Below are 144,179 nucleotides of genomic sequence, written 5' to 3' on the forward strand. Positions count from 1 at the left end.
ACGGAATAACGACAAAGAAGATGGTGGCTGCATCGTAGTTGCTGAATAATTTGATAGGCATCTATTATTGGATATTATATATTATGTTTGTAATGGAAAAGACAGACAGAATTTAAGTTAGAAAAGTGTCTGGACTATGCTAATAGTCTAAAGGAAGCAAAAGAGTTGATAAAAGGATGATGGAAGAGGAGAAAAAGAGGTTAAGAGGCTTGATTCATCCCCCCTATGTGAGAGTGGGATCACTCAAGGAGGCCATATATCATCTCACAAGAGTCAGGGGCTTCCTGGAAAACATTTTGGCATGACGTCAGTGGTCATTCATAAAATGGGGAGTAAGTCAGGTGAAGAAAGCTAAGAACAGATGACGAAAGTGATGAGAGAAGAAGTTAAGAAGATCAAAGACAACTGGACAGAAGAGAGAAAAGAACGAGAAAACAATAAGAAAAAGGAAGAGTTTGAGAGGCTCAATCAGAATTAGATCAAAGTCCAGTAGAAGTTCCGAGCATTGGGTCATCCTGACTGAATGCCAGAGAAGGAGAAGAAGAAGAAAGAAATGATGGAAAAAGTGAGAACTTGGTGGAAGAAGTGGAGGAAATAGAAGAAGAAGCAGAAGAAGAAGAAACCAAAGGCCCTTTTCAGGGCCAATCATATGCCTCGAAAAGAAATTAACTTTCATGCCTAATTTCATTTTTCTTATTTTTTAAATGTCTGTTGTCTATTGCCTGTGTTCTATCCAACTCCCATATTCAATTTCCCCATGTTCAATTCCCCTTGTCGCTATATTGCAGGTCCTGTATTCCCCATGTTAAATTCCCCTTGTCCCTAAAGTGCCGGACCTGTATTCCCCATGTTAAATTCCCCTTGTCCCTAAAGTGCCGGGCCTGTATTCCCCATTTTTAATTCCCCTTGTCCCTATAGTGCCGGTCCTGTATTTCCATGTTAAATTTCCATTGTCCCTATAGTGCTGGGACCATGTTTTCAATGGTAAGTCCCATTGTCCCTCTATCGCCCCCATTAACTACTCATACTCCAACCCCGATTTCCCAGCAGATTTTACTTACCTTTCCAAAGAGTTTGCAATGTAGTACTGTGAAATGGATTATGACGCTGTGTGAGTGCATTATATCTTTTATTTTCACTCGACGTACAATACAACGATAGTTTTCTTTCATTATGCTTTATTAAACATCGTTTAAGCTAATGCGAAACACACATTGATACTGATTTTGAACTGAACTATAACACTGACAATCATACATAGAACCATTTCATATTAGAAATATGCACCTAGATTCTGCTAAAGACAATATTATAAAGTTTGAGCCTGAGATTAAATTTATATATATTAATATTGTCGTTCATAATTCGATTGGTTAACATTTTGTAGAAAACGTTTATCATCAGCGTGTATACTTCGGCCGAATTCCTTCAAGAAATCTTCATGCATCTGAAAAAGATATATGACATACGTAAAAAATCCAACCTTAATATATATGGACATATAAAGGAACTCGGAAACATACCCACATGAACCTTATGAATAAATTTAGAACACAAAAACGGCAGCCCACGATGAACGGAACAATAACACGAACCAAAAAATGTACTCGAGTGGAGATCAAATGTTATTTTTTCTTTTTTTTCTACACACGTTTCCATGGCAACAAAGAAACGTAATAATGGAAATTACCAGCATTCAAATAAATCAGTAAATACTTGGTGAATGGTCTTGCTTTTTCTAAAAAAGACCAAAATGTAAATAGTGACATATGATTTGGTACATAACATAAATAAAACCTTTTATAAGTCTACATTTTATTTTCAAGAAATATATACCTGTTTACAAACGGCATATTTTAATAATACAACCTTATCGTATTTTCAGCACTACTTTTAAAGCAACCAATTTACCGAAAATTGTGAAGAAAGTTCAGATAATGAAGATCATACCATTAATATTATGTATTTCTTTGGGGTTATTTATATTGTACACACTCAATTTCTTTAGTCGATTTATGGGTATGGTCGTCGTTTGTGTACCTGTTGATAATCGTTTGATGATTTTGTGAGTTTCTGATAATCGTACTTTTTGTGTCTGAAATCAATGTCAGCATATTTTCTTCAAATTAATTTTGAGCTATTTTTACCATCTAATGGACCAGATTTATTTAGGCGTTTAAGGGCAGATCCGGAAAAGTATCATAACACTTTTTATTAAGGGTCTTATAATCGCGAATAATCCCACAAACAGGAAGCCCCTATTCAGTACTTACCGAATCTGAAGCCAATGGAAGCACCAGACATCATCGGGAATGAGTCTCTGCTGACATAACCCCCACAACCTCCCATGCCCATCTCAAACTCAAGGAAGTACGTTTGGGGTAGGTAGCGAAACGATGGCGTATATGTTGCCTTTGTGATCCAAGCGTCCACCACCGTTGTGATGCAGCATCGCTTGTAGTAATTATTCGGAATAAGATTGTATGGGTTGGCAAAAAAGGCTAGATAGGAGTTTGGATTGGCGTCACAGTTGGTGAAAGTAATGTCCTCTCCTGCGGCCTGGTAGCCTTGTGTTGATTTGCTTCTTGCGTAGGATTCTGGTAAAAATCCAAGGTAGATGTACGGTTTTAATGCTGCATTCAATGGAATCTGGAACCCATCGGCTTTGCTAAGTTGAAAACTTAATGGGTACCTGTACCTGAATGCTGAATGAGGAGCTATCTCGACATCTTTTTGTATTCCATCTTTTTGACGGTGGCGCACAATAACGTGACTTCTGTCTGTATATAAATCTAAGAGGCTGTTAAGAACTTTCAAACCTTCTCTGGATACAAAGGTATAGCCATGCCCATCGTAAAAGTCACAAAAGACGGAAACGTTTTCGCCGGTTGATGTCCATAACTGATATTCTCCTGATGCCGGATTATTAGACGCCCGGTAAATGTTTTTGCATGACCCTGCAAAGGTTGAAATGTGAAAGTGAATTATTCGCTTTTGAATAGAGATTGCACACGTTTGCTTAGCATTTACTTGTTGTGTGTTTGTTTCTTACATCTTGGGTATTTTGGTGTTCATGTGGTTTTTATTTATTCTCCAAGCCAAATTGTTAATCTTGGATAGTTTCTAATTTTGTGTACGTTGTTGTAGAGTTCATAGACTCTGTAAAAGGGCAGCCACATTATTTCGACAAATCACAACATATGCATAACAAGTTAGAACTCATTTCAGATTTATTTTTCAAAGATTTTGCCCGCAATTAATGATAAATAATATAATTCGTATCTAAATCGTTAGAATCTAAGGTGTTGTTCACAAGGTAAGAAGTTTGTAAATATTTGTAACGGAATTGCACCTAATGATGGAAACACCAACGTTTGGAGTAGCAGAAATAGGATTGACTAAATTAATAACAAGTTGACCTTCAACCGTCATTAATGTGATGACATGGATAGAAACACTTCTAAAGAAAACATTTTGGTAGCGCAATGCCAAAAAACTACTAACGAAAGAGTGAAAATGACGTAATTGGCGTTAAGTTTGTAAGCAAATATATCTATCTATCTATCCATCTATCTATCTATCTATCTATCTATCTATCTATCTATCTATCAAAATGCTACACACATATAAACCTTTATCTTTCTTTTGGTAGGTAAAATTTATATATACTACATCAATTAAAACAGTAATGTGTTGTCTTCATGAAACATCTTCATGCACCATGAGCACATTTAAACTAATTCACTAGTTCCCAAACTTGTTCTGGCCACTGTCCCCTTGGTTATCCTAAGCGCCCACCTACCTTACCCAATGCAAAGCATAATTCAACATTAGTGACCCATAAGTTATCTCGCTTTGGAAATCAGTGATCTAAGTGTTAATATGATTACACTTTAAATCATACGATTAAGCAAATGTTTGATATGAAGCAGTCGTTTGCACTTTCATTATATGCATATTTTGTAGAAAATGTTTACCCAGTCCACATTTTCCCCAAGTGTGATGCTGCACAGGTTCCATTCCCTTCCTCTGACATTTCTATCCATCTCAGATCAAGATATCAAAACTTCAGAATATAGAGTACACGTTCATTGTTTAGACGAGTCTACTGGAAACGTTTTTATTTAAATTTGATATTGGTCTTTCACCTGTGACTCTTTAACCTAAGGCTTGTAACAGAAATCATCACAGTGTATGCCCTTGCATGTTTGGAATTATATATTTACCAGGTAGTGTTCACGCTTACTGCGTCCTAAATGTGACGTAAACCTAACATAACCACATTGTGATTACTTAGCGACAACAACCGGTTTACACAGTGCACCCGCACATAATGTCAGTTTAATGGTATCAACCAGTTTACGCAGTGCTTCCCCACACAATGTTAGTTTATCATCAGCATCCGATTTACACAGTGCGTTCACACATAATGGTAGCTTGGTTGTGATACTCTCCATCTCTCCTCTAATTCCATAACAAATTCCTTTAATCCTAATTGCCGCGACACTAAATGACCTCGTTCCGTTGCTGAATGACATCAAACTAAAGCAATGCATAGTCTGATCCACCTTTTAAAATAATCTCCCAACCATAATAGCACTAACATTATATTTTTAATACAATTGATGTATGATGTTGCGTTTTCATTACATTGACGATATATTGGATGTATGATGATGAACCTTGATTACATTCTCCACTACTAGCCAAGCTACACATTGTCAATAACAGTTTCTGATTGGCCCATCCTAGCAATGTTAAAACAAGTTTAAGGTCAACAATCATAGCAAAGAATTAGGTTTAAGAGTTATTTTTTTAAAACTGGTTTCGATTCTCAAATGTTGCACATGTTGCACATGTTGCACGCGCAGTTACGTTGATATAAATGTGGACCTACTGTATCATCAGTGGCTTGTTGTGATGAAATTTCCTGGCTTTTCATGAGTACGCATACATGCAAATACATCATCAACAACAAAAGTTAACAATCTCCAACAATTGAAATGCACATGTCCGGTTTAACGGTTGATAAGTGTTAGGGACCCACACTTTATCTGGCTCATTGACAAAAAGTGGATCGTCCTGATGGATCACATTGGCGAGACAAATGGCCACGGATAATAAAGAGGGTGGCCTGTGACTTTTGACAGCAGTTCAAAAAGGCATAACAATAATTTCCATGTAGTCCTTGTTATTGGGAAACTAGTGCGCAGGAACATTTTGGTTGAGGTCGCTTTTTTGCGCTACATCGCAAAGAAGTGTTTGATGTGTAATGTATGTACACTTGAACGGATGTGAGCATGATTAGATGTTGGGAAGTTCCCGTATTATAATGCAGCAATCTTATTTCAGAAACAAACTCAACTTGCCAGATTGCATGTAGATCATTATGCAATTCGACCTACTACAACAGAGCAAAGATGAATGCGCTGTACAAATTTAGCATCTCTAGAGGAGATTAAATATAAATATCTCAGCAGTGCTTCTTGTTAAAGATCGTTCATTACCGCCATTATTAATATTAAATATGGCTAAACATATTGAAAGACTGCTTTTTTAATTGACTCGTTCGTTTCCATTATACCAATATGAATATTTATACAGGATGTATGATCCAATCCTTAAAACCAGTTGCAAAAGATAACGAGAGAGAGAGAGAGAGAGAGATGTTGATACTGTTAGTGTGATTATTAGGTTTTACTTATTTGTTTACTTATTCATTTATTTATTTATTATTATTATTATTATTATCAGTATTTTCAACAATAGATAATGGAGAATAAAAGTAATATACAAACAAGTTAATGCTAATGAAGATATTATTTAATAGAATTAGCCATTACAAATAATACAGTCACAACAGTAATGATCATATGAGTGAGCTTCCTAGTGTTTATAAACATAATAATGTAAGCAGAGATGAGTTTATTTATGTGTTTAGGTTACCATGTAAACCACACGTGTATATAGGGTGGGTTATATGCTACAAATAGACCGCCCTCCCACCCCTACACACTCGCAATCAAATGAGCAATAGTCTTAATTTTGCGGCTTGTTTTTCTTCTTCTCTTTGGGTTATATGCCTTTTTTCATATAATGATATTGTTATTCATGACACAACGAACCACTGTGGGGTTAAAGTGGTCAAATTCAGACAGACAAGACATTTTTCCCCATTTTCCTTCTCTGAGTGAAATCGAAAAATGGCCGCCAAAATGTTCAATGAAAACGAAAAATTCCAGAAGGCGGGGTTATAATAGTTTTCCCTTGATAGCAGCCAATCAGTAAAGAGAATACTGAACATTAATTTCACGGGCTTATTTAGACCAACCACATTCACATAAAGTGATATGTAACACGTTGTCATATCGAACATGTGAGACTGCACTTACTATAGAAAAACTAAATCAACTGTGCGATAAGGTTGAATAACAAGGGACTAAAGTGATAGGTTACGAATGAATGTATTTAAATGATAGGCTAAGTAAGAATGCGCCGATACAGAAGAGTAGGAAATGGTTTAGATATTGCTGTCATTATTCATTTGAAAGTTGTAATTGTCCTTCTGTTTGATGTGGTTTATAGTTACTCAGGTCATGCAATAATTATAGATTACTGCATTAATATGTTGAAAATACAAAACTCGTTTCTCCGCAAGGTCGTGCAGTATTTTTGTAGAAGACAATGAGTTCATTCACAACTGTATATTCATCAATACACAATAAAAATATGCATTCTCACATAGCTCCACCCAGGTACCGTTTAACTTAGTCTTGTGCTCTCTACATCGTTTGAAAAACAATTGTCGCTTTGGTCTACTTAAAATTGAATTTTGAGTGATATTGTGAAAGAATACGAATGGATTTTGTTTATTTGATCCAACTTATATCTGCCTTTCCGATTATGACAGGCTGGATTATTGCGTCACTTCAATGAAGTTAGATGAATGGAGTCAACTGTAAATGGAGGCTACTCGAACTTCCAGTACAGCTTATGTGTGTGTCATAGTTCGCAGGACATGTCGTCGGATTTGAAGAATTAAGAAAGTACAATTTGGCGAAATTCAAGATGCAGTAATGTAGGTATTGTTATTACCATTCTTATTACCTCCAAACGAAAACATGATAATGCCCTGTTACTTGCATCTCGCCGTTGGAGGGACCCCAGCTATGACATGTACCATAAAGTGTGCCTGCTATCGGTAGCCTAACATTGTGTCAACATAGTTACACGGGGAATATGGAAAAGCAGCTGTTATGTTGCACTCTATTTACCTAGCGGGAATAAAATTACTGACTCCGAGGCTCTAAGTTTCCTACCAAAACATTCAGCTGCATGTTGTTCTTGAATCTAATATGTTGACATACTTGAAAATGGTACGTCTTTGATATGCATTAGTTTCCATGTTATAATTTGATAGACCATAGAGAGCTCTTGTCATATATTTAAACGTTCTAGTTGCGAAACTATATGAATAGTCTTCTAAATAATTGTTAAATGAACAGAACGGTATTTTCAATTACTGCGTATCAAGTCTTTTATTGACATTGCTAATATCATGTTCATTAATTTGCATGCTTGAAAGTTTCCTTTCTGACTCAGTGAACCCATCTACATCATTAAATATATCATCTATACTTTCAAATGGATGAAACACTTGCTCCAGTACATTTACAAATAAATGTAATCAATCAAAACTTAAAGCGTATACTACACAAGTATACATTGGTTGTTTACAAAGTAGTTCCTAATATACTATTTTAACTTTACACACACATACGTACAGTATAAAGGTGTTAACTGTCACAAAATGTTGCAAGATTCTGACAACGTAATGATAATGGAGACAAACATGAGCATATAATAATAACATATCGGAAAGGAAACTTTAAAAAAATATGAAGTGAGATGCGGCAGTTGAACAAAGTTTTCAAAATTGTGCATTTTTTTGCATAGTGGTATCTTGTGTATAACATGCGGTAAAATGAGATAGGAACCCTTGCATTGCATACTTAAGGTTTTTAAAGAAGGTATATTTTGCGTATATCCGGACGTTCAACCCTGTTTCAAAATAGAGTGCTTATCGTTAGTATGCCTTGTTTAAACGGAAACAAGACGAGCTGCCTCAAGTTGAACTTTCCAAGTCCTTAAATCTATATCATGACAATACTTTAGATCCATTTTCTACTGCTTGACGAATTTAAGTTATGTTGCTCTTATTATTATTTTTGATAGCATGCGCTTGAATATTTTGAGGCACTTTACACATTTTGAGCAGAATTCAACAAGGTTCACGATATGGTTTAACTACAACCGTTGGTCACCAAGCAACGTAACGAGCCAGAATACACCTGCAGATAGATAGATAGATAGACAGACAGATAGATAGATAGATAGATAGATAGATAGATAGCCCATACGTCAAACCTAATGGTTCAATGTCACGCTGACTACGACAGTATGTACTGCGAAATTATCTCTACAAAATGTTGCACCATTGCATTGACTTAGCACCAGAACCGGATTCTAATAGATATTAGCATTATGTATTCCTTCTTTTCGATATGAGCCTAGCACAGGAGGGAGATTCAAAATATGCACACGCTTCATGCCTGTAGTTTGCTTTAAAGCTCCAGTCAACGAATCTTTCCGTTGTAGCCAAGATTGCAGTGCAAAGGTTATAATTTGCATACTGTCACGTTCCGTCCATGTATCAACTGTGTACACTTCAATTGCATCTAAAGCTGTCGCCATATACTCCCTCTATGCAACGTATATTTTCCATAGGTGTCCATGAAACCCAGCTGAATTGACCATTAATTCTCAAATTAAAAAGAATTTAGAATCTCAACATACAGTAGCCTTTCTAATATAATCTCTCACCTAATAGAGACATTCCCCATTGTTTCCACCAAAATGAAATTCCTACCTTATCGATAAGATCATTTAAACGATACATGTGTAATCTTGCGACTGTTAGAACAACTTACTTTTGGAACATTTTCTGTCAAACAGTGATGTACAGTATTAAAATCCTCAAAGCAGACAAAACGAAATCAAATAATTCCCCTATTTTGAAATTGCACCTCCCAGGGCGCCTATTAGAATAACCACGGTATTAACGTACTCGCACTAAATGTGAAATCTCTAATACAGCATTGGCTGCTTGGCCTATCTTTGCCCATACAAGCCCCTGATTTACAACCTTGATTAGGACACGTTTAATCAGGTATTCGTGACGAGATGAAGGTACTCGCGCAGCAGGCAATGCTAGCCCAATCAGACCCATCTGGTTGCCACTGTTCCCCTTGAGACTGATTTACAAGCCGCAAAATCGAATTCATTGTGATCACATTCACTCTTTGAATACGTATAATATTGCAAGCAGCCATTATTGTTTTCATTGATTTTGTTAATTACGATTTATGTTATAATAATATGCGCAATATTTTAATGTAATACCTTTTAATTACTCATCTAAGATTCCGTTGGCTCAATTTGCATATGTCAGTTTGTTTGTTCCTGTCTCTGTCTCTCATTCAACCTCGGCCATTTCACCTGATCGTATATAATGATTCTGGCTGCATATATCTTACAATTTTTTCTCAATAAATACATGCACCTTAAGGCATTTCTTGCGCACTATTTTAACTTTACACACACATACGTACAGTATAAAGGTGTTAACTGTCACAAAATGTTGCAAGATTCTGACAACGTAATGATAATGGAGACAAACATGAGCATATAATATAACATATCGGAAAGGAAACTTTAAAAAAATATGAAGTGAGATGCGGCAGTTGAACAAAGTTTTCAAAATTGTGCATTTTTTTGCATAGTGGTATCTTGTGTATAACATGCGGTAAAATGAGATAGGAACCCTTGCATTGCATACTTAAGGTTTTTAAAGAAGGTACATTTTGCGTATATCCGGACGTTCAACCCTGTTTCAAAATAGAGTGCTTATCGTTAGTATGCCTTGTTTAAACGGAAACTAGACGAGCTGCCTCAAGTTGAACTTTCCGAGTCCTTAAATATATGTCATGACCATACTTTAGATCCATTTTCTACTACTTGACGAATTTAAGTTATGTTGCTCTTATTATCATTTTTGATAGCATGCGCTTGAAGATTTTGAGGCACTTTACACATTTTGAGCAGAATTCAACAAAGTTCACGATATGGTTTAACTACGACCGTTGGTCACCAAGCAACGTAACGAGCCAGAATACACCTGCAGATAGATAGACAGATAGATAGATAGATAGATAGATAGCCCATACGTCAAACCTAGTGGTTCAATGTCACGCTGACTACGAGAGTATGTACTGCGAAATTATCTCTACAAAATGTTGCACCATTGCAGTGACTTAGCACCAGAACCGGATTCTAATAGATATTAGCATTATGTATTCATTCTTTTCGATATGAGCCTAGCACAGGAGGGAGATTCAAAATATGCACACGCTTCATGTCTGTAGTTTGCCTTAAAGCTCCAGTCAACGAATCTTTCCGTTGTAGCCAACATTGCAGCCCAAAGGTTATAATTTGCATACTGTCACGTTCTCTCCATGTATCAACTGTGTACACTTCAATTGCATCTAAAGCTGTCGCCATATACTCCCTCTATGCAACGTATATTTTCCATAGGTGTCCATGAAACCCAGCTGAACTGGCCATTAATTCTCAAATTAAAAAGAATTTAGAATCTCAACATGCAGTAGCCTTTCTAATATAATCTCTCACCTAATAGAGATATTCCCCAGTGTTTCCACCAAAATGAAAATTCCTACCTAATCGGTAAGATCATTTAAACGATACATGTGTAATCTTGCGACTGTTAGAACAACTTACTTTTGGAACATTTTCTGTCAAACAGTGATGTACAGTATTAAAATCCTCAAAGCAGACAAAACGAAATCAAATAATTCCCTTATTTTGAAATTGCACCTCCCAGGGCGTCTATTAGAATAACCACGGTATTAACGTACTCGCACTTAATGCGAAATCTCTAATACAGCATTGGCTGCTTGGCCTATATTTGCCCATACAAGCCCCTGATTTACAACCTTGATTAGGACACGTTTAATCAGGTATTCGTGACGAGATGAAGGTACTCGCGCAGCAGGCAATGCTAGCCCAATCAGACCCATCTGGTTGCCACTGTTCCCCCTGAGACTGATTTACAAGCCGCAAAATCGAATTTATTGTGATCACATTCACTCTTTGAATACGTATAATATTGCAAGCAGCCATTATTGGTTTCATTGATTTTGTTAATTATGATTTATGTTATAATAATATGCGCAATATTTTAACGTAATACCTATTAATTACTCATCTAAGATTCCTTTGGCTCAATTTGCATATGTCAGTTTGTGTGTTCCTGTCTCTGTCTCTCATTCAACCTCGGCCCTTTCACCTGGTCGTATATAATGATGCTGGCTGCATATATCTTATAATCTTTTCTCATACTATACATGTACCTTAAGGCATTTCTTGCCCACGGGGTGGAATGGGCGGGTATATCTGTATTCAACACAGTATCTGTATCCATACAACAACACAAAGTGTATTTGACAAATTAATAGGGAATGGCTCTAAAGTAAAATTCCAAAGCCTTTTACATATGCCTTATGTCTAGCTTAAAATAGCGTACCTCGTCTGAAATGTATATTTCCCGTCAATGACAAATTCTTGAGTAATTCGCTCTGTAAAAAGACACAGTCACTATCATAGGAGTATTCGGCAAGTGTTAAATGCACCGACTTATTTATCTTTGCATGACGGATAAATTCTGTATGATTATTAAATTGAAAGTCCACTTGTTTTCAGTATTATGATATAGGAGTGAGCCCTCCCTCCAACACACTCACGCACACTAGGCCTAGTCATGGTTTATATACGTGATTCAGAGTTCCCTTCTGTGTTCCAATACATACAGAGCGAAAACAGTAGTAACTATATAAGACATTTCAATGCAAGCGCGTGTAACTTCGTTTATAATATATAAGAAATCATGTAATAATTTAGAACACGCTCTTCTACATCCTATTGTATGGCCCTTAGGCGAATACCATATGTGTGTGTGATTGAAAAATGGGGATTTTGATGGTATACAGGTTATGAGCTAGGGCCAATGTACATCAGGCTCTTAAAGGACTCACGGTACTAATTCAACTCCAGTGGTAAACATATGGAAACACTATCATATTCAAATTTCAATAACTTAAAATTTCTTGTTGCTGATAATGACACCTATAATTCTTCATGCACATCTAACCTTGGTGCAAGCTTATGCGTGGAGAACACCATATGACCCGTGGCACTTTGTTTACATACATGTGCATGAAACACGTGTTATTGATTCTGCACCAAATGAATCAGGTGCAACTTTCACTATTGAGTACGCCTGAGTCAAGCCTGTAAAAATGCTCAAATTGCATTAGTAGAAATTTGTCAATATTTTTTTTACATTACATATAGGATAAGCTCTCAAAAGATATTTTTCCTAAAATTTTAATTTTCATTATTAACCAATTATGGACCACCAAACCTGTAAATACTCTATTATTTCTTCACCCATTTCTAGACTGGTTCACAGTTCTTCCGTATAATTAGTACCGTGTGTCCTAAAGCAAAGCCAATATATAACTCTGGAGCAAGTAGTAAGTATCAAGGTTTATTGACAGAGCGCGCACGTTCTGTGGAATTTCCTCAGATTTCAATTTTCTCCAACGGTGCCGAGAGCAAAGATTTATATATTACGCATGCATGCACAAGAGTTTAGAACACTGAAACAAGAAAAACCGTACTTCCGTAGCGCAATTGATTATACTAAAACCAGAGGCCAATTTTGTCGGGTTATTGAAGGAGTCTTTTTTGGCCTAGATTTAATGGCAGGGAATTTATTCTTTACAAACAGTTTTAGTCAATACATTTTCTCTTTTTTATTATTTTTGGTAACTTGTATTTGTCGAAATTTAAAACTGAGAATATTTGCTTCTTTTATAACGCTATATAGTTGATAATATATATTAATTTTGGTGGCTTGTATGTGTACTATGCATATGTAAAGGGACGATGACCTGCCCAGCATATATCCAGGTTCTCATTACCGAGTGTAAGGTCCGTTTACACATTTTGTCTGAAAAGTGACGCCTCCCATCCATGGACGAGTCGCCAAACAGTTCATTTTTGATACAATTACCTATCGTATACCTGATTAGATTGGACCTCATACTAAATTACGGACTTGCAAATGTCTATATATGTGAAATGGGTTTTTCGGACAGCTATGTGGTTCATATTCTAACGTTTTATTTTCATTTTTACCACGTTGTCATCAGCGGTTGACAGTCGATCTGATCCCAAAATCAATATACATTATTATTCTTTGATATCAGACATATACATCCAGACAGATGTTCTGAATACATGAGAACAATATATTGCATAAACCAATAGTCTAAACTAATCCAAAGCTGACTTTAATCTAATGTGTTTTTGAGTCTTTATAAATGACCGCTTAGCCAAAACGATTCAGTATTTTGACATGATAACACGGTACATGCATAGCATTTCTCTTGACTTCTTTTTAGAAAATTATTCGGAGATATAATTTGTAGCTGTGATAATTGATACATAATATACTTACTGTTCCGTGCATTTTGTTTTTCTTTAAATGTTGTAAAGTTTTCCACTTTCGACATCAGCTCTGCATATTTATTTTCAGTAGCAACAAGTTTCTTTTCCATAGTCTTTCGGTTTGCTTTCTCAGCTTGGAAAAATCTTTGCAATATCTGAAAATTATGTAAAGCACTTAAACCTGAAATAGATGATTTTTCGGTCACATTTTCTTTAATAAATCCAGCAGCTTTTTCTTGAAGACCCGTACCCTTACAATTATCCGTGCACTGATAAATGGTATGATTCAATGTTTCAATAAGACTATGTCTGTTCGTACGTTCCTGAAGCAAGTCTTTGCGTAGGCTCACAAACTCTGCATCCAAGTTTAGCAGATCTTTTTCCAACCTCAGAAGCTGTTTCTGGACTCCATTCCCAGATGAAATATAAGATACTGACGATAGAAGAAACAAAATTGCACTTGCTAGCCTACGATTTTCCATGATTGGCCTTTAGCAAATGTTATAATGTTCTCTCTGCTGTTTCAGTCATAAACGCTTGACATTAAATACGCTATACCATTATGTGACCAGTTTATAAGTGTGGCCCCTGCATGTGTTAGTGTGTGTACTGTATCCTGACAAGAACAGGAAGTGAATGATCTCGTAAGTCCCCTGTTGAATATATGAGAAAATATTTCATGAACTAAGAATTTTTAAAGAAGCTTGTTATAAAAAAACAATGTACATAAGTGGTAACCATATTTGTTGTACTTTTTCATTTTCCCCAAAAACCCGTATGTTTATAATGTTCACATCCTTCCCCCCCCACCCTCCCCGCGACCCCCCCCCCCCCCGCCAAAAAAAGACGTCTTACTGATGACACTGGACGATTTGGTCTTAAGTTCAGAGTTTTATAAGTAGGATCGCTGTTAGTCAGATTCCGGACATTATTGGCATCATCTACAAACCGTGTGCTTGTCACTAAGGTTTTAAAATATAGTCACAATTAGATTTTATCAGAAACTGCTCATCAGAATTTGGTCAAATTTGACAGAAAATGATAAGGCATTTCTATTTGCTTTCGTGTTTTTTTTTTTCATCCACCTAAAGTAAGAATGTTTCTACAAATACCCAGTATGTGTTTGACCTAAGATAATTTGGCAAGCTTTAAATACCAATGTGTGTGTGTGTGTGTGTGTGTGTGTGTGTGTGTGTGTACATATGCAAATGAGCTTGTCTGTTTCTCTTATATCAAATAAAGCATCTGCAAATTTTGTGAGACTAAATTTAAACAAATTATGCTATGAAAATTCATGACATCGAGCTTGTTTACTGGTTATCGATATGATGTAATTGAAATGATAATGTAGAGGCTAAAGTAACTTGAAACTTCAATCCACTAATCAATTCCAATTTGTGCGCATTGAGCTACCTTTTGTCCGTTATAAAGATGACAAACATTTCTTTTGCAGAAGGTTGTTAAAATTCAACGTATTTCTATAACCGTCCAATGAACATGTATGGGGGGGATGTGTGACTCAGTCCGGCTCTATAGAGTTTAATAATTATTCTTATACGGCCCCATGTCGGTTAGAAAATATACCTAGCAAAGATACTATTCTTTATTTCATTCCTAAGGCACTATCATTACTTCACGATTTAAGTTGTGTTGATGCCTAATGTTACTGTGACTACATAAATGGTACATAAGTAAATATACGTAAGCCTATGTGAACATACGCGATACAATAAGAAAAATCTGAATATATTAATATGCGTATTTCTGAAATTCACCAGTCCAAGAAAAATCTGAATATATGCATCTTTCTTAAAATAATCGAACTACAGGTAGGCAAGGGTGATCTTGAAGGAAAGAAAGAAAGAAAGGTGTTATCACTTGGGACTTGTGCTATGGGTTGTATTCCTTATATAACTCAAGCATGTTTAAGATAGGTTACGAGGACTTTATTCTTGTTGTTGACTTGTTCTTTATTTTATTTTACTTTTCCCTTTATTTTTATATATATGACCACTTTATCGTAACACGTTTCCTCCAGTTTATTTCGCATAGTCTCCATCTTTGTAAATATCTTGTAACGTATTACCCTAATTAGTCTTGTCTATCATCATATTTTTAGACTGAGTGAAAAACAATCTTTGCATTTTATTTCAAACACCTTTGCCCTCACAGTCGACCCATAAAAATCAGTCTTTTGTCCGGTGGTGGTGACTGGGGTGGAAAAAGAGAGTGATGTTGGTTGAAGCTATATATATATATATATATATATATATATATATATATATATATATATATATATATATATATATATATATACACACTGCTTGTTGATATTGGGGAAGTAGGCCCGCTTTTTCGGTGCAACGGCATACATATGTAGAGGCAAGTCATTGGATGTTTTTAGAGACGTAGGTTCTCCGGAAGTACTTAAAAGTCTTGATAAACTACATTATTTCCTGCTTTAGGAACACAATTTGTAAGCGCTAAACTGTAAGAAGTGACAAAGTTATCCAAATCTGTAAGACTGTGTTGAAACTGTGCAAGAGTGTTAATATTAATCACTATATAGTACAAATTTTCCTTACGGTCATCTATTTTAGTATTTTTGTTCTCTCTGGGTGGGGGTGGAAGTTTCGCCATACTCACTTTAAAAATGTATATTGGTTTGATTTATGGATTAAATTCTGCTAGTCCAAGTCTTATTAATCCTAATTTGATCTGCGACCTTGAGTGACCCCAATATCGTGTTCATCTCTCCTCTGTTGAATAGCAAAAATGACATGAGAAGAAAGGTTGCAGTTAGTGACTGTGACGCTTGTTTCGGTAGCGGTGTGCCAAATCAGCATGTTCCTACTGCATCGACGGTGCACTCACACGCTATCTTATATGTCCCAAACTAGCTACACTATACAAGCTCTACTGAGAAGCGCTGTCAATTGTAGCAATGGCCTGTGTGTTTTCGTTTTCTTTCGCTCATTCCGATTATGGTCTCAGTAGAATATTGAGTTTGTTCCCATATCATGGTAGCGTAACAGTGACAGCTTAGATGCTTATCTCCATATTCTTCAAATCTTTGCAATCAGCCTGTTGGCTTTACGAATCCTGCTCACCCTGAAACATATTATGTGTGATATATACACGGATAACGTTTCAGAGATGTGATAATGTCACCCGTAACAAAAGAAACTGTTTTCTTCACTTTGTACGATAGTTCTAATTGATAGATGCATATAGTTTGTTAATTGCCTTTCAACCAAACAAACAGGCTGAATAACCTAGAACGTAGATATGTTTATTCGGTAGCAGTTGCTGGTCCAGAATGGCGTTTGAGTTGATTAAGTATAACGTCTAAACCATTCAGGTATCATTTGGTAATAAATTATGATTTTATTGGCGTTCGTACTTTGCAGAATTAGAAAATGTCTTACGCAACAAAATCTAAACATGCAACTGATGCTTTATACAAGAGACTGCGATGAAGCTTTCTTTTAAACAGTAGATTAATAAAATTCTTGATAATCGTTTCAAACACGATAAATAACTTTGATACATTCAACAAAGTAAAGACAGCAATCAAACGAACAACACAACGCTAAGAAGTCAAGACACTCATAGTTCTTTCCCAACTTTATGTATATATATATATATATATATATATATATATATATATATATATATATATATATATATATATATATATATAAGAATAATATAATGTGAAATGTTAGCTGTTAATCTCCTTTATATTCTCCAGTGGAATGTTAAGCATAGGGAATTATTTCCAATTACAGATGATTGTTAAGGCAATTAGTATTATAATTTTTGAAATTGAATAAATATTGTGATATTCGCGTTATTGTTAGGACAGCGTGCCATTTTCGGCCATTCCCTTTAGTGAGTCGAGTGGAAAACTTTTCGATAAATGTTCATAGTGAAAAAAGAAGACAGGGTTACAAACGCTTCCATGTGTAAAATCCATACGACTGTTCCAGATATGTGTGTAAAATATTGGTAAAATGATAATCATATTTCTCACCATTTTGCATGCAGGTATAGCAATTATGAATTATCATTTCAGTCAGAGAAATAAAGTACATATCTGATGGATAGGAGACGAACCCTATGACGTAGCATAACATTTGGAAATTAATTTTACCAGAAAAATTCGCCGTCTATTTATGAAATTACTGTAATTATATTTCCATACTAGGCCAGCAAACACTAACATGTAATAAGATTTATAAAGCCACATATAATCATAGATAACAGGTTGAGTATATTTTTATGATTATAAGGCAGAAATCAATGTATGTTTGTATTTACTATGAGTTTCCTTTAGCAATGGCAGAATAGTCTTAATTACAATTGTTGCCATCGTTTTCTCTCTCTCCTTTCAAAAATTCAATTATTAAATTGGTTTTCGATCAATGTTTCTATTTTTCTCCTCCTCTCACCTAATAGATATATATAACTTATCAGTTTTATTGTATATCCTACCTATATACATTTCCGCATTTATCTTCGAGTGTCCAGGATTATCTGCAGATAGTATTTCAGACAAATTCTGATTATGATATAATCATGTCATTAAAGCTATCTTTCTTATAATCAGTTTCCAAAAGAACGCATAAATGAGAAAAACAATTATATTCTCTCATTATGTGAAGAGGACTAAGCTGGTGTGTTATGTCAGCATACTATATCCGTGATAATCAAACGCAAAGACCTGTGCATGAATTTCCTTTAAATCTTCAATCGGTTTTAAGCTAAATGTCCTCTTATCTCCATTCATTCACATTCTTTGAAATTTGGTTGGGCTCGTCCAGTAATCAACTTAATAGGGAAAAGTTTAACACAATCAAGATTACCTATGACAACTGATTATTTTATTGATACTTTAAATAACAACGCGATCGAATGAACAATAGGACACGGTTTAAGTACAGGTATATTTACTACGACTAACATTCTGCAGTCGCTGTTACACACTATACAACATACGTCCTTTGCTATAGAGCTCCATTCAGTATGCCAGATCTAGTGGCACGAAATCGTTATCCTGGAGTTTAGCATACTTTTGAAACAATATATATACTTCAGATAATATATGCAGCTATGTGCTATTATTTAAATAATACTCAATCTGATATCCTCTAAACACTTTAAATTCATCTTGCCAAATGGTCAGATTTACTTCTATTTACACTTCTATGTAATATCATATTAGAATTTAAATGGAATATGCATCGAAATATTGCTTTCATGCATGTATTGACCTTTGACCAGCTTCGTCCACCTCACCAATGTGCAAGATTTTGTTTTGACCAAAATTATAGTTTCGTGTATTTATGTTCATCAGTATAAACACATAGGTTAAATATAGATAAGCGGGGTACACAATACTGATATTTGGCTCTCTAAAGCTTACATGATAGGAACCATTACATATTAATTTCATAATTTATCAAAGTTATTAGTATTTGCATTGTTATAGCATAGTATTATTAGTATTGTTGCAATATAACTATTACTGATACAGAACAAGTCTATGATACCTGTGTATTGTTATCGGGACAATGATTAAATCTTTTTTTATTTTCGTTCTGTCTCTAATACCTTTATTCCGTTGGATACAACGAAGCTGGGATAATCTGATTTTAATATACAAATTGATGCGTGGTTCTAATTCGGGATTAAACAATACTGAAAAACGAGGAAGAAAATATGTCCCTTAAAATTTCATGAATGACTATCTATTAGCGACAGGTATGCGTCTTGACCATCTGATTTTACTAAAAAGAAAGTCTTGGAACGACCTAGACAAATGGTTCTGCCCGCACGAACATCTAAGTGTCACGTAGGGTTTAAGAAATTAACGTACCTAGCTGTCACCCCCAGAGAAGAACCATTAACACCAAGTAGCTGTAATGTTGATCAGGATAGGACCGCTTTATAACCGACCACAAAGTTGTTGTTATTGTTGCAGGGTCTAACGCCATTTTACAGCACAAGTTTGCATACACATGGCAACCAGTATAAATGGTGGATGAAGAACCTGGGAAAACACCGGCGAGAACTACGGACCCACGATAAGCTACTGGCAAGCCTTTTGACATACCCATACTGTTAGAACTCGAGACTCGAATCCACGCAGACAGGTGAGATGGCAGCGATCCGTAACGGAGAGCGCTTTAGACCACTCGGCCACTCGGTTCTCCCGAATATTGAGAATTGAAGTTTGACGTTTCTTAGGACTGGCAGGATAATGTCGTCACTATGCTGCTAACGTCAGTGCTGTTGCTAGTTATTTGACCGAACCGACTAGGGAAAAATGCTCCGACGAATGTCATTTGGGAAAACGCACGTGAACTTCCATTTCATACGTTAAAAGAACAAGATAACGACAGACTCAGTAATGTAATTACCATACGTGACAAAGGATTTTGTCTTATGTACTAGCGCCTCTGACAGATATTTAGGGGCAGTGCTATTAAAAAAGTATGCGAAAACTTAGTTTCGATTGCATAATGTAGTAAGAAGATGACGACTGCAGAAAGCAATTACTAGGAGTAGTGAATAGGGACGATTCAGGGACTAGGGCAAGTACTATTAAAAAAGTGAATATTGCATATAGGGACTATGTAAATTAACATTAGCCAAATAACATTAGTTTTCCATAGTTCCTGAGAATTTTTCCTATACAGCATAGGCCTTATAGGGACAAGGGGAATTTAACATGGGAAAAGAACATTAGTTTTTCCCATTGTCCCTATAACTGGACAAACATGACAAACATCATAGGCATTATAGGGACAAGGGGAAAATGGAACAGGGTCGGGACCCTATTTTAATACGGTCTCGACCTTATGGGTCTATGGAAATTGAACATTGGAAATTTAAACAGGGAAGGGTTTCTATTTGTTTTAAAAAGGGGTAAGCAATGAAAGTCAAGGTCTTTTCTAGGCATATGAAGGGGCCCTGAAAAGGGCCTTTGGGTTTCTTCTTCTAATTCCTCCACTTCTTCATCCATCCCCTTCTCTTTCCCAAAATTCCTTTGTTCTTCCTCGTTTCATTTTCCGGTATCCAGTCCGGGTGACCCATGGCTCGGAACATGTTCTGGATTTTCATCCAGTTAAGGTTCAGTCTCTCTAGTTCTTCCTTTTACTTTCCATTTTCTTCTTCTTTCCTCTCTTTTCTCCACCTCTCCTTAATCTTCTTCACTTCCTCATATAAGACACATCTCATCTCTTCTTCCACTTTCTTCACATTTTCACTACCCTTTTTGACAAAGAACCAGTCTGACCTTTCTTCTATCTCTTCCAATAACCTTCTTACTTCTGTTTCCTTGTCCATGGCCTCTTTTATTGAAAAGTCTCCGTTTACCTCAAGTGCAACGATGGTTACAAGAATAAGCTGCCTACTTTACACAAACCCATTCGACGCAAGTTTTCCAGAAGTTGCACCCAAGTGGAAGGCATCGATCATCAATGGCAAGCCGATTTAGCCAATGTCTCTCATTTGGCCAGCTACAATCGCGGCTACAAGTATTTGTTTTGTGTCATCGACGTCTTTTCCAAATTTAATTGGGTCGTGCCATTGACTTCCAAATCGTGCAACGAGTTAGTTCGAGCCTTGCAACGGGTGTTGAAACAAAGTGGTTGTCACCCTCTTCGATGGCAAACGGACAAATGTACCGAATTTCTGAAATAAGTTTTCCAAAAAGAAATAAAGAAACGTGACATTCATTTCTTTACCACCGAGAATCCTGAAACCAAAGCCAGCATCTTGGAACGTTTTCAACGCACTTTGAAAGAACGCATGTGGACATATTTTACGCATCACCATACTCTGAAGTACATCGACATCTTACTGCACCTGGTGCAAGCGTACAACCAATCTTACCATCGAAGCATTGGACTTGCTCCGCAAGAGGTGACTCCCGACAACGAAGTACTGGCTTCTGTTCGAATGTTCGGTACGTCCCCGACGAGGGCTGTCCCCAAGAAAAGCGAAGTGTTGGTCGTAGGAGATTGGGTGCGTATTGGCAAAACCAAGCGCACTTTCGACAAAGGTTACTTACCTAACTGGACCACCAAATTGTTTCGTGTCACTGGACGAGTGCATCGTCGTCATCCTGCCGTCTATAAATTGGAAGAAATGAACGGAGAAGTGTTAAAAGGAATGTTTTTTTGACCGAGTTACAACGTGTCACCACAAAAGAAGACGAGGTGTACGATATCGAAAGCATTCTCGAACGCAGAACCCGTAAAGTGGGCAAAATACGTGTCAAGGAAGTCAAAGTACGTCAGAAAGGATATCCACCCAGTTTTGATTCTTGGATCGACCCTTCGCAAGTCATCGATTATACAAAGAAGTGACCATCATGCCCTTTCACACAAACTCAGCTACTGCTACCACTCCTTCACCCAGTTCTTCTCTGCAAGATTGACAGAAACAACCCTTGTAGGTGTTTTGTGGAAAACGTGTGCCTAAAACGCAAATCGTCTTTTTCTGCCAAACCTTTGTGGTGTATTGTGTCATCGGTGCAGCCATTGCCAATTTGAGTTTGCAACAAGGAGACAAACAATTGTGGACCATTTTATTGAGCAGTTGCATCAGTTACCTGCTTCCCAATCCCTCCCTGAAATTACTCTCGAACGGGAACAACGGGAACCTTGTGTTCAGTGCCAGTGTCAGTCACCACTCCAACAACAATAACAACAACAACTCTATTTTGGCCGGAGACACTCCTGAGACTTCCAGTAACCCCTCGGACAGCCACTGAACTCTAGAATTATGAGTCACCCTAACCAATTTTACTTAACTTTACCCAGTGACAGTTTCATGGAGATGAAGCCCATTGGGAAGTGGCTTTTGTAGAATGATTTACCAAACACAAATAAAAAAAACATCACTGAAACTCAAAACACTTTTCACATCGAAATTCTAGACCAAACAGTGCAACAAACCATGATTATCACTAATCAACATAAATCACTTCCGACGGACACAGTACTCCGCAGCAGCAGTGACACTTCTCCTCCTTTATATATTTATCACTTTAAAATTAACCCAGGTAATTATTTTAGTAGTCAACATCTCGTCGAGGCAATCGCTGACAAATTCCATGCAGCATTTGACAAAGTTCTTGCGACACTGAAAAAACGTGTCACCATTGAGTACCATAAAGTGTCTCATCGTCTACTGATCAAATTTGAAAGTGAGGAAAAAAGTATACATATTAAATTTTGCCTTGAATTGTATGACATTTTGGGTTGAGATCTCATTATGGTCACGGATAGGCAGACCATTGACAACAACGGGCATTTTGCGAGGTATTTTCGTTTCCCTGTAGAACTGAACAAAGGACTGAATTTGATTTTTGTGTACTCCGATGTGGTTGAGTATAACGTGGTGGTTCACACCTCCGTACCGTTAATGCGTGTCATTCCTTTCAAAGTGGATTCTGCCACGACCATTGACCAGGATGGTGGAAACACTTATCACGTTCACCGCGAATTTGTACATCCTCATTATTTGCCCGTCAGCAAGTCTTATTTGGACACTGTCAACATTGCTATAAATGGAGATCTGGGACAGAATATTCCATTCACCAAAAAGAAAGTTACGGTGAAGCTCCATTATCGAAAACGGTTCTCTAACGACTGGTATCCAGTGTACCGAGGCGTTGCTCGACAGCGAGGACACGGTTTACGAGATATTTTGAAATCGGCCTTTTGTTCGGTGGGCCCTGTGTTGAAACCGATGGTGACACGCGGATTGCACGTCTTGAAAGATGCAGCGTTGACACACGGCAAAGAATTTCTCCAAAATGTCATCTTTGACAAACAAAACCCCAAAGAAGCCTTCTTGAGAGCAGGTAAAAATGTCTTGCTGCAAACGGGCAAAGACCTTTTCGATCGACGAGAAAGACCTATAAATGCCCTGTACGCTACCGAGTCAGCCATTCCCGCTTCCCTGAAGCCACAGCAAGGACAAGGCAGAAAAAGACGACGAAGAAAACACCCTTTCACCAGACTTCACACTTCTAAAGCTAGATAGACTAAGAAAATATGAACCATCCGAAACTTAGACGTTTTTGATTATTAAATTATTGAGAAATAGAAAAATTATTCAACGATAGTCTTGCGCCTCTTCCAAGTCTGAACTGGATCTGTTTGCCATGCCACCTACCATGATGACGATGCAAGTATCCCAATTGGTGAAATTTTATCTCGTCTCCTCATTGACATATTCAGCTCCCATCGAGTTTGAAATCTAAGGACAGCCCGAAGATTACATCGATCTGAATAGCAGTTACTTGTACCTGAATTCAAAATTGTAGATAAAACTGGAGGTGGTATAGATGACGACAAAGTAGCTCCCGTCAACAATTTCATGCATTCCTTGTTCAGCTCAGTGGACTTGTACTTGAATAACAAACTAGTCAGTAGCAGCATGGATAATTACCCTTACCGTGCCTGCCTAGAAACTCTCTTGACGTACGGAATAGACGCCAAGAACACCCATCTCAATGCATGCATGCGATGTCAACCTGATGATGTGGACGATTTTAACGAAACCGAAACGGGTTCATCCACAAAAAACAATGAGGGATTTGTAGAACGATGAGACAAAAATCAAAGACGGAAAGAATCTAGAACTAATGGATCGTTTGCATTTGGACATATGGTTGCAAGAGAAATATTTGCTGAACGGTGTAAATATTCGCTTGAGACTGCATCTCAGCAGTACCGCTTTCAATTTCTTGGCTGATAGTGCTTCCGTCAATCCCAAAATCAAAATCGAGGAGGCCAAACTCTACGAACGACGCGTGGAAGTGTTATCTAAAGTGGGAAACGATATCAGTCACACTTTGAGGAGAACGACCGTCAAGTATCCAATACGACGCGTGGAAGTGAAAACGTTCACCATTCCCGCTAGCCATCATTCCATGATCGAAGATCATCTGTTCCATTGACAGTTACCCAAGCGTTTAATCCTTGGTATAGTCGAGAATTCAGCCTTCAACGGAGCCTTCACTAAAAATTCAACTTTCAACACTTCGACGTGAAGGAAATCGAAGTCAGTCGCGATTGCAAGACCTTGTGTACCCGACCTTTCGAGCCTGACTTTGAGAAGAAGAATTACTTGAGATCGTACTTGTCCCTGTACGAAGCCACCGGACAGTTAGGAACCAACACCAGTCACGGTATTACATACGAAGATTATGCAGGAGGCTATGCTTTTGGGCTTTTGATTTCACCCCTGACTAGGGCAGTGACGAGGGACACTTCCACCCTATAAAATCTGGCCAGATTCGAGTGGAACTTCAGTTTGCAAAAGAGCTGTCTGCGACAGTAAACGTCATCCTGTACGCGGTATTCGATAATCCATAGAAATCAACAGTTTGAGAGAAGTCATTCTAGACTATTAGAAGTCAAGCAAGTATGTTATCCCTCTTTACCTAGTGGAGAAACTTTGGACATGGAATGTGAGGAGACTGCGGAAGAAGAATCCCAAGACAAAGACGAAGAAGTCATCACGATGAGGTCACGATGGCCAGAACAAGAAGCCCATTTAGTCTCCTGTTTTGCTACAGTCCTGGTAGATGAAATTAAGGAATTGATCAAGAATGATTGCTGTAGATGACAAAACGATCATCCCAGTCAAATTCAACACGATAAATGCCTGATGTTGCGTCAAGAAGCAAAATTGGACGAGTATCTGAAAAAAGCTTGGAGTCTCATCGAGATAGAAGACGTGTTTCATCAGTGGTATAAAGGCTTGCGTGAACATTCTTGTCCTCCATTAACGCCTCTGGACATCCGTCGCATAGACACCCTCGTTAACCAGGGTCCGAAATCGGAGCTCGTACCCTTTTCTTGTCAGACTTTTTCCAAGAGAAAATCCGGATCGAATTGATCCTTTATCATTACCTGTGAAGAAAAAAACCACACAAACATGGATACCTGGGAATCTTACAATCTTTTGAACCACAGTTCGTATACTGCTTCTTGGAATCCTGTCGTATGTGCTAAAGATGAACTCCCTCATCGCAAACCTCAAGACCATCAAGCTTATGTGATCAAAACGGACAACAGCCATCTCCCAGGAACCCACTTGGTAGCCGTCTACTTTCCTCATGAAGGATGTGTAGAGTATTTTGATTCGTATGGATTACCCACTTTGGAAGACGATATCATTGACTTTATGAGAAGAAATGCTCAGACCACACGATTCAATAATGTGAAATTACAAGGCACAGATTACTTGGTGTGTAGAAAATATTGTGTGTATTTTCTGCATCACCGCAGTCTGGGATATTATTTAGAACATTTAGTGACTTATTTTGGTCGTCGTTCTTCTAGAAACGATGAGAACGTAGATCGATGGTTTTGTGACACTTACGCTTATCTTTCTTCTTTAGCTAGGAAACGTATTGTCCATCAATGGCCCAGTGAGTTCCAACAGAAGAAATCACAATATCATTCACAACGTTGTCAGCCCTGTCCAAAAAATTCTTAGTTATTTGAGAAAAAATGTTTGTTATTTGAGAAAATGTTTAATGTTATATTGAATGATTAATGTTACAATTTCATTGTTACTTGTTAGTGTTAAGTGATTTAAGTAAAAATGTGTTTTGAAGAAAAAAATGGCTTTGTCGTTTGTTTTGCTATAGGTATCATGATTCATGCTCTTTGACTTCTCTCTATCCCTCACATCACACTATTTGAACGTTCCGACTCGAAAACCGTGCAGGGATGTTTTCACTCAAGTCCGTGCTTTGACCATAAAAACGGCACAGTCTCCAGTCTGACTATCCATTGTCGGCTCATCCTCCTACGAACATGTACTCAAGACTAGCTAAGCTGAACGAAGCCTACGTGAATTTGCATTTGTCAGACAAGGTGTGATACCGAAGCCTGAAGAGATAGAGAATGTTAGAATGTTAAAAGTCACTGAAGACCGGATGGAAGAGCTCTTCAGAAAAAAAATTAACATGGAGAAAGAAGAATGGACGGAGAAGTACAGGCTTCAGAAACAGCAGAGAGAACAGAAAGAGAGCAGCAGCAACAACAGAAGCAGCAGCAACCTGAACCTGACAGAGGTTTTGTCGACTGTCGTGTCCATACCAAAGAGTTCTCCTCTTTCCGAAGAAGCAGACCTTATCCTGTGAGAAAGCCTGTCGTCAGAGAAGGCCGCAATCTTAGACCCTAAAAGATGACCATAGCTTCAATTTCAGACAAACAACAGCCCTTTTCAGGGCTACCCCATACTCTAGAAAAGAAATAACATTCCATTTCCTATGATAAGTTAGAAAAAATTGAAGTGCGTGTATAAGCACATGAACTCTTTATCTTGTTTAGAAAGTGAGTGTATAAGCATTTTCTTCAAAGGGTTAATGAAATTGTTTTAAAATAGTGATGCGTAGTAAAAATGTGAGTGTTTCTTTTAGGTCCGCGCGTTTTTAGGTAATGATCTAGGTAATATAATTTGGGTCTCAGGGGATGGTTTCCTTCAAGTCCGTGCTTTTCATATAAATACAAAAACAGTTGGTAGTCTAGCTACCCCTGTTGATTGATAAAGAAGAAAAATTGAGCAGTAGACTTAAGAAGGTGATCGAACTCCAGATGCACCTGGAATATGCCAGGCAGCTCCTGAACGAGCTGACCCAAGAAGCCTTAGAAGAAAGAGAAAGAACAGAAAAAGAAAAAGAGGAAAAGAAAAAGAAAGTGGAACGGGAGCAGAAAAGTCCAATCTTGTCCCACCGGATCATGAGGCACACCAAAGAAGTCAAGCCTATGGCGAGGGCACCGCCCCAGCAGCAAACAGCACAGTTACTACCAGCACCAAGACCCATGGAATTGGAGAGGCAAAGACAAGCGTGGGAGCCTCAACGCTTACAACATCCAAGGATGAATAATAGACAAAGGAGACAACAAATTTTCACTATCCCTCAAACGGAGAACTGGGATAATGAAGCTACTCAAGCTCCATCTGCACTTCCAACCACAAGAATACATTGGGAAAATGACTCGAGCGTCGATGTGTCTGTGGTGCTCGGCCTGGGAGATGTCATAATTAGCCAGGTGCATCTTAAATTAGAAACAACAGACCTTTTCAGGGCTAGCCAAAACTCTAGAAAATAAATAGTAATCAATTTGCCAATGTGTGGATGTGGAGTAGTGTGAAAATAAACACTCATTCCTTTCCTGGTGTGATTGTATGTGTTTATGTGTGTGATTATAAGCGCTCTCGTACGTCTGTGTGTATAGTTCATTATGGGCTTGATTTTGCTGCTTTGCGTGTGTTGATAGGATATTATGGTTAGTGTTTTGTTGCTTTGAGTGTGTGGATAGTATATTTTGGTTTTGTTTTTTGCTGCTTAGCGTGTGTGGATAGTAGATTATGGTCTGTCTTTTGCTGCTTTCCGTGTATGGATAGTAGATAGTGGTTAGTTTTTTGTTGCTTCCCGTGTCTTAATAGTATATTTGGGTTTGATTTTGCTGCTTCCCGTTTGTGAATAGTATATTATGGTTATGTTTTTGCTGTCTCATTACGTTAGTGTGGATAGTAGATAATATGAGAAGAGAAAAGTAGGGATGTTTTCCTTCACGTCTGTGCTTTTCATTTAAGAACGCATAGCGTACGTCGTTCGCGCCTTTCAATGGAATAACGACAAAGAAGATGGTGGCTGCATCGGAGATGCTGAATAAGTTGATAGGCGTCTATTATTGGATATTATATATTATGTTTGTAATGGAAAAGACAGAAAGAATTTAAGTTAGAAAAGTGTCTGGACTATGCTAATAGTCTAAAGGAAGCAAAAGAGTTGATAAAAGGATGATGGAAGAGGAGAAAAAGAGGTTAAGAGGCTTGATTCATCCTATCTATGAGAGAGTGGGATCACTCAAGGAGGCCATATATCATCTCACAAGAGTCAGGGGCTTCCTGGAAAACATTTTGGCATGACGTCAGTGGTCATTCATAAAATGGGAGTAAGTCAGGTGAAGAAAGCTAAGAACAGATGACGAAAGTGATGAGAGAAGAAGTTAAGAAGATCAAAGACAACTGGACAGAAGAGAGAAAAGAACGAGAAAACAACACGATAAAGGAAGAGTTTGAGAGTCTCAATCTGAATTGGATCAAAGTCCAGTAGAAGTTCTGAGCATTGGGTCATCCTGACTGAATGCCAGAGAAGGAGAAGAAGAAGAAAGGAATGATGGAAAAAGTGAGAACTTGGTGGAAGAAGTGGAGGAAATAGAAGAAGAAGCAGAAGAAGAAGAAACCAAAGGCCCTTTCCAGGGCCAATCATATGCCTCGAAAAGAAATTAACCTTCATGCCTAATTTCATTTTTCTTTTTTTAAATGTCTGTTGTATATTGCCTGTGTTCTATCCAACTCCCATATTCAAATTCCCCATGTTCAATTCCCCTTGTCGCTATATTGCCGGTCCTGTATTCCCCATGTTAAATTCCCCTTGTCCCTATAGTGCCGGACCTGTATTCCCCATTTTTAATTCCCCTTGTCCCTATAGTGCCGGGCCTGTATTTCCATGTTAAATTTTCATTGTCCCTATAGTGCTGGGAAAATGTTTTTAATGATAAGTCCCATTGTCCCTCTATCGCCCCATTCACTACTCATACTCTAACCCCGATTTCCCAGCATATTTTACTTACCTTTCCAAAGAGTTTGCAATGTAGTACTGTGAAATGGATTATGACGCTGTGTGAGTGCATTATATCTTTTGTTTTCACTCGACGTACAATACAACAATAGTTTTCTTTCATTATGCTTTATTAAACATCGTTTAAGCTAATGCGAAACACACATTGATACTGATTTTGAACTGAACTATAACACTGACAGTCATACATGAGAACCATTTCATATTAGAAATATGCACCTAGATTCTGCTAAAGACAATATTATAAAGTTTGAGTCTGAGATTAAATTTATATATATTAATATTGTCGTTCATAATTCGATTGGTTAACATTTTGTAGAAAACGTTCATCATCAGCGTGTATACTTCGGCCGAATTCCTTCAAGAAATCTTCATGCATCTGAAAAAGATATATGACATACGTAAAAGATCCAACCTTAATATATATGGACATATAAAGGAACTCGGAAACATACTGACATGGACCTTATGAATAAATTTAGAACACAAAAACGGCAGCCCACGATGAATGGAACAATAACACGAACCAAAAAATGTACTCGAGTGGAGATCAAATGTTATTTTTTCTTTTTTTTCTACACACGTTTCCATGGCAACAAAGAAACGTAATAATGGAAATTACCAGCATTCAAATAAATCAGTAAATACTTGGTGAATGGTCTTGCTTTTTCTAAAAAAGACCAAAATGTAAATAGTGACATATGATTTGGTACATAACATAAATAAAACCTTTTATAAGTCTACATTTTATTTTCAAGAAATATATACCTGTTTACAAACGGCATATTTTAATAATACAACCTTATCGTATTTTCAGCACTACTTTTAAAGCAACCAATTCACCGAAAATTGTGAAGAAAGTTCAGATAATGAAGATCATACCATTAATATTATGTATTTCTTTGGGGTTATTTATATTGTACACACTCAATTTCTTTAGTCGATTTATGGGTATGGTCGTCGTTTGTGTACCTGCTGATAATCGTTTGATGATTTTGTGAGTTTCTGATAATCGTACTTTTTGTGTCTGAAATCAATGTCAGCATATTTTCTTCAAATTAATTTTGAGCTATTTTTACCATCTAATGGACCAAATTTATTTACGCGTTTAAGGGCAGATCCGGAAAAGTATCATAAAACTTTTTTTTAAGGGTCTTAAAATCGCGGATAATCCCACAAACAGGAAGCCCCTATTCAGTACTTACCGAATCTGAAGCCAATGGAAGCACCAGACATCATCGGGAATGAGTCTCTGCTGACATAACCCCCACAACCTCCCATGTGCATCTCAAACTCAAGGAAGTACGTTTGGGGTAGGTAGCGAAACGATGGCGTATATGTTGCCTTTGTGATCCAAGCGTCCACCACCGTTGTGATGCAGCATCGCTTGTAGTAATTATTCGGAATAAGATTGTATGGGTTGGCAAAAAAGGCCAGATAGGAGTTTGGATTGGCGTCACAGTTGGTGAAAGTAATGTCCTCTCCTGCGGCCTGGTAGCCTTGTGTTGATTTGCTTCTTGCGTAGGATTCTGGTAAAAATCCAAGGTAGATGTACGGTTTTAATGCTGCATTCAATGGAATCTGGAACCCATCAGCTTTGCTAAGTTGAAAACTTAATGGGTACCTGTACCTGAATGCTGAATGAGGAGCTATCTCGACATCTTTTTGTATTCCATCTTTTTGACGGTGGCGCACAATAACGTGACTTCTGTCTGTATATAAATCTAAGAGGCTGTTGAGAACGTTCAAACCTTCTCTGGATACAAAGGTATAGCCATGCCCATCGTAAAAGTCACAAAAGACGGAAACGTTTTCGCCGGTTGATGTCCATAACTGATATTCTCCTGATGCCGGATTATTAGACGCCCGGTAAATGTTTTTGCATGACCCTGCAAAAGTTGAAATGGGAAAGTGAATTATTCGCTTTTGAATAGAGATTGCACACGTTTGCTTAGCATTTACTTGTTGTGTGTTTTTCTGTTTCTTACATCTTGGGTATTTTGGTGTTCATGTGGTTTTTATTTATTCTCGAAACCAAATTGTTAATCTTGGATAGTTTCTAATTTTGTGTACGTTGTTGTAGAGTTCATAGACTCTGTAAAAGGGCAGCCACATTATTTCGACAAATCACAACATACACATAACAAGTTAGAACTCATTTCAGATTTATTTTTCAAAGATTTTGTCCGCAATTAATGATAAATAATATAATTCGTATCTAAATCGTTAGAATCTAAGGTGTTGTTCACAAGGTAAGAAGTTTGTAGATATTTGTAACGGAATTGCACCTAATGATGGAAACACCAACGTTTGGAGTAGCAGAAATAGGATTGACTAAATTAATAACAAGTTGACCTTCAACCGTCATTAATGTGATGACATGGATAGAAACACTTCTAAAGAAAACATTTTGGTAGCGCAATGCCAAAAAACTACTAACGAAAGAGTGAAAATGACATAATTGGCGTTAAGTTTGTAAGCAAATATATCTATCTATCTATCTATCTATCAAAATGCTACACACATATAAACCTTTATCTTTCTTTTGGTAGGTAAAATTGATATATACTACATCAATTAAAACAGTAATGTGTTGTCTTCATGCAACACCTTCATGCAACATCTTCATGCACCATGAACACATTTAAACTAATTCACTAGTTCCCAAACTTGTTCTGGCTACTGTCCCCTTGGTTATCCTAAGCGCCCACCTACCTTACCCAATGCAAAGCATTATTCAACATTAGTGACCCATAGGTTATCTCGTTTTGGAAATCACTGATCTAAGTGTTAATATGATTATACTTTAAATCATACGATTAAGCAAATGTTTGATATGAAGCAGTCGTTTGCACTTTCATTATATGCATACTTTGTAGAAAATGTGTATATTGTATGAGTCTCTAAAATATCATAAATACTTTGCATGGTACAAACAACCTTTAGTCTAAGCCAGCAATTACCGGCGGTTTGAAACAAAACTCTTCACAAATCATTCTCAGGTGTAAGGTTATGACCCAGTCCACATTTTCCCTAAGTGTGATGCCGCACAGGTTTCATTCCCTTCCTGTGACATTTATATCCATCTCAGATCAAGATATCAAAACTTCAGAATATAGAGTACACGTTCATTGTTTAGACGAGTCTACTGGAAATGTTTTTATTAAAATTTGATATTGGTCTTTCACCTGTGACTCTTTACCTAAGGCTTGTAACAAAAATCATCACAGTGTATGCCCTTGCATGTTTGGAATTATATATTTTGCAGGTAGTGTTCACGCTTACTGCTTCCTAAATGTGACGTAAACCTAACATAACCACATTGTGATTACTTAGCGACAACAACCGGTTTACACAGTGCACCCGCACATAATGTCAGTTTAATGGTATCAACCAGTTTACACAGTGCCTACCCACACAATGTCAGTTTATCATCAACAACCGATTTACACAGTGCGTTCACACATAATGGTAGCTTGGTTGTGATACTCTCTCTTTCCTCTAATTCCATATCAAATTCCTTTAATCCTAATTGCCGCGACACTAAATGACCTCGTTCCGTTGCTGAATGACATCAAACTAAAGCAATGCATAGTCTGATCCACCCTTTAAAGTAATCTCCCAACCATAACAGCACTAACATTATATTTTTAATACAATTGTTGTATGATGTTGCGTTTTCATTACATTGACGATATATTGGATGTATGATGATGAACCTTGATTACATTGTCCACTACTAGCCAAGCTACACATTGTCAATAACAGTTTCTGATTGGCCCATCCTAGCAATGTTAAAACAAGTTTAAGGTCAACAATCATAGCAAAGAATTAGGTTTAAGAGTTATTTTTTTAAAACTGGTTTCGATTCTCAAATGTTGCACATGTTGCACATGTTGCACGCGCAGTTACGTTGATATAAATGTGGACCTACTGTATCATCAGTGGCTTGTTGTGATGAAATTTCCTGGCTTTTCATGAGTACACATACATGCAAATAATTCATCAACAACAAAAATTAACAATCTCCAACAATTGAAATGCACATGTCCGGTTTAACGGTTGATAAGTGTTAGGGACCCACACTTTATCTGGCTCATTGACAAAAAGTGGATCGTCATGATGGATCACATTGGCGAGACAAATGGCCACGGATAATAAAGAGGGTGGCCTGTGACTTTTGACAGCAGTTCAAAAAGGCATAACAATAATTTCCATGTAGTCCTTGTTATTGGGAAACTAGTGCGCAGGAACATTTTGGTTGAGGTCGCTTTTTTGCGCTACATCGCAAAGAAGTGTTTAATGTGTATTGTATGTACAATAGAACGGATGTGAGCATGATTCGATGTTGGGAAGTTCCCGTATTATAATGCAGCAATCTTATTTCAGAAACAAACTCAACTTGCCAGATTGCATGTAGATCATTATGCAATTCGACCTACTACGACAAAGCAAAGATGAATGCGCTGTACAAATTTAGCATCTCTAGAGGAGACTAAATATAAATATCTTTGCAGTGCTTCTTGTTAAAGATCGTTCATTGCCACCATTATTAATATTAAATATGGCAAAACATATTGAAAGACTGTTTTTTAATTGACTCGTTCGTTTCCATTATACCAATATGAATATTTATACAGGATGTATGATCCAATCCTTAAAACCAGTTGCAAAAGATAACGAGAGAGAGAGAGAGAGAGAGAGAGAGAGAGATGTTGATACTGTTAGTGTGATTATTAGGTTTTACTTATTTGTTTACTTATTCATTTATTTATTATTATTATTATTATTATTATTATTATTATTATTATTATCAGTATTTTCAACAATAGATAATGGAGAATAAAAGTATTGTACAAACAAGGTAATGCTAATGAAGATATTATTTAATACAATTAGCCATTACAAATAATACAATCACAACAGTAATGATCATATGAGTGAGCTTCCTAGTGTTTATAAACATAATAATGTAAGCAGAGATGAGTTTATTTATGCGTTTAGGTTATCATGTAAACCACACGTGTATACAGGGTGGGTTATATGCTACAAATAGACCGCCCTCCCACCCCTACACACTCGCAATCAAATGAGCAATAGTCTTAATTTTGCGGCTTGTTGTTCTTCTTCTCTTTGGGTTATATGCCTTATTTCATATGATGATATTGTTATTCATGACACAACGAACCACTGTGGGGTTAAAGTGGTCAAATTCAGACAGAAAAGACATTTTTCCCTATTTTCCCTCCCTGAGTGAAATCGAAAAATGGCCGCCAAAATGTTCAATGAAAACGAAAAATTCCAGAAGGCGGTGTTATTATAGCTTTCCCTTGATAGCAGCCAATCAGTAAAGAGAATACTGAACATTAATTTCACGGGCTTATTTAGACCAACCACATTCACATAAAGTGATATGTAACACGTTGTCATATCGAACATGTGAGACTGCACTTACTATAGAAAAACTAAATCAACTGTGCGATAAGGTTGAATAACAAGGGACTAAAGTGGTAGGTTACGAATGATTGTACTTAAATGATAGGCTAAGTAAGAATGCGCCGATACAGAAGAGTAGGAAATGGTTTAGATATTGCTGTCATTATTCATTTGAAAGTTGTAATTGTCCTTCTGTTTGATGTGGTTTATAGTTACTCAGGTCTTGCAATAATTATAGGTTACTGCATTAATATGTTGAAAATACAAACTCGTTTCTCCGCAAGGTCGTGCAGTATTTTTGCAGAAAACAATGAGTTCATTCACAACTGTATATTCATCAATACACAATAGAAATATGCATTCTCACATAGCTCCACCCAGGTACCGTTTAACTTAGTCTTGTGATCTCTACCTCTTTTGAAAAACAATTGTCGCTTTGGTCTACTTAAAATTGAATTTTGAGTGATATTGTGAAAGAATACGAATGGATTTTGTTTATTTGATCCAACTTATATCTGCCTTTCCGATTATGACAGGCTGGATTATTGCGTCACTTCAATGAAGTTAGATGAATGGAGTCAACTGTAAATGGAGGCTACTCGAACTTCCAGTACAGCTTATGTGTGTGTCATAGTTCGCAGGACATGTCGGTCGGATTTGAAGAATTAAGAAAGCACAATTTGGCGAAATTCAAGATGCAGTAATGTAGGTATTGTTATTACCATTCTTATTACCTCCAAACGAAAACACGATAATGCCCTGTTACTTGCATCTCGCCGTTGGAGGGACCCCAGCTATGACATGTATCATAAAGTGTGTCTACTATCGGTAGCCTAACATTGTGTCAACATAGTTACACGGGGAATATGGAAAAGCAGTTGTTATGTTGCACTCTATTTACCTAGCAGGAATAAAATTACTGACTCCGAGGCTCTAAGTTTCCTACCAAAACATTCAGCTGCATGTTGTTCTTGAATCTAATATGTTGACATACTTGAAAATGGTACGTCTTTGATATGCATTAGTTTCCATGTTATAATTTGATAGACCATAGAGAGCTCTTGTCATATATTTAAACGTTCTAGTTGCGAAACTATATGAATAGTCTTCTAAATAATTGTCAAATGAACAGAACGGTATTTTCAATTACTGCGTATCAAGTCTTTTATTGACATTGCTAATATCATGTTCATTAATTTGCATGCTTGAAAGTTTCCTTTCTGACTCAGTAAAACCATCTACATCATTAAATATATCACCTATACTTTCAAATGGATGAAACACTTGCTCCAGTACATTTACAAATAAATGTAATCAATCAAAACTTAAAGCGTATACTACACAAGTATACATTGGTTGTTTACAAAGTAGTTCCTAATATACTATTTTAGCTTTACACACACATACGTACAGTATAAAGGTGTTAACTGTCACAAAATGTTGCAAGATTCTGACAACGTAATGATAATGGAGACAAACATGAGCATATAATAATAACATATCGGAAAGGAAACTTTAAAAAAAATATGAAGTGAGATGCGGCAGTTCAACAAGGTTTTTAAAATTGTGCATTTTTTTTTGCATAGTGGTATCTTGTGTATGACATGCGGGAAAATGCGATAGGAACCCTTGCATTGCATACTTAAGGTTTTTAAAGAAGTCACATTTTGCGTATATCCGGACATTCAAACCTGTTTCAAAATAGAGTGCTTATCGTTAGTATGCCTTGTTTAAACGGAAACAAGACGAGCTGCCTTAAGTTGAACTTTCCAAGTCATTAAATCTATATCATGACAATACTTTAGATCCATTTTCTACTACTTGACGAATTTAAGTTATGTTGCTCTTATTATTATTTTTGATAGCATGAGCTTGAAGATTTTGAGGCACCTTACACATTTTGAGCAGCATTCAACAAGGTTCACGATATGGTTTAACTACAACCGTTGGTCACCAAGCAACGTAACGAGCCAGAATACACCTGCAGATAGATAGATAGATAGATAGACAGACAGATGGTTCAATGTCACGCTGACTGCGACAGTATGTACTGCGAAATTATCTCTACAAAACGTTGCACCATTGCAGTGACTTAGCACCAGAACCGGATTATAATAGATATTAGCATTATGTATTCATTCTTTTCGATATGAGCCTAGCACAGGAAGGAGATTCAAAATATGCACACGCTTCATGTATGTAGTTTGCTTTAAAGCTCCAGTCAACGAATCTTTCCGTTGTAGCCAACACCGCAGCCCAAAGGTTATAATTTGCATACTGTCACGTTCTCTCCATGTATCAACTGTGTACACTTCAATTGCATCTAAAGCTGACGCCATATACTCCCTCTATACAACGTATATTTTCCATAGGTGTCCATGAAACCCAGCTGAACTGGCCATTAATTCTCAAATTAAAAAGAATTTAGAATCTCAACATACAGTAGCCTTTCTAATATAATCTCTCACCTAATAGAGACATTCCCCATTGTTTCCACCAAAATGAAATTCCTACCTTATCGATAGGATCATTTAAACGATACATGTGTAATCTTGCGACTGTTAGAACAACTTACTTTTGGAACATTTTCTGTCAAACAGTGATGAACAGTATTAAAATCCTCAAAGCAGACAAAACGAAAACAAATAATTCCCCTAATTTGAAATTACACCTCCCAGGGCGTCTGTTAGAATAACCACGGTATTAACGTACTCGCACTTAATGCGAAATCTCTAATACAGCATTGGCTGCTTGGCCTATCTTTGCCCATACAAGCCCCTGATTTACAACCTTGATTAGGACACGTTTAATCAGGTATTCGTGACGAGATGAAGGTACTCGCGCAGCAGGCAATGGTAGCCCAGTCAGACCCATCTGGTTACCACTGTTCCCCCTGAGACTGATTCACAAGCCGCAAAATCGAATTCATTGTGATCACATTCACTCTTTGAATACGTATAATATTGCAAGGAGCCATTATTGTTTCCATTGATTTTGTTAATTATGATTTATGTTATAGTAATATGCGCAATATTTTAACGTAATACCTATTAATTTTACTCATCTAAGATTCCTTTGGCTCAATTTGCATATGTCAGTTTGTTTGTTTGTTCCTGTCTCTGTCTCTCATTCAACCTCGGCCCTTTCACCTGGTCGAATATAATGATGCTGGCTGCATATATCTTATAATCTTTTATCATACAATACATGTACCTTAAGGCATTTCTTGCCCACGGGGTGGAATGGCGGGTATATCTGTATTCAACATAGTATCTGTATCCATACAACAACACAAAGGGTATTTGGCAAATTAATAGGGAATGGCTCTAAAGTAAAATTCCAAAGTCTTTTAGATATGCCTTATGTCTAGCTTAAAATAGCGTACCTCGTCTGAAATGTATATTTCCCGTCAATGACAAATTCTTGAGTAATTCGCTCTGTAAAAAGACACATTCGTTATCCTATGAGTATTCGGCAAGTGTTAAATGCACCGACTTATTTATCTTTGCATGACGGATAAATTCTGTATGATTATTAAATTGAAAGTCCACTTGTTTTCAGTATTATGATATAGGAGTGAGCCCTCCCTCCAACACACTCACGCACATTAGGCCTAGTCATGGTTTAAATACGTAATTCAAAGTTCCCTTCTGTGTTCCAATATATACAGAGCGAAAACAGTAGTAACTATATAAGACATTTCAATGCAAGCGCCTGTAACTTCGTTTATAATATATAAGAAATCATGTAATAATTTAGAACACTCTCTTCTACATCCTATTGTATGGCCCTTAGGCGAATGCCATATGTGTGTGTGATTGAAAAATGGGGATTTTGATGGTATACGGGTTATGAGCTAGGGCCAGTGTACATCAGGCTCTTAAAGCAAATCCAATATATAACTCTGGAGCAAGTAGTAAGTATCAAGGTTTATTGATGGAGCGCGCACGTTCTGTGGAATTAGATGTACAACAGGAATAACGTCATTTACCATTTACCAAACAAGAAAAGAAAGGAAAAAATGCATTCCTCTATTATATCAAGCTGATGGACACAGTTATAAATTCGTTGTCAACACCTGCACATAATTCAGAACCATTTCCTCAGATTTCAATTTTCTCCAACTGTGCCGAGAGCAAAGATTTATATATTACGCATGCATGCACAAGAGTTTAGAACACCGAAATAAGAAAAATCGGACTTCCATAGCGTAATGGATTATACTAAAACCAAGGGCCAATTTTGTCGGGTTAATGAACGAATCTTTTTTGGCCTAGATTTAATAGCAGGGAATTTATTCTTTACAAACAGTTTTAGTCAATACATTTTCTCTTTTTATTATTATTTTTAGTAACTTGAATTCGTCGAAATTTAAAACTGAGAATATTTGCTTCTTTCATAACGCTTTATAGTTGATAATATATATTTCGTTTTGGTGGATTGTATGTGTAATATGCATATGTAAAGGGACGATGACCTGCCCAGCATATGTCCAGGTTCTCATTACCGAGTGTAAGGTCCGTTTACACATTTTGTCTGAAAAGTGACGCCTCCCATCCATGGACAAGTCGCCAAACAGTGCATTTTCGATACAATTACCTATCGTATACCTGATTAGATTGGACCTCATATTAAATTACGGACTTGCAAATGTCTATATATGTAAAATAGGTTTTTCGGGCAGCTATGTGGTTCATATTCTAACGTTTCATTTTCATTTTGACCACGTTGTCATCAGCGGTTGACAGTCGATCTGATCCCAAAATCAATATACATTATTATTCTTCGATATCAGACATATACATCCAGACAGATGTTCTGAATACATGAGAACAATATACTGAATAAACCAATAGTATACACTAATCCAAAGCTGACTTTAATCTAATGTGTTTTTGAGTCTTTATAAATGACTGCTTAGCCAAAACGATTCAGTATTTTGACATGATAACACGGTACATGCATAGCATTTCTCTTAACTTCTTTTTAGAAAATTATTCGCAGAAATAATTTGTAGCTGTGAGAAATGATACATAATATACTTACTGTTCCGTGCATTTTGTTTTTCTTTAAATGTTGTAAAGTTTTCCACTTTCAACATCAGCTCTGCATATTTATTTTCAGTAGCAACAAGTTTCTTTTCAATAGTCTTTCGGTTTGCTTTCTCAGCTTGGAAAAATCTTTGCAATATCTGAAAATTATGTAAAGCACTTAAACCTGAAATAGATGATTTTTCTGTCACATTTTCTTCAATAAATCCAGCAGCTTTTTCTTCAAGACCCGTATCCTTACAATTACCCGTGCACTGATAAATGGCATGTTCCAATGTTTCAGTAAGACTATGTCTGTTCATACGTTCCTGAAGCAAGTCTTTGCGTAGGCTCACAAACTCTGCATCTAAGTTTAGCAGATCTTTCTCCAACCTCAGACGCTGTTTCTGGAGTCCATTCCCAGATGAAATATAAGATACTGACGATAGAAGAAACAAAATTGCACATGCTAGCCTACGATTTTCCATGATTGGACTTTAACAAATTTTATAATGTTCTCTCTGCTGTTTCAGTCATAAACGCTTGACATTAAATACGCTATACCATTATGTGACCAGTTTATAAGTGTGGCCCCTGCATGTGTTAGTGTGTGTACTGTATCCTGACAAGAACAGGAAGTGAATGATCTCGCAAGTCCCTTGTTGAATATATGAGAAAATATTTCATGAACTAAGAATTGTTAAGGAAGCTTGGTATAAAAAAAAACAATGTACATAAGTGGCAACCATATTTGTTGTACTTTTCTATTTTCCCCCCAAAACCCGTATGTTTATAATGTTCACATCCTTCCCCCACCGCCACCCCCCATCCCCCCCCACCCCAAAAAAAGACGTCTTACTGATGACACTGGACGATTTGGTCTTAAGTTCAGAGTTTTAAAGTAGGATTGCTGTTAGTCAGATTCCGGACATTATTGGTATCATCTACAAACCGTGTGCTTGACATTAAGGTTTTAAAATATAGTCACAATTAGATTTTATCAGAAACTGCTCATCAGAGTTTGGTCAAATTTGACAGAAAATGATAAAGCATTTATATTTGCGTTCGTGTTTTGTTTTTTTTTATCCACCTAATGTAAGAATGTTTCTGCAAATAACCAGTATGTGTTTGACCTAAGATAACTTGGCAAGCTTTGAATACCAATGTGTGTGTGTGTGTGTGTGTGTACATATGCAAATGAGCTTGTCTGCTTCTCTTATATCAAATAAAGCATCTGCAAATTTTGTGAGACTAAATTTAAACAAATTATGCTATGAAAATTCATGACATCGAGCTTGTTTACTGGTTATCGATATGATGTAATTGAAATGATAATGTAGAGGCTAAAGTAACTTGAAACTTCAATCCACTAATCAATTCCAATTTGTGCGCATTGAGCTACCTTTTGTCCGTTATAAAGATGACAAACATTTCTTTTGCAGAAGGTTGTTAAAATTCAACGTATTTCTATAACCGTCCAATGAACATGTATGGGGGGGGGATGTGTGACTCAGTCCGGCTCTATAGAGTTTAATAGTTATTCTTATATGGCCCCATGTCGGTTAGAAAATATACCTAGCAAAGATACTATTCTTTATTTCATCCCTAAGGCACTATCAATATTTCACGATTTAAGTTGTGTTGATGGCTAACGTTACTGTAACTACATAAATGGTACATAAGTAAATTTACGTAAGCCCATGTGAACATCCGCGATACAATAAGAAAAATCTGAATATATTAATAGGCGTATTTCTGAAATTCACCAGTCCAAGAAAAATCTGAATATATTAATAGGCGTATTTCTGAAATTCACCAGTCCAAGAAAAATCTGAATATATGCATCTTTCTTAAAATAATCGAACTACAGGTAGGCAAGGGTGAGCTTGAAGGAAAGAAAGAAAAAAGGTGTTATCACTTGGGACTTGTGCTATGGGTTGTATTCCTTATATGACTCAAGCATGTTTAAGAGAGGTTACGAATACTTTATTCTTGTTGTTGACTTGTTCTTTATTTTATATTTTTTTGCTTTATTTTTATATATCACCACTTTATCGTAACAAGTTTCCTCCAGTTTATTTCGCATAGTCTCCATCTTTGTAAATATCTTGCAACGTATTACCCTAACTGGTCTTGTATATCTTCATATTTGTAGACTGAGTGAACAACTACATTTGCATTTTGTTTCGAACACCTTTGCCCTCACAGTCGACCCATAAAAATCAGTCTTTTGTCCGGTGGTGGTGACTGGGGTGGAAGAAGAGAGTGATGTTGGCTGAAGCTATATATATATATATATATATATATATATATATATATATATATACTGCTTGTTGATATTGGGGAAGTAGGCCCGCTTTTTGGGTGCAACGGCATACATATGTAGAGGCAAGTCATTGGATGTTTTTAGAGACGTAGGTTCTCCGGAAGTACTTAAAAGTCTTGATCAACTACATTATTTCCTGCTTTAGGAACACAATTTGTAAGCGCTAAACTGTAAGAAGTGACAAAGTTATCCAAATCTGTAAGACTGTGTTGAAACTGTGCAAGAGTGTTAATATTAATCACTATATAGTACAAATTTTCCTTACGGTCATCTATTTTAGTATTTTTGTTCTCTCTGGGTGGGGGTGGAAGTTTCGCCATACTCACTTTAAAAATGTATATTGGCTTGATTTATGGATTAAATTCTGCCAGTCCAAGTCTTCTAAATCCTAATTTGATCTGCGACCTTGAGTGACCCCAATATCGTGTTGATCTCTCATCTGTTGAATAGCAAAAATGACATGAGAAGAAAGGTTGCAGTTAGTGACTGTGATGCTTGTTTCGGTAGCGGTGTGCCAAATCAGCATGTTCCTACTGCATCGACGGTGCACTCACACGCTATCTTATATGTCCCAAACTAGCTACACTATACAAGCTCTACTGAGAAGCGCTGTCAATTGTAGCAATGGCCTGTGTGTTTTCTTTTTCTTTCGCTCATTCCGATTATGGTCTCAGTAGAATATTGAGTTTGTTCCCATATCATGGTAGCGTAACAGTGAACGCTAAGATGCTTATCTCCATATTCTTCAAATCTTTGCAATCAGCCTGTTGGCTTTACGAATCCTGCTCACCCTCAAACATATCATGTGTGATATATACACGGATAACGTTTCAGAGATGTGATAATGTCACCCATAACAAAGGAAGCCGTTTTCTTCACTTTGTACGATAGTTCTAATTGATAGATGCATATAGTTTGTAAACTGCCTTTCAACCAAACAAACAGGCTGAATAACCTAGAACGTGGGTATGTTTATTCGGTAGCAGTTGCTGGTCCAGAATGGCGTTTGAGTTGATTAAGTATAACGTCTAAACCATTCAGGTATCATTTAGTAATAAATTATGATTTTATTGGCGTTCGTACTTTGCAGAATTAGAAAATGTCTTACGCAACAAAATCTAAATATGCAACTGATGCTTTATACAAGAGACTACGATGAAGCTTTCTTTTAAACAGTAGATTAATAAAATCCATGATAATCGTTTCAAACACGATAAATAACTTTGATACATTCAACAAAGTAAAGACAGCAATCAAACGAATAACACAACGCTAAGAAGTCAAGACACTCATAGTTCTTTCCCAACTTTATATATATATATATATATATATATATATATATATATATATATATATATATATATATATATATATATATATATAGATATATATATATATATATATATATAAGAATAATAGAATGTGAAATGTTAGCTGTTAATCTCCTTTATATTCTCCAGTGGAATGTTAAGCATAGGGAATTATTTCCAATTACAGATGATTGTTAAGGCAATTAGTATTATAATTTTGAAATTGAATAAATATTGTGATATTCGCGTTATTGTTAGGACAGCGTGCCATTTTCGGCCATTCCCTTTAGTGAGTCGAGTGGAAAAGTTTTCGATAAATGTTCATAGTGAAAAAAGAAGACAGGGTTACAAACGCTTCCATGTGTAAAATCCATACGACTGTTCCAGATATGTGTATAAAATATTGGTAAAACGATAATCATATTTCTCACCATTTTGCATGCAGGTATAGCAATTATGAATTACCATTTCAGTCAGAGAAATAAAGTACATATCTGATGGATAGGAGACGAACCCTATGACGTAGCATAACATTTGAAAATTAATTTTACCAGAAAAATTCGCCGTCTATTTATGAAATTACTGTAATTATATTTCCATACTAGGCCAGCAAACACTAACATGTAATAAGATTTATAAAGCCACATATAATCATAGATAACAGGTTGAGTATATTTTTATGATTATAAGGCAGAAATCAATGTATGTTTGTATTTACTATGAGTTTCGTTTAGCAATAGCAGAATAGTCTTAATTACAATTGCTGCCATCGTTTTCTCTCTCTCCTTTCAAAAATTGAATTATTAAATTGGTTTTCGATCAATGTTTCTATTTTTCTCCTCCTCTCACCTAATAGATATATATAACTTATCAGTTTTATTGTATATCCTACCTATATACATTTCCGCATTTATCTTCGAGTGTCCAGGATTATCTGCAGATAGTATTTCAGACAAATTCTGATTATGATATAATCCTGTCATTAAAGCTATCTTTCTTATAATCAGTTTCCAAAAGAACGCATAAATGAGAAAAACAATTATATTCTCTCATTTTGTGAAGAGGACTAAGCTGGTGTGTTATGTCAGCATACTATATCCGTGATAATCAAACGCAAAGACCTGTGCATGAATTTCCTTTAAATCTTCAATCGGTTTTAAGCTAAATGTCCTCTTATCTCCATTCATTCACATTCTTTGAAATTCGGTTGGGCTCGTCCAGTAATCAACTTAATAGGGAAAAGTTTAACACAATCAAGATTACCTATGACAACTGATTATTTTATTGATACTTTAAATAACAGCGCGATCGAATGAACAATAGGACACGGTTTAAGTACAGGTATATTTACTACGACTAACATTCTGCAGTCGCTGTTACACACTATACAACATACGTCCTTTGCTATAGAGCTCCATTCAGTATTCCAGATCTAGTGGCACGAAATCGTTATACTGGGAGTTTAGCATACTTTTGAAACAATATATATATACTTCAGATAATATATACAGCTATGTGCTATTATTTAAATAATACTCAATCTGATATCCTCCAAACACTGTAAATTCATCTTGCCAAATTGTCAGATTTACTTCTATTTGCACTTCTATGTAATATCATATTAGAATTTAAATGGAATATGCATCGAAATATTGCTTTCATGCATGTATTGACCTTTGACCAGCTTCGTCCACCTCACCAATGTGCAAGATTTTATTTTGACCAAAATTATAGTTTCGTGTATTTATGTTCATCAGTATAAACACATAGGTTAAATATAGATAAGCGGGGTACACAATACTGATATTTGGCTCTCTAAAGCTTACATGATAGGAACCATTACATATTAATTTCATAATTTATCAAAGTTATTAGTATTTGCATTGTTATAGCATAGTATTATTACTATTGTTGCAATATAACTATTACTGATACAGAACAAGTCTATGATACCTGTGTAGTGTTATCGGGACAATGATTAAATCTTTTTTTATTTTCGTTCTGTCTCTAATACCTTTATTCCGTTGGATACAACGAAGTTGGGATAATCTGATTTTAATATACAAATTGATGCGTGGTTCTAATTCGGGATTAAACAATACTGAAAAACGAGGAAGAAAATATGTCCCTTAAAATTTCATGAATGACTATCTATTAGCGACAGGTATGCGTCTTGACCATCTGATTTTACTAAAAAGACAGTCTTGGAACGACCTAGACAAATGGTTCTGCCCGCACGAACATCTAATAGTGTCAAGTAGGGTTTAAGAAATTAACGTACCTAGCTGTCACCCCCAGAGAAGAACCATTAACACCAAGTAGCTGTAAGGTTGATCAGGATAGGACCGCTTTATAACCGATCACAAAGTTGTTGTTATTGTTGCAGGGTCTAACGCCATTTTACAGTACAAGTTTGCATACACATGGCAACCAGTATAAATGGTGGATGAAGAACCTGGGAAAACACCGGCGAGAACTACGGACCCACGATAAGCTACTGGCAAGCCTTCTGACATACCCATACTGTTAGAACTCGAGACTCGAATCCACGCAGACAGGTGAGATGGCAGCGATCCGTAACGGAGAGCGCTTTAGACCACTCGGCCACTCGGTTCTCCCGAATATTGAGAATTGAAGTTTGACGTTTCTTAGGACTGGCAGGATAATGTCGTCACTATGCTGCTAACGTCAGTGCTATTGCTAGTCATTTGACCGAACCAACTAGGGAAAAATGCTCCGACGAATGTTATTTGGGAAAACGCACGTGAACTTCCATTTCATACGTTAAAAGAACAAGATAACGACAGACTCAGTAATGTAATTACCATACGTGACAAAGGATTTTGTCTTATGTACTAGCGCCTCTGACAGATATTTAGGGGCAGTGCTATTAAAAAAGTATGCGAAAACTTAGTTTCGATTGCATAATGTAGTAAGAAGATGACGACTGCAGAAAGCAATTACTAGGAGTAGTGAATAGGGACGATTCAGGGACTAGGGCAAGTACTATTAAAAAAGTGAATATTGCATATAGGGACTATGTAAATTAACATTAGCCAAATAACATTAGTTTTCCATAGTCCCTGAGAATTTTTCCTATACAGCATAGGCCTTATAGGGACAAGGGGAATTTAACATGGGAAAAGAACATTAGTTTTTCCCATTGTCCCTATAACTGGACAAACATGACAAACATCATAGGCATTATAGGGACAAGGGGAAAATGGAACAGGGTCGGGACCCTATTTTAATACGGTCTCGACCTTATGGGTCTATGGAAATTGAACATGGGAAATGTAAACAGGGAAGGGTCTCTATTTGTTTTAGAAAGGGGTAAGCAATGAAAGTCAAGGTCTTTTCTAGGCATATGAAGGGGCCCTGAAAAGGGCCTTTGGGTTTCTTCTTCTAATTCCTCCACTTCTTCATCTATCCCCTTCTCTTTCCCAAAATTCCTTTGTTCTTCCTCTTTTCATTTTCCGGTATCCAGTCCGGGTGACCCATGGCTCGGAACATGTTCTGGATTTTCATCCAGTTAAGGTTCAGTCTCTCTAGTTCTGCCTTTTACTTTCATTTTCTTCTTCTTTCCTCTCTTTTCTCCACCTCTCCTTAATCTTCTTCACTTCCTCATCTAAGACACATCTCATCTCTTCTTCCACTTTCTTCACATTTTCACTACCCTTTTTGACAAAGAACCAGTCTGACCTTTCTTCTATCTCTTCCAATAACCTTCTTACTTCTGTTTCCTTGTCCATGGCCTCTTTTATTGAAAAGTCTCCGTTTACCTCAAGTGCAACGATGGTTACAAGAATAAGCTGCCTACTTTACACAAACCCATTCGACGCAAGTTTTCCAGAAGTTGCACCCAAGTGGAAGGCATCGATCATCAATGGCAAGCCGATTTAGCCAATGTCTCTCATTTGGCCAGCTACAATCGCGGCTACAAGTATTTGTTTTGTGTCATCGACGTCTTTTCCAAATTTAATTGGGTCGTGCCATTGACTTCCAAATCGTGCAACGAGTTAGTTCGAGCCCTGCAACGGGTGTTGAAACAAAGTGGTTGTCACCCTCTTCGATGGCAAACGGACAAATGTACCGAATTTCTGAAATAAGTTTTCCAAAAAGAAATAAAGAAACGTGACATTCATTTCTTTACCACCGAGAATCCTGAAACCAAAGCTGGCATCTTGGAACGTTTTCAACGCACTTTGAAAGAACGCATGTGGACATATTTTACGCATCACCATACTCTGAAGTACATCGACATCTTACTGCACCTGGTGCAAGCGTACAACCAATCTTACCATCGAAGCATTGGACTTGCTCTGCAAGAGGTGACTCCCGACAACGAATTACTGGCTTCTGTTCGAATGTTCGGTACGTCCCCGACGAGGGCTGTCCCCAAGAAAAGCGAAGTGTTGGTCGTAGGAGATTGGGTGCGTATTGGCAAAACCAAGCGCACTTTCGACAAAGGTTACGTACCTAACTGGACCACCAAATTGTTTCGCGTCACTGGACGAGTGCATGGTCGTCATCCTGCCGTCTATAAATTGGAAGAAATGAACGGAGAAGTGTTAAAAGGAATGTTTTTTTGACCGAGTTACAATGTGTCACCACAAAAGAAGACGAGGTGTACGATATCGAAAGCATTCTCGAACGCAGAACCCGTAAAGTGGGCAAAATACGTGTCAAGGAAGTCAAAGTACGTCAGAAAGGATATCCACCCAGTTTTGATTCTTGGATCGACCCTTCGCAAGTCATCGATTATACAAAGAAGTGACCATCATGCCCTTTCACACAAACTCAGCTACTGCTACCACTCCTTCACCCAGTTCTTCTCTGCAAGATTGACAGAAACGACCCTTGTAGGTGTTTTGTGGAAATCGTGTGCCTAAAACGCAAATCGTCTTTTTCTGCCAAACCTTTGTGGTGTATTGTGTCATCGGTGCAGCCATTGCCAATTTGAGTTTGCAACAAGGAGACAAACAATTGTGGACCATTTTATTGAGCAGTTGCATCAGTTACCTGCTTCCCAATCCCTACCTGAAATTACTCTCGAACGGGAACAACGGCAACCTTGTGTCCAGTGCCAGTGTCAGTCACCACTCCAACAACAATAACAACAACAACTCTATTTTGGCCGGAGACACTCCTGAGACTTCCAGTAACCCCTCGGACAGCCACTGAACTCTGGAATTATGAGTCACCCTAACCAATTTTACTTAACTTTTCCCAGTGACAGTTTCATGGAGATGAAGCCCATTGGGAAGTGGCTTTTGTAGAATGATTTACCCAACACAAATAAAAAAAACATCACTGAAACTCAAAACACTTTTCACATCGAAATTCTAGACCAAACAGTGCCACAAACCATGATTATCACTAATCAACATAAATCACTTCCGACGGACACAGTATTCCGCAGCAGCAGTGACACTTCTCCTCCTTTATATATTTATCACTTTAAAATTAACCCAGGTAATTATTTTAGTATTCAACATCTCGTCGAGGCAATCGCTGACAAATTCCATGCAGCATTTGACAAAGTTCTTGCGACACTGAAAAAACGTGTCACCATTGAGTACCATAAAGTGTCTCATCGTCTACTGATCAAATTTGAAAGTGAGGAAAAAAGTATACGTATTAAATTTTGCCTTGAATTGTATGACATTTTGGGTTGAGATCTCATTATGGTCACGGATAGGCAGACCATTGACAACAACGGGCATTTTGCGAGGTATTTTCGTTTCCCTGTAGAACTGAACAAAGGACTGAATTTGATTTTTGTGTACTCCGATGTGGTTGAGTATAACGTGGTGGTTCACACCTCCGTACCGTTAATGCGTGTCATTCCTTTCAAAGTGGATTCTGCCACGACCAATGACCAGGATGGTGGAAACACTTATCACGTTCACCGCGAATTTGTACATCCTCATTATTTGCCCGTCAGCAAGTCTTATTTGGACACTGTCAACATTGCTATAAATGGAGATCTGGGACAGAATATTCCATTCACCAAAAAGAAAGTTACGGTGAAGCTCCATTATCGAAAACGGTTCTCTAACGACTGGTATCCAGTGTACCGAGGCGTTGCTCGACAGCGAGGACACGGTTTACGAGATATTTTGAAATCGGCCTTTTGTTCGGTGGGCCCTGTGTTGAAACCGATGGTGACACGCGGATTGCACGTCTTGAAAGATGCAGCGTTGACACACGGCAAAGAATTTCTCCAAAATGTCATCTTTGACAAACAAAACCCCAAAGAAGCCTTCTTGAGAGCAGGTAAAAATGTCTTGCTGCAAACGGGCAAAGACCTTTTCGATCGACGAGAAAGACCTATAAATGCCCTGTACGCTACCGAGTCAGCCATTCCCGCTTCCCTGAAGCCACAGCAAGGACAAGGCAGAAAAAGACGACGAAGAAAACACCCTTTCACCAGACTTCACACTTCTAAAGCTAGATAGACTAAGAAAATATGAACCATCCGAAACTTAGACGTTTTTGATTATTAAATTATTGAGAAACAGAAAAATTATGCAACGAGAGTCTTGCGCCTGTTCCAAGTCTGAACTGGATCTGTTTGCCATGCCACCTACCATGATGACGATGCAAGTATCCCAATGGGTGAAATTTTATCTCGTCTCCTCATTGACATATTCAGCTCCCATCGAGTTTGAAATCTAAGGACAGCCCGAAGATTACATCGATCTGAATAGCAGTCACTTGTACCTGAATTCAAAATTGTAGATAAAACTGGAGGTGCTATAGATGACGACAAAGTTGCTCCCGTCAACAATTTCATGCATTCCTTGTTCAGCTCAGTGGACTTGTACTTGAATAACAAACTAGTCAGTAGCAGCATGGATAATTACCCTTACCGTGCCTGCCTAGAAACTCTCTTGACGTACGGAATAGACGCCAAGAACACCCATCTCAATGCATGCATGCGATGTCAACCTGATGATGTGGACGATTTTAACGAAACCGAAACGGGTTCATCCACAAAAAACAATGAGGGATTTGTAGAACGATGAGACAAAAATCAAAGACGGAAAGAATCTAGAACTAATGGATCGTTTGCATTTGGACATATGGTTGCAAGTGAAATATTTGCTGAACGGTGTAAATATTCGCTTGAGACTGCATCTCAGCAGTACCGCTTTCAATTTCTTGGCTGATAGTGCTTCCGTCAATCCCAAAAGCAAAATCGAGGAGGCCAAACTCTACGAACGACGCGTGGAAGTGTTATCTAAAGTGGGAAACGATATCAGTCACACTTTGAGGAGAACGACCGTCAAGTATCCAATACGACGCGTGGAAGTGAAAACGTTCACCATTCCCGCTAGCCATCATTCCATGATCGAAGATCATCTGTTCCATTGACAGTTACCCAAGCGTTTAATCCTTGGTATAGTCGAGAATTCAGCCTTCAACGGAGCCTTCACTAAAAATTCAACTTTCAACACTTCGACGTGAAGGAAATCGAAGTCAGTCGCGATTGCAAGACCTTGTGTACCCGACCTTTCGAGCCTGACTTTGAGAAGAAGAATTACTTGAGATCGTACTTGTCCCTGTACGAAGCCACCGGACAGTTAGGAACCAACACCAGTCACGGTATTACATACGAAGATTATGCAGGAGGCTATGCTTTTGGGCTTTTGATTTCACCCCTGACTAGGGCAGTGACGAGGGACACTTCCACCCTATAAAATCTGGCCAGATTCGAGTGGAACTTCAGTTTGCAAAAGAGCTGTCTGCGACAGTAAACGTCATCCTGTACGCGGTATTCGATAATACCATAGATATCAACAGTCTGAGAGAAGTCATTCTAGACCATTAGAAGTCAAGCAAGTATGTTATCCCTCTTTACCTAGTGGAGAAACTTTGGACATGGAATGTGAGGAGACTGCGGAAGAAGAATCCCAAGACAAAGACGAAGAAGTCATCACGATGAGGTCACGATGGCCAGAACAAGAAGCCCATTTAGTCTCCTGTTTTGCTACAGTCCTGGTAGATGAAATTAAGGAATTGATCAAGAATGATTGCTGTAGATGACAAAACGATCATCCCAGTCAAATTCTACACGATAAATGCCTGATGTTGAGTCAAGAAGCAAAATTGGACGAGTATCTGAAAAAAGCTTGGAGTCTCATCGAGATAGAAGACGTGTTTCATCAGTGGTATAAAGGCTTGCGTGAACATTCTTGTCCTCCATTAACGCCTCTGGACATCCGTCGCATAGACACCGTCGTTAACCAGGGTCCGAAATCGGAACTCGTACCCTTTTCTTGTCAGACATTTTCCAAGAGAAAATCCGGATCGAATTGATCCTTTATCATTACCTGTGAAGAAAAAAACCACACAAACATGGATACCTGGGAATATTGCAATCTTTTGAACCACAGTTCGTATACTGCTTCTTGGAATCCTGTCGTATGTGCTAAAGATGAACTCCCTCATCGCAAACCTCAAGACCATCAAGCTTATGTGATCAAAACGGACAACAGTCATCTCCCAGGAACCCACTTGGTAGCCGTCTACTTTCCTCATGAAGGATGTGTAGAGTATTTTGATTCGTATGGATTACCCACTTTGGAAGACGATATCATTGACTTTATGAGAAGAAATGCTCAGACCACACGATTCAATAATGTGAAATTACAAGGCACAGATTACTTGGTGTGTAGAAAATATTGTGTGTATTTTCTGCATCACCGCAGTCTGGGATATTATTTAGAACATTTAGTGACTTATTTTGGTCGTCGTTCTTCTAGAAACGATGAGAACGTAGATCGATGGTTTTGTGACACGTATGCTTATCTTTCTTCTTTAGCTAGGAAACGTATTGTCCATCAATGGCCCAATCACTTCCAACAGAAGAAATCACATTATCATTCACAACGTTGTCAGCCCTGTCCAAAAAATTCTTAGTTATTTGAGAAAAAATGTTTGTTATTTGAGAAAATGTTTAATGTTATATTGAATGATTAATGTTACAATTTCATTGTTACTTGTTAAGTGATTTAAGTAAAAATGTGTTTTGAAGAAAAAAATGGCTTTGTCGTTTGTTTTGCTATAGGTATCATGATTCATGCTCTTTGACTTCTCTCTATCCCTCACATCACACTATTTGAACGTTCCGACTCGAAAACCGTGCAGGGATGTTTTCACTCAAGTCCGTGCTTTGACCATAAAAACGGCACAGTCTCCAGTCTGACCATCCATTGTCGGCTCATCCTCCTACGAACATGTACTCAAGACTAGCTAAGCTGAACGAAGCCTACGTGAATTTGCATTTGTCAGACAAGGTGTGATACCGAAGCCTGAAGAGATAGAGAATGTTAGAATGTTAAAAGTCACTGAAGACCGGATGGAAGAGCTCTTCAGAAAAAAAATTAACAGGGAGAAAGAAGAATGGACGGAGAAGTACAGACTTCAGAAACAGCAGAGAGAACAGAAAGAGAGCAGCAGCAACAACAGAAGCAGCAGCAACCTGAACCTGACAGAGGTTTTGTCGACTGTCGTGTCGATACCAAAGAGTTCTCCTCTTTACGAAGAAGCAGACCTTATCCTGTGAGAAAGCCTGTCGTCAGAGAAGGCCGCAATCTTAGACCCTAAAAGATGACCATAGCTTCAATTTCAGACAAACAACAGCCCTTTTCAGGGCTACCCCATACTCTAGAAAAGAAATAACATTCCATTTCCTATGATAAGTTAGAAAAATTTCAAGTGCGTGTATAAGCACATGAATTCTTTATCTTGTTTAGAAAGTGAGATTATAAGCATTTTCTTCAAGGGGTTAATTAAATTGTTTTAAAATAGTGATGCGTAGTAAAAAAGTGAGTGTTTCTTTTAGGTCCGCGCGTTTTTAGGTAATGATCTAGGTAATATAAGTTTTGGGTCTCAAGGGATGGTTTCCTTCAAGTCCGTGCTTTTCATATAAATACAAAATAATTCGGCAGTCTAGCTACCCCTGTTGATTGATTAAGAAGAAAAATTGAGCAGTAGTCTTAAAAAGGTGATCGAACTCCAGATGCACCTGGAATATGCCAGGCAGCTCCTGAACGAGCTGACCCAAGAAGCCTTAGAAGAAAGAGAAAGAACAGAAAAAGAAAAAGAGGAAAAGAAAAAGAAAGTGGAACGGGAGCAGAAAAGTCCAATCTTGTCCCACCGGATCATGAGGCACACCAAAGAAGTCAAGCCTATGGCGAGGGCACCGCCCCAGCAGCAAACACCACAGTTACTACCAGCACCAAGACCCATGGAATTGGAGAGCAAAGACAAGCGTGGGAGCCTCAACGTTTACAACATCCACGGATGAATAATAGACAAAGGAGACAACAAATTTTCACTATCCCTCAAACGGAGAACTGGGATAATGAAGCTACTCAAGCTCCATCTGCACTTCCAACCACAAGAATACATTGGGAAAATGACTCGAGCGTCGATGTGTCTGTGGTGCTCGGCCTGGGAGATGTCATAATTAGCCAGGTGCATCTTAAATTAGAAACAACAGCCCTTTTCAGGGCTAGCCAAAACTCTAGAAAATAAATAGTAATCAATTTGCCAATGTTTGGATGTGTAGTAGTGTGAAAATAAACACTCATTCCTTTCCTGGTGTGATTGTATGTGTTTATGTGTGTGATTATAAGCGCTCTCGTACGTCTGTGTGTATAGTTCATTATGGGCTTGATTTTGCTGCTTTGCGTGTGTTGATAGGATATTATGGTTAGTGTTTTGTTGCTTTGAGTGTGTGGATAGTATATTTTGGTTTTGTTTTTTGCTGCTTAGTGTGTGTGGATAGTAGATTATGATCTGACTTTTGCTGCTTTCCGCGTATGGATATTAGATAGTGGTTAGTTTTTTGTTGCTTCCCGTGTCTTAATAGTATATTTGGGTTTGATTTTGCTGCTTCCCGTTTGTGAATAGTATATTATGGTTATGTTTTTGCTGTCTCATTACGTTAGTGTGGATAGTAGATAATATGAGAAGAGAAAAGTAGGGATGTTTTCCTTCACGTCTGTGCTTTTCATTTAAGAACGCATAGCGTACGTCGTTCGCGCCTTTCAATGGAATAACGACAAAGAAGATGGTGGCTGCATCGGAGATGCTGAATAAGTTGATAGGCGTCTATTATTGGATATTATATATTATGTTTGTAATGGAAAAGACAGAAAGAATTTAAGTTAGAAAAGTGTCTGGACTATGCTAATAGTCTAAAGGAAGCAAAAGAGTTGATAAAAGGATGATGGAAGAGGAGAAAAAGAGGTTAAGAGGCTTGATTCATCCTATCTATGAGAGAGTGGGATCACTCAAGGAGGCCATATATCATCTCACAAGAGTCAGGGGCTTCCTGGAAAACATTTTGGCATGACGTCAGTGGTCATTCATAAAATGGGAGGAAGTCAGGTGCAGAAAGCTAAGAACAGATGACGAAAGTGATGAGAGAAGAAGTTAAGAAGATCAAAGACAACTGGACAGAAGAGAGAAAAGAACGAGAAAACAACACGATAAAGGAAGAGTTTGAGAGTCTCAATCTGAATTGGATCAAAGTCCAGTAGAAGTTCTGAGCATTGGGTCATCCTGACTGAATGCCAGAGTAGGAGAAGAAGAAGAAAGGAATGATGGAAAAAGTGAGAACTTGGTGGAAGAAGTGGAGGAAATAGAAGAAGAAGCAGAAGAAGAAGAAACCAAAGGCCCTTTCCAGGGCCAATCATATGCCTCGAAAAGAAATTAACCTTCATGCCTAATTTCATTTTTCTTTTTTTAAATGTCTGTTGTATATTGCCTGTGTTCTATCCAACTCCCATATTCAAATTCCCCATGTTCAATTCCCCTTGTCGCTATATTGCCGGTCCTGTATTCCCCATGTTAAATTCCCCTTGTCCCTATAGTGCCGGACCTGTATTCCCCATTTTTAATTCCCCTTGTCCCTATAGTGCCGGGCCTGTATTTCCATGTTAAATTTCCTTTTTCCCTATAGTGCTGGGAAAATGTTTTTAATGATAAGTCCCATTGTCCCTCTATCGCCCCATTCACTACTCATACTCTAACCCCGATTTCCCAGCATATTTTACTTACCTTTCCAAAGAGTTTGCAATGTAGTACTGTGAAATGGATTATGACGCTGTGTGAGTGCATTATATCTTTTGTTTTCACTCGACGTACAATACAACAATAGTTTTCTTTCATTATGCTTTATTAAACATCGTTTAAGCTAATGCGAAACACACATTGATACTGATTTTGAACTGAACTATAACACTGACAGTCATACATGAGAACCATTTCATATTAGAAATATGCACCTAGATTCTGCTAAAGACAATATTATAAAGTTTGAGTCTGAGATTAAATTTATATATATTAATATTGTCGTTCATAATTCGATTGGTTAACATTTTGTAGAAAACGTTCATCATCAGCGTGTATACTTCGGCCGAATTCCTTCAAGAAATCTTCATGCATCTGAAAAAGATATATGACATACGTAAAAGATCCAACCTTAATATATATGGACATATAAAGGAACTCGGAAACATACTGACATGGACCTTATGAATAAATTTAGAACACAAAAACGGCAGCCCACGATGAATGGAACAATAACACGAACCAAAAAATGTACTCGAGTGGAGATCAAATGTTATTTTTTCTTTTTTTTCTACACACGTTTCCATGGCAACAAAGAAACGTAATAATGGAAATTACCAGCATTCAAATAAATCAGTAAATACTTGGTGAATGGTCTTGCTTTTTCTAAAAAAGACCAAAATGTAAATAGTGACATATGATTTGGTACATAACATAAATAAAACCTTTTATAAGTCTACATTTTATTTTCAAGAAATATATACCTGTTTACAAACGGCATATTTTAATAATACAACCTTATCGTATTTTCAGCACTACTTTTAAAGCAACCAATTCACCGAAAATTGTGAAGAAAGTTCAGATAATGAAGATCATACCATTAATATTATGTATTTCTTTGGGGTTATTTATATTGTACACACTCAATTTCTTTAGTCGATTTATGGGTATGGTCGTCGTTTGTGTACCTGCTGATAATCGTTTGATGATTTTGTGAGTTTCTGATAATCGTACTTTTTGTGTCTGAAATCAATGTCAGCATATTTTCTTCAAATTAATTTTGAGCTATTTTTACCATCTAATGGACCAAATTTATTTACGCGTTTAAGGGCAGATCCGGAAAAGTATCATAAAACTTTTGTTTAAGGGTCTTAAAATCGCGAATAATCCCACAAACAGGAAGCCCCTATTCAGTACTTACCGAATCTGAAGCCAATGGAAGCACCAGACATCATCGGGAATGAGTCTCTGCTGACATAACCCCCACAACCTCCCATGTGCATCTCAAACTCAAGGAAGTACGTTTGGGGTAGGTAGCGGAACGATGGCGTATATGTTGCCTTTGTGATCCAAGCGTCCACCACCGTTGTGATGCAGCATCGCTTGTAGTAATTATTCGGAATAAGATTGTATGGGTTGGCAAAAAAGGCCAGATAGGAGTTTGGATTGGCGTCACAGTTGGTGAAAGTAATGTCCTCTCCTGCGGCCTGGTAGCCTTGTGTTGATTTGCTTCTTGCGTAGGATTCTGGTAAAAATCCAAGGTAGATGTACGGTTTTAATGCTGCATTCAATGGAATCTGGAACCCATCAGCTTTGCTAAGTTGAAAACTTAATGGGTACCTGTACCTGAATGCTGAATGAGGAGCTATCTCGACATCTTTTTGTATTCCATCTTTTTGACGGTGGCGCACAATAACGTGACTTCTGTCTGTATATAAATCTAAGAGGCTGTTGAGAACGTTCAAACCTTCTCTGGATACAAAGGTATAGCCATGCCCATCGTAAAAGTCACAAAAGACGGAAACGTTTTCGCCGGTTGATGTCCATAACTGATATTCTCCTGATGCCGGATTATTAGACGCCCGGTAAATGTTTTTGCATGACCCTGCAAAAGTTGAAATGGGAAAGTGAATTATTCGCTTTTGAATAGAGATTGCACACGTTTGCTTAGCATTTACTTGTTGTGTGTTTTTCTGTTTCTTACATCTTGGGTATTTTGGTGTTCATGTGGTTTTTATTTATTCTCCAAACCAAATTGTTAATCTTGGATAGTTTCTAATTTTGTGTACGTTGTTGTAGAGTTCATAGACTCTGTAAAAAGGCAGCCACATTATTTCGACAAATCACAACATACACATAACAAGTTAGAACTCATTTCAGATTTATTTTTCAAAGATTTTGTCCGCAATTAATGATAAATAATATAATTCGTATCTAAATCGTTAGAATCTAAGGTGTTGTTCACAAGGTAAGAAGTTTGTAGATATTTGTAACGGAATTGCACCTAATGATGGAAACACCAACGTTTGGAGTAGCAGAAATAGGATTGACTAAATTAATAACAAGTTGACCTTCAACCGTCATTAATGTGATGACATGGATAGAAACACTTCTAACGAAAACATTTTGGTAGCGCAATACCAAAAAACTACTAATGAAAGAGTGAAAATGACGTAATTGGCGTTAAGTTTGTAAGCAAATATATCTATCTATCTATCTATCTATCAAAATGCTACACACATATACACCTTTATCTTTCTTTTGGTAGGTAAAATTGATATATACTACATCAATTAAAACAGTAATGTGTTGTCTTCATGCAACACCTTCATGCAACATCTTCATGCACCATGAACACATTTAAACTAATTCACTAGTTCCCAAACTTGTTCTGGCCACTGTCCCCTTGGTTATCCTAAGCGCCCACCTACCTTACCCAATGCAAAGCATTATTCAACATTAGTGACCCATAGGTTGTCTCGTTTTGGAAATCACTGATCTAAGTGTTAATATGATTATACTTTAAATCATACGATTAAGCAAATGTTTGATATGAAGCAGTCGTTTGCACTTTCATTATATGCATACTTTGTAGAAAATGTGTATATTGTATGAGTCTCTAAAATATCATAAATACTTTGCATGGTACAAACAACCTTTAGTCTAAGCCAGCAATTACCGGCGGTTTGAAACAAAACTCTTCACAAATCATTCTCAGGTGTAAGGTTATGACCCAGTCCACATTTTCCCTAAGTGTGATGCCGCACAGGTTTCATTCCCTTCCTGTGACATTTATATCCATCTCAGATCAAGATATCAAAACTTCAGAATATAGAGTACACGTTCATTGTTTAGACGAGTCTACTGGAAATGTTTTTATTTAAATTTGATATTGGTCTTTCACCTGTGACTCTTTACCTAAGGCTTGTAACAAAAATCATCACAGTGTATGCCCTTGCATGTTTGGAATTATATATTTTGCAGGTAGTGTTCACGCTTACTGCTTCCTAAATGTGACGTAAACCTAACATAACCACATTGTGATTACTTAGCGACAACAACCGGTTTACACAGTGCACCCGCACATAATGTCAGTTTAATGGTATCAACCAGTTTACACAGTGCCTACCCACACAATGTCAGTTTATCATCAACAACCGATTTACACAGTGCGTTCACACATAATGGTAGCTTGGTTGTGATACTCTCTCTCTCCTCTAATTCCATATCAAATTCCTTTAATCCTAATTGCCGCGACACTAAATGACCTCGTTCCGTTGCTGAATGACATCAAACTAAAGCAATGCATAGTCTGATCCACCCTTTAAAGTAATCTCCCAACCATAACAGCACTAACATTATATTTTTAATACAATTGTTGTATGATGTTGCGTTTTCATTACATTGACGATATATTGGATGTATGATGATGAACCTTGATTACATTCTCCACTACTAGCCAAGCTACACATTGTCAATAACAGTTTCTGATTGGCCCATCCTAGCAATGTTAAAACAAGTTTAAGGTCAACAATCAATGCAAAGAATTAGGTTTAAGAGTTATTTTTTTAAAACTGGTTTCGATTCTCAAATGTTGCACATGTTGCACATGTTGCACGCGCAGTTACGTTGATATAAATGTGGACCTACTATATCATCAGTGGCTTGTTGTGATGAAATTTCCTGGCTTTTCATGAGTACACATACATGCAAATAATTCATCAACAACAAAAGTTAACAATCTCCAACAATTGAAATGCACATGTCCGGTTTAACGGTTGATAAGTGTTAGGGACCCACACTTTATCTGGCTCATTGACAAAAGTGGATCGTCCTGATGGATCACATTGGCGAGACAAATGGCCACGGATAATAAAGAGGGTGGCCTGTGACTTTTGACAGCAGTTCAAAAAGGCATAACAATAATTTCCATGTAGTCCTTGTTATTGGGAAACTAGTGCGCAGGAACATTTTGGTTGAGGTCGCTTTTTTGCGCTACATCGCAAAGAAGTGTTTAATGTGTATTGTATGTACACTAGAACGGATGTGAGCATGATTCAATGTTGGGAAGTTCCCGTATTATAATGCAGCAATCTTATTTCAGAAACAAACTCAACTTGCCAGATTGCATGTAGATCATTATGCAATTCGACCTACTACGACAAAGCAAAGATGAATGCGCTGTACAAATTTAGCATCTCTAGAGGAGACTAAATATCAATATCTTTGCAGTGCTTCTTGTTAAAGATCGTTCATTGCCACCATTATTAATATTAAATATGGCAAAACATATTGAAAGACTGTTTTTTTAATTGACTCGTTCGTTTCCATTATACCAATATGAATATTTATACAGGATGTATGATCCAATCCTTAAAACCAGTTGCAAAAGATAACGAGAGAGAGAGAGAGAGAGAGAGAGAGAGAGAGATGTTGATACTGTTAGTGTGATTATTAGGTTTTACTTATTTGTTTACTTATTCATTTATTTATTATTATTATTATTATTACTATTATTATTATCAGTATTTTCAACAATAGATAATGGAGAATAAAAGTATTGTACAAACAAGGTAATGCTAATGAAGATATTATTTAATACAATTAGCCATTACAAATAATACAATCACAACAGTAATGATCATATGAGTGAGCTTCCTAGTGTTTATAAACATAATAATGTAAGCAGAGATGAGTTTATTTATGCGTTTAGGTTACCATGTAAACCACACGTGTATACAGGGTGGGTTATATGCTACAAATAGACCGCCCTCCCACCCCTACACACTCGCAATCAAATGAGCAATAGTCTTAATTTTGCGGCTTGTTGTTCTTCTTCTCTTTGGGTTATATGCCTTATTTCATATGATGATATTGTTATTCATGACACAACGAACCACTGTGGGGTTAAAGTGGTCAAATTCAGACAGAAAAGACATTTTTCCCTATTTTCCCTCCCTGAGTGAAATCGAAAAATGGCCGCCAAAATGTTCAATGAAAACGAAAAATTCCAGAAGGCGGGGTTATAATAGTTTTCCCTTGATAGCAGCCAATCAGTAAAGAGAATACTGAACATTAATTTCACGGGCTTATTTAGACCAACCACATTCACATAAAGTGATATGTAACACGTTGTCATATCGAACTTGTGAGACTGCACTTACTATAGAAAAACTAAATCAACTGTGCGATAAGGTTGAATAACAAGGGACTAAAGTGGTAGGTTACGAATGATTGTACTTAAATGATAGGCTAAGTAAGAATGCGCCGATACAGAATAGTAGGAAATGGTTTAGATATTGCTGTCATTATTCATTTGAAAGTTGTAATTGTCCTTCTGTTTGATGTGGTTTATAGTTACTCAGGTCTTGCAATAATTATAGGTTACTGCATTAATATGTTGAAAATACAAACTCGTTTCTCCGCAAGGTCGTGCAGTATTTTTGCAGAAAACAATGAGTTCATTCACAACTGTATATTCATCAATACACAATAGAAATATGCATTCTCACATAGCTCCACCCAGGTACCGTTTAACTTAGTCTTGTGATCTCTACCTCTTTTGAAAAACAATTGTCGCTTTGGTCTACTTAAAATTGAATTTTGAGTGATATTGTGAAAGAATACGAATGGATTTTGTTTATTTGATCCAACTTATATCTGCCTTTCCGATTATGACAGGCTGGATAATTGCGTCACTTCAATGAAGTTAGATGAATGGAGTCAACTGTAAATGGAGGCTACTCGAACTTCCAGTACAGCTTATGTGTGTGTCATAGTTCGCAGGACATGTCGGTCGGATTTGAAGAATTAAGAAAGTACAATTTGGCGAAATTCAAGATGCAGTAATGTAGGTATTGTTATTACCATTCTTATTACCTCCAAACGAAAACATGATAATGCCCTGTTACTTGCATCTCGCCGTTGGAGGGACCCCAGCTATGACATGTATCATAAAGTGTGTCTACTATCGGTAGCCTAACATTGTGTCAACATAGTTACACGGGGAATATGGAAAAGCAGTTGTTATGTTGCACTCTATTTACCTAGCAGGAATAAAATTACTAACTCCGAGGCTCTAAGTTTCCTACCAAAACATTCAGCTGCATGTTGTTCTTGAATCTAATATGTTGACATACTTGAAAATGGTACGTCTTTGATATGCATTAGTTTCCATGTTATAATTTGATAGACCATAGAGAGCTCTTGTCATATATTTAAACATTCTAGTTGCGAAACTATATGAATAGTCTTCTAAATAATTGTTAAATGAACAGAACGGTATTTTCAATTACTGCGTATCAAGTCTTTTATTGACATTGCTAATATCATGTTGATTAATTTGCATGCTTGAAAATTTCCTTTCTGACTCAGTAAAACCATCTACATCATTAAATATATCACCTATACTTTCAAATGGATGAAACACTTGCTCCAGTACATTTACAAATAAATGTAATCAATCAAAACTTAAAGAGTCTACTACACAAGTGTACATTGGTTGTTTACAAAGTAGTTCCTAATATACTATTTTAGCTTTACACACACATACGTACAGTATAAAGGTGTTAACTGTCACAAAATGTTGCAAGATTCTGACAACGTAATGATAATGGAGACAAACATGAGCATATAATAATAACATATCGGAAAGGAAACTTTAAAAAAATATGAAGTGAGATGCGGCAGTTCAACAAGGTTTTTAAAATTGTGCATTTTTTTTGCATAGTGGTATCTTGTGTATGACATGCGGGAAAATGCGATAGGAACCCTTGCATTGCATACTTAAGGTTTTTAAAGAAGTCACATTTCGCGTATATCCGGACATTCAAACCTGTTTCAAAATAGAGTGCTTATCGTTAGTATGCCTTGTTTAAACGGAAACAAGACGAGCTGCCTTAAGTTGAACTTTCCAAGTCATTAAATCTATATCATGACAATACTTTAGATCCATTTTCTACTACTTGACGAATTTAAGTTATGTTGCTCTTATTATTATTTTTGATAGCATGAGCTTGAAGATTTTGAGGCACCTTACACATTTTGAGCAGCATTCAACAAGGTTCACGATATGGTTTAACTACAACCGTTGGTCACCAAGCAACGTAACGAGCCAGAATACACCTGCAGATAGATAGATAGATAGATAGATAGACAGACAGACAGACAGATGGTTGAATGTCACGCTGACTGCGACAGTATGTACTGCGAAATTATCTCTACAAAACGTTGCACCATTGCAGTGACTTAGCACCAGAACCGGATTATAATAGATATTAGCATTATGTATTCATTCTTTTCGATATGAGCCTAGCACAGGAAGGAGATTCAAAATATGCACACGCTTCATGTATGTAGTTTGCTTTAAAGCTCCAGTCAACGAATCTTTCCATTGTAGCCAACACCGCAGCCCAAAGGTTATAATTTGCATACTGTCACGTTCTCTCCATGTATCAACTGTGTACACTTCAATTGCATCTAAAGCTGACGCCATATACTCCCTCTATACAACGTATATTTTCCATAGGTGTCCATGAAACCCAGCTGAACTGGCCATTAATTCTCAAATTAAAAAGAATTTAGAATCTCAACATACAGTAGCCTTTCTAATATAATCTCTCACCTAATAGGGACATTCCCCATTGTTTCCACCAAAATGAAATTCCTACCTTATCGATAGGATCATTTAAACGATACATGTGTAATCTTGCGACTGTTAGAACAACTTACTTTTGGAACATTTTCTGTCAAACAGTGATGAACAGTATTAAAATCCTCAAAGCAGACAAAACGAAATCAAATAATTCCCCTAATTTGAAATTACACCTCCCAGGGCGTCTGTTAGAATAACCACGGTATTAACGTACTCGCACTAAATGCGAAATCTCTAATACAGCATTGGCTGCTTGGCCTATCTTTGCCCATACAAGCCCCTGATTTACAACCTTGATTAGGACACGTTTAATCAGGTATTCGTGACGAGATGAAGGTACTCGCGCAGCAGGCAATGGTAGCCCAGTCAGACCCATCTGGTTACCACTGTTCCCCCTGAGACTGATTCACAAGCCGCAAAATCGAATTCATTGTGATCACATTCACTCTTTGAATACGTATAATATTGCAAGCAGCCATTATTGTTTCCATTGATTTTGTTAATTATGATTTATGTTATAGTAATATGCGCAATATTTTAACGTAATACCTATTAATTTTACTCATCTAAGATTCCTTTGGCTCAATTTGCATATGTCAGTTTGTTTGTTTGTTCCTGTCTCTGTCTCTCATTCAACCTCGGCCCTTTCACCTGGTCGAATATAATGATGCTGGCTGCATATATCTTATAATCTTTTATCATACAATACATGTACCTTAAGGCATTTCTTGCCCACGGGGTGGAATGGCGGGTATATCTGTATTCAACATAGTATCTGTATCCATACAACAACACAAAGGGTATTTGGCAAATTAATAGGGAATGGCTCTAAAGTAAAATTCCAAAGTCTTTTAGATATGCCTTATGTCTAGCTTAAAATAGCGTACCTCGTCTGAAATGTATATTTCCCGTCAATGACAAATTCTTGAGTAATTCGCTCTGTAAAAAGACACATTCATTATCCTATGAGTATTCGGCAAGTGTTAAATGCACCGACTTATTTATCTTTGCATGACGGATAAATTCTGTATGATTATTAAATTGAAAGTCCACTTGTTTTCAGTATTATGATATAGGAGTGAGCCCTCCCTCCAACACACACTCACGCACATTAGGCCTAGTCATGGTTTAAATACGTAATTCAAAGTTCCCTTCTGTGTTCCAATATATACAGAGCGAAAACAGTAGTAACTATATAAGACATTTCAATGCAAGCGCCTGTAACTTCGTTTATAATATATAAGAAATCATGTAATAATTTAGAACACTCTCTTCTACATCCTATTGTATGACCCTTAGGCGAATGCCATATGTGTATGTGATTGAAAAATGGGGATTTTGATGGTATACAGGTTATGAGCTAGGGCCAGTGTACATCAGGCTCTTAAAGCAAATCCAATATATAACTCTGGAGCAAGTAGTAAGTATCAAGGTTTATTGATGGAGCGCGCACGTTCTGTGGATTTAGATGTACAACAGGAATAACGTCATTTACCATTTACCAAACAAGAAAAGAAAGGAAAAAATGCATTCCTCTATTATATCAAGCTGATGGACACAGTTATAAATTCGTTGTCAACACCTGCACATAATTCAGAACCATTTCCTCAGATTTCAATTTTCTCCAACTGTGCCGAGAGCAAAGATTTATATATTACGCATGCATGCACAAGAGTTTAGAACACCGAAATAAGAAAAATCGGACTTCCATAGCGTAATGGATTATACTAAAACCAAGGGCCAATTTTGTCGGGTTAATGAACGAATCTTTTTTGGCCTAGATTTAATAGCAGGGAATTTATTCTTTACAAACAGTTTTAGTCAATACATTTTCTCTTTTTTTATTATTTTTAGTAACTTGAATTCGTCAAAATTTAAAACTGAGAATATTTGCTTCTTTCATAACGCTTTATAGTTGATAATATATATTTCGTTTTGGTGGATTGTATGTGTAATATGCATATGTAAAGGGACGATGACCTGCCCAGCATATGTCCAGGTTCTCATTACCGAGTGTAAGGTCCGTTTACACATTTTGTCTGAAAAGTGACGCCTCCCATCCATGGACAAGTCGCCAAACAGTTCATTTTTGATACAATTACCTATCGTATACCTGATTAGATTGGACCTCATACTAAATTACGGACTTGCAAATGTCTATATATGTGAAATGGGTTTTTCGGACAGCTATGTGGTTCATATTCTAACGTTTTATTTTCATTTTTACCACGTTGTCATCAGCGGTTGACAGTCGATCTGATCCCAAAATCAATATACATTATTATTCTTCGATATCAGACATATACATCCAGACAGATGTTCTGAATACATGAGAACAATATACTGAATAAACCAATAGTATAAACTAATCCAAAGCTGACTTTAATCTAATGTGTTTTTGAGTCTTTATAAATGACTGCTTAGCCAAAACGATTCAGTATTTTGACATGATAACACGGTACATGCATAGCATTTCTCTTAACTTCTTTTTAGAAAATTATTCGCAGAAATAATTTGTAGCTGTGATAAATGATACATAATATACTTACTGTTCCGTGCATTTTGTTTTTCTTTAAATGTTGTAAAGTTTTCCACTTTCAACATCAGCTCTGCATATTTATTTTCAGTAGCAACAAGTTTCTTTTCAATAGTCTTTCGGTTTGCTTTCTCAGCTTGGAAAAATCTTTGCCATATCTGAAAATTATGTAAAGCACTTAAACCTGAAATAGATGATTTTTCTGTCACATTTTCTTTAATAAATCCAGCAGCTTTTTCTTCAAGACCCGTATCCTTACAATTACCCGTGCACTGATAAATGGCATGTTCCAATGTTTCAGTAAGACTATGTCTGTTCATACGTTCCTGAAGCAAGTCTTTGCGTAGGCTCACAAACTCTGCATCTAAGTTTAGCAGATCTTTCTCCAACCTCAGACGCTGTTTCTGGACTCCATTCCCAGATGAAATATAAGATACTGACGATAGAAGAAACAAAATTGCACATGCTAGCCTACGATTTTCCATGATTGGCCTTTAACAAATTTTATAATGTTCTCTCTGCTGTTTCAGTCATAAACGCTTGACATTAAATACGCTATACCATTATGTGACCAGTTTATAAGTGTGGCCCCTGCATGTGTTAGTGTGTGTACTGTATCCTGACAAGAACAGGAAGTGAATGATCTCGCAAGTCCCCTGTTGAATATATGAGAAAATATTTCATGAACTAAGAATTGTTAAGGAAGCTTGGTATAAAAAAAAACAATGTACATAAGTGGCAACCATATTTGTTGTACTTTTCTATTTTCCCCCAAAACCCGTATGTTTATAATGTTCACATCCTTCCCCCACCTCCACCCCCCATCCCCCCCACCCCAAAAAAAGACGTCTTACTGATGACACTGGACGATTTGGTCTTAAGTTCAGAGTTTTATAAGTAGGATTGCTGTTAGTCAGATTCCGGACATTATTGGTATCATCTACAAACCGTGTGCTTGACATTAAGGTTATAAAATATAGTCACAATTAGATTTTATCAGAAACTGCTCATCAGAGTTTGGTCAAATTTGACAGAAAATGATAAGGCATTTATATTTGCGTTCGTGTTTTGTTTTTTTTATCCACCTAATGTAAGAATGTTTCTGCAAATAACCAGTATGTGTTTGACCTAAGATAACTTGGCAAGCTTTGAATACCAATGTGTGTGTGTGTGTGTGTGTACATATGCAAATGAGCTTGTCTGCTTCTCTTATATCAAATAAAGCATCTACAAATTTTGTGAGACTAAATTTAAACAAATTATGCTATGAAAATTCATGACATCGAGCTTGTTTACTGGTTATCGATATGATGTAATTGAAATGATAATGTAGAGGCTAAAGTAACTTGAAACTTCAATCCACTAATCAATTCCAATTTGTGCGCATTGAGCTACCTTTTGTCCGTTATAAAGATGACAAACATTTCTTTTGCAGAAGGTTGTTAAAATTCAACGTATTTCTATAACCGTCCAATGAACATGTATGGGGGGGGGGGGATGTGTGACTCAGTCCGGCTCTATAGAGTTTAATAGTTATTCTTATATGGCCCCATGTCGGTTAGAAAATATACCTAGCAAAGATACTATTCTTTATTTCATCCCTAAGGCACTATCATTATTTCACGATTTAAGTTGTGTTGATGGCTAATGTTACTGTAACTACATAAATGGTACATAAGTAAATATACGTAAGCCTATGTGAACATCCGCGATACAATAAGAAAAATCTGAGTATATTAATATGCGTATTTCTGAAATTCACCAGTCCAAGAAAAATCTGAATATATTAATAGGCGTATTTCTGAAATTCACCAGTCCAAGAAAAACCTGAATATATTAATAGGCGTATTTCTGAAATTCACCAGTCCAAGAAAAATCTGAATATATGCATCTTTCTTAAAATAATCGAACTACAGGTAGGCAAGGGTGAGCTTGAAGGAAAGAAAGAAAAAAGGTGTTATCACTTGGGACTTGTGCTATGGGTTGTATTCCTTATATGACTCAAGCATGTTTAAGAGAGGTTACGAATACTTTATTCTTGTTGTTGACTTGTTCTTTATTTTATATATTTTTGCTTTTTTTTATATATCACCACTTTATCGTAACAAGTTTCCTCCAGTTTATTTCGCATAGTCTCCATCTTTGTAAATATCTTGCAACGTATTACCCTAACTGGTCTTGTATATCTTCATATTTGTAGACTGAGTGAACAACTACATTTGCATTTTGTTTCGAACACCTTTGCCCTCATAGTCGACCCATAAAAATCAGTCTTTTGTCCGGTGGTGGTGACTTGGGTGGAAGAAGAGAGTGATGTTGGTTAAAGCTATATATATATATATATATATATATATATATATATATATATATATATATATATATATATATATATATATATATATATATATATATATATATATACTGCTTGTTGATATTGGGGAAGTAGGCCCGCTTTTTGGGTGCAACGGCATACATATGTAGAGGCAAGTCATTGGATGTTTTTAGAGACGTAGGTTCTCCGGAAGTACTTAAAAGTCTTGATCAACTACATTATTTCCTGCTTTAGGAACACAATTTGTAAGCGCTAAACTGTAAGAAGTGACAAAGTTATCCCAATCTGTAAGACTGTGTTGAAACTGTGCAAGAGTGTTAATATTAATCACTATATAGTACAAATTTTCCTTACGGTCATCTATTTTAGTATTTTTGTTCTCTCTGGGTGGGGGTGGAAGTTTCGCCATACTCACTTTAAAAATGTATATTGGCTTGATTTATGGATTACATTCTGCCAGTCCAAGTCTTCTAAATCCTAATTTGATCTGCGACCTTGAGTGACCCCAATATCGTGTTGATCTCTCATCTGTTGAATAGCAAAAATGACATGAGAAGAAAGGTTGCAGTTAGTGACTGTGATGCTTGTTTCGGTAGCGGTGTGCCAAATCAGCATGTTCCTACTGCATCGACGGTGCACTCACACGCTATCTTATATGTCCCAAACTAGCTACACTATACAAGCTCTACTGAGAAGCGCTGTCAATTGTAGCAATGGCCTGTGTGTTTTCTTTTTCTTTCGCTCATTCCGATTATGGTCTCAGTAGAATATTGAGTTTGTTCCCATATCATGGTAGCGTAACAGTGAACGCTAAGATGCTTATCTCCATATTCTTCAAATCTTTGCAATCAGCCTGTTGGCTTTACGAATCCTGCTCACCCTCAAACATATCATGTGTGTTATATACACGGATAACGTTTCAGAGATGTGATAATGTCACCCATAACAAAGGAAGCCGTTTTCTTCACTTTGTACGATAGTTCTAATTGATAGATGCATATAGTTTGTAAACTGCCTTTCAACCAAACAAACAGGCTGAATAACCTAGAACGTGGGTATGTTTATTCGGTAGCAGTTGCTGGTCCAGAATGGCGTTTGAGTTGATTAAGTATAACGTCTAAACCATTCAGGTATCATTTAGTAATAAATTATGATTTTATTGGCGTTCGTACTTTGCAGAATTAGAAAATGTCTTACGCAACAAAATCTAAATATGCAAATGATGCTTTATACAAGAGACTACGATGAAGCTTTCTTTTAAACAGTAGATTAATAAAATCCATGATAATCGTTTCAAACACGATTAATAACTTTGATACATTCAAGAAAGTAAAGACAGCAATCAAACGAATAACACAACGCTAAGAAGTCAAGACACTCATAGTTCTTTCCCAACTTTATATATATATATATATATATATATATATATATATATATATATATATATATATATATATATAAGAATACTAGAATGTGAAATGTTAGCTGTTAATCTCCTTTATATTCTCCAGTGGAATGTTAAGCATCGGGAATTATTTCCAATTACAGATGATTGTTAAGGCAATTAGTATTATAATTTTTGAAATTGAATAAATATTGTGATATTCGCGTTATTGTTAGGACAGCGTGCCATTTTCGGCCATTCCCTTTAGTGAGTCGAGTGGAAAAGTTTTCGATAAATGTTCATAGTGAAAAAAGAAGACAGGGTTACAAACGCTTCCATGTGTAAAATCCATACGACTGTTCCAGATATGTGTGTAAAATATTGGTAAAACGATAATCATATTTCTCACCATTTTGCATGCAGGTATAGCAATTATGAATTACCATTTCAGTCAGAGAAATAAAGTACATATCTGATGGATAGGAGACGAACCCTATGACGTAGCATAACATTTGGAAATTAATTTTACCAGAAAAATTCGCCGTCTATTTATGAAATTACTGTAATTATATTTCCATACTAGGCCAGCAAACACTAACATGTAATAAGATTTATAAAGCCACATATGATCATAGATAACAGGTTGAGTATATTTTTATGATTACAAGGCAGAAATCAATGTATGTTTGTATTTACTATGAGTTTCGTTTAGCAATGGCAGAATATTCTTAATTACAATTGCTGCCATCGTTTTCTCTCTCTCCTTTCAAAAATTGAATTATTAAATTGGTTTTCGATCAATGTTTCTATTTTTCTCCTCCTCTCACCTAATAGATATATATTATAACTTATCAGTTTTATTGTATATCCTACCTATATACATTTCCGCATTTATCTTCGAGTGTCCAGGATTATCTGCAGATAGTATTTCAGACAAATTCTGATTATGATATAATCCTGTCATTAAAGCTATCTTTCTTATAATCAGTTTCCAAAAGAACGCATAAATGAGAAAAACAATTATATTCTCTCATTATGTGAAGAAGACTAACCTGGCGTGTTATGTCAGCATCCTATATCCGTGATAATCAAACGCAAAGACCTTTGCATGAATTTCCTTTAAATCTTCAATCGGTTTTAAGCTAAATGTCCTCTTATCTCCATTCATTCACATTCTTTGAAATTTGGTTGGGCTCGTCCAGTAATCAACTTAATAGGGAAAAGTTTAACACAATCAAGATTACCTATGACAACTGATTATTTTATTGATACTTTAAATAACAACGCGATCGAATGAACAATAGGACACGGTTTAAGTACAGGTATATTTACTACGACTAACATTCTGCAGTCGCTGTTACACACTATACAACATAGGTCCTTTGCTATAGAGCTCCATTCAGTATGCCAGATCTAGTGGCACGAAATCGTTATCCTGGAGTTTAGCATGAACAATAGGACACGGTTTAAGTACAGGTATATTTACTACGACTAACATTCTGCAGTCGCTGTTACACACTATACAACATAGGTCCTTTGCTATAGAGCTCCATTCAGTATGCCAGATCTAGTGGCACGAAATCGTTATCCTGGAGTTTAGCATACTTTTGAAACAATATATATACTTCAGATAATATATGCAGCTATGTGCTATTATTTAAATAATACTCAATCTGATATCCTCTAAACACTTTAAATTCATCTTGCCAAATGGTCAGATTTACTTCTATTTACACTTCTATGTAATATCATATTAGAATTTAAATGGAATATGCATCGAAATATTGCTTTCATGCATGTATTGACCTTTGACCAGCTTCGTCCACCTCACCAATGTGCAAGATTTTGTTTTGACCAAAATTATAGTTTCGTGTATTTATGTTCATCAGTATAAACACATAGGTTAAATATAGATAAGCGGGGTACACAATACTGATATTTGGCTCTCTAAAGCTTACATGATAGGAACCATTACATATTAATTTCATAATTTATCAAAGTTATTAGTATTTGCATTGTTATAGCATAGTATTATTAGTATTGTTGCAATATAACTATTACTGATACAGAACAAGTCTATGATACCTGTGTAGTGTTATCGGGACAATGATTAAATCTTTTTTTATTTTCGTTCTGTCTCTAATACCTTTATTCCGTTGGATACAACGAAGCTGGGATAATCTGATTTTAATATACAAATTGATGCGTGGTTCTAATTCGGGATTAAACAATACTGAAAAACGAGGAAGAAAATATGTCCCTTAAAATTTCATGAATGACTATCTATTAGCGACAGGTATGCGTCTTGACCATCTGATTTTACTAAAAAGAAAGTCTTGGAACGACCTAGACAAATGGTTCTGCCCGCACGAACATCTAAGTGTCACGTAGGGTTTAAGAAATTAACGTACCTAGCTGTCACCCCCAGAGAAGAACCATTAACACCAAGTAGCTGTAAGGTTGATCAGGATAGGACCGCTTTATAACCGACCACAAAGTTGTTGTTATTGTTGCAGGGTCTAACGCCATTTTACAGCACAAGTTTGCATACACATGGCAACCAGTATAAATGGTGGATGAAGAACCTGGGAAAACACCGGCGAGAACTACGGACCCACGATAAGCTACTGGCAAGCCTTTTGACATACCCATACTGTTAGAACTCGAGACTCGAATCCACGCAGACAGGTGAGATGGCAGCGATCCGTAACGGAGAGCGCTTTAGACCACTCGGCCACTCGGTTCTCCCGAATATTGAGAATTGAAGTTTGACGTTTCTTAGGACTGGCAGGATAATGTCGTCACTATGCTGCTAACGTCAGTGCTATTGCTAGTCATTTGACCGAACCGACTAGGGAAAAATGCTCCGACGAATGTTATTTGGGAAAACGCACGTGAACTTCCATTTCATACGTTAAAAGAACAAGATAACGACAGACTCAGTAATGTAATTACCATACGTGACAAAGGATTTTGTCTTATGTACTAGCGCCTCTGACAGATATTTAGGGGCAGTGCTATTAAAAAAGTATTCGAAAACTTAGTTTCGATTGCATAATGTAGTAAGAAGATGACGACTGCAGAAAGCATTTACTAGGAGTAGTGAATAGGGACGATTCAGGGACTAGGGCAAGTACTATTAAAAAAGTGAATATTGCATATAGGGACTATGTAAATTAACATTAGCCAAATAACATTAGTTTTCCATAGTCCCTGAGAATTTTTCCTATACAGCATAGACCTTATAGGGACAAGGGGAATTTAACATGGGAAAAGAACATTAGTTTTTCCCATTGTCCTTATAACTGGACAAACATGACAAACATCATAGGCATTATAGGGACAAGGGGAAAATGGAACAGGGTCGGGACCCTATTTTAATACGGTCTCGACCTTATGGGTCTATGGAAATTGAACATGGGAAATTTAAACAGGGAAGGGTCTCTATTTGTTTTAAAAAGGGGTAAGCAATGAAAGTCAAGATCTTTTCTAGGCATATGAAGGGGCCCTGAAAAGGGCCTTTGGGTTTCTTCTTCTAATTCCTCCACTTCTTCATCTATCCCCTTCTCTTTCCCAAAATTCCTTTGTTGTTCCTCTTTTCATTTTCCGGTATCCAGTCCGGGTGACCCATGGCTCGGAACATGTTCTGGATTTTCATCCAGTTAAGGTTCAGTCTCTCTAGTTCTGCCTTTTACTTTCCATTTTCTTCTTCTTTCCTCTCTTTTCTCCACCTCTCCTTAATCTTTTTCACTTCCTCATCTAAGACACATCTCATCTCTTCTTCCACTTTCTTCACATTTTCACTACCCTTTTTGACAAAGAACCAGTCTGACCTTTCTTCTATCTCTTCCAATAACCTTCTTACTTCTGTTTCCTTGTCCATGGCCTCTTTTATTGAAAAGTCTCCGTTTACCTCAAGTGCAACGATGGTTACAAGAATAAGCTGCCTACTTTACACAAACCCATTCGACGCAAGTTTTCCAGAAGTTGCACCCAAGTGGAAGGCATCGATCATCAATGGCAAGCCGATTTAGCCAATGTCTCTCATTTGGCCAGCTACAATCGCGGCTACAAGTATTTGTTTTGTGTCATCGACGTCTTTTCCAAATTTAATTGGGTCGTGCCATTGACTTCCAAATCGTGCAACGAGTTAGTTCGAGCCCTGCAACGGGTGTTGAAACAAAGTGGTTGTCACCCTCTTCGATGGCAAACGGACAAATGTACCGAATTTCTGAAATAAGTTTTCCAAAAAGAAATAAAGAAACGTGACATTCATTTCTTTACCACCGAGAATCCTGAAACCAAAGCCGGCATCTTGGAACGTTTTCAACGCACTTTGAAAGAACGCATGTGGACATATTTTACGCATCACCATACTCTGAAGTACATCGACATCTTACTGCACCTGGTGCAACCAATCTTACCATCGAAGCATTGGACTTGCTCCGCAAGAGGTGACTCCCGACAAAGAAGTACTGGCTTCTGTTCGAATGTTCGGTACGTCCCCGACGAGGGCTGTCCCCAAGAAAAGCGAAGTGTTGGTCGTAGGAGATTGGGTGCGTATTGGCAAAACCAAGCGCACTTTCGACAAAGGTTACTTACCTAACTGGACCACCAAATTGTTTCGTGTCACTGGACGAGTGCATGGTCGTCATCCTGCCGTCTATAAATTGGAAGAAATGAACGGAGAAGTGTTAAAAGGAATGTTTTTTTGACCGAGTTACAACGTGTCACCACAAAAGAAGACGAGGTCTACGATATCGAAAGCATTCTCGAACGCAGAACCCATAAAGTGGGCAAAATACGTGTCAAGGAAGTCAAAGTACGTCAGAAAGGATATCCACCCAGTTTTGATTCTTGGATCGACCCTTCGCAAGTCATCGATTATACAAAGAATTGACCATCATGCCCTTTCACACAAACTCAGCTACTGCTACCACTCCTTCACCCAGTTCTTCTCTGCAAGATTGACAGAAACAACCCTTGTAGGTGTTTTGTGGAAAACGTGTGCCTAAAACGCAAATCGTCTTTTTCTGCCAAACCTTTGTGGTGTATTGTGTCATCGGTGCAGCCATTGCCAATTTGAGTTTGCAACAAGGAGACAAACAATTGTGGACCATTTTATTGAGCAGTTGCATCAGTTACCTGCTTCCCAATCCCTGCCTGAAATTACTCTCGAACGGGAACAACGGGAACCTTGTGTCCAGTGCCAGTGTCAGTCACCACTCCAACAACAATAACAACAACAACTCTATTTTGGCCGGAGACACTCCTGAGACTTCCAGTAATCCCTCGGACAGCCACTGAACTCTGGAATTATGAGTCACCCTAACCAATTGTACTTAACTTTACCCAGTGACAGTTTCATGGAGATGAAGCCCATTGGGAAGTGGCTTTTGTAGAATGATTTACCCAACACAAATAAAAAAAACATCACTGAAACTCAAAACACTTTTCACATCGAAATTCTAGACCAAACAGTGCAACAAACCATGATTATCACTAATCAACATAAATCACTTCCGACGGACACAGTACTCCGCAGCAGCAGTGACACTTCTCCTCCTTTATATATTTATCACTTTAAAATTAACCCAGGTAATTATTTTAGTAGTCAACATCTCGTCGAGGCAATCGCTGACAAATTCCATGCAGCATTTGACAAAGTTCTTGCGACACTGAAAAAACGTGTCACCATTGAGTACCATAAAGTGTCTCATCGTCTACTGATCAAATTTGAAAGTGAGGAAAAAAGTATACGTATTAAATTTTGCCTTGAATTGTATGACATTTTGGGTTGAGATCTCATTATGGTCACGGATAGGCAGACCATTGACAACAACGGGCATTTTGCGAGGTATTTTCGTTTCCCTGTAGAACTGAACAAAGGACTGAATTTGATTTTTGTGTACTCCGATGTGGTTGAGTATAACGTGGTGGTTCACACCTCCGTACCGTTAATGCGTGTCATTCCTTTCAAAGTGGATTCTGCCACGACCAATGACCAGGATGGTGGAAACACTTATCACGTTCACCGCGAATTTGTACATCCTCATTATTTGCCCGTCAGCAAGTCTTATTTGGACACTGTCAACATTGCTATAAATGGAGATCTGGGACAGAATATTCCATTCACCAAAAAGAAAGTTACGGTGAAGCTCCATTATCGAAAACGGTTCTCTAACGACTGGTATCCAGTGTACCGAGGCGTTGCTCGACAGCGAGGACACGGTTTACGAGATATTTTGAAATCGGCCTTTTGTTCGGTGGGCCCTGTGTTGAAACCGATGGTGACACGCGGATTGCACGTCTTGAAAGATGCAGCGTTGACACACGGCAAAGAATTTCTCCAAAATGTCATCTTTGACAAACAAAACCCCAAAGAAGCCTTCTTGAGAGCAGGTAAAAATGTCTTGCTGCAAACGGGCAAAGACCTTTTCGATCGACGAGAAAGACCTATAAATGCCCTGTACGCTACCGAGTCAGCCATTCCCGCTTCCCTGATGCCACAGCAAGGACAAGGCAGAAAAAGACGACGAAGAAAACACCCTTTCACCAGACTTCACACTTCTAAAGCTAGATAGACTAAGAAAATATGAACCATCCGAAACTTAGACGTTTTTGATTATTAAATTATTGAGAAACAGAAAAATTATGCAACGAGAGTCTTGCGCCTGTTCCAAGTCTGAACTGGATCTGTTTGCCATGCCACCTACCATGATGACGATGCAAGTATCCCAATGGGTGAAATTTTATCTCGTCTCCTCATTGACATATTCAGCTCCCATCGAGTTTGAAATCTAAGGACAGCCCGAAGATTACATCGATCTGAATAGCAGTTACTTGTACCTGAATTCAAAATTGTAGATAAAACTGGAGGTGCTATAGATGACGACAAAGTAGCTCCCGTCAACAATTTCATGCATTCCTTGTTCAGCTCAGTGGACTTGTACTTGAATAACAAACTAGTCAGTAGCAGCATGGATAATTACCCTTACCGTGCCTGCCTAGAAACTCTCTTGACGTACGGAATAGACGCCAAGAACACCCATCTCAATGCATGCATGCGATGTCAACCTGATGATGTGGACGATTTTAACGAAACCGAACGGGTTCATCCACAAAAAACAATGAGGGATTTGTAGAACGATGAGACAAAAATCAAAGACGGAAAGAATCTAGAACTAATGGATCGTTTGCATTTGGACATATGGTTGCAAGAGAAATATTTGCTGAACGGTGTAAATATTCGCTTGAGACTGCATCTCAGCAGTACCGCTTTCAATTTCTTGGCTGATAGTGCTTCCGTCAATCCCAAAAGCAAAATCGAGGAGGCCAAACTCTACGAACGACGCGTGGAAGTGTTATCTAAAGTGGGAAACGATATCAGTCACACTTTGAGGAGAACGACCGTCAAGTATCCAATACGACGCGTGGAAGTGAAAACGTTCACCATTCCCGCTAGCCATCATTCCATGATCGAAGATCATCTGTTCCATCGACAGTTACCCAAGCGTTTAATCCTTGGTATGGTCGAGAATTCAGCCTTCAACGGAGCCTTCACTAAAAATTCAACTTTCAACACTTCGACGTGAAGGAAATCGAAGTCAGTCGCGATTGCAAGACCTTGTGTACCCGACCTTTCGAGCCTGACTTTGAGAAGAAGAATTACTTGAGATCGTACTTGTCCCTGTACGAAGCCACCGGACAGTTAGGAACCAACACCAGTCACGGTATTACATACGAAGATTATGCAGGAGGCTATGCTTTTGGGCTTTTGATTTCACCCCTGACTAGGGCAGTGACGAGGGACACTTCCACCCTATAAAATCTGGCCAGATTCGAGTGGAACTTCAGTTTGCAAAAGAGCTGTCTGCGACAGTAAACGTCATCCTGTACGCGGTATTCGATAATACCATAGAAATCAACAGTTTGAGAGAAGTCATTCTAGACTATTAGAAGTCAAGCAAGGATGTTATCCCTCTTTACCTAGTGGAGAAACTTTGGACATGGAATGTGAGGAGACTGCGGAAGAAGAATCCCAAGACGAAGACGAAGAAGTCATCACGATGAGGTCACGATGGCCAGAACAAGAAGCCCATTTAGTCTCCTGTTTTGCTACAGTCCTGGTAGATGAAATTAAGGAATTGATCAAGAATGATTGCTGTAGATGACAAAACGATCATCCCAGTCAAATTCAACACGATAAATGCCTGATGTTGAGTCAAGAAGCAAAATTGGACGAGTATCTGAATAAAGCTTGGAGTCTCATCGAGATAGAAGACGTGTTTCATCAGTGGTATAAAGGCTTGCGTGAACATTCTTGTCCTCCATTAACGCCTCTGGACATCCGTCGCATAGACACCCTCGTTAACCAGGGTCCGAAATCGGAGCTCGTACCCTTTTCTTGTCAGACATTTTCCAAGAGAAAATCCGGATCGAATTGATCCTTTATCATTACCTGTGAAGAAAAAAACCACACAAACATGGATACCTGGGAATCTTACAATCTTTTGAACCACAGTTCGTATACTGCTTCTTGGAATCCTGTCGTATGTGCTAAAGATGAACTCCCTCATCGCAAACCTCAAGACCATCAAGCTTATGTGATCAAAACGGACAACAGTCATCTCCCAGGAACCCACTTGGTAGCCGTCTACTTTCCTCATGAAGGATGTGTAGAGTATTTTGATTCGTATGGATTACCCACTTTGGAAGACGATATCATTGACTTTATGAGAAGAAATGCTCAGACCACACGATTCAATAATGTGAAATTGCAAGGCACAGATTACTTGGTGTGTAGAAAATATTGTGTGTATTTTCTGCATCACCGCAGTCTGGGATATTATTTAGAACATATAGTGACTTATTTTGGTCGTCGTTCTTCTAGAAACGATGAGAACGTAGATCGATGGTTCTGTGACACTTATGCTTATCTTTCTTCTTTAGCTAGGAAACGTATTGTCCATCAATGGCGCAGTGACTTCCAACAGAAGAAATCACAATATCATTCACAACGTTGTCAGCCCTGTCCAAAAAATTCTTAGTTATTTGAGAAAAAATGTTTGTTATTTGAGAAAATGTTTAATGTTATATTGAATGATTAATGTTACAATTTCATTGTTACTTGTTAGTGTTAAGCGATTTAAGTAAAAATGTGTTTTGAAGAAAAAAATGGCTTTGTCGTTTGTTTTGCTATAGGTATCATGATTCATGCTCTTTGACTTCTCTCTATCCCTCACATCACACTATTTGAACGTTCCGACTCGAAAACCGTGCAGGGATGTTTTCACTCAAGTCCGTGCTTTGACCATAAAAACGGCACAGTCTCCAGTCTGACCATCCATTGTCGGCTCATCCTCCTACGAACATGTACTCAAGACTAGCTAAGCTGAACGAAGCCTACGTGAATTTGCATTTGTCAGACAAGGTGTGATACCGAAGCCTGAAGAGATAGAGAATGTTAGAATGTTAAAAGTCACTGAAGACCGGATGGAAGAGCTCTTCAGAAAAAAAATTAACAGGGAGAAAGAAGAATGGACGGAGAAGTACAGACTTCAGAAACAGCAGAGAGAACAGAAAGAGAGCAGCAGCAACAACAGAAGCAGCAGCAACCTGAACCTGACAGAGGTTTTGTCGACTGTCGTGTCCATACCAAAGAGTTCTCCTCTTTCCGAAGAAGCAGACCTTATCCTGTGAGAAAGCCTGTCGTCAGAGAAGGCCGCAATCTTAGACCCTAAAAGATGACCATAGCTTCAATTTCAGACAAACAACAGCCCTTTTCAGGGCTACCCCATACTCTAGAAAAGAAATAACATTCCATTTCCTATGATAAGTTAGAAAAAATTGAAGTGCGTGTATAAGCACATGAACTCTTTATCTTGTTTAGAAAGTGAGTGTATAAGCATTTTCTTCAAAGGGTTAATGAAATTGTTTTAAAATAGTGATGCGTAGTAAAAATGTGAGTGTTTCTTTTAGGTCCGCGCGTTTTTAGGTAATGATCTAGGTAATATAAGTTTTGGGTCTCAGGGGATGGTTTCCTTCAAGTCCGTGCTTTTCATATAAATACAAAAACAGTTGGTAGTCTAGCTACCCCTGTTGATTGATAAAGAAGAAAAATTGAGCAGTAGACTTAAGAAGGTGATCGAACTCCAGATGCACCTGGAATATGCCAGGCAGCTCCTGAACGAGCTGACCCAAGAAGCCTTAGAAGAAAGAGAAAGAACAGAAAAAGAAAAAGAGGAAAAGAAAAAGAAAGTGGAACGGGAGCAGAAAAGTCCAATCTTGTCCCACCGGATCATGAGGCACACCAAAGAAGTCAAGCCTATGGCGAGGGCACCGCCCCAGCAGCAAACACCACAGTTACTACCAGCACCAAGACCCATGGAATTGGAGAGCAAAGACAAGCGTGGGAGCCTCAACGTTTACAACATCCACGGATGAATAATAGACAAAGGAGACAACAAATTTTCACTATCCCTCAAACGGAGAACTGGGATAATGAAGCTACTCAAGCTCCATCTGCACTTCCAACCACAAGAATACATTGGGAAAATGACTCGAGCGTGGATGTGTCTGTGGTGCTCGGCCTGGGAGATGTCATAATTAGCCAGGTGCATCTTAAATTAGAAACAACAGCCCTTTTCAGGGCTAGCCAAAACTCTAGAAAATAAATAGTAATCAATTTGCCAATGTGTGGATGTGGAGTAGTGTGAAAATAAACACTCATTCCTTTCCTGGTGTGATTGTATGTGTTTATGTGTGTGATTATAAGCGCTCTCGTACGTCTGTGTGTATAGTTCATTATGGGCTTGATTTTGCTGCTTTGCGTGTGTTGATAGGATATTATGGTTAGTGTTTTGTTGCTTTGAGTGTGTGGATAGTATATTTTGGTTTTGTTTTTTGCTGCTTAGCGTGTGTGGATAGTAGATTATGGTCTGACTTTTGCTGCTTTCCGTGTATGGATAGTAGATTATGGTTAGTTTTTTGTTGCTTCCCGTGTCTTAATAGTATATTTGGGTTTGATTTTGCTGCTTCCCGTTTGTGAATAGTATATTATGGTTATGTTTTTGCTGTCTCATTACGTTAGTGTGGATAGTAGATAATATGAGAAGAGAAAAGTAGGGATGTTTTCCTTCACGTCTGTGCTTTTCATTTAAGAACGCATAGCGTACGTCGTTCGCGCCTTTCAATGGAATAACGACAAAGAAGATGGTGGCTGCATCGGAGATGCTGAATAAGTTGATAGGCGTCTATTATTGGATATTATATATTATGTTTGTAATGGAAAAGACAGAAAGAATTTAAGTTAGAAAAGTGTCTGGACTATGCTAATAGCCTAAAGGAAGCAAAAGAGTTGATAAAAGGATGATGGAAGAGGAGAAAAAGAGGTTAAGAGGCTTGATTCATCCTATCTATGAGAGAGTGGGATCACTCAAGGAGGCCATATATCATCTCACAAGAGACAGGGGCTTCCTGGAAAACATTTTGGCATGACGTCAGTGGTCATTCATAAAATGGGAGGAAGTCAGGTGCAGAAAGCTAAGAACAGATGACGAAAGTGATGAGAGAAGAAGTTAAGAAGATCAAACACAACTGGACAGAAGAGAGAAAAGAACGAGAAAACAACACGATAAAGGAAGAGTTTGAGAGTCTCAATCTGAATTGGATCAAAGTCCAGTAGAAGTTCTGAGCATTGGGTCATCCTGACTGAATGCCAGAGAAGGAGAAGAAGAAGAAAGGAATGATGGAAAAAGTGAGAACTTGGTGGAAGAAGTGGAGGAAATAGAAGAAGAAGCAGAAGAAGAAGAAACCAAAGGCCCTTTCCAGGGCCAATCATATGCCTCGAAAAGAAATTAACCTTCATGCCTAATTTCATTTTTCTTTTTTTAAATGTCTGTTGTATATTGCCTGTGTTCTATCCAACTCCCATATTCAAATTCCCCATGTTCAATTCCCCTTGTCGCTATATTGCCGGTCCTGTATTCCCCATGTTAAATTCCCCTTGTCCCTATAGTGCCGGACCTGTATTCCCCATTTTTAATTCCCCTTGTCCCTATAGTGCCGGGCCTGTATTTCCATGTTAAATTTCCATTGTCCCTATAGTGCTGGGAAAATGTTTTTAATGATAAGTCCCATTGTCCCTCTATCGCCCCATTCACTACTCATACTCTAACCCCGATTTCCCAGCATATTTTACTTACCTTTCCAAAGAGTTTGCAATGTAGTACTGTGAAATGGATTATGACGCTGTGTGAGTACATTATATCTTTTGTTTTCACTCGACGTACAATACAACAATAGTTTTCTTTCATTATGCTTTATTAAACATCGTTTAAGCTAATGCGAAACACACATTGATACTGATTTTGAACTGAACTATAACACTGACAGTCATACATGAGAACCATTTCATATTAGAAATATGCACCTAGATTCTGCTAAAGACAATATTATAAAGTTTGAGTCTGAGATTAAATTTATATATATTAATATTGTCGTTCATAATTCGATTGGTTAACATTTTGTAGAAAACGTTCATCATCAGCGTGTATACTTCGGCCGAATTCCTTCAAGAAATCTTCATGCATCTGAAAAAGATATATGACATACGTAAAAGATCCAACCTTAATATATATGGACATATAAAGGAACTCGGAAACATACTGACATGGACCTTATGAATAAATTTAGAACACAAAAAATGCAGCCCACGATGAATGGAACAATAACACGAACCAAAAAATGTACTCGAGTGGAGATCAAATGTTATTTTTTCTTTTTTTTCTACACACGTTTCCATGGCAACAAAGAAACGTAATAATGGAAATTACCAGCATTCAAATAAATCAGTAAATACTTGGTGAATGGTCTTGCTTTTTCTAAAAAAGACCAAAATGTAAATAGTGACATATGATTTGGTACATAACATAAATAAAACCTTTTATAAGTCTACATTTTATTTTCAAGAAATATATTCCTGTTTACAAACGGCATATTTTAATAATACAACCTTATCGTATTTTCAGCACTACTTTTAAAGCAACCAATTCACCGAAAATTGTGAAGAAAGTTCAGATAATGAAGATCATACCATTAATATTATGTATTTCTTTGGGGTTATTTATATTGTACACACTCAATTTCTTTAGTCGATTTATGGGTATGGTCGTCGTTTGTGTACCTGCTGATAATCGTTTGATGATTTTGTGAGTTTCTGATAATCGTACTTTTTGTGTCTGAAATCAATGTCAGCATATTTTCTTCAAATTAATTTTGAGCTATTTTTACCATCTAATGGACCAAATTTATTTACGCGTTTAAGGGCAGATCCGGAAAAGTATCATAAAACTTTTTTTTAAGGGTCTTAAAATCGCGAATAATCCCACAAACAGGAAGCCCCTATTCAGTACTTACCGAATCTGAAGCCAATGGAAGCACCAGACATCATCGGGAATGAGTCTCTGCTGACATAACCCCCACAACCTCCCATGTGCATCTCAAACTCAAGGAAGTACGTTTGGGGTAGGTAGCGGAACGATGGCGTATATGTTGCCTTTGTGATCCAAGCGTCCACCACCGTTGTGATGCAGCATCGCTTGTAGTAATTATTCGGAATAAGGTTGTATGGGTTGGCAAAAAAGGCCAGATAGGAGTTTGGATTGGCGTCACAGTTGGTGAAAGTAATGTCCTCTCCTGCGGCCTGGTAGCCTTGTGTTGATTTGCTTCTTGCGTAGGATTCTGGTAAAAATCCAAGGTAGATGTACGGTTTTAATGCTGCATTCAATGGAATCTGGAACCCATCAGCTTTGCTAAGTTGAAAACTTAATGGGTACCTGTACCTGAATGCTGAATGAGGAGCTATCTCGACATCTTTTTGTATTCCATCTTTTTGACGGTGGCGCACAATAACGTGACTTCTGTCTGTATATAAATCTAAGAGGCTGTTGAGAACGTTCAAACCTTCTCTGGATACAAAGGTATAGCCATGCCCATCGTAAAAGTCACAAAAGACGGAAACGTTTTCGCCGGTTGATGTCCATAACTGATATTCTCCTGATGCCGGATTATTAGACGCCCGGTAAATGTTTTTGCATGACCCTGCAAAAGTTGAAATGGGAAAGTGAATTATTCGCTTTTGAATAGAGATTGCACACGTTTGCTTAACATTTACTTGTTGTGTGTTTTTCTGTTTCTTACATCTTGGGTATTTTGGTGTTCATGTGGTTTTTATTTATTCTCCAAACCAAATTGTTAATCTTGGATAGTTTCTAATTTTGTGTACGTTGTTGTAGAGTTCATAGACTCTGTAAAAGGGCAGCCACATTATTTCGACAAATCACAACATACACATAACAAGTTAGAACTCATTTCAGATTTATTTTTCAAAGATTTTGTCCGCAATTAATGATAAATAATATAATTCGTATCTAAATCGTTAGAATCTAAGGTGTTGTTCACAAGGTAAGAAGTTTGTAGATATTTGTAACGGAATTGCACCTAATGATGGAAACACCAACGTTTGGAGTAGCAGAAATAGGATTGACTAAATTAATAACAAGTTGACCTTCAACCGTCATTAATGTGATGACATGGATAGAAACACTTCTAAAGAAAACATTTTGGTAGCGCAATGCCAAAAAACTACTAACGAAAGAGTGAAAATGACGTAATTGGCGTTAAGTTTGTAAGCAAATATATCTATCTATCTATCTATCTATCAAAATGCTACACACATATAAACCTTTATCTTTCTTTTGGTAGGTAAAATTGATATATACTACATCAATTAAAACAGTAATGTGTTGTCTTCATGCAACACCTTCATGCAACATCTTCATGCACCATGAACACATTTAAACTAATTCACTAGTTCCCAAACTTGTTCTGGCCACTGTCCCCTTGGTTATCCTAAGCGCCCACCTACCTTACCCAATGCAAAGCATTATTCAACATTAGTGACCCATAGGTTATCTCGTTTTGGAAATCACTGATCTAAGTGTTAATATGATTATACTTTAAATCATACGATTAAGCAAATGTTTGATATGAAGCAATCGTTTGCACTTTCATTATATGCATACTTTGTAGAAAATGTGTATATTGTATGAGTCTCTAAAATATCATAAATGCTTTGCATGGTACAAACAACCTTTAGTCTAAGCCAGCAATTACCGGCGGTTTGAAACAAAACTCTTCACAAATCATTCTCAGGTGTAAGGTTATGACCCAGTCCACATTTTCCCCAAGTGTGATGCTGCACAGGTTCCATTCCCTTCCTGTGACATTTCTATCCATCTCAGATCAAGATATCAAAACTTCAGAATATAGAGTACACGTTCATTGTTTAGACGAGTCTACTGGAAATGTTTTTATTTAAATTTGATATTGGTCTTTCACCTGTGACTCTTTACCTAAGGCTTGTAACAAAAATCATCACAGTGTATGCCCTTGCATGTTTGGAATTATATATTTTGCAGGTAGTGTTCACGCTTACTGCTTCCTAAATGTGACGTAAACCTAACATAACCACATTGTGATTACTTAGCGACAACAACCGGTTTACACAGTGCACCCGCACATAATGTCAGTTTAATGGTATCAACCAGTTTACACAGTGCCTACCCACACAATGTCAGTTTATCATCAACAACCGATTTACACAGTGCGTTCACACATAATGGTAGCTTGGTTGTGATACTCTCTCTCTCCTCTAATTCCATATCAAATTCCTTTAATCCTAATTGCCGCGACACTAAATGACCTCGTTCCGTTGCTGAATGACATCAAACTAAAGCAATGCATAGTCTGATCCACCCTTTAAAGTAATCTCCCAACCATAACAGCACTAACATTATATTTTTAATACAATTGTTGTATGATGTTGCGTTTTCATTACATTGACGATATATTGGATGTATGATGATGAACCTTGATTACATTCTCCACTACTAGCCAAGCTACACATTGTCAATAACAGTTTCTGATTGGCCCATCCTAGCAATGTTAAAACAAGTTTAAGGTCAACAATCATAGCAAAGAATTAGGTTTAAGAGTTATTTTTTTAAAACTGGTTTCGATTCTCAAATGTTGCACATGTTGCACATGTTGTACGCGCAGTTACGTTGATATAAATGTGGACCTACTGTATCATCAGTGGCTTGTTGTGATGAAATTTCCTGGCTTTTCATGAGTACACATACATGCAAATAATTCATCAACAACAAAAGTTAACAATCTCCAACAATTGAAATGCACATGTCCGGTTTAACGGTTGATAAGTGTTAGGGACCCACACTTTATCTGGCTCATTGACAAAAAGTGGATCGTCCTGATGGATCACATTGGCGAGACAAATGGCCACGGATAATAAAGAGGGTGGCCTGTGACTTTTGACAGCAGTTCAAAAAGGCATAACAATAATTTCCATGTAGTCCTTGTTATTGGGAAACTAGTGCGCAGGAACATTTTGGTTGAGGTCGCTTTTTTGCGCTACATCGCAAAGAAGTGTTTAATGTGTATTGTATGTACACTAGAACGGATGTGAGCATGATTCGATGTTGGGAAGTTCCCGTATTATAATGCAGCAATCTTATTTCAGAAACAAACTCAACTTGCCAGATTGCATGTAGATCATTATGCAATTCGACCTACTACGACAAAGCAAAGATGAATGCGCTGTACAAATTTAGCATCTCTAGAGGAGACTAAATATAAATATCTTTGCAGTGCTTCTTGTTAAAGATCGTTCATTGCCACCATTATTAATATTAAATATGGCAAAACATATTGAAAGACTGCTTTTTTAATTGACTCGTTCGTTTCCATTATACCAATATGAATATTTATACAGGATGTATGATCCAATGCTTAAAACCAGTTGCAAAAGATAACGAGAGAGAGAGAGAGAGAGAGAGAGAGAGAGAGAGAGAGAGAGAGAGAGAGAGATGTTGATACTGTTAGTGTGATTATTAGGTTTTACTTATTTGTTTACTTATTCATTTATTTATTATTATTATTATTATTATTATTATTATCAGTATTTTCAACAATAGATAATGGAGAATAAAAGTATTGTACAAACAAGGTAATGCTAATGAAGATATTATTTAATACAATTAGCCATTACAAATAATACAATCACAACAGTAATGATCATATGAGTGAGCTTCCTAGTGTTTATAAACATAATAATGTAAGCAGAGATGAGTTTATTTATGCGTTTAGGTTACCATGTAAACCACACGTGTATACAGGGTGGGTTATATGCTACAAATAGACCGCCCTCCCACCCCTACACACTCGCAATCAAATGAGCAATAGTCTTAATTTTGCGGCTTGTTGTTCTTCTTCTCTTTGGGTTATATGCCTTATTTCATATGATGATATTGTTATTCATGACACAACGAACCACTGTGGGGTTAAAGTGGTCAAATTCAGACAGAAAAGACATTTTTCCCTATTTTCCCTCCCTGAGTGAAATCGAAAAATGGCCGCCAAAATGTTCAATGAAAACGAAAAATTCCAGAAGGCGGGGTTATAATAGCTTTCCCTTGATAGCAGCCAATCAGTAAAGAGAATACTGAACATTAATTTCACGGGCTTATTTAGACCAACCACATTCACATAAAGTGATATGTAACACGTTGTCATATCGAACATGTGAGACTGCACTTACTATAGAAAAACTAAATCAACTGTGCGATAAGGTTGAATAACAAGGGACTAAAGTGGTAGGTTACGAATGATTGTACTTAAATGATAGGCTAAGTAAGAATGCGCCGATACAGAAGAGTAGGAAATGGTTTAGATATTGCTGTCATTATTCATTTGAAAGTTGTAATTGTCCTTCTGTTTGATGTGGTTTATAGTTACTCAGGTCTTGCAATAATTATAGGTTACTGCATTAATATGTTGAAAATACAAACTCGTTTCTCCGCAAGGTCGTGCAGTATTTTTGCAGAAAACAATGAGTTCATTCACAACTGTATATTCATCAATACACAATAGAAATATGCATTCTCACATAGCTCCACCCAGGTACCGTTTAACTTAGTCTTGTGATCTCTACCTCTTTTGAAAAACAATTGTCGCTTTGGTCTACTTAAAATTGAATTTTGAGTGATATTGTGAAAGAATACGAATGGATTTTGTTTATTTGATCCAACTTATATCTGCCTTTCCGATTATGACAGGCTGGATTATTGCGTCACTTCAATGAAGTTAGATGAATGGAGTCAACTGTAAATGGAGGCTACTCGAACTTCCAGTACAGCTTATGTGTGTGTCATAGTTCGCAGGACATGTCGGTCGGATTTGAAGAATTAAGAAAGCACAATTTGGCGAAATTCAAGATGCAGTAATGTAGGTATTGTTATTACCATTCTTATTACCTCCAAACGAAAACACGATAATGCCCTGTTACTTGCATCTCGCCGTTGGAGGGACCCCAGCTATGACATGTATCATAAAGTGTGTCTACTATCGGTAGCCTAACATTGTGTCAACATAGTTACACGGGGAATATGGAAAAGCAGTTGTTATGTTGCACTCTATTTACCTAGCAGGAATAAAATTACTGACTCCGAGGCTCTAAGTTTCCTACCAAAACATTCAGCTGCATGTTGTTCTTGAATCTAATATGTTGACATACTTGAAAATGGTACGTCTTTGATATGCATTAGTTTCCATGTTATAATTTGATAGACCATAGAGAGCTCTTGTCATATATTTAAACGTTCTAGTTGCGAAACTATATGAATAGTCTTCTAAATAATTGTCAAATGAACAGAACGGTATTTTCAATTACTGCGTATCAAGTCTTTTATTGACATTGCTAATATCATGTTCATTAATTTGCATGCTTGAAAGTTTCCTTTCTGACTCAGTAAAACCATCTACATCATTAAATATATCACCTATACTTTCAAATGGATGAAACACTTGCTCCAGTACATTTACAAATAAATGTAATCAATCAAAACTTAAAGCGTATACTACACAAGTATACATTGGTTGTTTACAAAGTAGTTCCTAATATACTATTTTAGCTTTACACACACATACGTACAGTATAAAGGTGTTAACTGTCACAAAATGTTGCAAGATTCTGACAACGTAATGATAATGGAGACAAACATGAGCATATAATAATAACATATCGGAAAGGAAACTTTAAAAAAAATATGAAGTGAGATGCGGCAGTTCAACAAGGTTTTTAAAATTGTGCATTTTTTTTTGCATAGTGGTATCTTGTGTATGACATGCGGGAAAATGCGATAGGAACCCTTGCATTGCATACTTAAGGTTTTTAAAGAAGTCACATTTTGCGTATATCCGGACATTCAAACCTGTTTCAAAATAGAGTGCTTATCGTTAGTATGCCTTGTTTAAACGGAAACAAGACGAGCTGCCTTAAGTTGAACTTTCCAAGTCATTAAATCTATATCATGACAATACTTTAGATCCATTTTCTACTACTTGACGAATTTAAGTTATGTTGCTCTTATTATTATTTTTGATAGCATGAGCTTGAAGATTTTGAGGCACCTTACACATTTTGAGCAGCATTCAACAAGGTTCACGATATGGTTTAACTACAACCGTTGGTCACCAAGCAACGTAACGAGCCAGAATACACCTGCAGATAGATAGATAGATAGATAGATAGATAGAGAGATAGATAGACAGACAGATGGTTCAATGTCACGCTGACTGCGACAGTATGTACTGCGAAATTATCTCTACAAAATGTTGCACCATTGCAGTGACTTAGCACCAGAACCGTGTTCTAATAGATATTAGCATTATGTATTCATTCTTTTCGATATGAGCCTAGCACAGGAAGGAGATTCAAAATATGCACACGCTTCATGTATGTAGTTTGCTTTAAAGCTCCAGTCAACGAATCTTTCCATTGTAGCCAACACCGCAGCCCAAAGGTTATAATTTGCATACTGTCACGTTCCCTCCATGTATCAACTGTGTACACTTCAATTGCATCTAAAGCTGACGCCATATACTCCCTCTATACAACGTATATTTTCCATAGGTGTCCATGAAACCCAGCTGAATTGGACATTAATTCTCAAATTAAAAAGAATTTAGAATCTCAACATACAGTAGCCTTTCTAATATAATCTCTCACCTAATAGAGACATTTCCCATTGTTTCCACCAAAATGAAATTCCTACCTTATCGATAGGATCATTTAAACGATACATGTGTAATCTTGCGACTGTTAGAACAACTTACTTTTGGAACATTTTCTGTCAAACAGTGATGAACAGTATTAAAATCCTCAAAGCAGACAAAACGAAATCAAATAATTCCCCTAATTTGAAATTACACCTCCCAGGGCGTCTGTTAGAATAACCACGGTATTAACGTACTCGCACTAAATGCGAAATCTCTAATACAGCATTGGCTGCTTGGCCTATCTTTGCCCATACAAGCCCCTGATTTACAACCTTGATTAGGACACGTTTAATCAGGTATTCGTGACGAGATGAAGGTACTCGCGCAGCAGGCAATGGTAGCCCAGTCAGACCCATCTGGTTACCACTGTTCCCCCTGAGACTGATTCACAAGCCGCAAAATCGAATTCATTGTGATCACATTCACTCTTTGAATACGTATAATATTGCAAGCAGCCATTATTGTTTCCATTGATTTTGTTAATTATGATTTATGTTATAGTAATATGCGCAATATTTTAACGTAATACCTATTAATTACTCATCTAAGATTCCTTTGGCTCAATTTGCATATGTCAGTTTGTGTGTTCCTGTCTGTCTCTCATTCAACCTCGGCCCTTTCACCTGGTCGTATATAATGATGCTGGCTGCATATATCTTATAATCTTTTCTCATACTATACATGTACCTTAAGGCATTTCTTCCCCACGGGGTGGAATGGGCGGGTATATCTGTATTCAACACAGTATCTGTATCCATACAACAACACAAAGTGTATTTGACAAATTAATAGGGAATGGCTCTAAAGTAAAATTCCAAAGCCTTTTACATATGCCTTATGTCTAGCTTAAAATAGCGTACCTCGTCTGAAATGTATATTTCCCGTCAATGACAAATTCTTGAGTAATTCGCTCTGTAAAAAGACACAGTCACTATCATATGAGTATTCGGCAAGTGTTAAATGCACCGACTTATTTATCTTTGCATGACGGATAAATTCTGTATGATTATTAAATTGAAAGTCCACTTGTTTTCAGTATTATGATATAGGAGTGAGCCCTCCCTCCAACACACACTCACGCACATTAGGCCTAGTCATGGTTTAAATACGTAATTCAAAGTTCCCTTCTGTGTTCCAATATATACAGAGCGAAAACAGTAGTAACTATATAAGACATTTCAATGCAAGCGCCTGTAACTTCGTTTATAATATATAAGAAATCATGTAATAATTTAGAACACTCTCTTCTACATCCTATTGTAGGCGAATGCCATATGTGTGTGTGATTGAAAAATGGGGATTTTGATGGTATACAGGTTATGAGCTAGGGCCAGTGTACATCAGGCTCTTAAAGCAAATCCAATATATAACTCTGGAGCAAGTAGTAAGTATCAAGGTTTATTGATGGAGCGCGCACGTTCTGTGGAATTAGATGTACAACAGGAATAACGTCATTTACCATTTACCAAACAAGAAAAGAAAGGAAAAAATGCATTCCTCTATTATATCAAGCTGATGGACACAGTTATAAATTCGTTGTCAACACCTGCACATAATTCAGAACCATTTCCTCAGATTTCAATTTTCTCCAACTGTGCCGAGAGCAAAGATTTATATATTACGCATGCATGCACAAGAGTTTAGAACACCGAAATAAGAAAAATCGGACTTCCATAGCGTAATGGATTATACTAAAACCAAGGGCCAATTTTGTCGGGTTAATGAACGAATCTTTTTTGGCCTAGATTTAATAGCAGGGAATTTATTCTTTACAAACAGTTTTAGTCAATACATTTTCTCTTTTTTTATTATTTTTAGTAACTTGAATTCGTCAAAATTTAAAACTGAGAATATTTGCTTCTTTCATAACGCTTTATAGTTGATAATATATATTTCGTTTTGGTGGATTGTATGTGTAATATGCATATGTAAAGGGACGATGACCTGCCCAGCATATGTCCAGGTTCTCATTACCGAGTGTAAGGTCCGTTTACACATTTTGTCTGAAAAGTGACGCCTCCCATCCATGGACAAGTCGCCAAACAGTTCATTTTTGATACAATTACCTATCGTATACCTGATTAGATTGGACCTCATACTAAATTACGGACTTGCAAATGTCTATATATGTGAAATGGGTTTTTCGGACAGCTATGTGGTTCATATTCTAACGTTTTATTTTCATTTTTACCACGTTGTCATCAGCGGTTGACAGTCGATCTGATCCCAAAATCAATATACATTATTATTCTTCGATATCAGACATATACATCCAGACAGATGTTCTGAATACATGAGAACAATATACTGAATAAACCAATAGTATAAACTAATCCAAAGCTGACTTTAATCTAATGTGTTTTTGAGTCTTTATAAATGACTGCTTAGCCAAAACGATTCAGTATTTTGACATGATAACACGGTACATGCATAGCATTTCTCTTAACTTCTTTTTAGAAAATTATTCGCAGAAATAATTTGTAGCTGTGATAAATGATACATAATATACTTACTGTTCCGTGCATTTTGTTTTTCTTTAAATGTTGTAAAGTTTTCCACTTTCAACATCAGCTCTGCATATTTATTTTCAGTAGCAACAAGTTTCTTTTCAATAGCCTTTCGGTTTGCTTTCTCAGCTTGGAAAAATCTTTGCCATATCTGAAAATTATGTAAAGCACTTAAACCTGAAATAGATGATTTTTCTGTCACATTTTCTTTAATAAATCCAGCAGCTTTTTCTTCAAGACCCGTATCCTTACAATTACCCGTGCACTGATAAATGGCATGTTCCAATGTTTCAGTAAGACTATGTCTGTTCATACGTTCCTGAAGCAAGTCTTTGCGTAGGCTCACAAACTCTGCATCTAAGTTTAGCAGATCTTTCTCCAACCTCAGACGCTGTTTCTGGACTCCATTCCCAGATGAAATATAAGATACTGACGATAGAAGAAACAAAATTGCACATGCTAGCCTACGATTTTCCATGATTGGCCTTTAACAAATTTTATAATGTTCTCTCTGCTGTTTCAGTCATAAACGCTTGACATTAAATACGCTATACCATTATGTGACCAGTTTATAAGTGTGGCCCCTGCATGTGTTAGTGTGTGTACTGTATCCTGACAAGAACAGGAAGTGAATGATCTCGCAAGTCCCCTGTTGAATATATGAGAAAATATTTCATGAACTAAGAATTGTTAAGGAAGCTTGGTATAAAAAAAAACAATGTACATAAGTGGCAACCATATTTGTTGTACTTTTCTATTTTCCCCCAAAACCCGTATGTTTATAATGTTCACATCCTTCCCCCACCTCCACCCCCCATCCCCCCCCACCCCAAAAAAAGACGTCTTACTGATGACACTGGACGATTTGGTCTTAAGTTCAGAGTTTTATAAGTAGGATTGCTGTTAGTCAGATTCCGGACATTATTGGTATCATCTACAAACCGTGTGCTTGACATTAAGGTTATAAAATATAGTCACAATTAGATTTTATCAGAAACTGCTCATCAGAGTTTGGTCAAATTTGACAGAAAATGATAAGGCATTTATATTTGCGTTCGTGTTTTGTTTTTTTTATCCACCTAATGTAAGAATGTTTCTGCAAATAACCAGTATGTGTTTGACCTAAGATAACTTGGCAAGCTTTGAATACCAATGTGTGTGTGTGTGTGTGTACATATGCAAATGAGCTTGTCTGCTTCTCTTATATCAAATAAAGCATCTACAAATTTTGTGAGACTAAATTTAAACAAATTATGCTATGAAAATTCATGACATCGAGCTTGTTTACTGGTTATCGATATGATGTAATTGAAATGATAATGTAGAGGCTAAAGTAACTTGAAACTTCAATCCACTAATCAATTCCAATTTGTGCGCATTGAGCTACCTTTTGTCCGTTATAAAGATGACAAACATTTCTTTTGCAGAAGGTTGTTAAAATTCAACGTATTTCTATAACCGTCCAATGAACATGTATGGGGGGGGGGATGTGTGACTCAGTCCGGCTCTATAGAGTTTAATAGTTATTCTTATATGGCCCCATGTCGGTTAGAAAATATACCTAGCAAAGATACTATTCTTTATTTCATCCCTAAGGCACTATCATTATTTCACGATTTAAGTTGTGTTGATGGCTAATGTTACTGTAACTACATAAATGGTACATAAGTAAATATACGTAAGCCTATGTGAACATCCGCGATACAATAAGAAAAATCTGAGTATATTAATATGCGTATTTCTGAAATTCACCAGTCCAAGAAAAATCTGAATATATTAATAGGCGTATTTCTGAAATTCACCAGTCCAAGAAAAACCTGAATATATTAATAGGCGTATTTCTGAAATTCACCAGTCCAAGAAAAATCTGAATATATGCATCTTTCTTAAAATAATCGAACTACAGGTAGGCAAGGGTGAGCTTGAAGGAAAGAAAGAAAAAAGGTGTTATCACTTGGGACTTGTGCTATGGGTTGTATTCCTTATATGACTCAAGCATGTTTAAGAGAGGTTACGAATACTTTATTCTTGTTGTTGACTTGTTCTTTATTTTATATTTTTTTGCTTTATTTTTATATATCACCACTTTATCGTAACAAGTTTCCTCCAGTTTATTTCGCATAGTCTCCATCTTTGTAAATATCTTGCAACGTATTACCCTAACTGGTCTTGTATATCTTCATATTTGTAGACTGAGTGAACAACTACATTTGCATTTTGTTTCGAACACCTTTGCCCTCATAGTCGACCCATAAAAATCAGTCTTTTGTCCGGTGGTGGTGACTGGGGTGGAAGAAGAGAGTGATGTTGGTTAAAGCTATATATATATATATATATATATATATATATATATATATATATATATATATATATATATATATATATATATATATATATATATATATACTGCTTGTTGATATTGGGGAAGTAGGCCCGCTTTTTGGGTGCAACGGCATACATATGTAGAGGCAAGTCATTGGATGTTTTTAGAGACGTAGGTTCTCCGGAAGTACTTAAAAGTCTTGATCAACTACATTATTTCCTGCTTTAGGAACACAATTTGTAAGCGCTAAACTGTAAGAAGTGACAAAGTTATCCAAATCTGTAAGACTGTGTTGAAACTGTGCAAGAGTGTTAATATTAATTACTATATAGTACAAATTTTCCTTACGGTCATCTATTTTAGTATTTTTGTTCTCTCTGGGTGGGGGTGGAAGTTTCGCCATACTCACTTTAAAAATGTATATTGGCTTGATTTATGGATTACATTCTGCCAGTCCAAGTCTTCTAAATCCTAATTTGATCTGCGACCTTGAGTGACCCCAATATCGTGTTGATCTCTCATCTGTTGAATAGCAAAAATGACATGAGAAGAAAGGTTGCAGTTAGTGACTGTGATGCTTGTTTCGGTAGCGGTGTGCCAAATCAGCATGTTCCTACTGCATCGACGGTGCACTCACACGCTATCTTATATGTCCCAAACTAGCTACACTATACAAGCTCTACTGAGAAGCGCTGTCAATTGTAGCAATGGCCTGTGTGTTTTCTTTTTCTTTCGCTCATTCCGATTATGGTCTCAGTAGAATATTGAGTTTGTTCCCATATCATGGTAGCGTAACAGTGAACGCTAAGATGCTTATCTCCATATTCTTCAAATCTTTGCAATCAGCCTGTTGGCTTTACGAATCCTGCTCACCCTCAAACATATCATGTGTGATATATACACGGATAACGTTTCAGAGATGTGATAATGTCACCCATAACAAAGGAAGCCGTTTTCTTCACTTTGTACGATAGTTCTAATTGATAGATGCATATAGTTTGTAAACTGCCTTTCAACCAAACAAACAGGCTGAATAACCTAGAACGTGGGTATGTTTATTCGGTAGCAGTTGCTGGTCCAGAATGGCGTTTGAGTTGATTAAGTATAACGTCTAAACCATTCAGGTATCATTTAGTAATAAATTATGATTTTATTGGCGTTCGTACTTTGCAGAATTAGAAAATGTCTTACGCAACAAAATCTAAATATGCAAATGATGCTTTATACAAGAGACTACGATGAAGCTTTCTTTTAAACAGTAGATTAATAAAATCCATGATAATCGTTTCAAACACGATTAATAACTTTGATACATTCAACAAAGTAAAGACAGCAATCAAACGAATAACACAACGCTAAGAAGTCAAGACACTCATAGTTCTTTCCCAACTTTATATATATATATATATATATATATATATATATATATATATATATATATATATATATATATATATATATATAAGAATACTAGAATGTGAAATGTTAGCTGTTAATCTCCTTTATATTCTCCAGTGGAATGTTAAGCATCGGGAATTATTTCCAATTACAGATGATTGTTAAGGCAATTAGTATTATAATTTTTGAAATTGAATAAATATTGTGATATTCGCGTTATTGTTAGGACAGCGTGCCATTTTCGGCCATTCCCTTTAGTGAGTCGAGTGGAAAAGTTTTCGATAAATGTTCATAGTGAAAAAAGAAGACAGGGTTACAAACGCTTCCATGTGTAAAATCCATACGACTGTTCCAGATATGTGTGTAAAATATTGGTAAAACGATAATCATATTTCTCACCATTTTGCATGCAGGTATAGCAATTATGAATTACCATTTCAGTCAGAGAAATAAAGTACATATCTGATGGATAGGAGACGAACCCTATGACGTAGCATAACATTTGGAAATTAATTTTACCAGAAAAATTCGCCGTCTATTTATGAAATTACTGTAATTATATTTCCATACTAGGCCAGCAAACACTAACATGTAATAAGATTTATAAAGCCACATATGATCATAGATAACAGGTTGAGTATATTTTTATGATTACAAGGCAGAAATCAATGTATGTTTGTATTTACTATGAGTTTCGTTTAGCAATGGCAGAATATTCTTAATTACAATTGCTGCCATCGTTTTCTCTCTCTCCTTTCAAAAATTGAATTATTAAATTGGTTTTCGATCAATGTTTCTATTTTTCTCCTCCTCTCACCTAATAGATATATATAACTTATCAGTTGTATTGTATATCCTACCTATATACATTTCCGCATTTATCTTCGAGTGTCCAGGATTATCTGCAGATAGTATTTCAGACAAATTCTGATTATGATATAATCCTGTCATTAAAGCTATCTTTCTTATAATCAGTTTCCAAAAGAACGCATAAATGAGAAAAACAATTATATTCTCTCATTATGTGAAGAAGACTAACCTGGCGTGTTATGTCAGCATCCTATATCCGTGATAATCAAACGCAAAGACCTGTGCATGAATTTCCTTTAAATCTTCAATCGGTTTTAAGCTAAATGTCCTCTTATCTCCATTCATTCACATTCTTTGAAATTTGGTTGGGCTCGTCCAGTAATCAACTTAATAGGGAAAAGTTTAACACAATCAAGATTACCTATGACAACTGATTATTTTATTGATACTTTAAATAACAACGCGATCGAATGAACAATAGGACACGGTTTAAGTACAGGTATATTTACTACGACTAACATTCTGCAGTCGCTGTTACACACTATACAACATACGTCCTTTGCTATAGAGCTCCATTCAGTATGCCAGATCTAGTGGCACGAAATCGTTATCCTGGAGTTTAGCATACTTTTGAAACAATATATATACTTCAGATAATATATGCAGCTATGTGCTATTATTTAAATAATACTCAATCTGATATCCTCTAAACACTTTAAATTCATCTTGCCAAATGGTCAGATTTACTTCTATTTACACTTCTATGTAATATCATATTAGAATTTAAATGGAATATGCATCGAAATATTGCTTTCATGCATGTATTGACCTTTGACCAGCTTCGTCCACCTCACCAATGTGCAAGATTTTGTTTTGACCAAAATTATAGTTTCGTGTATTTATGTTCATCAGTATAAACACATAGGTTAAATATAGATAAGCGGGGTACACAATACTGATATTTGGCTCTCTAAAGCTTACATGATAGGAACCATTACATATTAATTTCATAATTTATCAAAGTTATTAGTATTTGCATTGTTATAGCATAGTATTATTAGTATTGTTGCAATATAACTATTACTGATACAGAACAAGTCTATGATACCTGTGTAGTGTTATCGGGACAATGATTAAATCTTTTTTTATTTTCGTTCTGTCTCTAATACCTTTATTCCGTTGGATACAACGAAGCTGGGATAATCTGATTTTAATATACAAATTGATGCGTGGTTCTAATTCGGGATTAAACAATACTGAAAAACGAGGAAGGAAATATGTCCCTTAAAATTTCATGAATGACTATCTATTAGCGACAGGTATGCGTCTTGACCATCTGATTTTACTAAAAAGAAAGTCTTGGAACGACCTAGACAAATGGTTCTGCCCGCACGAACATCTAAGTGTCACGTAGGGTTTAAGAAATTAACGTACCTAGCTGTCACCCCCAGAGAAGAACCATTAACACCAAGTAGCTGTAAGGTTGATCAGGATAGGACCGCTTTATAACCGACCACAAAGTTGTTGTTATTGTTGCAGGGTCTAACGCCATTTTACAGCACAAGTTTGCATACACATGGCAACCAGTATAAATGGTGGATGAAGAACCTGGGAAAACACCGGCGAGAACTACGGACCCACGATAAGCTACTGGCAAGCCTTTTGACATACCCATACTGTTAGAACTCGAGACTCGAATCCACGCAGACAGGTGAGGTGGCAGCGATCCGTAACGGAGAGCGCTTTAGACCACTCGGCCACTCGGTTCTCCCGAATATTGAGAATTGAAGTTTGACGTTTCTTAGGACTGGAAGGATAATGTCGTCACTATGCTGCTAACGTCAGTGCTATTGCTAGTCATTTGACCGAACCGACTAGGGAAAAATGCTCCGACGAATGTTATTTGGGAAAACGCACGTGAACTTCCATTTCATACGTTAAAAGAACAAGATAACGACAGACTCAGTAATGTAATTACCATACGTGACAAAGGATTTTGTCTTATGTACTAGCGCCTCTGACAGATATTTAGGGGCAGTGCTATTAAAAAAGTATGCGAAAACTTAGTTTCGATTGCATAATGTAGTAAGAAGATGACGACTGCAGAAAGCAATTACTAGGAGTAGTGAATAGGGACGATTCAGGGACTAGGGCAAGTACTATTAAAAAAGTGAATATTGCATATAGGGACTATGTAAATTAACATTAGCCAAATAACATTAGTTTTCCATAGTCCCTGAGAATTTTTCCTATACAGCATAGGCCTTATAGGGACAAGGGGAATTTAACATGGGAAAAGAACATTAGTTTTTCCCATTGTCCCTATAACTGGACAAACATGACAAACATCATAGGCATTATAGGGACAAGGGGAAAATGGAACAGGGTCGGGACCCTATTTTAATACGGTCTCGACCTTATGGGTCTATGGAAATTGAACATGGGAAATTTAAACAGGGAAGGGTCTCTATTTGTTTTAAAAAGGGGTAAGCAATGAAAGTCAAGTTCTTTTTCAAGGCATATGAAGGGGCCCTGAAAAGGGCCTTTGGATTTCTTCTTCTAATTCCTCCACTTCTTCATCTATCCCCTTCTCTTTCCCAAAATTCCTTTGTTCTTCCTCTTTTCATTTTCCGGTATCCAGTCCGGGTGACCCATGGCTCGGAACATGTTCTGGATTTTCATCCAGTTAAGGTTCAGTCTCTCTAGTTCTGCCTTTTACTTTCCATTTTCTTCTTCTTTCCTCTCTTTTCTCCACCTCTCCTTAATCTTCTTCACTTCCTCATCTAAGACACATCTCATCTCTTCTTCCACTTTCTTCACATGTTCACTACCCTTTTTGACAAAGAACCAGTCTGACCTTTCTTCTATCTCTTCCAATAACCTTCTTACTCTGTTTCCTTGTCCATGGCCTCTTTTATTGAAAAGTCTCCGTTTACCTCAAGTGCAACGATGGTTACAAGAATAAGCTGCCTACTTTACACAAACCCATTCGACGCAAGTTTTCCAGAAGTTGCACCCAAGTGGAAGGCATCGATCATCAATGGCAAGCCGATTTAGCCAATGTCTCTCATTTGGCCAGCTACAATCGCGGCTACAAGTATTTGTTTTGTGTCATCGACGTCTTTTCCAAATTTAATTGGGTCGTGCCATTGACTTCCAAATCGTGCAACGAGTTAGTTCGAGCCCTGCAACGGGTGTTGAAACAAAGTGGTTGTCACCCTCTTCGATGGCAAACGGACAAATGTACCGAATTTCTGAAATAAGTTTTCCAAAAAGAAATAAAGAAACGTGACATTCATTTCTTTACCACCGAGAATCCTGAAACCAAAGCCGGCATCTTGGAACGTTTTCAACGCACTTTGAAAGAACGCATGTGGACATATTTTACGCATCACCATACTCTGAAGTACATCGACATCTTACTGCACCTGGTGCAAGCGTACAACCAATCTTACCATCGAAGCATTGGACTTGCTCCGCAAGAGGTGACTCCCGACAACGAAGTACTGGCTTCTGTTCGAATGTTCGGTACGTCCCCGACGAGGGCTGTCCCCAAGAAAAGCGAAGTGTTGGTCGTAGGCGATTGGGTGCGTATTGGCAAAACCAAGCGCACTTTCGACAAAGGTTACTTACCTAACTGGACCACCAAATTGTTTCGTGTCACTGGACGAGTGCATGGTCGTCATCCTGCCGTCTATAAATTGGAAGAAATGAACGGAGAAGTGTTAAAAGGAATGTTTTTTTGACCGAGTTACAACGTGTCACCACAAAAGAAGACGAGGTGTACGATATCGAAAGCATTCTCGAACGCATAACCCGTAAAGTGGGCAAAATACGTGTCAAGGAAGTCAAAGTACGTCAGAAAGGATATCCACCCAGTTTTGATTCTTGGATCGACCCTTCGCAAGTCATCGATTATACAAAGAAGTGACCATCATGCCCTTTCACACAAACTCAGCTACTGCTACCACTCCTTCACCCAGTTCTTCTCTGCAAGATTGACAGAAACAACCCTTGTAGGTGTTTTGTGGAAAACGTGTGCCTAAAACGCAAATCGTCTTTTTCTGCCAAACCTTTGTGGTGTATTGTGTCATCCGTGCAGCCATTGCCAATTTGAGTTTGCAACAAGGAGACAAACAATTGTGGACCATTTTATTGAGCAGTTGCATCAGTTACCTGCTTCCCAATCCCTGCCTGAAATTACTCTCGAACGGGAACAACGGGAACCTTGTGTCCAGTGCCAGTGTCAGTCACCACTCCAACAACAATAACAACAACAACTCTATTTTGGCCGGAGACACTCCTGAGACTTCCAGTAACCCCTCGGACAGCCACTGAACTCTGGAATTATGAGTCACCCTAACCAATTTTACTTAACTTTACCCAGTGACAGTTTCATGGAGATGAAGCCCATTGGGAAGTGGCTTTTGTAGAATGATTTACCCAACACAAATAAAAAAAAAACATCACTGAAACTCAAAACACTTTTCACATCGAAATTCTAGACCAAACAGTGCAACAAACCATGATTATCACTAATCAACATAAATCACTTCCGACGGACACAGTACTCCGCAGCAGCAGTGACACTTCTCCTCCTTTATATATTTATCACTTTAAAATTAACCCAGGTAATTATTTTAGTAGTCAACATCTCGTCGAGGCAATCGCTGACAAATTCCATGCAGCATTTGACAAAGTTCTTGCGACACTGAAAAAACGTTTCACCATTGAGTACCATAAAGTGTCTCATCGTCTACTGATCAAATTTGAAAGTGAGGAAAAAAGTATACGTATTAAATTTTGCCTTGAATTGTATGACATTTTGGGTTGAGATCTCATTATGGTCACGGATAGGCAGACTATTCACAACAACGGGCATTTTGCGAGGTATTTTCGTTTCCCTGTAGAACTGAACAAAGGACTGAATTTGATTTTTGTGTACTCCGATGTGGTTGAGTATAACGTGGTGGTTCACACCTCCGTACCGTTAATGCGTGTCATTCCTTTCAAAGTGGATTCTGCCACGACCAATGACCAGGATGGTGGAAACACTTATCACGTTCACCGCGAATTTGTACATCCTCATTATTTGCCCGTCAGCAAGTCTTATTTGGACACTGTCAACATTGCTATAAATGGAGATCTGGGACAGAATATTCCATTCACCAAAAAGAAAGTTACGGTGAAGCTCCATTATCGAAAACGGTTCTCTAACGACTGGTATCCAGTGTACCGAGGCGTTGCTCGACAGCGAGGACACGGTTTACGAGATATTTTGAAATCGGCCTTTTGTTCGGTGGGCCCTGTGTTGAAACCGATGGTGACACGCGGATTGCACGTCTTGAAAGATGCAGCGTTGACACACGGCAAAGAATTTCTCCAAAATGTCATCTTTGACAAACAAAACCCCAAAGAAGCCTTCTTGAGAGCAGGTAAAAATGTCTTGCTGCAAACGGGTAAAGACCTTTTCGATCGACGAGAAAGACCTATAAATGCCCTGTACGCTACCGAGTCAGCAATTCCCGCTTCCCTGAAGCCACAGCAAGGACAAGGCAGAAAAAGACGACGAAGAAAACACCCTTTCACCAGACTTCACACTTCTAAAGCTAGATAGACTAAGAAAATATGAACCATCCGAAACTTAGACGTTTTTGATTATTAAATTATTGAGAAACAGAAAAATTATGCAACGAGAGTCTTGCGCCTGTTCCAAGTCTGAACTGGATCTGTTTGCCATGCCACCTACCATGATGACGATGCAAGTATCCCAATGGGTGAAATTTTATCTCGTCTCCTCATTGACATATTCAGCTCCCATCGAGTTTGAAATCTAAGGACAGCCCGAAGATTACATCGATCTGAATAGCAGTTACTTGTACCTGAATTCAAAATTGTAGATAAAACTGGAGGTGCTATAGATGACGACAAAGTAGCTCCCGTCAACAACTTCATGCATTCCTTGTTCAGCTCAGTGGACTTGTACTTGAATAACAAACTAGTCAGTAGCAGCATGGATAATTACCCTTACCGTGCCTGCCTAGAAACTCTCTTGACGTACGGAATAGACGCCAAGAACACCCATCTCAATGCATGCATGCGATGTCAACCTGATGATGTGGACGATTTTAACGAAACCGAAACGGGTTCATCCACAAAAAACAATGAGGGATTTGTAGAACGATGAGACAAAAATCAAAGACGGAAAGAATCTAGAACTAATGGATCGTTTGCATTTGGACATATGGTTGCAAGAGAAATATTTGCTGAACGGTGTAAATATTCGCTTGAGACTGCATCTCAGCAGTACCGCTTTCAATTTCTTGGCTGATAGTGCTTCCGTCAATCCCAAAAGCAAAATCGAGGAGGCCAAACTCTACGAACGACGCGTGGAAGTGTTATCTAAAGTGGGAAACGATATCAGTCACACTTTGAGGAGAACGACCGTCAAGTATCCAATACGACGCGTGGAAGTGAAAACGTTCACCATTCCCGCTAGCCATCATTCCATTATCGAAGATCATCTGTTCCATTGACAGTTACCCAAGCGTTTAATCCTTGGTATAGTCGAGAATTCAGCCTTCAACGGAGCCTTCACTAAAAATTCAACTTTCAACACTTCGACGTGAAGGAAATCGAAGTCAGTCGCGATTGCAAGACCTTGTGTACCCGACCTTTCGAGCCTGACTTTGAGAAGAAGAATTACTTGAGATCGTACTTGTCCCTGTACGAAGCCACCGGACAGTTAGGAACCAACACCAGTCACGGTATTACATACGAAGATTATGCAGGAGGCTATGCTTTTGGGCTTTTGATTTCACCCCTGACTAGGGCAGTGACGAGGGACACTTCCACCCTATAAAATCTGGCCAGATTCGAGTGGAACTTCAGTTTGCAAAAGAGCTGTCTGCGACAGTAAACGTCATCCTGTACGCGGTATTCGATAATACCATAGAAATCAACAGTTTGAGAGAAGTCATTCTAGACTATTAGAAGTCAAGCAAGTATGTTATCCCTCTTTACCTAGTGGAGAAACTTTGGACATGGAATGTGAGGAGACTGCGGAAGAAGAATCCCAAGACAAAGACGAAGAAGTCATCACGATGAGGTCACGATGGCCAGAACAAGAAGCCCATTTAGTCTCCTGTTTTGCTACAGTCCTGGTAGATGAAATTAAGGAATTGATCAAGAATGATTGCTGTAGATGACAAAACGATCATCCCAGTCAAATTCAACACGATAAATGCCTGATGTTGAGTCAAGAAGCAAAATTGGACGAGTATCTGAAAAAAGCTTGGAGTCTCATCGAGATAGAAGACGTGTTTCATCAGTGGTATAAAGGCTTGCGTGAACATTCTTGTCCTCCATTAACGCCTCTAGACATCCGTCGCATAGACACCCTCGTTAACCAGGGTCCGAAATCGGAGCTCGTACCCTTTTCTTGTCAGACATTTTCCAAGAGAAAATCCGGATCGAATTGATCCTTTATCATTACCTGTGAAGAAAAAAACCACACAAACATGGATACCTGGGAATCTTACAATCTTTTGAACCACAGTTCGTATACTGCTTCTTGGAATCCTGTCGTATGTGCTAAAGATGAACTCCCTCATCGCAAACCTCAAGACCATCAAGCTTATGTGATCAAAACGGACAACAGTCATCTCCCAGGAACCCACTTGGTAGCCGTCTACTTTCCTCATGAAGGATGTGTAGAGTATTTTGATTCGTATGGATTACCCACTTTGGAAGACGATATCATTGACTTTATGAGAAGAAATGCTCAGACCACACGATTCAATAATGTGAAATTACAAGGCACAGATTACTTGGTGTGTAGAAAATATTGTGTGTATTTTCTGCATCACCGCAGTCTGGGATATTATTTAGAACATATAGTGACTTATTTTGGTCGTCGTTCTTCTAGAAACGATGAGAACGTAGATCGATGGTTCTGTGACACTTATGCTTATCTTTCTTCTTTAGCTAGGAAACGTATTGTCCATCAATGGCGCAGTGACTTCCAACAGAAGAAATCACAATATCATTCACAACGTTGTCAGCCCTGTCCAAAAAATTCTTAGTTATTTGAGAAAAAATGTTTGTTATTTGAGAAAATGTTTAATGTTATATTGAATGATTAATGTTACAATTTCATTGTTACTTGTTAGTGTTAAGCGATTTAAGTAAAAATGTGTTTTGAAGAAAAAAATGGCTTTGTCGTTTGTTTTGCTATAGGTATCATGATTCATGCTCTTTGACTTCTCTCTATCCCTCACATCACACTATTTGAACGTTCCGACTCGAAAACCGTGCAGGGATGTTTTCACTCAAGTCCGTGCTTTGACCATAAAAACGGCACAGTCTCCAGTCTGACCATCCATTGTCGGCTCATCCTCCTACGAACATGTACTCAAGACTAGCTAAGCTGAACGAAGCCTACGTGAATTTGCATTTGTCAGACAAGGTGTGATACCGAAGCCTGAAGAGATAGAGAATGTTAGAATGTTAAAAGTCACTGAAGACCGGATGGAAGAGCTCTTCAGAAAAAAAATTAACAGGGAGAAAGAAGAATGGACGGAGAAGTACAGACTTCAGAAACAGCAGAGAGAACAGAAAGAGAGCAGCAGCAACAACAGAAGCAGCAGCAACCTGAACCTGACAGAGGTTTTGTCGACTGTCGTGTCCATACCAAAGAGTTCTCCTCTTTCCGAAGAAGCAGACCTTATCCTGTGAGAAAGCCTGTCGTCAGAGAAGGCCGCAATCTTAGACCCTAAAAGATGACCATAGCTTCAATTTCAGACAAACAACAGCCCTTTTCAGGGCTACCCCATACTCTAGAAAAGAAATAACATTCCATTTCCTATGATAAGTTAGAAAAAATTGAAGTGCGTGTATAAGCACATGAACTCTTTATCTTGTTTAGAAAGTGAGTGTATAAGCATTTTCTTCAAAGGGTTAATGAAATTGTTTTAAAATAGTGATGCGTAGTAAAAATGTGAGTGTTTCTTTTAGGTCCGCGCGTTTTTAGGTAATGATCTAGGTAATATAAGTTTTGGGTCTCAGGGGATGGTTTCCTTCAAGTCCGTGCTTTTCATATAAATACAAAAACAGTTGGTAGTCTAGCTACCCCTGTTGATTGATAAAGAAGAAAAATTGAGCAGTAGACTTAAGAAGGTGATCGAACTCCAGATGCACCTGGAATATGCCAGGCAGCTCCTGAACGAGCTGACCCAAGAAGCCTTAGAAGAAAGAGAAAGAACAGAAAAAGAAAAAGAGGAAAAGAAAAAGAAAGTGGAACGGGAGCAGAAAAGTCCAATCTTGTCCCACCGGATCATGAGGCACACCAAAGAAGTCAAGCCTATGGCGAGGGCACCGCCCCAGCAGCAAACACCACAGTTACTACCAGCACCAAGACCCATGGAATTGGAGAGCAAAGACAAGCGTGGGAGCCTCAACGTTTACAACATCCACGGATGAATAATAGACAAAGGAGACAACAAATTTTCACTATCTCTCAAACGGAGAACTGGGATAATGAAGCTACTCAAGCTCCATCTGCACTTCCAACCACAAGAATACATTGGGAAAATGACTCGAGCGTCGATGTGTCTGTGGTGCTCGGCCTGGGAGATGTCATAATTAGCCAGGTGCATCTTAAATTAGAAACAACAGCCCTTTTCAGGGCTAGCCAAAACTCTAGAAAATAAATAGTAATCAATTTGCCAATGTGTGGATGTGGAGTAGTGTGAAAATAAACACTCATTCCCTTCCTGGTGTGATTGTATGTGTTTATGTGTGTGATTATAAGCGCTCTCGTACGTCTGTGTGTATAGTTCATTATGGGCTTGATTTTGCTGCTTTGCATGTGTTGATAGGATATTATGGTTAGTGTTTTGTTGCTTTGAGTGTGTGGATTGTATATTTTGGTTTTGTTTTTTGCTGCTTAGCGTGTGTGGATAGTAGATTATGGTCTGACTTTTGCTGCTTTCCGTGTATGGATAGTAGATAGTGGTTAGTTTTTTGTTGCTTCCCGTGTCTTAATAGTATATTTGGGTTTGATTTTGCTGCTTCCCGTTTGTGAATAGTATATTATGGTTATGTTTTTGCTGTCTCATTACGTTAGTGTGGATAGTAGATAATATGAGAAGAGAAAAGTAGGGATGTTTTCCTTCACGTCTGTGCTTTTCATTTAAGAACGCATAGCGTACGTCGTTCGCGCCTTTCAATGGAATAACGACAAAGAAGATGGTGGCTGCATCGGAGATGCTGAATAAGTTGATAGGCGTCTATTATTGGATATTATATATTATGTTTGTAATGGAAAAGACAGAAAGAATTTAAGTTAGAAAAGTGTCTGGACTATGCTAATAGTCTAAAGGAAGCAAAAGAGTTGATAAAAGGATGATGGAAGAGGAGAAAAAGAGGTTAAGAGGCTTGATTCATCCTATCTATGAGAGAGTGGGATCACTCAAGGAGGCCATATATCATCTCACAAGAGTCAGGGGCTTCCTGGAAAACATTTTGGCATGACGTCAGTGGTCATTCATAAAATGGGAGGAAGTCAGGTGGAGAAAGCTAAGAACAGATGACGAAAGTGATGAGAGAAGAAGTTAAGAAGATCAAACACAACTGGACAGAAGAGAGAAAAGAACGAGAAAACAACACGATAAAGGAAGAGTTTGAGAGTCTCAATCTGAATTGGATCAAAGTCCAGTAGAAGTTCTGAGCATTGGGTCATCCTGACTGAATGCCAGAGAAGGAGAAGAAGAAGAAAGGAATGATGGAAAAAGTGAGAACTTGGTGGAAGAAGTGGAGGAAATAGAAGAAGCAGAAGAAGAAGAAACCAAAGGCCCTTTCCAGGGCCAATCATATGCCTCGAAAAGAAATTAACCTTCATGCCTAATTTCATTTTTCTTTTTTTAAATGTCTGTTGTATATTGCCTGTGTTCTATCCAACTCCCATATTCAAATTCCCCATGTTCAATTCCCCTTGTCGCTATATTGCCGGTCCTGTATTCCCCATGTTAAATTCCCCTTGTCCCTATAGTGCCGGACCTGTATTCCCCATTTTTAATTCCCCTTGTCCCTATAGTGCCGGGCCTGTATTTCCATGTTAAATTTCCATTGTCCCTATAGTGCTGGGAAAATGTTTTTAATGATAAGTCCCATTGTCCCTCTATCGCCCCATTCACTACTCATACTCTAACCCCGATTTCCCAGCATATTTTACTTACCTTTCCAAAGAGTTTGCAATGTAGTACTGTGAAATGGATTATGACGCTGTGTGAGTGCATTATATCTTTTGTTTTCACTCGACGTACAATACAACAATAGTTTTCTTTCATTATGCTTTATTAAACATCGTTTAAGCTAATGCGAAACACACATTGATACTGATTTTGAACTGAACTATAACACTGACAGTCATACATGAGAACCATTTCATATTAGAAATATGCACCTAGATTCTGCTAAAGACAATATTATAAAGTTTGAGTCTGATATTAAATTTATATATATTAATATTGTCGTTCATAATTCGATTGGATAACATTTTGTAGAAAACGTTTATCATCAGCGTGTATACTTCGGCCGAATTCCTTCAAGAAATCTTCATGCATCTGAAAAAGATATATGACATACGCAAAAGATCCAACCTTAATATATATGGACATATAAAGGAACTCGGAAACATACTGACATGGACCTTATGAATAAATTTAGAACACAAAAACGGCAGCCCACGATGAATGGAACAATAACACGAACCAAAAAATGTACTCGAGTGGAGATCAAATGTTATTTTTTCTTTTTTTTCTACACACGTTTCCATGGCAACAAAGAAACGTAATAATGGAAATTACCAGCATTCAAATAAATCAGTAAATACTTGGTGAATGGTCTTGCTTTTTCTAAAAAAGACCAAAATGTAAATAGTGACATATGATTTGGTACATGACATAAATAAAACCTTTTATAAGTCTACATTTTATTTTCAAGAAATATATTCCTGTTTACAAACGGCATATTTTAATAATACAACCTTATCGTATTTTCAGCACTACTTTTAAAGCAACCAATTTACCGAAAATTGTGAAGAAAGTTCAGATAATGAAGATCATACCATTAATATTATGTATTTCTTTGGGGTTATTTATATTGTACACACTCAATTTCTTTAGTCGATTTATGGGTATGGTCGTCGTTTGTGTACCTGCTGATAATCGTTTGATGATTTTGTGAGTTTCTGATAATCGTACTTTTTGTGTCTGAAATCAATGTCAGCATATTTTCTTCAAATTAATTTTGAGCTATTTTTACCATCTAATGGACCAAATTTATTTACGCGTTTAAGGGCAGATCCGGAAAAGTATCATAAAACTTTTTTTTTAAGGGTCTTAAAATCGCGAATAATCCCACAAACAGGAAGCCCCTATTCAGTACTTACCGAATCTGAAGCCAATGGAAGCACCAGACATCATCGGGAATGAGTCTCTGCTGACATAACCCCCACAACCTCCCATGTGCATCTCAAACTCAAGGAAGTACGTTTGGGGTAGGTAGCGGAACGATGGCGTATATGTTGCCTTTGTGATCCAAGCGTCCACCACCGTTGTGATGCAGCATCGCTTGTAGTAATTATTCGGAATAAGATTGTATGGGTTGGCAAAAAAGGCCAGATAGGAGTTTGGATTGGCGTCACAGTTGGTGAAAGTAATGTCCTCTCCTGCGGCCTGGTAGCCTTGTGTTGATTTGCTTCTTGCGTAGGATTCTGGTAAAAATCCAAGGTAGATGTACGGTTTTAATGCTGCATTCAATGGAATCTGGAACCCATCAGCTTTGCTAAGTTGAAAACTTAATGGGTACCTGTACCTGAATGCTGAATGAGGAGCTATCTCGACATCTTTTTGTATTCCATCTTTTTGACGGTGGCGCACAATAACGTGACTTCTGTCTGTATATAAATCTAAGAGGCTGTTGAGAACGTTCAAACCTTCTCTGGATACAAAGGTATAGCCATGCCCATCGTAAAAGTCACAAAAGACGGAAACGTTTTCGCCGGTTGATGTCCATAACTGATATTCTCCTGATGCCGGATTATTAGACGCCCGGTAAATGTTTTTGCATGACCCTGCAAAAGTTGAAATGGGAAAGTGAATTATTCGCTTTTGAATAGAGATTGCACACGTTTGCTTAGCATTTACTTGTTGTGTGTTTTTCTGTTTCTTACATCTTGGGTATTTTGGTGTTCATGTGGTTTTTATTTATTCTCCAAACCAAATTGTTAATCTTGGATAGTTTATAATTTTGTTTACGTTGTTGTAGAGTTCATAGACTCTGTAAAAGGGCAGCCACATTATTTCGACAAATCACAACATACACATAACAAGTTAGAACTCATTTCAGATTTATTTTTCAAAGATTTTGTCCGCAATTAATGATAAATAATATAATTCGTATCTAAATCGTTAGAATCTAAGGTGTTGTTCACAAGGTAAGAAGTTTGTAGATATTTGTAACGGAATTGCACCTAATGATGGAAACACCAACGTTTGGAGTAGCAGAAATAGGATTGACTAAATTAATAACAAGTTGACCTTCAACCGTCATTAATGTGATGACATGGATAGAAACACTTCTAAAGAAAACATTTTGGTAGCGCAATGCCAAAAAACTACTAACGAAAGAGTGAAAATGACGTAATTGGCGTTAAGTTTGTAAGCAAATATATCTATCTATCTATCTATCTATCAAAATGCTACACACATATAAACCTTTATCTTTGTTTTTATAGGTAAAATTGATATATACTACATCAATTAAAACAGTAATGTGTTGTCTTCATGCAACACCTTCATGCAACATCTTCATGCACCATGAACACATTTAAACTAATTCACTAGTTCCCAAACTTGTTCTGGCCACTGTCCCCTTGGTTATCCTAAGCGCCCACCTACCTTACCCAATGCAAAGCATTATTCAACATTAGTGACCCATAGGTTATCTCGTTTTGGAAATCACTGATCTAAGTGTTAATATGATTATACTTTAAATCATACGATTAAGCAAATGTTTGATATGAAGCAGTCGTTTGCACTTTCATTATATGCATACTTTGTAGAAAATGTGTATATTGTATGAGTCTCTAAAATATCATAAATACTTTGCATGGTACAAACAACCTTTAGTCTAAGCCAGCAATTACCGGCGGTTTGAAACAAAACTCTTCACAAATCATTCTCAGGTGCAAGGTTATGACCCAGTCCACATTTTCCCTAAGTGTGATGCCGCATAGGTTTCATTCCCTTCCTGTGACATTTATATCCATCTCAGATCAAGATATCAAAACTTCAGAATATAGAGTACACGTTCATTGTTTAGACGAGTCTACTGGAAATGTTTTTATTTAAATTTGATATTGGTCTTTCACCTGTGACTCTTTACCTAAGGCTTGTAACAAAAATCATCACAGTGTATGCCCTTGCATGTTTGGAATTATATATTTTGCAGGTAGTGTTCACGCTTACTGCTTCCTAAATGTGACGTAAACCTAACATAACCACATTGTGATTACTTAGCGACAACAACCGGTTTACACAGTGCACCCGCACATAATGTCAGTTTAATGGTATCAACCAGTTTACACAGTGCCTACCCACACAATGTCAGTTTATCATCAACAACCGATTTACACAGTGCGTTCACACATAATGGTAGCTTGGTTGTGATACTCTCTCTCTCCTCTAATTCCATATCAAATTCCTTTAATCCTAATTGCCGCGACACTAAATGACCTCGTTCCGTTGCTGAATGACATCAAACTAAAGCAATGCATAGTCTGATCCACCCTTTAAAGTAATTTCCCAACCATAACAGCACTAACATTATATTTTTAATACAATTGTTGTATGATGTTGCGTTTTCATTACATTGACGATATATTGGATGTATGATGATGAACCTTGATTACATTCTCCACTACTAGCCAAGCTACACATTGTCAATAACAGTTTCTGATTGGCCCATCCTAGCAATGTTAAAACAAGTTTAAGGTCAACAATCATAGCAAAGAATTAGGTTTAAGAGTTATTTTTTTAAAACTGGTTTCGATTCTCAAATGTTGCACATGTTGCACATGTTGCACGCGCAGTTACGTTGATATAAATGTGGACCTACTGTATCATCAGTGGCTTGTTGTGATGAAATTTCCTGGCTTTTCATGAGTACACATACATGCAAATAATTCATCAACAACAAAAGTTAACAATCTCCAACAATTGAAATGCACATGTCCGGTTTAACGGTTGATAAGTGTTAGGGACCCACACTTTATCTGGCTCAGTGACAAAAAGTGGATCGTCCTGATGGATCACATTGGCGAGACAAATGGCCACGGATAATAAAGAGGGTGGCCTGTGACTTTTGACAGCAGTTCAAAAAGGCATAACAATAATTTCCATGTAGTCCTTGTTATTGGGAAACTAGTGCGCAGGAACATTTTGGTTGAGGTCGCTTTTTTGCGCTACATCGCAAAGAAGTGTTTAATGTGTATTGTATGTACACTAGAACGGATGTGAGCATGATTCGATGTTGGGAAGTTCCCGTATTATAATGCAGCAATCTTATTTCAGAAACAAACTCAACTTGCCAGATTGCATGTAGATCATTATGCAATTCGACCTACTACGACAAAGCAAAGATGAATGCGCTGTACAAATTTAGCATCTCTAGAGGAGACTAAATATAAATATCTTTGCAGTGCTTCTTGTTAAAGATCGTTCATTGCCACCATTATTAATATTAAATATGGCAAAACATATTGAAAGACTGTTTTTTTAATTGACTCGTTCGTTTCCATTATACCAATATGAATATTTATACAGGATGTATGATCCAATGCTTAAAACCAGTTGCAAAAGATAACGAGAGAGAGAGAGAGAGAGAGAGAGATGTTGATACTGTTAGTGTGATTATTAGGTTTTACTTATTTGTTTACTTATTCATTTATTTATTATTATTATTATTATTATTATTATCAGTATTTTCAACAATAGATAATGGAGAATAAAAGTATTGTACAAACAAGGTAATGCTAATGAAGATATTATTTAATACAATTAGCCATTACAAATAATACAATCACAACAGTAATGGTCATATGAGTGAGCTTCCTAGTGTTTATAAACATAATAATGTAAGCAGAGATGAGTTTATTTATGCGTTTAGGTTACCATGTAAACCACACGTGTATACAGGGTGGGTTATATGCTACAAATAGACCGCCCTCCCACCTCTACACACTCGCAATCAAATGAGCAATAGTCTTAATTTTGCGGCTTGTTGTTCTTCTTCTCTTTGGGTTATATGCCTTTTTTCATATGATGATATTGTTATTCATGACACAACGAACCACTGTGGGGTTGAAGTGGTCAAATTCAGACAGAAAAGACATTTTTCCCTATTTTCCCTCCCTGAGTGAAATCGAAAAATGGCCGCCAAAATGTTCAATGAAAACGAAAAATTCCAGAAGGCGGGGTTATAATAGCTTTCCTTTGATAGCATCCAATCAGTAAAGAGAATACTGAACATTAATTTCACGGGCTTATTTAGACCAACCACATTCACATAAAGTGATATGTAACACGTTGTCATATCGAACATGTGAGACTGCACTTACTATAGAAAAACTAAATCAACTGTGCGATAAGGTTGAATAACAAGGGACTAAAGTGGTAGGTTACGAATGATTGTACTTAAATGATAGGCTAAGTAAGAATGCGCCGATACAGAAGAGTAGGAAATGGTTTAGATATTGCTGTCATTATTCATTTGAAAGTTGTAATTGTCCTTCTGTTTGATGTGGTTTATAGTTACTCAGGTCATGCAATAATTATAGGTTACTGCATTAATATGTTGAAAATACAAACTCGTTTCTCCGCAAGGTCGTGCAGTATTTTTGCAGAAAACAATGAGTTCATTCACAACTGTATATTCATCAATACACAATAGAAATATGCATTCTCACACAGCTCCACCCAGGTACCGTTTAACTTAGTCTTGTGATCTCTACCTCTTTTGAAAAACAATTGTCGCTTTGGTCTACTTAAAATTGAATTTTGAGTGATATTGTGAAAGAATACGAATGGATTTTGTTTATTTGATCCAACTTATATCTGCCTTTCCGATTATGACAGGCTGGATTATTGCGTCACTTCAATGAAGTTAGATGAATGGAGTCAACTGTAAATGGAGGCTACTCGAACTTCCAGTACAGCTTATGTGTGTGTCATAGTTCGCAGGACATGTCGGTCGGATTTGAAGAATTAAGAAAGTACAATTTGGCGAAATTCAAGATGCAGTAATGTAGGTATTGTTATTACCATTCTTATTACCTCCAAACGAAAACATGATAATGCCCTGTTACTTGCATCTCGCCGTTGGAGGGACCCCAGCTATGACATGTATCATAAAGTGTGTCTACTATCGGTAGCCTAACATTGTGTCAACATAGTTACACGGGGAATATGGAAAAGCAGTTGTTATGTTGCACTCTATTTACCTAGCAGGAATAAAATTACTAACTCCGAGGCTGTAAGTTTCCTACCAAAACATTCAGCTGCATGTTGTTCTTGAATCTAATATGTTGACATACTTGAAAATGGTACGTCTTTGATATGCAATAGTTTCCATGTTATAATTTGATAGACCATAGAGAGCTCTTGTCATATATTTAAACGTTCTAGTTGCGAAACTATATGAATAGTCTTCTAAATAATTGTTAAATGAACAGAACGGTATTTTCAATTACTGCGTATCAAGTCTTTTATTGACATTGCTAATATCATGTTCATTAATTTGCATGCTTGAAAGTTTCCTTTCTGACTCAGTAAAACCATCTACATCATTAAATATATCACCTATACTTTCAAATGGATGAAACACTTGCTCCAGTACATTTACAAATAAATGTAATCAATCAAAACTTAAAGCGTCTACTACACAAGTATACATTGGTTGTTTACAAAGTAGTTCCTAATATACTATTTTAGCTTTACACACACATACGTACAGTATAAAGGTGTTAACTGTCACAAAATGTTGCAAGATTCTGACAACGTAATGATAATGGAGACAAACATGAGCATATAATAATAACATATCGGAAAGGAAACTTTAAAAAAATATGAAGTGAGATGCGGCAGTTCAACAAGGTTTTTAAAATTGTGCATTTTTTTTGCATAGTGGTATCTTGTGTATGACATGCGGGAAAATGCGATAGGAACCCTTGCATTGCATACTTAAGGTTTTTAAAGAAGTCACATTTTGCGTATATCCGGACATTCAAACCTGTTTCAAAATAGAGTGCTTATCGTTAGTATGCCTTGTTTAAACGGAAACAAGACGAGCTGCCTTAAGTTGAACTTTCCAAGTCATTAAATCTATATCATGACAATACTTTAGATCCATTTTCTACTACTTGACGAATTTAAGTTATGTTGCTCTTATTATTATTTTTGATAGCATGAGCTTGAAGATTTTGAGGCACCTTACACATTTTGAGCAGCATTCAACAAGGTTCACGATATGGTTTAACTACGAACGTTGGTCACCAAGCAACGTAACGAGCCAGAATACACCTGCAGATAGATAGATAGATAGATAGATAGATAGACAGACAGACAGACAGATGGTTCAATGTCACGCTGACTGCGACAGTATGTACTGCGAAATTATCTCTACAAAATGTTGCACCATTGCAGTGACTTAGCACCAGAACCGGATTCTAATAGATATTAGCATTATGTATTCATTCTTTTCGATATGAGCCTAGCACAGGAAGGAGATTCAAAATATGCACACGCTTCATGTATGTAGTTTGCTTTAAAGCTCCAGTCAACGAATCTTTCCGTTGTAGCCAACACCGCAGCCCAAAGGTTATAATTTGCATACTGTCACGTTCCCTCCATGTATCAACTGTGTACACTTCAATTGCATCTAAAGCTGACGCCATATACTCCCTCTATGCAACGTATATTTTCCATAGGTGTCCATGAAACCCAGCTGAATTGGACATTAATTCTCAAATTAAAAAGAATTTAGAATCTCAACATACAGTAGCCTTTCTAATATAATCTCTCACCTAATAGAGACATTCCCCATTGTTTCCACCAAAATGAAATTCCTACCTTATCGATAGGATCATTTAAACGATACATGTGTAATCTTGCGACTGTTAGAACAACTTACTTTTGGAACATTTTCTGTCAAACAGTGATGAACAGTATTAAAATCCTCAAAGCAGAGAAAACTAAATCAAATAATTCCCTTAATTTGAAATTACACCTCCCAGGGCGTCTGTTAGAATAACCACGGTATTAACGTACTCGCACTAAATGCGAAATCTCTAATACAGCATTGGCTGCTTGGCCTATCTTTGCCCATACAAGCCCCTGATTTACAACCTTGATTAGGACACGTTTAATCAGGTATTCGTGACGAGATGAAGGTACTCGCGCAGCAGGCAATGGTAGCCCAGTCAGACCCATCTGGTTACCACTGTTCCCCCTGAGACTGATTCACAAGCCGCAAAATCGAATTCATTGTGATCACATTCACTCTTTGAATACGTATAATATTGCAAGCAGCCATTATTGTTTCCATTGATTTTGTTAATTATGATTTATGTTATAGTAATATGCGCAATATTTTAACGTAATACCTATTAATTACTCATCTAAGATTCCTTTGGCTCAATTTGCATATGTCAGTTTGTTTGTTTGTTCCTGTCTCTGTCTCTCATTCAACCTCGGCCCTTTCACCTGGTCGAATATAATGATGCTGGCTGCATATATCTTATAATCTTTTATCATACAATAAATGTACCTTAAGGCATTTCTTGCCCACGGGGTGGAATGGCGGGTATATCTGTATTCAACATAGTATCTGTATCCATACAACAACACAAAGGGTATTTGGCAAATTAATAGGGAATGGCTCTAAAGTAAAATTCCAAAGTCTTTTAGATATGCCTTATGTCTAGCTTAAAATAGCGTACCTCGTCTGAAATGTATATTTCCCGTCAATGACAAATTCTTGAGTAATTCGCTCTGTAAAAAGACACATTCATTATCCTATGAGTATTCGGCAAGTGTCAAATGCACCGACTTATTTATCTTTGCATGACGGATAAATTCTGTATGATTATTAAATTGAAAGTCCACTTGTTTTCAGTATTATGATATAGGAGTGAGCCCTCCCTCCAACACACACTCACGCACATTAGGCCTAGTCATGGTTTAAATACGTAATTCAAAGTTCCCTTCTGTGTTCCAATATATACAGAGCGAAAACAGTAGTAACTATATAAGACATTTCAATGCAAGCGCCTGTAACTTCGTTTATAATATATAAGAAATCATGTAATAATTTAGAACACTCTCTTCTACATCCTATTGTATGGCCCTTAGGCGAATGCCATATGTGTGTGTGATTGAAAAATGGGGATTTTGATGGTATACAGGTTATGAGCTAGGGCCAGTGTACATCAGGCTCTTAAAGCAAATCCAATATATAACTCTGGAGCAAGTAGTAAGTATCAAGGTTTATTGATGGAGCGCGCACGTTCTGTGGAATTAGATGTACAACAGGAATAACGTCATTTACCATTTACCAAACAAGAAAAGAAAGGAAAAAATGCATTCCTCTATTATATCAAGCTGATGGACACAGTTATAAATTCGTTGTCAACACCTGCACATAATTCAGAACCATTTCCTCAGATTTCAATTTTCTCCAACTGTGCCGAGAGCAAAGATTTATATATTACGCATGCATGCACAAGAGTTTAGAACACCGAAATAAGAAAAATCGGACTTCAATAGCGTAATGGATTATACTAAAACCAAGGGCCAATTTTGTCGGGTTAATGAACGAATCTTTTTTGGCCTAGATTTAATAGCAGGGAATTTATTCTTTACAAACAGTTTTAGTCAATACATTTTCTCTTTTTATTATTATTTTTAGTAACTTGAATTCGTCGAAATTTAAAACTGAGAATATTTGCTTCTTTCATAACGCTTTATAGTTGATAATATATATTTCGTTTTGGTGGATTGTATGTGTAATATGCATATGTAAAGGGACGATGACCTGCCCAGCATATGTCCAGGTTCTCATTACCGAGTGTAAAGTCCGTTTACACATTTTGTCTGAAAAGTGACGCCTCCCATCCATGGACAAGTCGCCAAACAGTTCATTTTTGATACAATTACCTATCGTATACCTGATTAGATTGGACCTCATACTAAATTACGGACTTGCAAATGTCTATATATGTGAAATGGGTTTTTCGGACAGCTATGTGGTTCATATTCTAACGTTTTATTTTCATTTTTACCACGTTGTCATCAGCGGTTGACAGTCGATCTGATCCCAAAATCAATATACATTATTATTCTTCGATATCAGACATATACATCCAGACAGATGTTCTGAATACATGAGAACAATATACTGAATAAACCAATAGTATAAACTAATCCAAAGCTGACTTTAATCTAATGTGTTTTTGAGTCTTTATAAATGACTGCTTAGCCAAAACGATTCAGTATTTTGACATGATAACACGGTACATGCATAGCATTTCTCTTAACTTCTTTTTAGAAAATTATTCGCAGAAATAATTTGTAGCTGTGATAAATGATACATAATATACTTACTGTTCCGTGCATTTTGTTTTTCTTTAAATGTTGTAAAGTTTTCCACTTTCAACATCAGCTCTGCATATTTATTTTCAGTAGCAACAAGTTTCTTTTCAATAGTCTTTCGGTTTGCTTTCTCAGCTTGGAAAAATCTTTGCCATATCTGAAAATTATGTAAAGCACTTAAACCTGAAATAGATGATTTTTCTGTCACATTTTCTTTAATAAATCCAGCAGCTTTTTCTTCAAGACCCGTATCCTTACAATTACCCGTGCACTGATAAATGGCATGTTCCAATGTTTCAGTAAGACTATGTCTGTTCATACGTTCCTGAAGCAAGTCTTTGCGTAGGCTCACAAACTCTGCATCTAAGTTTAGCAGATCTTTCTCCAACCTCAGACGCTGTTTCTGGACTCCATTCCCAGATGAAATATAAGATACTGACGATAGAAGAAACAAAATTGCACATGCTAGCCTACGATTTTCCATGATTGGCCTTTAACAAATTTTATAATGTTCTCTCTGCTGTTTCAGTCATAAACGCTTGACATTAAATACGCTATACCATTATGTGACCAGTTTATAAGTGTGGCCCCTGCATGTGTTAGTGTGTGTACTGTATCCTGACAAGAACAGGAAGTGAATGATCTCGCAAGTCCCCTGTTGAATATATGAGAAAATATTTCATGAACTAAGAATTGTTAAGGAAGCTTGGTATAAAAAAAAACAATGTACATAAGTGGCAACCATATTTGTTGTACTTTTCTATTTTCCCCCAAAACCCGTATGTTTATAATGTTCACATCCTTCCCCCACCTCCACCCCCCATCCCCCCCCACCCCAAAAAAAGACGTCTTACTGATGACACTGGACGATTTGGTCTTAAGTTCAGAGTTTTATAAGTAGGATTGCTGTTAGTCAGATTGCGGACATTATTGGTATCATCTACAAACCGTGTGCTTGACATTAAGGTTTTAAAATATAGTCACAATTAGATTTTATCAGAAACTGCTCATCAGAGTTTGGTCAAATTTGACAGAAAATGATAAGGCATTTATATTTGCGTTCGTGTTTTGTTTTTTTTATCCACCTAATGTAAGAATGTTTCTGCAAATGACCAGTATGTGTTTGACCTAAGATAACTTGGCAAGCTTTGAATACCAATGTGTGTGTGTGTGTGTACATATGTAAATGAGCTTGTCTGCTTCTCTTATATCAAATAAAGCATCTGCAAATTTTGTGAGACTAAATTTAAACAAATTATGCTATGAAAATTCATGACATCGAGCTTGTTTACTGGTTATCGATATGATGTAATTGAAATGATAATGTAGAGGCTAAAGTAACTTGAAACTTCAATCCACTAATCAATTCCAATTTGTGCGCATTGAGCTACCTTTTGTCCGTTATAAAGATGACAAACATTTCTTTTGCAGAAGGTTGTTAAAATTCAACGTATTTCTATAACCGTCCAATGAACATGTATGGGGGGGGGGGGATGTGTGACTCAGTCCGGCTCTATAGAGTTTAATAGTTATTCTTATATGGCCCCATGTCGGTTAGAAAATATACCTAGCAAAGATACTATTCTTTATTTCATCCCTAAGGCACTATCATTATTTCACGATTTAAGTTGTGTTGATGGCTAATGTTACTGTAACTACATAAATGGTACATAAGTAAATATACGTAAGCCTATGTGAACATACGCGATACAATAAGAAAAATCTGAATATATTAATATGCGTATTTCTGAAATTCACCAGTCCAAGAAAAATCTGAATATATTAATAGGCGTATTTCTGAAATTCACCAGTCCAAGAAAAACCTGAATATATTAATAGGCGTATTTCTGAAATTCACCAGTCCAAGAAAAATCTGAATATATGCATCTTTCTTAAAATAATCGAACTACAGGTAGGCAACGGTGAGCTTGAAGGAAAGAAAGAAAAAAGGTGTTATCACTTGGGACTTGTGCTATGGGTTGTATTCCTTATATGACTCAAGCATGTTTAAGAGAGGTTACGAATACTTTATTCTTGTTGTTGACTTGTTCTTTATTTTATATTTTTTTTGCTTTATTTTTATATATCACCACTTTATCGTAACAAGTTTCCTCCAGTTTATTTCCCATAGTCTCCATCTTTGTAAATATCTTGCAACGTATTACCCTAACTGGTCTTGTATATCTTCATATTTGTAGACTGAGTGAACAACTACATTTGCATTTTGTTTCGAACACCTTTGCCCTCACAGTCGACCCATAAAAATCAGTCTTTTGTCCGGTGGTGGTGACTGGGGTGGAAGAAGAGAGTGATGTTGGTTGAAGCTATATATATATATATATATATATATATATATATATATATATATATATATATATATATATATATACTGCTTGTTGATATTGGGGAAGTAGGCCCGCTTTTTGGGTGCAACGGCATACATATGTAGAGGCAAGTCATTGGATGTTTTTAGAGACGTAGGTTCTCCGGAAGTACTTAAAAGTCTTGATCAACTACATTATTTCCTGCTTTAGGAACACAATTTGTAAGCGCTAAACTGTAAGAAGTGACAAAGTTATCCAAATCTGTACGACTGTGTTGAAACTGTGCAAGAGTGTTAATATTAATCACTATATAGTACAAATTTTCCTTACGGTCATCTATTTTAGTATTTTTGTTCTCTCTGGGTGGGGGTGGAAGTTTCGCCATACTCACTTTAAAAATGTATATTGGCTTGATTTATGGATTAAATTCTGCCAGTCCAAGTCTTCTAAATCCTAATTTGATCTGCGACCTTGAGTGACCCCAATATCGTGTTGATCTCTCATCTGTTGAATAGCAAAAATGACATGAGAAGAAAGGTTGCAGTTAGTGACTGTGATGCTTGTTTCGGTAGCGGTGTGCCAAATCAGCATGTTCCTACTGCATCGACGGTGCACTCACACGCTATCTTATATGTCCCAAACTAGCTACACTATACAAGCTCTACTGAGAAGCGCTGTCAATTGTAGCAATGGCCTGTGTGTTTTCTTTTTCTTTCGCTCATTCCGATTATGGTCTCAGTAGAATATTGAGTTTGTTCCCATATCATGGTAGCGTAACAGTGAACGCTAAGATGCTTATCTCCATATTCTTCAAATCTTTGCAATCAGCCTGTTGGCTTTACGAATCCTGCTCACCCTCAAACATATCATGTGTGATATATACACGGATAACGTTTCAGAGATGTGATAATGTCACCCATAACAAAGGAAGCCGTTTTCTTCACTTTGTACGATAGTTCTAATTGATAGATGCATATAGTTTGTAAACTGCCTTTCAACCAAACAAACAGGCTGAATAACCTAGAACGTGGGTATGTTTATTCGGTAGCAGTTGCTGGTCCAGAATGGCGTTTGAGTTGATTAAGTATAACGTCTAAACCATTCAGGTATCATTTAGTAATAAATTATGATTTTATTGGCGTTCGTACTTTGCAGAATTAGAAAATGTCTTACGCAACAAAATCTAAATATGCAACTGATGCTTTATACAAGAGACTACGATGAAGCTTTCTTTCAAACAGTAGATTAATAAAATCCATGATAATCGTTTCAAACACGATAAATAACTTTGATACATTCAACAAAGTAAAGACAGCAATCAAACGAATAACACAACGCTAAGAAGTCAAGACACTCATAGTTCTTTCCCAACTTTATATATATATATATATATATATATATATATATATATATATATATATATATATATATATATATATATATATATAAGAATAATAGAATGTGAAATGTTAGCTGTTAATCTCCTTTATATTCTCCAGTGGAATGTTAAGCATAGGGAATTATTTCCAATTACAGATGATTGTTAAGGCAATTAGTATTATAATTTTTGAAATTGAATAAATATTGTGATATTCGCGTTATTGTTAGGACAGCGTGCCATTTTCGGCCATTCCCTTTAGTGAGTCGAGTGGAAAAGTTTTCGATAAATGTTCATAGTGAAAAAAGAAGACAGGGTTACAAACGCTTCCATGTGTAAAATCCATACGACTGTTCCAGATATGTGTGTAAAATATTGGTAAAACGATAATCATATTTCTCACCATTTTGCATGCAGGTATAGTCAGAGAAATAAAGTACATATCTGATGGATAGGAGACGAACCCTATGACGTAGCATAACATTTGGAAATTAATTTTACCAGAAAAATTCGCCGTCTATTTATGAAATTACTGTAATTATATTTCCATACTAGGCCAGCAAACACTAACATGTAATAAGATTTATAAAGCCACATATAATCATAGATAACAGGTTGAGTATATTTTTATGATTATAAGGCAGAAATCAATGTATGTTTGTATTTACTATGAGTTTCGTTTAGCAATGGCAGAATATTCTTAATTACAATTGCTGCCATCGTTTTCTCTCTCTCCTTTCAAAAATTGAATTATTAAATTGGTTTTCGATCAATGTTTCTATTTTTCTCCTCCTCTCACCTAATAGATATATATTATAACTTATCAGTTTTATTGTATATCCTACCTATATACATTTCCGCATTTATCTTCGAGTGTCCAGGATTATCTGCAGATAGTATTTCAGACAAATTCTGATTATGATATAATCCTGTCATTAAAGCTATATTTCTTATAATCAGTTTGCAAAAGAACGCATAAATGAGAAAAACAATTATATTCTCTCATTATGTGAAGACGACTAACCTGACGTGTTATGTCAGCATCCTATATCCGTGATAATCAAACGCAAAGACCTGTGCATGAATTTCCTTTAAATCTTCAATCGGTTTTAAGCTAAATGTCCTCTTATCTCCATTCATTCACATTCTTTGAAATTCGGTTGGGCTCGTCCAGTAATCAACTTAGTAGGGAAAAGTTTAACACAATCAAGATTACCTATAACAACTGATTATTTTATTGATGCTTTAAATAACAACGCGATCGAATGAACAATAGGACACGGTTTAAGTACAGGTATATTTACTACGACTAACATTCTGCAGTCGTTGTTACACACTATACAACATAGGTCCTTTGCTATAGAGCTCCATTCAGTATGCCAGATCTAGTGTCACGAAATCGTTATACTGGGAGTTTAGCATACTTTTGAAACAATATATATATACTTCAGATAATATATGCAGCTATGTGCTATTATTTAAATAATACTCAATCTGATATCCTCCAAACACTTTAAATTCATCTTGCCAAATGGTCAGATTTACTTCTATTTACACTTCTATGTAATATCATATTAGAATTTAAATGGAATATGCATCGAAATATTGCTTTCATGCATGTATTGACCTTTGACCAGCTTCGTCCACCTCACCAATGTGCAAGATTTTGTTTTGACCAAAATTATAGTTTCGTGTATTTATGTTCATCAGTATAAACACATAGGTTAAATATAGATAAGCGGGGTACACAATACTGATATTTGGCTCTCTAAAGCTTACATGATAGGAACCATTACATATTAATTTCATAATTTATCAAAGTTATTAGTATTTGTATTGTTATAGCATAGTATTATTAGTATTGTTGTAATATAACTATTACTGATACAGAACAAGTCTATGATACCTGTGTGTAGTGTTATCGGGACCATGATTAAATCCTTTTTTATTTTCGTTCTGTCTCTAATGCCTTTATTCCGTTGGATACAACGAAGCTGGGATAATCTGATTTTAATATACAAATTGATGCGTGGTTCTTATTCGGGATTATACAATACTGAAAAACGAGGAAAAAAATAGATTCCTTAAAATTTCATGAATGACTATCTATTAGCGACAGGTACGTGTCTTGACCATCTGATTTTACTAAAAAGAAAGTCTTGAAACGACCTAGACAAATGGTTCTGCCCGCACGAACATCTAAGTGTCACGTAGGGTTTAAGAAATTAACATACCTAGGTGTCACCCCCAGGGAAGAACCATTAACACCAAGTAGCTGTAAGGTTGATCAGGATAGGACCGCTTTATGACCGACCACAAAGTTGTTGTTATTGTTGCAGGGTCTAACGCCATTTTACAGCACAAGTTTGCATATACATGACAACCAGTATAAATGGTGAATGAAGAACCTGGGGAAACACCGGCGAGAACTACGGACCCACGATAAGCTACTGGCAAGCCTTTTGACATACCCATACTGTTAGAACTCGAGACTCGAATCCACGCAGACAGAGGTGAGATGGCAGCGATCCGAAACGGAGAGCGCTTTAGACCACTCGGCCACTCGGTTCTCCCGACCACTAAGAATTGAAGTTTGACCTTTCTTAGGACTGGCAGGATAATGTCGTCACTATGCTGCTAATGTCAGTGCTATTGCTAGTCATTTTACCGAAGTGACTAGGGAAAAATGCTCCGACGAGTTATTTGGGAAAACGCACGTGAACTTCCATTTCATACGTTAAAAGAACAAGATAACGACAGACTCAGTAATGTAATTACCATACGTGACAAAGGATTTTGTCTTATGTACTAGCGCCTCTGACAGATATTTAGGGGCAGTGCTGTTAAAAAAGTATGCGAAAACTTAGTTTCGATTGCATATTGTAGTAAGAAGATGACAACTGCAGAAAGCAATTACTAGGAGTAGTGAATAGGGACGATTCAGGGACTAGGGCAAGTACTATTAAAAAAGTGAATATTGCATATAGGGACTATGTAAATTAACATTAGGCAAATAACATTAGTTTTCCATAGTCGCTGAGAATTTTTCCTATACAGCATAGGCCTTATAGGGACAAGGGGAATTTAACATGGGAAAAGAACATTAGTTTTTCCCATTGTCCCTATAACTGGACAAACATGACAAACATCATAGGCATTATAGGGACAAGAGGAAAATGGAACAGGGTCGGGACCCTATTTTAATACGGTCCCGACCTTATGAGTCTATGGAAATTGAACATGGGAAATTTAAAGAGGGAGGGGTCTCTATTTGTTTTAAAAAGGGGTAAGCAATGAAAGTCAAGGTCTTTTCTAGGCATATGAAGGGGCCCTGAAAAGGGCCTTTGGGTTTCTTCTTCTAATTCCTCCACTTCTTCATCCATCCCCTTATCTTTCCCAAAATTCCTTTGTTCTTTCTCTTTTCATTTTCCGGTACCCAGTCCGGGTGATCCATGGCTCGGAACATGTTCTGGATTTTCATCCAGTTAAGGTTCAGTCTCTCTAGTTCTTCCTTTTACTTTCCATTTTCTTCTTCTTTCCTCTCTTTTCTCCACCTCTCCTTTATCTTCTTCACTTCCTCATCTAAGACACATCTCATCTCTTCTTCCACTTTCTTCACATTTTCACTACCCTTTTTGACAAAGAACTAGTCTGACCTTTCTTCTATCTCTTCCAAAAACCTTCTTACTTCTGTTTCCTTGTCCATGGCTTCTTTTATTGTCCCCACTTTGACATGGGGGGATTTATCAATCCTCTCAATTTCTTGACTTCTTCTTCTATTAATCCCTCTATCATTTCCCTGGCTAATTTCATTGCGTTGACATAGTGAAGACTTTTTCTTAGCTTCCATTCTCTTTCTATACCTTCGATAGCATATTCTCCGTCCACCATCCAAAAGTAAATATTCCTTAAATTGTTAAACAATTGGGACACTTCCATCTTCGTTTTGGTTATTCCGTGGAATGGCGCGAACGACGAACACTGAGGGTTCTTATATGGAAAGCGCGTTCGTGATGGAAAACATCCTCTACTTTTCTCATCTTATATTATCTACTATCCACATACGCGAAGCAGCAATAAACAAACCCAAAATATACCATCCACACTCCAATGAGCAAAAATCAAACCCAGTAATCTACTATCCACACAAACGTACGTGAGCGCTTACAAAACCCAATAATCTACTATCCACACAAACGTACGTGAGCTCTTACAAACACAAACACATGCACTCACACTAGGAAAAAAGAGTCAGTGTTTATTTTCACACTACTCCACACTCACACATTGGCAAATTGATTACAACTTCTTTTCTAGAGTATCGGATAGCCCTGAAAAGGGCTGTTTGTTTGAACTCCAGATGCACCTATCTACTGCTGGAACCTTCCTGGTCTGGCACCGCACACGCATCTCCGGCTCCAGTCTCCTTGCCAATTCACCCTTGTCGCTGGAAGCGCAGAGGCAGTTTGAGTGGCTTCACTATTCCAATCTTCTGTCTCTGGAATAGTGAAGACTTTCCTTTCTCTTCTTCTATTTCTAATTCTAGGATGAATTGACATCCTTACCTCCTGTTGTGGTTGTGGCTGTGGTGCAGCTACAGGCTTGGGAGATGTCCTTGCCTCACGTGTCACCTTGCACACAGGGTTCACCATAGGGTGACACCTGATCTCTCTCTCTTTTTTATTCCTCTTCTTTCTTTCTTCTCTCTTCCTCCTCCTCTTTCATCCTTCCCTCGTCGACGATGGCCTCCGCAGCCAGTTCATTAAGTAAGCGCCTGGCATATTCCAGGTACATCTGGAGTTCTAACAGTTTAGCTAGTCTGGTGTTCATTCTCTAGTGTTGATCAATCAACAAGGGTAGCTAGACTGCCGAGTGATTTTCAATTTATACGAAAAGCGCGGACGTGAAGGAAAACATCCCCTAAGACCCAAAACTTATATTACCTAGATCATCACTTAAAACGCGCGGACGTGAAGGAAAACATCCCCTAGACAAAACTTATATTACCTAGATCATGACCAAACAAGGCGCGGACCTAAAAGAAACACTCACTTTTTTATACTACCCATCACTATTCTAAAACATGTTGACAAGCCACTTAAAGAAAATGCTTATACACACACACACACACACACATACACACACACACACACACTTTCTAAGCAAGATAAAGACGTCATGTGCTTATACACGCACTTCTATTTTTTTAACTTATTATAGGCAATCGATTTTTATTTCTTTTCTAGAGGTTGGGGTAGCCCTGAAAAGGGCTGTTTTTTTGTGTGTGAACTTGAAGCTATGGTAGTCTTTTAGGTTCTAAGATTGCGGCCTCCTCTGACGATAGGCTTTCTCCCAGGATAAAGTCTGCTTCTTCGGAAAGAGAAGAAGAACTCTTTGGTATCGATACGACAGTCGACAAAGCTTCTGTCAGGTTCAGGTTGCTGCTGCTGCTGTTGTTGCTGTTGCTGCTGCTGTCTCTCTTTCTCTCTGCTGTTTCTGAAGTCTGTACTTCTCCGTCTATTATTCTTTCTCCCTGTTAAGTTCTTCTCTGAAGAGCTCTTCTATCAGGTCTTCAGTGACTTTTAACATTCTCACATTCTCTATCTTTTCAGGCTTTGGTATCAGACTGTATCTAACCCTTTGCAAATTCACGTAGACTTCGTTTAGCTTAGCTAGTCTGGAGCACATCTTCGTAGGAGGAAGAGTCGATAATGGATGGTCAGACTGGAGACTGCCCCGGTTTTAAAGTCAAACCGCGGACGTGAAGGAAAACATCCCTCTACGGTTCTCGAGTCGGAACGTTCAATGAGTGTTATGGGAGAGATAGAGAGAAGTTAAAGAGCATGAATCAGGATTCCTATAGCCAAACAAAACACAAAGGCATTTTTGTTTCTTCAAAACACAACATGTTTTATTCAAAATCACTTAACACTAACAAGCAACAAATTTTTTCAACAATAACCATTTAATATAACACAAACATTTTTTTCAGATGACAAACATTTTTTAACTAACACATTATTTTGGACAAGGCTGACAACGTTGTGAATGAAATTGTGATTTCCACTGTTGGAAGTCAATAAGCCATTGATGGACACTACGTTTCCTAGCTTGAGACAAAAGATAAGTATAATGGTCACAAAACCATCGATCTACTATCACATCGTTTCTAGAAGAAGAACGAGGATCAAAATGAGTCACTAAATGTTCTAAGGAATATCCCCGGCTGCGATGATGCAGAAAATACACACAATATTGTCCACACACCAAGGAATTTGTGACTTGTAATTTCACATTATTGAATCGTGTGGTCTGAGCATTTCTTCTCATAAAGTCAATGATATCGTCTTCCAAAGGAGGCAATCCATACGAATCAAAATATTCCACACATCCTTCTTGAGGAAAGTAGACGGCTACCCAGTGGGTTCCTGGGAGATGACTGTCGTCCGTGTTGATCACATAAGCTTGATGGTCTTAAGGTTTGCGATGACGGAGTTCATCTTTAGCACATACGACAGGATTCCAGTGTACGAACTGTGGTTCAAAAGGTAATAAAGTTCCCAGGGATCCATTTATTGGTGTGGTTTTCTTCTTCACAGGTAATGATAAGTGATCAATTCGATCCTGACTTTTTGCTTGAAAAAGTCTGACAAGTAAAAGGCGTTTATCTCCGACTTTATACTCTGCTCAAAGAGAGAGATTCGATGCGACGGCACTCCAGAGACGTTAATGGAGGAGAAAAAATGTTTATCCAAGAGTTTATACCAGTTATTCAACACGACTTCTATCTCGATGATGACATAAGCTAGATGTTGTTGAGGTTTGCGATGAGGGAGTTCATCTTTAGCACAGACGACAGGATTCCAAGAAGCAGTATACGAACTGTGGTTCAAAAGGTAGTAAAGTTCCCAGGTATCCATGTTTTGTGTGTTTTTTTTTTCTTCTTCACAGGTAATGATAAGTCATCAATTCGATCCTGACTTTTTGCTATAAAATGTCTGACAAATAACCGTTTCCTCGTTTCGTCTCCTCACTTTGATTCAGGAGAGCTTCGATATGATCGATCTCTTGAGTGGTTAATGGTGGACAAGAATGTTCACGCAAGTCTTTATACCACTGGTGCAACACGACTTCGTCCGAGATGAGACCCCAAGCTTTGTCCAGATATTCATCCAATTTTTCTTCTTGACTTAACGTCAGACATTTGTCTTGTTGAATTTGACTGGGATGATCATTGTGACATCCATAGAACTCTTCCTTGATCAATTCTTTCATTTTATCTGCCAGGACTGTAGCAAAACAGGAGACTAAATGGGCTTCTTGTTCTGGACATCTTGATTTCATCATGATGACTTTTTCGTCTTGGGATTCTTCTTCTTCCACAGTCTCCTCATATTCCATGTCTTAAGTTTCTCCACTAGGTAAAGAGGGATAAGATTTTTCCATGGCTTCTAATAGTCTAGAATGACTTCTCTCAAACTGTTGATTTATATCGTAATGTCAAATTCAGCATACAGGAGGACGTTCACCGTGTGGGGTAGAGGTTTAGCAAACTGAAGTTCCACTCGAATCTGTCCGGATTTTATAGGGTGGAAATGTCCCTCGTCGCTGCCTTGGTCGGGAGTGAAATCAAAAGCCCACAAAGCATAGCATCCTGCATAATCCTCGTACGTAATGCCGTCACTGGTGTTGATTCCTAATTGTCCAGTGGCTTCACACAGGGACAAGTACGACCTCAAGTAATTCTTCTTCGTGTCACTAAAGTCAGGTTCGAAAGTTCGGGTACACAAGGTCTTGCCATCGCGACTGACTTCGATCTTGGACACGTTAAAGTGTTGAAATTGCAAAGGATTTTCATTGTAGGATCCGTTGAAGGCTGTATTCTCGACGATACCAAGGATTAAACGTTTGGGTAGCTGTCCTTGGAACAGATGATCTTCTATCATGGAATGCTGTCCAGTGAGAATGGTGAAGGTTTTCGCTTCCACACGACGTAGTGGGTACTTAGCGGTCGTTCTGCTCAAAGTGTGGCTGATGTCGTTTCCCACTTTAGATAACACTTCCACGCGTCGTACGTAGAGTCTGGCTTCTTGGATGATGGTTTTGTAATCGGCACTAGCAGCTATTAAATGGAAAGTGGCACTGCTACGATTCAGTCTCAAGCGGACATTTACACCGTTAAGCAAATACTTCTCTTGCAACCACATGTCAAAATGCAAACGATCCATCAGTTCTAAACTCTTTCCATCTTTGATTTTGTCTCTTCGTTCTACAAATACCTCATTGTGTGCTTTGGTTGTATCAATTTCCAATTCTTCAAACTGACCCGCATCGTCAGGTTCCCATACCACACACCCATTAAGATGAGTGTTCTTGGCGTCTATTCCGTACGTGAAGAGATTTTCCAGGTAGGCTCGATAAGGGTAAGTATCCATGCTGCTACTGACCAGTTTGTTATTCAAGTACAAGTCCACTCCACTAAACAAGGAATGCATGAAATTGTTGACGGAAGCTACTGCTTCAGTGTCTATAGGACCTCCAGTCTTATCTAGAACTTTGACTTTCAGGTACAAGTAACTACCGTTCAGATCGATCTAATCTTCGGGTTGTACTTTGATTTCAAACTCGATGGGAGCGGAATCCGTCAAAGAGGAGACGGGATAAAATTCCACCCACTGGGATTCTTGCATGGTCATCATGGTGGGTGGCATGGCAAACAGATCCAGTTCCGACTTGGAACAGGCGCAAGACTCTCGGTGCATCATTCTTCTGTTTCTCAATACTTTAATAATCAAAAACGTCTAAGTCTCGAACAGTTCTTCTTTTCTTTGTCTTTCTAGCTTTAGAAGTGTGAAGTCTGGTAAAAGAGTGTTTTCTTCGTCGTCTCTTTCTGCCTTGTCCTTGTTGTGGCGACAGGGAAGCAGGAATGCCCGACTCGGCATCGTGCAGGGCATTTATAGGTGTTTCTCGGCGGCCCAAAAGGTCTTTGCCTGTTTGCAGCAAGACATTTTTGTCTGCTCTCAAGAAGGCTTCTTTAGGGTATTGTTTGTCGATGATGACATTCTGGAGAAATTCTTTGCCTTACGTCAATGCCGCATCTTTCAAGGCGTGCAATCCGCGTGTCACCATCGGTTTCAACACAGGGGCCACCGAACGAAAGGCTGATTTTAACATATCTCCTAAACCGTGTCCTCGCTGTCGAGCAACGCTTCGGTACACTGGATACATGACTTACGAGTCGTTAGAGAACCGTTTTCGAAAATGGAGTTTCACCGTGACTTTCCCTTTGGTGAATGGAATATTTTGTCCCAGATCTCCTTTTATAGCAATGCTGACCGTGTCCAAATACGACTTGCTGACGGGCAAATAATGAGGATGTACAAATTCGCGGTGAACGTGATAAGTGTTTCCACCTTCCTCGTCAGTGTTCGTGGCAGAATCCACTTTGAAAGGAATGACAAGCAGTAACGGTACGGAGGTGTGTCCCACCACGTTATACTCCACCACATCGGAGTACACAAAGATCAAATTCAGTCCTTGGTTCAGGTCAACTGGGGAACGAAAAAACTTGCTAAAAGAATCGTTGTCGGAAATGACTGGTAATTCGTTTTTCCTGATCATTTTCATCCTCATCTCCATGTCCCCACCTAGCATGTCAAACAATTCAGGACAAAATAAGAAAGACATGATTTTACCCCCGTCAAATTTCATCAGGAAGGGACGAGCTACTTTGTGGTACTCCAGGGTGACACTTTTTGTGACACTCTCCAGAGCTATAAGAAACAAGACATTAAACCTGGAGGTAATGGTGGTGGCCAAATGTTGACCACTAAAATAATAGCCTGGGGGAATGATCAAGCGATAGGTCGACTTTTGAGTTTCTGAGTTATATATTTTGTTATCATATTTTACATGGGTATTCAAGTACTGTTGCAATTGTTCGTCATGAACTTCGACCGTAAAATAATTTTGATTGGGAAGGATATTGAGGACTTGGGTCGGGTGAATCATTTCCACTAAAGCCACTTCCCAATGGGCTTCGTGATCTAATTGGATGGCCTGAGGTAATTTGGCCGTGTAACAGCACAACGTGTTATTGGGAAACACCTCCATGGAACTGTCACTGGGTAAGGTTAAGTAAAATTGGCTATGGTGACTCATAAATCCAGAGTTCTGTGGCTGTCCGACGGCGTACTGGAAGTCAGAGGAGTGTCTCCGCCCAAAATGGGGTTGTTGTTGTTGTTGTTGGAGTGGTGACTGACACTGGCACTGGACACAAGGTTTCCGTTGTTCCCGTTCGAAGAGAATTTCAGGGAGGGATTGGGAAGCAGGTAACCGATGCAACTGCTCATTAAAATGGTCCACAATTGTTTGTCTCCTTGTTGCAAACTCAAATTGGCAATGGCGGCACCGATGATACAATACACCACAAAGATTTGGCAGAAAAAGACGTTTTGCGTGTTAGGCACACGTTCTCCACACCACACCCACAAGGGTTGTTTCTGTAAATCTTGCAGAGAAGGACTGGGTGAAGGAGTGGTCGCAGTAGCTGCGTCTGTGTGAAAGGGCATGATGGTCACTTCTTTGTATCCTTGATGACTTGCGAAGCGTCGATCCAAGAATCAAAACTAGGTCGATATACTTTCCAACGTACTTTGACTTCTTTGCATGTCGTTTGCCCACTTTACTGGTTCTGCGTTCGAGAATGCTTTCAATGTCGTACACGTCGTCTTCTTTTTTGGTGACACGTTGTAACTCGGGCAAATGAAACGTTCCTTTGAGCACTTCTCCGTTCATGTCTTCCAATTTATAGACGGCAGGATGACGGCCATGCACTCGTCCAGTGACAGGAAACAATTCGGTAGTCCAGTTAGGTAAGTAACCTTTGTCGAAAGTGCATTTGGTTTTACCAATGCGCACCCAATCTCCTACGACCAACACTCCACTTTTCTTGGAGACAACCCCCGTCGGGGACGTACCAAATAGGCGATCAGACACCAGCACCTCGTTCTCGGGAGTCACCTCTTGTGGGGCACGTCCAATGCTTCGATGGTAAGATTGGTTGTACGCTTGCACCAGGTGTGGTAAGATGTCGATGTACTTGAGAGTGTGGTGATGCGTAAAATATTTCCACATGCGTTCTTTCAAAGTGCGTTGAAAACGTTCCACGATGCTGGCTTTGGTTTCAGGATTCTCGGTGGTAAAAAACATGAATGTCACGTTTCTTTAATTCATTTTGGAAAGCTTGGTTCAGAAATTCGGTACCTTTGTCCGTTTGGCATCGAAGAGGGTGACGACCACATTGTTTCAACACTTGTTGCAGGGTTCGCACTAACTCACTGCTTGATTTGGAAGTCAAAGGCACGACCCAGGCAAATTTGGAAAAGACGTCGATGACACAAAACAAATATTTGTAGCCACGATTGTAGCTGGCCAAATGAGAGACATCGGCTAAATCGGCCTGCCATTGATGATCAATGCCTTCCACTCGGGTGCGACTTCTAGAAAACTTGCGCCGAATGGGTTCGTGTAAAGTGCAGGTAGCTTGTTCTTGTAACCATCGTTGCACCTGAGGTAAACGGAGACTTTTCAGTCGAGTTCTGGCAGCACGATACAATTTTTGAACTCCTGCGTAACCTGCAGGATGGGAGGGATCGTAGTAAATGCTGGCTAACACTTTTTCCATTTTTTGTTTGTTTGTTAATAAGGCACCCACTCTTGGAGGATGCTACACTTTTTCTCTTGGGGTGTTTTCTTGGATTGTAATGCTTTGCGTGTGCGACCGGCAATAGGTGTCGCAGAGGAAGATGTCTGAACAGGGGATATCTTTTTTTGTTTCACTTCTGTCTTCACCTTCTTTTTCTCTTCTGATGAAGAAGGAGTGGTCATCATCTTTTTAATCTATCCTATTCTGGAGGTAGGTGGTGTTGTTAACTTGCGTACTTTTTCTGGTGGAGTTTGAAACCCTTCTTCTTCTTCTCCTTTTCTGTCTTGGTCACTGGCAGTGGTGGTAGTAGTGGTGATGGTCCTGGACTTTTCATCAAGGTCTTAAAATCTTTCAGAGTGGGAAGAGCTGTTTCGTCTGAGGCTTTCTGGTGCAAGAGTTGCAGTCTTTGCAAGAGTTGACCGTACTTTTGCGATTTTTCTGTTTCGGACAAATCTTGGCGATCCATCAAGGACTGCATTTCGTGTTGTAACTGGGACATCTCGCTCAAATTGAGATTGGGAGGTAAATGCGGGGTGCGTTGTTCTTGCCAACGATGGTATTCCATCCGTCGTTTCTAAGGCACTAAAGCTAGTTTTCGTCCTTCCATGGGATGTCAGGGGTCGATTCTGAGATCTTGGGACTTCAGAGAGCCATTTTTTCTTGCTCGCATCAGTCCTCCCAATACGGTTCACAAGACTCCTTTCAGTAATGGAGGCTCTTTGGAGGCTGTTTGAATGAGTTTTTTTCGCAGGGGTGGAAAAGCTTTGGACAGGACAGATAACATGTCCCCATGTTTGACTAAACGTGGAGGCAGTCCTTTCCTTTTCTTTCCTTGGGGTTTAGAAGAGGAATGTTTTCTGGAGGGTGACATCTTTACTTGTGGGTTCCGGGACATCCACCAAACATACACTAACGTCGATGACTTAACACACGCCCTTTTATCTTTTTTTTTTTGGGACTATCGCTTTGTCATAAAGGTGACAATTTTTTTTTCTCCAAAATCGCCAAGGAATTCTCCCCTTTGTTGACGCCTCTTTTTCTTTGAACGACTGTCTTTTCTTAGGGTAACGTCGATGCTTGGCTAAGCGTTTTGTCGGATGACGAGTCTGCCTTTGTCTCTTTCTTTTATGACGATAGTGACGGTGTGCGCTTCTTTGAGGTGACATCTTTTTGGAAGTTCACTGACACCCCTACTTTGTCGCTGGGTTTTTTTATACTGGAACACGTCGCCACTGATTGTCTTTATGTCGTATCAACTTGAGGACAGGCATGACACGTCGTGCAGGGGTACGCAACGGACTAAATCGAGCCAGTTCTTGCTTGGACAAGTCCAGTAAACTTTGTAACATGCCCGATCTCTCTTGAAGTTTGATTTTGGGAGAAGGTCCTTTGTGAGCAGCGGCCACTTCCACTAAATTGGTGGGTTCTGCCACTGGAGAAGTTCTTAGGGTCATTAACGGAGAAGTTCTTGGTGTGATCAACGTCTCCAAGTACTTCTCAGTTCTTTCTGTCATCAACGGGGAAGTGAATGAACCTGAGGCTACCGGAGACGCTGTCACCGTCCTTGTAGGTCCTGGTTTGCGAGTGTAAGGTTGCGTCCTGGCCGAAGTGCTTCTCTTGCGACTAGGTTTTTGTGGGTTTTTCTTTTTCTGGGGACATTTTCTCTGTTTCTTTTTCTGGGGGCTTTTCTTTTTCCGGGATGGTGACTAGTAAGAGGAGGGTCCGGCCACTGGAGAAGTTCTTGGAGACACGGGTCTCCTTGGGGACCTGGTCTTGACACCGTGGCTCTTTTTCTTCTTGTAGCTTCGTTTGACTTTTTCTTGGGGAGAACTTTGGGAGCATTAGGATCCCATCTTAAGAGAGAGAGCGAATGATGACCCCTCCTAGAGTACCGCTCCCTCCAGGTTTCAAAATGATTTGTCTTTTGGTCTGAGTGTCGATGCGGGGATCGGCCTGTTAGGACAAAGCGACTTTGTTTCGTTCACAAAAGCGTTTGGTTTGATGAGGAATCTGAATGATCCCTTGCAGTAATTGACGTGCTGTCACCGTGAACCATCGTAAGACTTCTTTGAGACTAGCTTATAAGACATGGGCCCGTATTTGTGGATTTTCTTCGCGACTGATGCCATACAAGGCACGAATTAATTTGACGGGAAGATACGACTGAAGGGACGTCATGTTCAAACTATGTGAGACAGACAAGTGTATGAGGTTTTTAAAGATTTTTTTGTAGGGGTTAAGTCGAGGACGGAGACGTGTACAGGACAGGCCCTCCGTCTTGACACCAGTGCTGAAACAATTGGGTACGAAATAGCAAATCATCGGGGGTAGTAGGTTTCAAATCGACGGGTAAATAAGCGTCTGGAGTTTGAGTGGCATCGTCGTACGCCTGAGTCAGCCAAGGCGTTCCTAACTGTTTGGCTAAGACTTGCACTTGCGATTTATCTCGAGGGCTTTTAAACAAGACCACTTAATGAGCATTTAGACTGATGGTGCGATGGGCTTTACTTTGTTGAAACAGATTTTGAGTGACGTAAATGACACTGGCATTACGATGATGCCCTTTGCTTGTAAACCAAAGTTTAATTTCTTCTTCGTCTTCTCCTAACATGTCGTCGAAAATGACCAAATAGGTTTGACGGGAGTCAGATAAGATTCCGTCGTCTTCTTTAGGACTGCCTTCCACAAACACGATGGAATCGCCTTGACTTTTTCACAAGAGGCTGTACTCGTATTGCCACTCTTTGTAACACCACACGATGTGTTGAGGTGGCCGATCGATCAAATGATGTTTATGTTCGATCAAACGTTTGACGAATTCGGTTTTGCCTGAACCGCTAGGTCCAGCAATGAGCATGTTAAAGTGATGGCGAAGATACAAAGCCTCCCAACTGGCATCGATATAAGTGTTCGTCGATGACTTTGACAGTGGTGGAAGAGGGAGCAGAGACAGAAGAGGTAGCCATAGTGTCAGAAATGTCACTTGTGACACGAAAACAGACAAGACAAGAGTTTATATGCTTTTTTCAGGACACGTTTGTTGAATGTTTTAAACATGAACACGAAAGACAAAAATACATAAAATCCAAAGGCTTAAGTACAACGATAAAAGGCACATGAAAACCATCAACGTGGAATAGAAACATGTTTCTGTACAACATGTTTTGGGTAATGTTCTGACCAGTTCTGTAGGGGGTAAGGCACAGAAGTGTCCTCCCAAAAGGGCCTTTCAGGCATGTCCACGACAGTCCCGTCCTGGGTGACGAGTTCTTCTTCTTCTGGCACTGTCACTAACACAGGTTGAAAAGTAACTTTTTTCCTTGAACAACTCTCGTGCATACTGGGCCACTTCTTGGGTCCAAGCCTCAAAACCCCAATTTTTCCAGGCACGTACATCTGTCCAATGGGGGTGTAAGTCACAAGCTACACACCGTCATACACGTCTTCGGTAGCTAAAAGTTGACGAATCTTTTTTTCTGTAAAGGTCGAGAAGTATCCAAATGAAAACGCAAGGCTTTGAGCAAAAGGAGTCTTTCGTGACCATTTAAGGCCATTTGGGTGGTAAGTACTGTTCGTAAAGAATCCACAAGGTAAACGAAATCCCAGAAAACAAGTCACTAAAACACACAACACTTGTCGACCCAAATTGAACGGAAACAGTTCTTGTAATAATTGATGGTAATGATCCACGGTTTGAATATGGTCACTGAGTTCCTTCCACGGAATCTGTTCAATCACATGTGATAAAAGCTTTGGCATGGCAGCCTGTTTTTATACTCTTTTTTCGGATGCAATAAATGTACTTTCTGCTTAGAGATATTCGTTTTCCAGTAGGGAATCTAAATACTCCATGTGCTAACCTACTCTCCAAAGTTCGTTCTACAGTTCGTTCAGAATTTTCTTTTTTCTCTAAACAGATGTTACATAAAAGATGTTTGTAATTCTTCAACTTTTCTTCCTCAATTCGTTGCAGTAGGTCTATCTCGAAGTAACGAAAAACATGAACATGTCGATCGTTTGCGACCTCAAAGTGTTGAACAATGTCTGACCACTGAAACAATTTCTGACGAATCAGTTCTCTTATAGCATTTAGGTACCAGTGGTTAAACATCTGGTGACGTAAATGATGCAATTGTTCTTTACGTTTGACTTGCATTTTGACCAGTACTCGGTAAATGCGTTCTCTCAACTCCACAGGCAAGCATAAAATATTATCTTGTAAAGTATCCATAAGTGTTTTTGGAATCACTGGGTGGTGGCCAATAGCCTCGTTTACCTTTGTGGCTGATGTAATATCCACTCATAATCAATCTTCTTATACTTTGGAAAAGAGCATAATTTAAAAACGGATGAATAACTTTGCGTTTGCGTTTCACTTGAATTTTTACCAGTTCTCGGTAAATCCTTTCTCTCAACTCCACAGGCAAAGCACAAATGTTCTCTACCAAAGCATCGATGAATAGGTCAGTCAGAATTTACAATTTTCTCCTAGAGCAAAAGTAATCCACATAGTAAGTAATTTCTGACCATTGCCACTCAGGGTAACGTCCAAGAATGTCACTGAAGTGTTTTGATGTAAACGGTCTAAAGTGATATAACAGGATCAATGCACACTTGACCCAGAGAAATCTAACACATTGGTTGAGTTTTTTCACTTTCGTCTTGTGAATTTCTCGGCACGAAAGTTCTACTGTTACCCATTGAGATTTCACTCTAGCAAGTCCCTGCCAAACTTCCTTGTAAATCTTCTCTTGCAGTTCTTTAGGTAATGATTCAATATCATTTTTGAAATGGAGTTTAAATACTGGTCACGGTGATGTCCAACATTTGACTCCTAGCCAATCTGGTTTCTTATTCAACGACATGGTAAGTTATTTCAATGTCTCGGTCCCACTAATGGTAAGTAATGACAATTCGGTGACCATCCAGCATGTTCTAGGTAGGCCGAATCCTGTGGTTCCCAGTGGTGAAGTGACACACCGCAACTGAAGCACTTAACTGTATCCCCTTCGCCCAAGTAGAAAAATCTGGGTCTGGCTAATTCTTCGTGCGTCGGTCCTCCGGGATACTTAGGCCATTTTCCTTTGAACGATTGAAGACGATTTTCAAAGTCACAGTATTCAGACAAACGCACAGGAAACCAATATTCGTCTATCACAGTGACATGGACAGGAGTTTGCTCAGGGCTGGATGACATCCGTAGGGTGGTAGACATGAAGGTTGACATCCACATTTACCATGAAACCCAATAAAGTGTCCACGATGACCAGGGACATCGATTTTGCATCCATCAGGTTTTACACGCACAGCATCACTTTCCATGATAGGGGTAGTGAGAACAAAATTCCCATGATGCTTTACGGCATCACAAAAGGTCACAGCGTACAGCATCGCTCCCATCGCAAGGCTCATAATCGCATTCTACTTCAGAGGCCCGAAACTTGAATTGTGCCTGTCTGAACTTGTTTTGTGTTTCGCTGAAAGTATTCAGCTTGTTCGCTTTGTCTTGGTAGTCACAATGAATTATCGATCTTGCCTAGGGTTCCTTTTTATATACAGACCAATACCGACGTGTCCATACGGTAACTTGAAATGACTGGGAAGTCGCACTCGCTTCTAGTATACTATTTGACTTTTTCCAAGGGTCGACTGACGATGTGGTGAGTGGGTAAACGTACAATCTTGTTTGGCTAATAGGTGGTCACTTTAAAGTGGTCATCTTTTCCAGACTGCAAGGCTTCTTTCAATACGCCAAAGTTCACCACACGACTGGTACGATAATTTAGAGTCAATCCTTTCACTTTACACTCCATGTGCACTTCTCCTTGTTTGTCCCGGTATTCGAAGCCGTATATTTTAGGACCGCCACTCGGGAGACTTAGAATCTTGTCGTTGGGATATTCGTCTGTCCAGGCTCCTAAACGGTCTCCTTCGATGTCAGGGTGCTGTTGACCCGGGCGATGGATGTAGTTGCAACTGTCCGTGTCAAAGTACAGGACGCGATCCCCTAACAGTTCTAAAGCTTCGTACAATTTTAAGCGAGCATGGGCTGTCACGTAAGCCGCAATGATGACATTTCCAAAGGAGTCGGCTTGTACAAAGTTCAAATCTTATTCGTAATTCACTAAGATCAAATCCTCGCGAACGACGTCCATTTGTTTCATGAATTTAGTTTTGTCCTAAATCATATGGAAGTAGCGGGAAGGTTCTGTCAAATAGTCCGTCTTGGGCAAACACGTCGTTGTGCCATTTTACCCCATAAGCAATTTAATATCACTTTGGCAAACGATCGCCTGCCTTCGTTTTTCTCGATGTGGTCTAAAGAGATGCCTTCTTGTGCCCAGTATTTCTCTTTGGCTTCTTGTTTCAGTTTCAAAAAAGCATCCACGTAGTCGGCGAAAATGCCTTTCTGAGTGGGGTCACCCTTGTGGTATTGTTGTGTCTTGGGAAAGTGACAAATTTCGTACACTTCTAACAGTTGGTATCCCATGTCCATAGCTTTAGACAATTCTACGCTGACCCACGTCCCCGTCAAGGCCCGTTCTTCCTGGGTGTGATGACAAGGTTGGTCTTGGTTGCACGTTTCGGCACAAGTACGACACAAGGGAAACATCAGTTTGCCTTGTCAATGATGAGGTAACACAGGATGGTACAGGTTCGTGGGAGGCAAGACTTTGCACTTGATCAAACCTTCGTATTGTCGAGTGAGGTTCGGGTCGATGTGTTCCATTAACAAATGCGGGTGTCCTACAGGAGAGTGACAATATTTGCACACGTAAGGATACAGCGAACACACATCCAAGTATTTGATTTCTTCTCCTTTCTCTTCATTAGCGTGGTAAAGCAAACAGGTGGCATTGGTCCTTCCTCCGTACAAACTATCCCTCGGGTTCAGAGGGTCCACGAACTGGTAACTTTCCACGATGCGTTTAAACTCGGGATCAGTTTTCAAACGGTAATCATATTCGTGTTCCCACATTTCCACCACTTGGTATCCTTGTTGTTCTAACTTTAGGCGTCGCTGACAAGTGCCCTGGTACAGGTCTTCCATGGTTCGATGTAAAAACTGATTTTTAGTGCCACGGTCAGGGTAACAGACGGGACATCCGTGAAAAAAGCAACCGTTAAACTCGTACACAATCTTGGGGTTTTCTTAGTCTCAGCCATCGACCGAATGCGTTCCGATCGTCTTTTCGCCTCCTCCGTTGCGGCCATGCTGAATCCATTTGTCTTCCTTGTCGCACAAGTAATGTAACCAGCGTACGGCTTTGACCGAGTATTGACGTTTGACAAAGTTGGTCGATTGAGGACTGATGACAGCCACGGTGTTTTCAGGCATGAAACGTTGGCGGTACACTAAGGAACACGCTTTGGCTATGGTGCAAGCTTCTTTCAAAGGATCCACCCCTCCGTGTTCCATGAACAGTTCTCGAAATTTTCCACAGCAACGGCGTAAAATGTCTACGTCCGAACGACAATACTTTAACATTTCTTCCTGAAAGTCAAAAGGGTCCGAGGCATGGGTCTGGTACCAAGAATAGAAAGCTTCTCGTTGTTCGGTACGCATGTTGTCAGGGTCGTAATAGTGGGCCTCAGGCAAATGGGGTAGAACAGCATGTTCATTGGTTTCCGTATTGAAAAAGTGTGGAAAGTACCCTTTAGCCATTTCTGTCATTCCAAACGTTTTAGGCATTCGACTCAAAGGCATGGCTAAGTAACTCATCGAATCTTTGAACTGTATTTGTCCCATTTGCATGAAAACGATTTTGGCTCCGTTCAAAGTTACTTTAGGACGTTTGGTGTCATGTTCCGCATAGTACCTCAAAAGAAACTGTCCATCGTATCCCGAGAAATTGTGGGTCATGACTGTGGCATGACGATGACAATCTCGGTAACGTTCGATGTCCTCTTTACTCCATGTCTTGTCGATGGGGTCGAAGACCCATTTGGCAAAATCGTCTAGCGTCTTGGGTCCTCGAACGATTTTTTCACGCTCTCCAGGAATCTTGCTGCAGTGAGGGCAATGACTAAAGATAGGTTCTTGAATGCACTTCTCACACGCTCGATGAGCCACGCAGAAATTAGGAATGTGAATGCCAGTCTCTTGCATGCATTCAAAATCGAAAAAGATGAAATTGCCTTTCTTCTTCTTGTGACCGTCATCTTTCTCTGGTTGGGGTTTGTATTTTTGCATGTAGCATTGATGTTCCAAGTCCACGATGTGGTGACAAATGTGACATTTTTTCTTTCCTCGACATATGTGTGCCTTGGCAGTATTGGTACATAGGCCTTGTCCGCACGTGGGGCACAGTCTCAGCAGTTGACAAGCGCATTTCTTCTGTGAACCTTGTGTTTTCAAATGTTGTTGGTAACACGTAGGACTGACAAACGTGCGCAGACAAGCAGGACAATGCACTCGTTCTTGTCCTTCGCTCAGACAGGGTGGAGAGGCCAAACATCCTGAGCATTTCGATCCACAATGTTTGTGTTGCTCTCGATTGTTATAGCCATAGTCACATTTCTCACAGTATCCCAGGAATGCAGTGATGCTGGTAATGGTATCCAAATGTTCATCGTAATAATAAAGATGAATGTATTTTCCATCTTTAAAATCTCGGCCTCGAAACAACAGATGCCCACGCACTTCTTGAGGGTACACTTTTAAGGTGTAGCGTGGAGCTAGGACATCTTGCAATGTTTTCATCTCAGCAATGCCACAGGGTGTGACTTTGGATAGACCTGCTTGTTGTAACAGAAGTTCTGCTTCATTTCGTTGTCTGGCTTGTTTCGATTTTCGAATGTTCTCCCAGTCTCTTTTCCATTCTACCGTGTCCTTCTTGTTGGCATAGGTTCGTCCCACCACGATAGCCCTGGCTAAACACATGTGGTCTTGAAAATTGTTAATTTGAACGAGGCTCTTTTTGGTAATGAGAAGGTTGTTGACCAATAAGGTCTTTCTGCATTGTCCGGTCCCTTGAGGAGGAGAGACGTGGGTCATGCCCAGTGTGGTTTTTCCATCGGTGATGTCAAACTGGTCATTGGATTGTTGCACGTGTTGAATCTTGTCCATGACTTTGGAAGCGGTCAATTCTGCAGGACTGCTAAACTCGATCCAAACAGGGGATTTCAAACCGTCGTGTTGTATGGAAAGTATGAAGCGATCGTATTCTTTCGGTTGACATTGTCGCTTGAGTGTGGTGAGCAAAGAATCCCACATCTCGGTGATGAACCCTTCTGCTTTCTCTAACGGTGCTTCGGACTTGAAATCTTTAAACTTCACCGAGCATTTGTAAGCCGTGGTTCTAAATTTTCTAGAGGGACGCTTTTCCGTCTCTCGAATGGAATAGTATTTTTCAGGATTGACTGGTGAACTTGAACTAGGTGTAGACTATGTGGGTTTGGATTCTGGTTCACTCATGTCCTCTTCAAAATCACTAGCATGAATCTGTGCCAAGACTTCAGCTCTTGTACGAGGCCATAGATCACGTTTGTGCCTCTTACTTTCTTCTTCTTTCTTCTTAAATGAATATGATCGTTTCATCTTGATAGCAAAAAGTTAAATGACTAAAGTTTAAACACCATGGGCTACTTTATAGTCATGGTAGACCAGCGTATATAAAGGGTATGTGTCTTGTCCTTTCACTATTGATTTCACTCTCAAACCGAGCAGAACGATGGAAGAGACTACCCAGATCGAACGTTTCATCAGAGCTTTGCGAGGGGTCATTAGACAATTTTCTTCAGACCAGCCGTCGGACTTCTCTGCTTCCTTTAGAGATAAAAGTCAAGATACTTGCTCTATCTGTCAGAAGAAAGGGCATTGGTCTTCAGAGTGAACAGACCGTCAAAAAAGCAAAACAGGGTTTGAAGACACAAAAGTCAAGATACCTGTTATTATTGTCAAGAAAAAGGACATTGGTCTCCAGATTGCCCTAAGAAACAAGAGGTGCCAGAAGAAGAGAGGTATTATGGAGAAGAAGAAGAAGAGGAAGAAAGCAGACAGGTGAAGAAAAAGAAACAGGAGAAGAAAAGAAGAAGGGAAGAAAGTGAGGATGAAGAGGACAAGGAAAAGAGTGTGACTGTGACGAAATTGAAATAAAGAGAG

The 144,179-nt window shown here is 37.9% G+C and overlaps 5 protein-coding genes across 5 annotated transcripts; all 5 read right to left on the reverse strand.

Annotated features, from left to right (window-relative positions):
- Positions 1-1,161: 1,161 nt before the first annotated feature.
- Positions 1,162-14,266, reverse strand: LOC149783398 (uncharacterized). Its single transcript, XM_089931629.1, has 3 exons — positions 13,661-14,266; positions 2,274-2,957; positions 1,162-1,447 (listed from the first exon to the last, which is right to left on the reverse strand). Exons 1-3 carry the CDS (start codon positions 14,130-14,132, stop codon positions 1,440-1,442), a joined length of 1,164 nt encoding a protein of 387 aa, XP_089787755.1. The 5' UTR covers positions 14,133-14,266; the 3' UTR covers positions 1,162-1,439.
- Positions 14,267-29,433: 15,167 nt separating this feature from the next.
- Positions 29,434-40,434, reverse strand: LOC149783399 (uncharacterized). Its single transcript, XM_089931631.1, has 3 exons — positions 39,824-40,434; positions 30,547-31,230; positions 29,434-29,720 (listed from the first exon to the last, which is right to left on the reverse strand). Exons 1-3 carry the CDS (start codon positions 40,293-40,295, stop codon positions 29,713-29,715), a joined length of 1,164 nt encoding a protein of 387 aa, XP_089787757.1. The 5' UTR covers positions 40,296-40,434; the 3' UTR covers positions 29,434-29,712.
- A 15,187-nt stretch (positions 40,435-55,621) lies between these two features.
- LOC149783400 (uncharacterized) lies at positions 55,622-66,633 on the reverse strand. Its single transcript, XM_089931630.1, has 3 exons — positions 66,016-66,633; positions 56,735-57,418; positions 55,622-55,908 (listed from the first exon to the last, which is right to left on the reverse strand). Exons 1-3 carry the CDS (start codon positions 66,485-66,487, stop codon positions 55,901-55,903), a joined length of 1,164 nt encoding a protein of 387 aa, XP_089787756.1. The 5' UTR covers positions 66,488-66,633; the 3' UTR covers positions 55,622-55,900.
- Positions 66,634-82,024: 15,391 nt separating this feature from the next.
- Positions 82,025-93,054, reverse strand: LOC149783401 (uncharacterized). Its single transcript, XM_089931632.1, has 3 exons — positions 92,431-93,054; positions 83,138-83,821; positions 82,025-82,311 (listed from the first exon to the last, which is right to left on the reverse strand). The coding sequence occupies exons 1-3, from the start codon at positions 92,900-92,902 to the stop codon at positions 82,304-82,306; spliced, it is 1,164 nt and encodes a 387-aa protein (XP_089787758.1). The 5' UTR covers positions 92,903-93,054; the 3' UTR covers positions 82,025-82,303.
- Positions 93,055-108,292: 15,238 nt separating this feature from the next.
- LOC149783402 (uncharacterized) lies at positions 108,293-119,297 on the reverse strand. The gene is made up of 3 exons (XM_089931633.1): positions 118,678-119,297; positions 109,407-110,090; positions 108,293-108,579 (listed from the first exon to the last, which is right to left on the reverse strand). Exons 1-3 carry the CDS (start codon positions 119,147-119,149, stop codon positions 108,572-108,574), a joined length of 1,164 nt encoding a protein of 387 aa, XP_089787759.1. The 5' UTR covers positions 119,150-119,297; the 3' UTR covers positions 108,293-108,571.
- Positions 119,298-144,179: the final 24,882 nt, after the last annotated feature.

Source organism: Sinohyriopsis cumingii, chromosome 14, assembly GCF_028554795.1.
Source record: "Sinohyriopsis cumingii isolate HCF-2022 chromosome 14, ASM2855479v2, whole genome shotgun sequence".
NCBI classification, from domain to species: domain Eukaryota; kingdom Metazoa; phylum Mollusca; class Bivalvia; order Unionida; family Unionidae; genus Sinohyriopsis; species Sinohyriopsis cumingii.

Bases quoted from the DNA above. Each gene is read 5' to 3' on its own strand.
- LOC149783400 (XM_089931630.1), bottom strand. From the start codon at position 66,487: ATGGAAAATCGTAGGCTAGCATGTGCAATTTTGTTTCTTCTATCGTCA. The intron at 57,419-66,015 runs GTAAGTATATTA...CAACTTTTGCAG, and splicing joins AAAACAAAATGCACGGAACA to GGTCATGCAAAAACATTTAC.
- LOC149783401 (XM_089931632.1), bottom strand. From the start codon at position 92,902: ATGGAAAATCGTAGGCTAGCATGTGCAATTTTGTTTCTTCTATCGTCA. The intron at 83,822-92,430 runs GTAAGTATATTA...CAACTTTTGCAG, and splicing joins AAAACAAAATGCACGGAACA to GGTCATGCAAAAACATTTAC.
- LOC149783402 (XM_089931633.1), bottom strand. From the start codon at position 119,149: ATGGAAAATCGTAGGCTAGCATGTGCAATTTTGTTTCTTCTATCGTCA. The intron at 110,091-118,677 runs GTAAGTATATTA...CAACTTTTGCAG, and splicing joins AAAACAAAATGCACGGAACA to GGTCATGCAAAAACATTTAC.
- LOC149783398 (XM_089931629.1), bottom strand. From the start codon at position 14,132: ATGGAAAATCGTAGGCTAGCAAGTGCAATTTTGTTTCTTCTATCGTCA. The intron at 2,958-13,660 runs GTAAGTATATTA...CAACCTTTGCAG, and splicing joins AAAACAAAATGCACGGAACA to GGTCATGCAAAAACATTTAC.
- LOC149783399 (XM_089931631.1), bottom strand. From the start codon at position 40,295: ATGGAAAATCGTAGGCTAGCATGTGCAATTTTGTTTCTTCTATCGTCA. The intron at 31,231-39,823 runs GTAAGTATATTA...CAACTTTTGCAG, and splicing joins AAAACAAAATGCACGGAACA to GGTCATGCAAAAACATTTAC.